The following is a 112,500-nucleotide window of genomic DNA, read 5'->3' as shown; positions in this document are numbered from 1 at the left end:
CTACTACATTAAGGCTTCTACTGCTTAACAATAATATATTTCCATCACAATTTCTTCAGACTTTTATATTAAAGCTCCACTGTGTGATATTTTCCTCCATCTAGCGGTGTAAAGGTTTATGACCATCCAGTGAATAATAGTTTCTGTTCCTCTCAATTCTGATTCCGTTTTAACTCCTACGGTGGCCTATTTAGCCCAAGATTAACACGGCAATCCCCCTCTTCACATTCGACACGGTGCCATCGAGTGTTAAACGCGAAAGGCGAAGCTTGAATTTACGGGTATGTCCCTCTTTGGCTACTGTACTTTCAAGATGGAGGAGCAACATGGCGACCGGCATTCGAACCCCTCACCCGTATGTGTTTTCAATGGCATATTATAAACTTACGAGAATACTTTATTACTCGAAAGAAGTTAATGAGCACATATTTTTGAAAGAACTAAGTGTTTTTAGCTAAGAATAAGCTAAAAAAGTTACACAGTGTAGCTTTAACGGGTTGTCGTGAAGTCCTCATATAGTGAAAACACCATTTTTCTGTGAATATTATATTTTAATATTCACATATACTAGTCCATGTCGCGGTTTGATTTAAGTGTACTTTTTATTCATCATACATTTGCTTGCTTTTGGATTACAGTCAGTTCCGTGTGACGCATTTTCTGCATCGCGGAAATCATAGGGCCCTACGATATAATGTGTGTGAAGGAGTTCTGTAGAAATATGCGTTTCACGTAGCGTGATGGAGGATGAAGTGCTGATTGTCATGTGATCTTGTTCTGTAGGTCATGAGGGAATGGGAAGAGGCCGAGAGACAGGCCAAGAGTTTACCGCGCAACGACAAGAAGGCCGTGATCCAGGTCAGTCCTTAAAAGAACCAGGAATTCCCCATGAGGCCTGTCCTCCGCCTTATAGTCGTTTCCGGAAGTGAAAACTCATTTTCTCCATTAATTGATTTTTACAATAACTTCTAAACTGTTAAAGTCAGCCCTACTGTAGCTGCGTTTCCATTACAGATTTGCGAAACACTTTTGCGATATTTCTTAAATGTCGATAAAAAACTGTTGAGAAATGACAGCGTTTCCATAGCTGCAGTTATGCGACTAAAACATATTACTTTCCTCTCGCGATAGGTCAGTCCAAAATGATAGCACTTGTTAGGTTTGTATATCCTATCCATCACACTAGCCATTATTTTTATTGGAAGGAGACGTGTGTGTTATCCAAGCATTAATGGTAAGGAAAGCCCCTTTGGTTACTTAAGCAGCACGGATATGAGGTGTGTGTGTGTGTGTGTGTGTGTGTGTGTGTCAGATCTGCTTCAAGGTCTTCATGATAATGTAGCATTTCTGTTTAGAATCCAGTATTACTGTAATCCTATATTGTCTTTTATGAGTTTAATAAAGAACTCCGTCTCGTCTTCTCTCCAAACCGAACCATCATCTGTAAAGAATGATCGACTCTTACGCGCGCCAGGTTGACGCATATAGAGAAGAGCGAAATGTTTGAATTTGCATGTTAACTCAAATGTTTTATTTTTATTTTCACCACTTTCGTTATTTTGGCTAGATATTTCGTTTGATGGACATATGAACTGAATTTAGAAATGCTTTGGAAAAGAAAAAATTGGCATTTAATAAACGAAATATTTTTTTTGAAATGAAGACAGCGTTTGGAGTGAGTGCATGCAAAATAATTAGTTCCCTGAGTCCACAAATAAAAATAGACAGTTTATAGTTTATAATTATGTCTTGAACTCATCTGTAGAGCTAAAAATGAGAGTATTGTAAATTGTTTCATCTCTCTTAAAGGAAGAAGGAAAAAAATGAGAACGTCGGCGCTTTTATCGGCCGTGGGTTAAAGAAAACAGCCTAACTACGAAACTAAATAGGCTGCGTTTAGGCCTAAACATTAACCTGTAATATTATTATTTTAATTTATATGTTGGTTATGAAAAGTGAGCAGCATGAGTAAGAATCGTAATATGTTTGAGACCTGGGGAGTCACATGATTTTGATCACTTCGAGTTTTATTTTCTAGAAAGTCTTTCTTAAAAAATATATTTAGTTTTGTATAAATTGTATTTTTATTTTGATCGATGTTTCATCAATTAATAGCCTGTTTATTAGATAAGAAGTAAACTAAGATCGTCTGGAATGGATTGACGTGCGTAACTGGCCTGTTTCCTCGGCCTTTGAGTAAGGCTGAAAATACAGGCTGGCTCTTTCTGTTTTAATACATTTATTGAATATATGTCTTAATTACAGTATATATAGCCTGTAGTCCTTATTAGGAGAAAATATATGTCCTTTTAGCTACATTATCTTGTTATTAAGACACAATTGAGTGGAAAATATAATATATAGGCCCTATGTTGCAGCAATGCATCACCGCACCTGTAAATGCGAAAAAAACGTTTCCATTGCAGTTTTGCGAAAATGTCCTTTTTCGAATCGCCTGAAAAACCACCTCATGAGAGCGTAAAAACTTTTTTGCGATATATGGGAGTTTTTGCGAAATTGCCGCGTTTCCATTGGGCGTATTTTCAATTCGCAATTTCAATTTGCGCAATTTGAAGGGTAATGGAAACGCGCTTTGTGAGTGCCAAGGTTGTTAATCGATGGCATTTGCTCCTGTTAAAGGGATACTCCACCGCTTTTTCATATTAAACTGTTATTCCCTTAACTGAGACGAGTTGACACACACCTCTCTCGTCTGAGTGTGTGCTCTTAATCGCTCTGACGCGCGGTGGCGATCTGATAGCATTTAGCTTAGCCCAGTGTGATGACACAAAATAAAACGTGGCGCTTTTCTAAGCGGATTAAAAAGGAAAACTATAATGTGTGGCGGAATAGCACTTCTGAGAGTACTTCGGCTCGGCGCAGTAAAAAGTCCCGGCTGAAAACTCCTCTCCTCCTATTGACAGAAATGAGAGAGGGATGGGGAGACGAGAGGGAGGATTGTTCAGCCGGGACTTTTACTGCGCCGAGCCGAAGTACTCTCAGTAGTGCTATTCCGCCACACATTATAGTTCTCCTTTTCCTGATTGTGTGTTTTCCCGCAGCACTTCCAGGAGAAGGTGGAGGCGTTGGAGCAGGAGGCGGCCAGTGAGCGTCAGCAGCTGGTGGAGACACACATGGCGCGGGTGGAGGCGTTGCTGAATGACCGCCGGCGCCTGGCCCTCGAAAGCTACCTGTCCGCGCTGCAGGCCGATCCGCCCCGGGTACACACGTCCTCCAACACACACACACACACACACACACACACACACACACACACACACACACACACACACACACACACACACACGTGTCCTCCAACACACACACACACACGTGTCCTCCAACACACACAGACACACACACACACACACACACGTGTCCTCCAACACACACAGACACACACACACACACACACGTGTCCTCCAACACACACACACACGTGTCCTCCAACACACACAGACACACACACACACAGACACACACACGTGTCCTCCAACACACACACACACACACACACGCGTCCCCCAACGCAAACACACACGCGTCCCCCAACGCAAACACACACGCGTCCCCCAACGCAAACAAACGCGTCCCCCAACGCAAACACACACGCGTCCCCCAACGCAAACACACACGCGTCCCCCAACGCAAACACACACGCGTCCCCCAACGCAAACAAACGCGTCCCCCAACGCAAACACACACGCGTCCCCCAACGCAAACACACACGCGTCCCCCAACGCAAACAAACGCGTCCCCCAACGCAAACACACACGCGTCCCCCAACGCAAACACACACGCGTCCCCCAACGCAAACACACACGCGTCCCCCAACGCAAACACACACGCGTCCCCCAACGCAAACACACACGCGTCCCCCAACGCAAACACACACGCGTCCCCCAACGCAAACACACACGCGTCCCCCAACGCAAACACACACGCGTCCCCCAACGCAAACACACACGCGTCCCCCAACGCAAACACACACGCGTCCCCCAACGCAAACACACACGCGTCCCCCAACGCAAACACACACGCGTCCCCCAACGCAAACACACACGCGTCCCCCGACGCAAACACACACGCGTCCCCCAAAGCAAACACACACGCGTCCCCCGACGCAAACACACACGCGTCCCCCGACGCAAACACACACGCGTCCCCCAAAGCAAACACACACGCGTCCCCCGACGCAAACACACACGCGTCCCCCGACGCAAACACACGCGCGCCCCCCGACGCAAACACACGCGCGCCCCCCGACGCAAACACACGCGCGCCCCCCGACGCAAACACACGCGCGCCCCCCGACGCAAACACACGCGCGCCCCCCGACGCAAACACGCGCGCCCCCCGACGCAAACACACGCGCGCCCCCCGACGCAAACACACACGAGCCACACCAACACACACACACACACACACACACACACACACACACACACACGTGTCCTCCAACACACACACACACACGCGTCCCCCGACGCAAACACACACGCGTCCCCCGACGCAAACACACACGCGTCCCCCGACGCAAACACACACGAGCCACACCAACACACACACACACACACGCGCGCCCCCCGACGCAAACACACACGAGCCACACCAACACACACACACACACACACACACACACACACACACACACACACACACACACACACACACACACACACACACACACACACGCGTCCCCCGACGCAAACACACACGCGTCCCCCGACGCAAACACACACGCGTCCCCCGACGCAAACACACACGCGCCCCCCGACGCAAACACACACGCGCCCCCCGACGCAAACACACACGCGCCCCCCGACGCAAACACACACGTCTCCATAGTGAGTGAGTGTGCGAGTGAGTGTGCGAGTGTTCATCTGTGTGTGGCTCGTGTGTGTGGTCAGATCGTAGACCTGTGAATGTGCTTTGGGAAGCTCATCGGTGGTCTCGTGTCTCTGCAGCCTCGGCATGTGTTCGGTCTGCTGAAGAAGTACGTGCGCGCGGAGCAGAAGGACCGCCAACACACACTCAAACACTTCGAACACGTGCGCATGGTCGACCCCAAGAAAGCTGCGCAGATTCGGCCGCAGGTACGGGACTCGTAATCACCAGCAAAGACTGCACATTATTGACAGTCAATGCTCTTGTCCCAACTACAGTATGGTTTATGTAAATAATAATTATTATTTTTATTTATTTTTTACATAAATTTTTTTAATTTTCTTAACTACTGCACTTGACAAGGCCAGTATAAATGTAAAGTTAACACTTACATCAAGGTTGATTTTAGTTTTTTATTTCAGTTTTACTAATATTCTGAATTAGCTTGTTAATTTATTTATACATATTATTTATTTTATATATAGTGTGTGTGTGTGTATATATAATATATATTGCTATTTAGGTAAAAAAAATATTTCAGTTTTATTTATTTACAGTTAATAATTTTAGTGCATCTAATTGTCATTGTGTTAAAATTTTTTATTTTAGAAACTAATATTTATAAGGTTTTTGTGTGTGTATAAATATATTATTTTATATATATTATTATTATTACTTTTTTATTTATCTTATCTTATTAATGATCTAATTTAATTTAAACCAGTTTTACTACACTATTACAAACTATTATATTATAGATTATTATTTTTTAAATTTTATTTCTAAATATATTTTATTTTCATTTATTACTATGTTTTGTTTTAAATTATTTATCAAATTTTATTACATTTGTTCCTTCCATCCATCCATTCTCTACACCGCTTTAATTTAATAGTTCATAATAACTGTTATATTATACACTATTTTATTAGTATTTATTTTGAAAAATGTAATTATAAAAAAAAATGTTTTACCCATGCTCCACACCTCTTTAATTGAATTTAATGGTTTGTAATATAATGGTTTGGTAAAACACACTATAATTGATCTCCCTGTATTGGATTGAAATGTGCGTTGAGTGTTTAAATCCGTCACATGCGGCCGTAGAGCTCACTGAAGATTGGCTGCCTCTTTGGGATCGAAGCAGATTAAAAGCTCAGTTGACCTCTGACCTCAGGTGCTGACCCATCTGCGTGTGATTGAGGAGCGGATGAATCAGTCTCTCGGGCTGCTGTTTAAGGTGCCGGGAGTCGCAGACGACATCCAGGACCAAGTGGGTGAGTGTGTGTGTGTGTGATGGGTAGGTTTAAGGGCAGTGTAAGGGGATAGAAAATACGGTTTGTACAGTATAAAAACCATTACGCCTATGGAATGTCCCCATATGTCACAAAAACAAACGTGTGTGTGTGTGTGTGTGTGACGAGCTGTAAATTAGGCAGGCTAATGCTATGGAGAGTCAGATGATCGCGCGTGCGTCACTGAGCCACCTGTTCTCCTAAACTCTGGCTTCGGTCCTGCGTTCGGGCTGATCAGTGTGTGTCGTTTCCTCTGTAATCCTGTCACATCGTCATCATCTCAGTCTCTCTCCCTTTCTTTCAAAATTGATTTATTATTGTCCAAATATTGTCAAAAAAAATATTTAAAAATATTTAGCAATCATATTGAAATAGCCTTAAACCTTGTATACATGTGGCATTAATGTGGATTTATACTCCACCGGTTAAAAGTTTTAGAATGGGATGATTTTTAAATGTTTTTAACGAAGTCTCTTCTGCTCACCAAGGCTGCATTTATGTTATTAGAAATACAAAAAAAGCTGTAATATTGTGAAATAATATAAACATTTAAAATATCTGTTCTCTGTGTGAATATATAGTAAAGTGTGATTTATTCCTGTGATCAAAGCTGAGTTTATCATCATTACTCCAGTCTTCAGTGTCACATGATCCTTCACTAAGATAAACATAATGTGTGTGTTTGTGTGTGTGTGTGTGTGTGTGTGTGTGTGTGTGTGTGTGTGTGTGTGTGTGTGTGTGTGTGATGGGTAGGTCTAGGGATAGGGGTTGGGTTAGGGGATAGAAAGTATCATTAACCTGATATAAAATCAATGGAAGTCTATGTGATGTCCTCACTAATATAGTGAAAAAACTTGTGTGTGTGTGTGTCTCAGAGCTGCTGCAGCGCGAGCAGCAGGAGATGTCGGCTCAGCTGGCTAACCTTCAGAGCGACGTGCGGGTCAGTTACGGCAACGACGCACTGATGCCGGACAGCACCGCCAGCCTGGACCTGCTGCCGGTGGAAGACCTTCAGGGCTTCGGCTTCATCCACCCCGAGAGCTTCAACCAGCCCAACACACACAACCAGGGTAAGAGCGGGAGACGAGTGAGTGTGTGAGCGAGTGTGTGTGTGTGTGTGACTGACTGACTGTGTGAGTGTGTGTGAGTGTGTGTGACTGACTGACTGTGTGAGTGTGTGTGACTGACTGACTGACTGACTGTGTGAGTGTGTGTGACTGTGAGAGCGAGAGTGAGTGAGTGAGAGTGAGTGTGTGACTGACTGACTGACTGTGTGTGTGACTGACTGACTGACTGTGTGAGTGACTGTGAGTGTGAGAGCGAGAGTGAGTGAGAGTGAGTGAGTGAGAGTGAGTGTGTGACTGACTGACTGACTATGTGTGACTGACTGACTGACTGACTGTGTGAGTGACTGTGAGTGTGAGAGCGAGAGTGAGTGAGAGTGAGTGTGTGACTGACTGACTGCGAGAGCGACTGTGTGAGTGACTGTGAGTGTGAGAGCGAGAGTGAGTGTGTGTGAGTGAGAGTGAGTGTGTGTGAGTGAGAGTGAGTGTGTGACTGACTGACTGCGAGAGCGACTGTGTGAGTGACAGTGTGAGTGACTGTGAGTGTGAGAGCGAGAGTGAGTGTGTGTGAGTGAGAGTGAGTGTGTGACTGACTGACTGTGTGAGTGTGAGCGACAGTGTGAGCGACAGTGTGAGCGACAGTGTGAGCGACAGTGTGAGCGAGTGTGTGAGCGAGTGTGTGAGCGAGTGTGTGAGCGACAGTGCGAGTGTGAGAGCGAGAGTGAGTGTGTGAGTGAGAGTGAGTGTGTGACTGACTGACTGTGTGAGTGTGAGCGAGTGTGTGAGCGAGTGTGTGAGCGAGTGTGTGAGCGAGTGTGTGAGCGAGTGTGTGAGCGAGTGTGTGAGCGAGTGTGTGAGCGAGTGTGTGAGCGAGTGTGTGAGCGAGAGTGTGAGCGAGAGCGAGTGTGAGAGCGAGAGTGAGTGTGTGTGAGTGAGAGTGAGTGTGTGACTGACTGACTGTGTGAGTGTGAGCGAGTGTGTGAGCGAGTGTGTGAGCGACAGTGTGAGCGACAGTGTGAGCGACAGTGTGAGCGACAGTGTGAGCGAGAGCGAGTGTGAGAGCGAGAGTGAGTGTGTGACTGACTGACTGTGTGAGTGACTGTGTGTGTGAATCAGTGACTGAGGGTAAGAGACATCACTGAGCTCTGTTCATTAGTGTGTGTGTTCGTGTGTGTGAATTTGACCCCTCGTGTGTCTCTGCAGTCGAGCCGGTGGATGCCCGACCCGTCGCTGACCGAGGCTTCCCGACCCGTCCAGGTACATGTGGCTCATTCTGTGATCAATGATGAGACCGTTTAAAACACACACACACACATGGACAGCCCATTATGAATCTGAATTTGGCAGTATTTCCATTAAATGCCACAATCTGATTCGGTTTTAGACACACGTCTGTTCCAGCTGCTGCTATTGTTAAATTGTATAACAAAAATGACATGTTAAGGGCCCTGTTCAAAATTGGTAAATTTCCATTTAACATTTTTTTTTTTTTTTTTTTTTTTTACTAAATTCTGTGTTTTCCATTTTAAATTTTCTGGATTCCATTTTAATGGTTTAATTCCATTTTAATAATCAAAAGCATGTCAACGTAATTAAATTCATAAAAGCAATTCTTTATTTTTATTTTATTTTCTCAAAATCTGTTTTATTTAATTTTCTGACAATCAAATGAAGGCATAAAACATTAATCGATCTTTTAATCACGAAATGAAACTTGTTGTCAAACAAAGTGCCTCACAACAACAGAGCTGTTAAAATTAAAACATGGAATAAAATTTGTGATTATTCCTTAAACATGTATTATTATTATTATTAGTGTTAGTATTATTACATTGAGATGTAACTAAATCCAGGAATATATTTGTCACGATTTCTAAGGACTTTTATTTTGACGGGTTGCCGTGGAGACCTTCCAGTTTCTGTTTATGATATGATAATGAAAGGTCTTTTATATCTAGAGTGATTTTTAAGCTTTGGCGTTATCGTCCTTGGTGTTGAACTTTGACGTCTGTGTATTTAATATCATCTCTGTGGTTGTTGATCAGTGTCTGGACTGAAGCCGGACGATATTCCTGAGCTGCGGATGGAAGCTGAGGAGAGACACAGTGAAGTTTACCACCAGAAACTGGTACGATCACGCTCCTAAAGTATCACAGCCAATCTCGCCTCGTGTTGTCTCGCCTCATGCGCTTCCCTTTTGTTTCTGGTGCTCAGGTTTTCTTTGCAGAGGACGTGAGCTCTAATAAGGGAGCTATTATTGGCCTGATGGTCGGAGGTGTTGTCATAGCAACCATCATCGTCATCACCCTGGTGATGCTGAGGAAGAAGCAGTACACATCCATCCACCATGGAATCATTGAGGTCAGTGAGTTCAAAATGAAGCTGAAATTTGTGATTTTTTTTTTGGTTTTTTTTGTTTTTTTTTGTTTTTTTTGTAAAAACGACTGAAATGCGAATCGGTTTGATTGACAGGTGGACGCCGCGGTGACCCCGGAGGACCGTCACCTGTCTAAAATGCAGCAGAATGGCTATGAAAACCCCACCTACAAGTTCTTCGAGCAGATCCAAAACTGATAGCATAATCCCCCACCCCCCACCCTCAACCTCCCCTTGCACCCTCCCCCCCATCTCCAGACGCCGCAGGCGACACCAGGCCCAATCTCACTGCGCCGTTAACATCTTGTCTGCTATTGGCCAGTTCCTGTGACTGTCAGTCAATGACAGCCTCCCATTGGCTAGACAAACATTCACATGATCAGATTAATGCTGTAGGGGGCATTTTCAGGTTGAATGCACAAGTCAAATCACAAACCAAATGTAAGTGGTAATTCAAATTCAAATCATGAATCAAATTGAACCCCTTATTCAGATTCAATTCAAATCACAAATCAGATTGAGCTCATAATTCAGATTCAATTCAAATCATGAATCAAACTGAACTCACAATTCAGATTAAATTCAAATCAGATTGAGCCCATAATTCAGATTCAATTCAAATCAAACTGAACGCATAATTCAAATTCAGTTGGAATTCAGACCACAATTTATAATTTAAATTATTTCCAAATCAAGTTAAATGGATAATTCATATTCAAATCACAAATCAGATTTATGGCATAATTCAAATTCAGTTCCTATTCGAATCACAAATCAAACTGAAGGCAAAGTTTTTAATTATTTCAAATCAAATTTGAAAATAATAGTTCTAACTTGGTTTAAATTTAATTCATTAAATTCATTCCAAACCAAATTGAACGCATAATCCAAATTCAATTCAAATCACAAATCAGATTGAGCGCATAATTCAAATTCAGTTCCAATTCCAATTTAAATAAAAAATCTAATTTGAAATTAATAATTCTAACTTTGTTCACATCAAATTGAACACCAAACTCTAATTCAAATCAAATTAAAAGCATAATTCAGATTCAATTGGAATTCAGATCACAAATCATAATTCAAATTCATTTCAAATAAAATTAAACGCATAAATTAAAATAATTTCAAATACAATGAATTCAATTCAAGTTCAAACCACAAATCAAATTGAATGCATAATTCCAATTTGAATTCACTCCAGATTTTTCAACCATGACCTCCCATTGGCTGGATGAGCATGCTCATGATCAGGTGAATTTTTTATTTTATATTTTAATTGAATGCACAATTCAGATTGGCTTGGTGTCCACTGCACCGTCTGCTCTCACACTGCTAAATGAGTGAAACACTGGGATATCTGAGGGGTGAATGTCCGAGACTTCATCCCGTCAGACACGCCTCTTCCTCCTCTTCCTCCTCCTTCATCGCACACTGACTGCAGCTGCGCTGTGTTTGGTGTTCACTAAATAATCCAGTGGTAAAGTTGATGTCCTTCTGAATGAGATCTTGAAATTGTTTGATTCTGGTTTGTTTTTCAAGAAAAAAAAAGAGAATAATTGTAACAAAACAAAAAAAATTGCCAAAAAAAGTTTTGTCAATATTAAAGTAATGCAAAAAAAAAAAAGACTAGATGTAACTATGTAGTGCATGATAGACAAAAAATGATGGAAAACTATTCGGCTCTTGGTCTTTTCTCACGTAGAGACATTTTAGCAGGGTTAAACAGTAACTTGTGAAAATGTGATTTGAGTTGCACACAAAAAATTGGCGTCTGCTTTGATACAACTTAAACTCGATTACACGGACCCATGCTTTTATTTCAATATTTTTTTATCAGGCTAGATCCAGCGCTGGCTGTTGATGTACATTTACTGTCTTTAATGTTTTCGTCCTATGCATTTCAGAGATTTATTTACTCCTCCTTTATAAACCGCTATTTAATTTTGATTTTCCATTGGACTCGTGGTTGTGCGTGTTTTTTAGGCGGGTGTTTTTGGGGGGCGGGTGGGTGGGTTTTCGGGTTGTTTTCTGTATGTTTGTATCCAGTCGGTTTTGTTCTCAGATCACTCTGTAGAAAACCTCTCTCTCTCTCTCTCTCTCTCTCTCTCTCTCTCTCTCTCTCTCTCTCTCTCTCTCTCTCTCTCTCTCTCTCTCTCTCTCTCATGCTGACACTCATCTCCTCTGTTTACCTAGACAGCAACATAGTATCGGTTTAAATCCAGATGTGGAATAGATCTGGGCTGACACCTTTGGAATCCAGATATGGATCGACACTATTAGGATCCAGATGGAGCCGACACCATATTAGGATCTAGATCTGGGCAGACACTGTTAGGATCCAGATGTGGACCGACACTATGTTGAGATCCAGATGTGGGCCAGATCTGGGCTGACACTTTTGGAATCCAGATGTGGGCCGACACTGTTAGAATCCAGATGTGGGCCGACACTGTTAGAATCCAGATGTGGGCCGACACGGTAGAATCCAGATCTGGGCCGACACTGTTAGAATCCAGATCTGGGCCAATATTGAGATCCAGATGTGGTCCGGATCTGGGCCGACACTATGTTAGGATCCAGATGTGGACCGACACTATGTTGAGATCCAGATGTGGGCCAGATCTGGGCTGACACTGTTGGAATCCAGATGTGGGCCGACACTGTTAGAATCCAGATCCGGGCCGACACTGTTAGAATCCAGATCCGGGCCAATATTGAGATCCAGATGTGGTCCGGATCTGGGCCGACACTATGTTAGATCCAGATGTGGACAGACACTAGGTTAAAATCCAGATCTTGGCCGACACAGTTAGGATCCAGATGTGGACCGACACTATGTTGAGACCCAGATGTGGGCCAGATCTGGGCTGACACTGTTGGAATCCAGATGTGGGCCGACACTGTTAGAATCCAGATCCGGGCCAATATTGAGATCCAGATGTGGTCCGGATCTGGGCCGACACTATGTTAGATCCAGATGTGGACAGACACTAGGTTAAAATCCAGATCTGGGCCAGATCTTGGCCGACACAGTTAGGATCCAGATGTGGACCGACACTATGTTGAGACCCAGATGTGGGCCAGATCTGGGCCGACACTGTTAGAATCCAGATATTGAGATCCAGATATGGTCCGGATCTGGGCCGACACTATGTTAGATCCAGATGTGGACAGACACTAGGTTAAAATCCAGATCTGGGCCAGATCTTGGCCGACACAGTTAGGATCCAGATGTGGACCGACACTATGTTGGGACCCAGATGTGGGCCGACACTGTTAGAATCCAGATCTGGGCCAATATTGAGATCCAGATGTGGACAGACCCTATGTTAGGATCCATATTTGTGCCAGATCTTGGCCGACACTGTTAGAATCCATATGTGGAACATCTGGGCCGACACTATGTTAGGATCCAGATGTGGGCCGACACCATGTTGCTGTCTGGGTAGCTATTGAGAGACAAACGCCTTAATCTCACTGCAAAATCAAAAGAAAGCGGCCAGGAAGATTGCTTTGCATTGCTTTTATTTAAAGGGCCTATGTGTCTGAATTCTCATGTATTAATTGCTTCTTTTTATTGCCAATGCATGAACAGTTTGTAACACAACTTAAAAAAACGAGACCTTCCCCGACTTCCTAGGTTGTCTATGAAGGTCTACAGACTGAACTCGGGACATTTTTGCGGGGAAAATCTAAATGACGTTGCGGTTACTCCCTGTTCAATGACACGTGAAATAAATGCTTATACAATGTTCAGGTTAACAGCGACAGAGCCGTTCTGGACTGTAATATCAGTGGAAAGAAAAGGGGCTAATTCAAACTATAGTCTCAAAATATACTTAATAATCAAACTATCACAACAGTGCTGCAGTTCACTCAACAGCCACCGGTGCCGCTAAAAACAGGCTTTCTGGATTCTTCATACAGCCATTCTAAAGTATTTATCATGGTCATGTTCTGAATTGATTTGATGCTAATTTATAAAATAATATCCTGCATTGACACATGCAAATGGCTCTAAGAATAGGTGTCATTTTCTCCACGTAAAATGTTATTCTTTTGATTTTGCTGTGAAGATTTGGGGTGACATTTTTTGTAGCGCGTCTGTACGTCACTCTCACCTCTCCTAGCCAATAATAGAAAGCGTCTCATGACCCACACTAGCATAAACTGATGATCCAGAATCTGGTGTGAAATGATTCATCCAAGTCTCATAATCCATAATCAACCCGTCTGATGAATGTCATAATCAATCGTTTACAGAATCGTCTCAGTGATGACGTCACTCATTCGCACGGCCTGTTCTGAGATCAGTGATGCATCATGGGTAATTATTATCAGTGTGGGTTGTGGTGCTGAAGGGTCTCCAGATGGTGATGAGGTTCTTTCTGTGGCGTTTTTCTGTGTATCATTTGCTTTTGACTGGAAAACAACTGCGCTTTCTACACTGTATTCCATAAATAAAGTTTTGAATGTACATATGGACTCTTTGTCGTGGCTCTTTTGTAACATCAATATAATAAATCAAACTGTATTGAAAGGTCTGTCATATTGACATATTCATTGCATTTTGACCCAGATAGCAAAGTTCTGACAGCGTCACATGGGCCGTTTCTGACCTACACACATCAAGCCGGTTTTACTCGTGTGCTGTGTGGCCCATGTGACCTGCCATACACCGATCAGGCATAACATTATGACCTAATATTGTGTTTGTCCCCTTTTTGCTGACCCGTCGAGGCATGGACTCCACTAGACCGCTGAAGGTGTGCTGTGGTATCTGGCACCAAGATGTTAGCAGCAGATCCTTTCATTGCTGTAAGTTGTGAGGTGGGGCCTCCATGGATCGGACTTGTTTGTTCAGCTCATCCCACAGATGCTCGATTGGATTGAGATCTGGGGAATCTGGAGGACAAGTTCCTCAAAACATTCCACTCACTGCATTTGTGCTTTGTGTCAGGAGCATTATCCTGCTGGAAGAGCCAGAGCCACCAGAATACCGTTTCCATGAAAGGCTGAACATGGTCTCAGCAATGCTTAGGTAGGTGGAGCGTGTCAAAGTAACATCCACATGGATGGAGGACCCAAGGTTTCCCAGCAGAACATTGGCCAAAGCATCACACTGCCTCCGTTGACTCCATTTGGCCCTTGTCTAACTTGCTCAAATCCTTACGCTTGCCCATTTTTCCTTCTTCTAACACATCAACTCTTAGGACAAAATGTTCACTTGCTGCCTAATATATCCCACCCACTAACAGGAGCCGTGATGAAGAGATCATCAGTGTTACAATTACACATAAGGTCCACATAATCCATAGTGATTTTTGATTTGGTTGATCTATTACATTTCTGTTATTAGTTGTCAAAGTTTCGCCTTATATTACTGCTTAATAATTTTCACATATTTTTTTATTCAGGTATTAAAACTCTCCTCACAGAAATGTTGAGAAATGACGTCTATGGTAAACAGACTGTCTCCCTCTGCTGTCCAAATATCATATTTACTCAGATGTTTTGTTTTAAATAGGCTGATTATTAAAAATGCATGTTCGAGGCGGGAAGTGTGTAATTTATTTATGTTTAATGTAAGATTAAAAACAGCTTAATTTGCTCAGAAATTCTCTGGGGAAACGGAATCCACACACGCACACGAAAGGGCTTGCTATTAATTATATATATATATATATATATATATATATATATATATATATATATATATATATATATATATAATATATATATATATATATATATATATATAATATATATATATATATATATATAATATATATATATATATATATATATATATAATATATATATATATATATATATAATATATATATATATATATATATATATATATAATATATATATATATATATATATATATATTATATATATATATATATATATATATATATATATATATATATATATATATATATATATATATATATATATATATATATATCAAAGTGATATCGATACTTTGATTATTATTATGATTATTTAGACTTATATTTTTTCGAGGGAGGACCCGATTTATCATGACACCGGCAGCAAATGTGACGCCATCACGCGTCATACCCATAAGCTCTTGCGGTGATCCGGAAGCGCTTATCGTCATCTGTTCTTCGGTGCCTCGGGTGTCAAACACAAGGTTAGACGAGATTTTATTCTTTATCATGTTTGTTTCGCATGAAAACGAGAATAAAGCTGTTATTTATGTTTATATACTTTTGTATGTGTTTTAAACAGTAGTCCCGCGTGAGGTCAGTGTTATTACACGCGTCTCTGGCGTTAATGAACATTAAAGACTCGAGATGCACGATAATAAAACGCATTTCACAGAAGTAACTTGTATTAATGTTAATTACGCATGCTTTTGTTAATCATAGTTATGAAAATTCGATATTATGGCATGATTCAAATGTGATAAAGGCGAAATTATTAGGCTGCATACCTTCAAACTTGACTTAATGCCAACATTTTATTACGAATGAATAAAGCATATTTTTTATTTAATGTGGCAGAAATGAACAATAAATATAAAAATACTTAAATACATTTGATTTATTTGAAATGTTTTTTAAATGTCGTTATAACTGCACTTTGTTAACGTGTGTTTATTATGTTTTATTTATTGAGTATGTTATTTTTAATATTCTCAAGATTTAAAAGTTATTTGTGTGTATTTTTGTCATTATATAAACAGTGGCATAAAATGGTTTTAAAGGGTCAGTTCACCCATCACGATTCACGTCATATTTCATGCATCACGTCGTATTTCATACATCACGTCATATTTCATACATCACGTCATATTTCATACATCACGTCATATTTCATACATCACGTCATATTTCATACATCACGTCATATTTCATACATCACGTCATATTTCATACATCACGTCATATTTCATACATCACGTCGTATTTCATACATCACGTCGTGTTTCATACATCACGTCATATTTCATACATCACGTCATATTTCATACATCACGTCATATTTCATACATCACGTCATATTTCATACATCACGTCGTATTTCATACATCACGTCGTATTTCATACATCACGTCGTGTTTCATACATCACGTCATATTTCATACATCACGTCGTATTTCATACATCACGTCGTATTTCATACATCACGTCGTATTTCATACATCACGTCATATTTCATACATCACGTCATATTTCATACATCACGTCATATTTCATACATCACGTCATATTTCATACATCACGTCATATTTCATACATCACGTCGTATTTCATACATCACGTCGTGTTTCATACATCACGTCATATTTCATACATCACGTCGTGTTTCATACATCACGTCATATTTCATACATCACGTCGTGTTTCATACATCACGTCATATTTCATACATCACGTCATATTTCATACATCACGTCATATTTCATACATCACGTCGTGTTTCATACATCACGTCATATTTCATACATCACGTCATATTTCATACATCACGTCGTATTTCATACATCACGTCATATTTCATACATCACGTCATATTTCATACATCACGTCGTGTTTCATACATCACGTCGTGTTTCATACATCACGTCATATTTCATACATCACGTCATATTTCATACATCACGTCGTATTTCATACATCACGTCGTATTTCATACATCACGTCGTATTTCATACATCACGTCGTGTTTCATACATCACGTCATATTTCATACATCACGTCGTATTTCATACATCACGTCATATTTCATACATCACGTCATATTTCATACATCACGTCGTATTTCATACATCACGTCGTATTTCATACATCACGTCGTGTTTCATACATCACGTCGTGTTTCATACATCACGTCATATTTCATACATCACGTCATATTTCATACATCACGTCATATTTCATACATCACGTCATATTTCATACATCACGTCATATTTCATACATCACGTCATATTTCATACATCACGTCGTATTTCATACATCACGTCGTATTTCATACATCACGTCATATTTCATACATCACGTCATATTTCATACATCACGTCGTATTTCATACATCACGTCGTATTTCATACATCACGTCGTGTTTCATACATCACGTCGTGTTTCATACATCACGTCATATTTCATACATCACGTCATATTTCATACATCACGTCATATTTCATACATCACGTCATATTTCATACATCACGTCATATTTCATACATCACGTCATATTTCATACATCACGTCATATTTCATACATCACGTCGTATTTCATACATCACGTCGTATTTCATACATCACGTCGTGTTTCATACATCACGTCATATTTCATACATCACGTCGTGTTTCATACATCACGTCGTATTTCATACATCACGTCATATTTCATACATCACGTCGTATTTCATACGTCGTGTTTCATACATCACGTCATATTTCATACATCACGTCGTGTTTCATACATCACGTCGTGTTTCATACATCACGTCATATTTCATACATCACGTCGTGTTTCATACATCACGTCGTGTTTCATACATCACGTCATATTTCATACATCACGTCGTGTTTCATACATCACGTCATATTTCATACATCACGTCATATTTCATACATCACGTCGTGTTTCATACATCACGTCATATTTCATACATCACGTCATATTTCATACATCACGTCGTGTTTCATACATCACGTCGTATTTCATACATCACGTCGTGTTTCATACATCACGTCGTGTTTCATACATCACGTCATATTTCATACATCACGTCGTGTTTCATACATCACGTCGTGTTTCATACATCACGTCATATTTCATACATCACGTCGTGTTTCATACATCACGTCGTGTTTCATACATCACGTCGTGTTTCATACATCACGTCGTGTTTCATACATCACGTCGTGTTTCATACATCACGTCATATTTCATACATCACGTCATATTTCATACATCACGTCATATTTCATACATCACGTCATATTTCATACATCACGTCATATTTCATACATCACGTCGTGTTTCATACATCACGTCGTGTTTCATACATCACGTCATATTTCATACATCACGTCATATTTCATACATCACGTCATATTTCATACATCACGTCGTATTTCATACATCACGTCATATTTCATACATCACGTCATATTTCATACATCACGTCGTGTTTCATACATCACGTCATATTTCATACGCTCTACATCACACGTCTTGTATCCTATGTCCTACTACGCCATAGATCATGTCATATGTCCTACATCATATGCCCTACGTTGTACGCCATACATCACTCCCTATATCATACATCATGCAACATGTCATACTCCCTGTCATGTGTCCTATGTCATGTAACATGCGGCCTATGACATCATGTGTCCTATGCCTTAAATGATACGCCCTATGTCATACATCTTATGCCCTACTACAACGTGTCGTACGTCCTATGCTATACGTCTACACGCCCATTGTCATGTGACATAAGTACTACACAACACACGCCCTACATCATAGGCCCTGTGTCATACACCCTACGTCATGTGACATACGCCCTACATTATAAGCCGTCACATCATGCCATACGCCATGCGACATACACGTCATATGCCCTAGATTGCACGTCCTGCATCATGTGACATATGGCCTAGCCTACGTGATGCGTCCTACGCCTTTTGTTAAATGCTCTGTCGTACGCCCTATGACCTGCATCATATGCTTACGTCACGCGCCCTATGTCATACATGCTACGACATGCGTCCTACATAGCACTTTTGCAACCCCAGCACTACATCATACACCCTGCGTCGTACGTCCTACATCCTAACATATGCCCTACGCTGTACGTCCGACTCCTACGACATGCGTCATATGTCCTATGTCATGCGTCCTTTTATGATGAATTGATGAGCTTCAAAACCTCTGCTCTATTAAATGCCGTTACAAAGCCAGGATCGTTTTTCTTCATTGTAATTGATTGGGAAAGTCTCATACACCGGCTTGAGGCGGGTCAGTAAATTATGGAATCATTTCCATTTTGGGATGAACTATTCCTTTTAAGATGACAATGATAATGTTTATGGCGATTATTTATCCCGCCCAACCGACAGTCGTTGTGTGTGTTTCTCCATCCCTCAGCATCATGGCTCTTCATCGGCTCTTCCGGCTGTCGTCTCTGCTGCGTTCGGCTGTGAGTGTGACGCTTCGCAGGAACATCGGTCTGTCCGCCGTGATCTTCAACAAAGCCAAAGATTTGGATCCGGTGCAGAAGCTCTTCCTGGATAAGATCCGCGAGTACGGCTCCAAGAGCAAGTGAGTTGATGCGTCTGCGCTGGGATGCTGCGAGTCTTTCACAGCGATTCTAACTCACTCCATAAATGAGTGTCGTCTCAGAGCGTCTCACTCACTCACTCACACACTCACTCACACACACACACACACACACACACACTCTCACACTCACTCGCTCACTCACACACTCACTCACTCACTCGCACACTCACTCACTCGCACACTCACTCACTCACTCGCACACTACACACACTCACTCACGCTCACTCGCACACTCACTCACTCGCACACTCACTCACTCGCACACTCACTCACTCGCTCACTCACTCGCACACACACTCACTCACTCACTCACTCACTCGCACACTCACTCACTCGCACACTCACTCACTCGCACACTCACTCACTCGCACACTCACTCACTCACTCGCACACTACACTCACTCACTCGCTCACTCACTCACTCGCACACACACTCGCACACACACTCACTCACTCACTCGCACACTCGCTCACTCACTCACTGACTCACTCACTCACACACACACACTCTCTCTCTCTCTCTCAGGGCGGCCGGCGGTGTGGTGGATGGCGGTGCGGCCTATCAGAAGAACCTGACGGACGAGATGACCAAACTGCAGCGGCTGTACGGCGGAGGAGATCTCACACAGTTCCCTCAGTTCAAGTTCCCAGGTGAGCCGGAGGAGCTCTTCAGAGTCATTCAGCAGCACTTTAACAATTACAGTTGTTGTACGTCCTATGTCATGTGACATACAGCCTACGGCCTGCATCATGCCTATGTCATACACCTACGCCATGCGTTTTACACCCTACCTCATATGGCCTATGTCGTGTCATACGCCCTCCTACGTCATATGCCCTATGTCATGCGTCCTACACCATATGCCCTACATTATAAGCTCTACGTCACATGCTGTAGATTATATGCCATACATCATACGCCCTATGTCATGTTGTGTCCTACATCCTATGCCCTGTCATGTGTCCTACATCATATGCCCTGTCATACACCCTATGTCATGTGTCCTACATCATATGCCCCGTCATACACCCTATGTCATGTGTCCTACATCATATAATAATAATAATAATAATAAATTTTATTTATAATGCACTTTATATTAAACAAAATCTCAAAGTGCTACAGAATTTAAAAACAAAAACAAAACAATCAACAACAATAAATAAATAAAACCGAAAAATAAAATAAAATAAATTAAACAAGTAGCAAGTCAATTAAAAGTCAATTAAAAGCTCTGCTGAAAAGGTGGGTTTTAAGACCACGCTTAAAAGTATCTATAGTCTGTGGAGTCCGCAGGTGGTCAGGGAGAGCATTCCACAGACTGGGGGCTGAAGAGCAGAATGCCCGATCCCCCATAGTACGGAGATTGGCTGTGGGAGTTTTGAGGCGATACAGCGAAACAGAGCGGAGGTTACGAGTGGCTGTTTGTGTGGTGAGGAGTTCCTTGAGATACGAGGGAGCATCACCATGGATGCACTGGTGGGTAAGGAGAGAGATCTTGTACTCGATCCTGAATGACACAGGAAGCCAGTGGAGTGATTTTAGAATGGGGGTGATGTGGTCGTATTTGCGCACCCTCATGAGAATCCTAGCAGCGCTGTTCTGAATACACTGCAGCCTCTGGAGATTTTTGCTAGGGATGCCAATAAGGAGCGCATTGCAGTAGTCCAGCCTGGAGGAGATAAAGGCATGGACAAGCTTCTCCGCATCAGCCAGCGATAGAATGGGACGAAGTTTGGCAATGTTTCTGAGGTGGAAGAAGGAGGTCTTACACAGGTGTTTGATGTGCGCTTCAAAAGTAAGCTGTGATTCCATTCTGACCCCCAGATTCGTGACTGAAGTGGAAAGAGGAATGACCTGATCAGAGAAAGCAATGCTGGTGATAACGGACTTCTGGACCTGAAGTGGAGTGCCGACTAGGATAGCTTCAGTTTTGGAGCTGTTTAGCTGCAGAAAGTTTTGCTTCATCCACGCCTTTATCTCATCCAGGCAAGTGATCAAAGTGGATGGTGTGAGGTCAGCAGAGGGAGATGAACTTGTCCTAAAGTAAAGTTGAGTGTCATCAGCATAGCAGTGAAAAGAAATCCCATGCCGGTTGATGAGACGGCCAAGGGGGAGCATGTAGAGTATGAACAGGGTGGGTCCGAGCACAGAGCCTTGAGGGACACCGCAGGTGACATTGTGTGACAGGGATGTAGCTTCTCCTAACGCGACATATTCAGTTCTCCCAGTGAGATAAGAAGAAAACCAGTTGTGGACCGAGTCAGAGAGACCAATGGAAACCTCACCATAGGTGCCCTGTCATACACCCTATGTCATGTGTCCTACATCATATGCCGTCATACACCCTATGTCATGTGTCCTAAGCCCTACATCTACATCATATTGTCTAAAATGTGACTTAATATTAATGACTTGTTTATTGCACACATACAAATCATGAATCACACACGATGTGTTCAGTGCTTTTGGTTGTGTGATGTTAACTCATTGTGTGTGTGTGTGTGTGTGTGTGTGTGTTTCTTCAGAGCCCAAACTGGAGGAGGTGTCGACTAAATGAACAACGTCCGTCTGTGCTGAACCTCTGTAGACAATATTTAATAAACAAACCTCAAAACTCATGTTGTGTCTGATGCGTTTCATACAGTGTCTAAATCTGAACATTCATGAAAGGCATCACACACACACACACACACCAAAACGGTCTTCATCTACTCACCCAAATGTCGACTTGCTTGTTCAAATATGATCAGTAAATGATAAAGGAACCATTAAAATACATTTAAACGATGTCCTGGACAGAAGAACACAAACCGTAGCGTGAAAAGTAAAAAAAATATTGTAAATGAATATGCTCATGTAATGTTTAACCAGATCTAGTCCACTGAAAAATACCAAATCAGTCCCATCTCTGTGGTTATGATCAGACTTTAAAGGTCCCGTTCTTCACGATCCCATCTTTCAAACTTTAGTTAGTGTGTAATGTTGCTGTTGGAGCATAAATAATACCTGTAAAATAATAAAGCTCAGAGTTCAATGCCAAGCGAGATGTTTTATTTAACAGAAGTTCCCTTTCAAAGCCGACAGCGAGCGGCCGGTTTGGACTACAGCGCTGCACTTCCTGCTGTGATGACGTCACTAGAACCGTTTGTTGACTAAAGCTCCGCCCACAAGAACACGCAAAATAGGGGGCGTGGTCTCGTTGCTCTCCCACGCGGAGAAGAGCGCATTCAGCGCTGTCATCGCCCCGTTATGGTAAGAGGCGGGACCTTTCCGGGCAAAGTGCGCTAAGCTGCTGTCCAATCACAACACGGGAAGCGCTGGCCCAATCAGAACTCGTTACGTGTTGCTGAAGGAGGAACTTCATAGAACAAGGAAATCATCAGGCCGTTTATAGGACAGAGGAAACAGCGCTGTACAGATCAGGCAATTGTGTGTGTTTTTTACAAGCGAAACATGAACTCATGTTATATTGCACACTGTAAACATAATCAAAGCTTCGAAAACACGCAAAGAACAGGAGCTTTAAAATTATGATCTGAGGTCATTACATGAGCCCATGCTTCAGCATTTCTGACGCTGGTGTTCATGAAAGTAATAACGTAATCATGCTCGTCATGCAATGAAAACATGCATTTTGGACATAAAGTCCAAAAGTTTACTTTGTTTAAATTTTAGTAATTTTTTCTTATGTCCAAAAATATATATATATTTATCTAAATGAGAACGCGTTTCAAGTTCAAGTAATATATAAAAAAAATATTACTTGAAATAAAATATAAAAACTAATTTTCATTTAGAAACTGGATATACTAAAAAGTTTAAGAATATTTGGACATATTGGAGAAAATTACTAGAACTTAAAATTTATTTGGACATTAAAACTACGTTTTATTCAGAACCTTGAACTAAAATGAGTTGTTTTAAATTAAATTAATTTCTAAATGAAAACTAAAATGGAAAAGCTAATTGTACTTAAAACTTAACAAATTACTGTTAACATTTATATTACATTTATTACAATTATTTTAATTTTGGTAATTAAATATGTCCAAATGTTTTAATTTTAGGTTTTGTTTTTAGTATGTTTAGTTTCTAAATGAAAATTAGTTTTTATATTCCATTTTAAGAAATATATATTTTTAAAAATACTAAAATGATATTTTTATAACTTGAAATAAAATAAAATATCAATTTTACATTTAGAAACTAAATTTGTGTTTTAAATTGCAAAAAATTACTAAAATGAAAAATATAAAAACAAACAAACTTTTAATGTCTAAAGAGTTTACTATTTTTATTAATTTTTTTATTTAGAAACTTGTACTAACATTTTTATTTCAGTACACATTTATAATTGAAAAATAGAATAAATAATTTGAACCTATACAAATTTTTAATTTTGTTGATTGGGCATAAACTTAAAATAAATAAATAAATATATATATATATATATATATATTTTTTTATTTAAACTATAGTGCATGATTGGCTTTGGTGTTCATCAGAGTTATAACACACACACACACACACACGATCAGGCTGGTCAGTGCGAGTTTAATTCCAATAGCAAACATTGATCTATTTCTGTTACATGCAGAGAATAAAGTTCATCACGGCAAATCATCCTCAGGCATGAGTAGACGTTCCTCACCGGTGATCTAACACTAAAGCTCGTCAGAAGAGCGTCTGGAATGAGATGTGTGTGTGTGACTGGATCTGGAATGTGATGAGATGTGTGTGGGTGTGTGTGTGTGTGTGTAACTGGATCTGGAATGTGATGAGATGTGTGTGTGTCTATCCCTGAGCACTCTGGCTCCACACGAGCCGGCCGTCATCCCTCAACTTCACTCCTCCGCTGGCCACCAGCTCCAGTGCGGTGGGGAAGGCCCGATGCTCCGCCTCCCTGATGCGCTCTGATAGGCTGTCCTCGCTGTCCGTCACCAGGATAGGCACCGCCTCCTGCACCACGATCGCGCCTGCGTCCACTTCCTCCTGTCCAGGCAGAGAAGTGGAGAGTGACTGTCACCGAACTCACACACTCGTGTGTTACTGAACTCACACACTCGTGTGTTCTACTGAACTCACACACACGTCTCACACACTAGTGTGTTCTACTGAACTCACACACTCGTCTCACACACTCGTATGTTCTACTGAACTCACACACTCGTGTGTTCTACTGAACTCACACACTCCTCACACACTCGTGTGTTACTGAACTCACACACTCAACTCACACACTCGTGTGTTACTGAACTCACACACTCGTGTTACTGAACTCACACACTCGTCTCACACACTCATGTGTTACTGAACTCACACACTCGTGTGTTCTACTGAACTTACACACTCGTCTCACACTCGTGTGTTCTACTGAACTCACACACTCGTCTCACACACGAGTGTTACTGAATTCACACACTCGTGTTCTACTGAACTTACACACTCGTGTGTTCTACTGAACTCACACACTCCTCACACACTCGTGTTACTGAACTCACACACTCAACTCACACACTCGTGTTACTGAACTCACACACTCGTGTGTTCTACTGAACTCACACACTCGTCTCACACACTCGTGTGTTCTACTGAACTCACACACTCGTCTCACACACTCGTGTGTTACTGAACTCACACACTCGTGTGTTCTACTGAACTTACACACTCGTCTCACACTCGTGTGTTCTACTGAACTCACACACTCGTCTCACACACTCGTGTGTTCTATTGAACTCACACACTCGTCTCACACACGAGTGTTACTGAACTCACACACTCGTGTTCTACTGAACTTACACACTCGTGTGTTCTACTGAACTCACACACTCCTCACACACTCGTGTGTTACTGAACTCACACACTCGTGTTACTGAACTCACACACTCGTGTGTTCTACTGAACTCACACACTCGTGTTACTGAACTCACACACTCGTGTGTTCTACTGAACTCACACACTCATGTGTTACTAAACTCACACTCGTGTGTTCTACTGAACTTACACACTCGTCTCACACTCGTGTGTTCTACTGAACTCACACACTCGTCTCACACACGAGTGTTACTGAACTCACACACTCGTGTGTTCTACTGAACTTACACACTCGTCTCACACTCGTGTGTTCTACTGAACTCACACACTCGTCTCACACACTCGTGTGTTCTACTGAACTCACACACTCCTCACACACTCGTGTTACTGAACTCACACACTCAACTCACACACTCGTGTGTTCTACTGAACTCACACACTCAACTCACACACTCGTGTGTTCTACTGAACTCACACACTCGTGTGTTCTACTGAACTCACACACTCGTCTCACACACTCGTGTGTTCTACTGAACTCACACACTCGTGTGTTCTACTGAACTCACACACTCGTGTGTTCTACTGAACTCACACACTCGTGTGTTCTACTGAACTCACACACTCGTGTGTTCTACTGAACTCACACACTCGTGTGTTCTACTGAACTCACACACTCGTGTGTTCTACTGAACTCACACACTCGTGTGTTCTACTGAACTCACACACTCGTGTGTTCTACTGAACTCACACACTCGTGTGTTCTACTGAACTCACACACTCGTGTGTTCTACTGAACTCACACACTCGTCTCACACACTCGTGTGTTTTACTGAACTCACACACTCGTCTCACACACTCGTGTGTTACTGAACTCACACACTCGTGTGTTCTACTGAACTCACACACTCGTCTCACACACTTGTGTTTTACTGAACTCACACACTTGTCTCACACACTCGTGTGTTTTACTGAACTCACACACTCGTCTCACACACTCGTGTGTTTTACTGAACTCACACACTCGTCTCACACACTCGTGTGTTTTACTGAACTCACACACTCGTGTGTTCTACTGAACTTACACGCTCAACTCACACACTCGTGTGTTACTGAACTCACACACTCGTGTGTTCTACTGAACTCACACACTCGTCTCACACACTCGTGTGTTCTACTGAACTCACACACTCGTGTGTTCTACTGAACTCACACACTCGTGTGTTCTACTGAACTCACACACTCGTCTCACACACTCGTGTGTTACTGAACTCACACACTCATGTGTTCTACTGAACTCACACACTCGTCTCACACACTCGTGTGTTTTACTGAACTCACACACTCGTCTCACACACTCGTGTGTTACTGAACTCACACACGTCTCACACACTCGTGTGTTTTACTGAACTCACACACTCGTGTGTTTTACTGAACTCACACACTCGTCTCACACACGTGTGTTTTACTGAACTCACACACTCGTGTGTTCTACTGAACTTACACACTCAACTCACACACTCGTGTGTTACTGAACTCACACACTCAAGTGTTCTACTGAACTCACACACTCGTGTGTTACTGAACTCACACACTCGTGTGTTCTACTGAACTCACACACTCGTCTCACACACTCGTGTGTTCTACTGAACTCACACACTCGTGTGTTCTACTGAACTCACACACTCGTGTGTTCTACTGAACTCACACACTCGTGTGTTCTACTGAACTCACACACTCGTGTGTTCTACTGAACTCACACACTCGTGTGTTCTACTGAACTCACACACTCGTGTGTTCTACTGAACTCACACACTCGTCTCACACACTCGTGTGTTACTGAACTCACACACATGTTTTCTACTGAACTCACACACTCGTCTCACACATTCGTGTGTTTTACTGAACTCACACACTCGTCTCACACACTCGTGTGTTACTGAACTCACACACTCGTGTGTTCTACTGAACTCACACACTCGTCTCACACACTCGTGTGTTACTGAACTCACACACATGTTTTCTACTGAACTCACACACTCGTCTCACACACTCGTGTGTTACTGAACTCACACACTCGTGTGTTCTACTGAACTCACACACTCGTCTCACACACTTGTGTGTTTTACTGAACTCACACACTTGTCTCACACACTCGTGTGTTTTACTGAACTCACACACTCGTCTCACACACTCGTGTGTTTTACTGAACTCACACACTCGTCTCACACACTCGAGTGTTACGTAAGCGGAGAGAGGAACATACGGCCACGAAGTGTACGGAGCAGCCGGTGATGCGGACGCCGGCCTGCAGAGCCTGTCTCTGAGCGTTCACTCCCTTAAACGCCGGCAGGAGAGACGGGTGGATGTTCAGCATCTTCCCTGAGAGACAAAACACACACACACACAAAAAAACACACACACACACAGTCAATCCTGCGCTTCAAAACACAAACACACACAGTCAGTCAGTCCTGAGGTTCACATCACACCTCTCTCACACTCTTAAAGTCAGTCCTGCGCTTCAAAAAACACACACACACACACACAGTCAGTCAGTCAGTCAGTCAGTCAGTCAGTCCTGAGCTTCACATCACTCTCACACACACCGCTCCACTTCCTGACGAAAGGTCCCGTGAGGATCCGCATGAATCCGGCCAGACACACCAGCTCCACCCCGAACTCCTCCAGGACTCGGTCTATGGTGCCGTCGAACTCGGCTCTGCTGCCGTACTGCTTATGATCCACAACCTGACACACACACACACACACACACACACACACACACACACACACACACACACACACACACACACACACACACACACACACACGAACCATACAACTGATGCCAACAGTCTCAGAGAATTGCAGAATTGCAAAAAAGTGAATATTTTCATTCCTATTTGTCAACAGAACTGTTGTGTATCAATTAATTCATAATAATGAAAGTATAGACAAGTCGTAATTATGAAACGTCAAAATTGACTCATAATTATGAATTTGTATCTCATAACTCATGATTATGATTAAATCAACTGATATATAGTCATAATTGACTAATTTAATTCGACTAATAATAGACTAATTTTGACGCTTTGTCATAATTTTGACATACTAAATCATGATGAGATAAAAAGCCACAATTATGAGGGAAAAAGTCAAATGTCAAAATGATTAGATGGTTAATTATGACAAAAACATTATAATTCTGACATCTTAGCTCAATCATCTGTTAATAATTGACTATTAATCTCAATTATACCAAGTCATAATTGACTTTTTATCCCAAAATTAGTATGTCTACATTTTTGAAAAAGTCATTTATAACAAAGTCATGATTATGATATAAAATGTCATGATAAAAAGTCAATCATGACATACTAAATCATAGCGACATTCAAAGTCATAATTATGAGGAAAAAAACCCAGAGATAAAATCTCAATTTTGACATTTTGTCATTGACTTTTTATCTCATAATTGACTTAATATGACAATTATTAGACAAGTCATATTTATGAAAAGTCAAAATTGACAGTCAATCATAATTGATATTAGGTCAATATTGACTCTAATCTTATAATTGACTCACTATCTCATACTTTTGATGCTTTGTCATAATTATGAGATAAAAAGTCAATTATGACTTGTCTAAAAAAGTCCTTTAAGCGATAAAAAGTCATAATCACATGGTCATAATTATTAGATAAGTCATTTATGACCAGTCAAATTTGACATACTAAATCAATGTATATCAAGTCAAAATTAATAGATCGTGATTGAGATTGAGTTCTGATAATCATGATTTTTTAATTCATCTCATTTTGTCATAATTGTGACATGCAAAGTAGAGATAAAAGGGGACAGTTATAATCATAACACTAAGTCATAGAAAATCATTTTGGCTTTATAAGATAACTATCATAATTGGCTTTTTGTCATAAATATGACGTATTAGCAGTAGAAATTGCCTTTATAAAGTTATAAACCCCTGCAAATCAAGATTATGTGGCAGATATGACCCTTAAGTTAATTTCTGTCACTGCTGTGAACGGAAAATATGAAGAATATGAAAATCTTCACAAGTCAGCTGACCAGCAAAACACACAAACATCACACAGAAAAGAGTTTACAGTATCGTGTGGATATCACACACACCTGTACACTAAAGATTGAAAAGCCTAGGTGTGTCGTGATGGTGTGTCGTCATCAGTGTGTCGTGATGGTGTGTCGTCATCAGTGTGGCGTTATGGTGTGTGTGTGTGAGACGAACCCGCGTCTGAATGCCGGCCATTGACGCTCTCTTCAGCCCCATCACACCCGGCCTGTTGGAGATCACCACCACGATCTCCGCACAGCTCCACGGCTTCTTGGCCTGATCCATCAGGGCCTGCAGGTTCGTTCCTGACACACACACACACACGTACGTTTGTTTCTGTGAAATGTGCGCACATTCCATAGGCGTAATGGTTTTAAAACTGCACAAACCGTATTTTCTATCCCCCTACACTGCCCTTACCCCTAAACCTACCCATCACACTCACACAAAAAACACACACACACAGATTTATAAGCATTTTGTAAAGTGGGGCCATGGGTAATGTCCTCATATTTCACCCTCTCCTGTAATACCTGTGTCATACCCATGGCATTATACACATTTGTGTCCTCATATGTCACAAAAACATGCCCACACACACCGGTTCCAGAGATCAGGACGGCCACTCTGGTCCTCTTGTGTGTGTGTTCCCCGTGCTGAGCTCCGTTCTCCAGAGCGCCGGTGTCCGGAGAGCGGCCCAGATTCTCCCTCAGACTGCGCTCCAGGTTCCTGATGACCACGGCCTCCGCTCCTGTCACACACACACACACACACACACACACACAGACACAGACACAGACACACACAAAGACACACACACAGACACACACACAGACACACACACACACACACACACACAGACACACACACAGACACACACACAGACACAGACACAGACACACACACAGACACACACACAGACACAGACACACACACAGACACAGACACACAGACACACAGACACACAGACACAGACACACACACACACAGACACAGACAGACACACACAGACACAGACACAGACACACACACACACACACAGACACAGACAGACACAGACACACACACACACACACAGACACACAGACACACAGACACACACACACACACACACAGACACACACACACACACACAGACACACACAGACACACACAGACACACACACACACACACAGACACACACACACACACACAGACACACACACACACACACAGACACAGACACAGACACACACACACACACACAGACAGACACACACACACACACACACACAGACACACAGACACACAGACACACAGACACACACACACACACACAGACACACACACACACACACAGACACACACAGACACACACACACACACACAGACACACACACACACACACAGACACACACACACACACACAGACACAGACACAGACACACACACACACACACAGACAGACACACACACACACACAGACACACAGACACACAGACACACACACACACACACAGACACACACACACACACACACAGACACACACAGACACAGACACACTATTTAATACTGTTATCTTCAGATTAGCTCATGTTTAATTACGCTAACAAATATATTTCATATCCTGCTTAAATAGAAGATAGTCAAAAATATGATATAAAGTCATAATGGCACAATCATAATTATGAGATTGTCAAAAATTTGAGATATAAAGTCATAATCATGGCACATCAGTGGAAAGCTTGTGTATTCAGCTTCAGATGATGTATTAAGGCCCGTTTCCACCAAAATTAGCCGGACCAATTTGTACCAGGAACTCTCCCCCAGACCTGCTACTGTCAGCGTTTCCACAGCGGTCTAAAGTACCGTGAAGATTAGGCAAAGTTAGTCCGGTGATAAAGGACTGCTCCTCCAGTCAGCGACGGTCAGTAATCATTTCTGTGCGACACACACACTGTCCGCAACAATAACAAGTATGGAGGAGATTCAAGCTGTGCTGCTTTCGCTGGTTATCTAATGGTTTACCAAAGAGGTAATTATCAAAATGGCGGAAAAGAGCACTAGCGTATCCTGAAAGCTTGTAAAGCTAGATTTAAAAATGACAATGTATGTTATTATCAGCTATTACGAACTTTGAGCGTGAGAAGGCTGAGACGAACGCGCGCCATCAGATGGAGAGAGCACGACTGATAATTACTCGCAACCTCACAAAAGACTTTTAAAAATGGCGGTCGAAATAAAAGACTGCGTGAGCTCAACCAATCAGCAGGTTCAGCGCCCAAGTCCCGCCCTCGAAAGTCCCTAAACTTTGAAAAAGTACTACCTCGTGAGCAGGGCCGTTTGGAGGGGGAAATATTTACCCGGAACTTCATTGGTCGAAACCAGCCCAAAGTTCCTGAGGTGGAAAAGCGGCTTAAAATTTATGCAATTGGCAGATGCTTTTATCCAAAGCGACTTACATTGCATTTTAAAGGGTTACTCCACCGCTTTTTCATATTAAACTGTTATTCCCTTAACTAAGACGAGTTGACACACACCTCTCTCGTCTCAGTGTGTGCTCTTAATCTCTCTGACGCGCGGTGACGATCTGATAGCATTTAGCTTAGCCCACTAAGCCCAGTTCATTCACTATGGTACCAAACAGAGATCAAGTTAGAAGCCTCCAAACTCCTCCACGTTTTATTTTGTGTCTCCACACTTGATCGTTCATCTATTGGTGTAACTGTATTTAAATAGAGGAAACGTGGAGGAGTTTGGTCGCTTCTAACTTGATCTCTGTTTGGTACCATAGTGAATGAACTGGGCTTAGTGGGCTAAGCTAAATGCTATCAGATCGTCACCGCGCGTCAGAGAGATTAAGAGCACACACTGAGACGAGAGAGGTGTGTGTCAACTCGTCTTAGTTAAGGGAATAACAGTTTAATATGAAAAAGAGGTGGAGTATCCCTTTAAGGTACACATTTTTTTGTCAATTCTTGCTTTCCCTGGGAATTGAACCCATGACCTTGGCGTTGCTAGCGCCATGCTCTACTGGTTGAGCTACAGGAAATCAATTATAATAATGGACCCTCCTGATGGGTTTGGTGGTCCAGGGCGAGTCCTGTTGCTCACCGGGCTGTCTGTGAGTGAGCGAGCCCACGACCCAAGCCTCCTCCTGGGCATGCAGCAGCCTCAGCGTCCTCTGAGCGTCCGGCCTGCTGACCACCAGCACGGCCCCCAGACCGCAGTTAAAGGTGCGGCTCATCTCCTGCTCCGACAGATCGCCCTCCTGCTGCAGCCACGAGAACACCGGAGGGATCCTCCAGCGGGACGCGTCTGGAGCAGACAACACAGACACACACACACATTACAACACCTACACACACACAGTCCCTGCACCTACCCATCACACACACACACACACATTACAACACCGATACACGCACGCACGCACGCACGCGCACACACACACACACACACAGCCCCTAAACCTACCCATTACACACACACACACACACATAGTGTTTCCTTGGGACTTTCCATAGGCGTAATGGATTTTTTACTGTAGAAACCGTATTTTCTATCCCCCTACACTGCCCCTGCCCCTAAACCTTCCCATCACACACACCTACACACACACACACACACACCAACACCGACAGACATACATTCCAACCAACAACAACAACACACACACACACACACACACACACACATTACAACACCAACAGACACACGTTGCATTTTTGTGAATTGTGGGGAATTTCCATAGGCGTAATGGTTTTTATACTGTACAAACTGTACATTCTATCCCCCTACACTGCCCATAAGCCTACCCATCACACACACACACACACACAGCCCCTAAACCTACCCATCACACACACACACACACAGCCCCTAAACCTACCCATCACACACACACACACAGCCCCTAAACCTACCCATCACACACACACACACAGCCCCTAAACCTACCCATCACACACACACACAGCCCCTAAACCTACCCATCACACACACACACACACAGCCCCTAAACCTACCCATCACACACACACACACAGCCCCTAAACCTACCCATCACACACACACACAGCCCCTAAACCTACCCATCACACACACACACACACAGCCCCTAAACCTACCCATCACACACACACACAGCCCCTAAACCTACCCATCACACACACACACAGCCCCTAAACCTACCCATCACACACACACACACACACAGCCCCTAAACCTACCCATCACACACACACACACACACAGCCCCTAAACCTACCCATCACACACACACACAGCCCCTAAACCTACGCATCACACACACACACACACACAGCCCCTAAACCTACCCATCACACACACACACACACAGCCCCTAAACCTACCCATCACACACACAGCCCCTAAACCTACCCATCACAAACACACACACACACACAAAGCCCCTAAACCTACCCATCACACACACACACACACAGCCCCTAAACCTACCCATCACACACACACACACAGCCCCTAAACCTACCCATCACACACACACACAGCCCCTAAACCTACCCATCACACACACACACAGCCCCTAAACCTACCCATCACACACACACACAGCCCCTAAACCTACCCATCACACACACACACACACAGCCCCTAAACCTACCCATCACACACACACACACAGCCCCTAAACCTACCCATCACACACACACACACACACACACAGCCCCTAAACCTACCCATCACACACACACACACACACACACAGCCCCTAAACCTACCCATCACACACACACACACACAGCCCCTAAACCTACCCATCACACACACACACACACAGCCCCTAAACCTACCCATCACACACACACAGCCCCTAAACCTACCCATCACACACACACAGCCCCTAAACCTACCCATTACACACACTTTGATTTAAAAAAGGGTTATTTTTTAATCATTTACATTTTTTTGCAAATTTAAGTACAAACCGTGACTCATTCTTGCTCTCTGCAATTTATTTATGCAGTTTATTATTATAATTTTATAAGATTTTATGATTTTATTTCGCACATTTAATTAGATGTATCTTTATATTGTGGTGCAGAAGTTGCTCACCCAGGTCCGCTGCCAGCTCTGGCGGCAGAACGCGAGGGATGTTCTCCAAGAGCCCGCCTCCGGTGATGTGGGCGTAGGCCTTCACGGCTCCGCTGCGCAGGATTGGCTGAAGCAGCCGGCTGTAGATCTTGGTGGGCGTGAGCAGCACGTCACCTTTAAACCACAGCACAGAGACAATGTGACACGCGTCATAAAAAAACACTCAGGACACTCACAGCCAAGACTCAAGTTATGTCTGTGTGTGTGTGTGTGTGTGTGTGTGTGTGTGTGTGTGTGTGTGTGTGTGTGTGTGTCACAGCGCCGTACCCACAGTCTGTCCGGGCTGTCCGAACGGCGCCGGTGATCCGCACTGCAGGCCGGCCCGCTCCAGGACGCTCCGCACGAGGCTGAAGCCGTTGCTGTGAAGCCCAGAGGAGGCGACTCCGATCAGCACGTCTCCCTCTGCGATGTCCTTCAGTCTGGGCAGGACGGCTCCGCGCTCCACGGCCCCCAAACAGAAGCCTGCCAGATCGTACTCACCGGGGCCGTACACACCCGGCATCTCCGCCGTCTCGCCTCCTGAACACACACACACACGTAGTGTTTCCATTTTTTATTGGGACATTCCATAGGCGTAATGCTTTTTATACTGTACAAACTGTACATTCCATCCCCTTACACTGCCCCTAAACCTACCCATCACACACACACACACACACTCTCTCTCTCCCTCCCTCACTCACACACACAGACTCTCCCTCACTCACACACACAGACTCTCCCTCACTCACACACACAGACTCTCCCTCACTCACACACTCACACACACTCCCTCCCTCACACACACACACCCTCTCCCTCACACACACACACTCCCTCACACACACACACTCCCTCACACACACACACACCGATCAGAGCACAGCCGGCCGTCTGACAGGCGTCTGCGATGCCGCCGATGACTGAAGAAGCGATGGAGACGTCCAGGCGTCCGCAGGAGAAATAATCGAGGAAGAAGAGCGGCTCCGCCCCCTGAGCCAGAACGTCATTCACACACATGGCCACCAGATCCTGCCCCAGAGTGCTGTGCACGCCACACGCCTGAGCGATCTGCACACACACACACACACACTGATGAGGACGAGGACGAGCATCACTGAAGCATGTGTGTGTCGGGTCACTCTACCTTGAGTTTGGTTCCCACTCCGTCTGTCCCAGACACCAGGATGGGGTCGACGAATCCTGCAGCCTTCAGGTCAAACAGCCCCGCAAACCCCCCGAGCTCCGCATTACAGCCTAAACACACACACACACAGTTTTTGTGAATTGTGGGACTTTCCATAGGCGTCCGCGTACTGCATTTTACAAACTGTACATTCTATCCCCTTACACTGCCCATAAGCATACCCATCACACACACACTGCCCCTAAACCTACCCATCTCACACACACTGCCCCTAAACCTACCCATCTCACACACACTGCCCCTAAACCTACCCATCTCACACACACGGCCCCTAAACCTACCCAACACACACACACTGCCCCTAAACCTACCCATCACACACACACTGCCCCTAAACCTACCCATCTCACACACACTGCCCATAAGCATACCCATCACACACACACTGCCCCTAAACCTACCCATCTCACACACACTGCCCCTAAACCTACCCATCTCACACACACTGCCCCTAAACCTACCCAACACACACACACTGCCCCTAAACCTACCCATCTCACACACACAGCCCCTAAACCTACCCATCACACACACACTGCCCCTAAACCTACCCATCTCACACACACTGGCCCTAAACCTACCCATCTCACACACACTGCCCCTAAACCTACCCATCACACACACACTGCCCCTAAACCTACCCATCTCACACACACTGGCCCTAAACCTACCCATCTCACACACACTGCCCCTAAACCTACCCATCTCACACACACTGGCCCTAAACCTACCCATCTCACACACACTGGCCCTAAACCTACCCATCTCACACACACTGCCCCTAAACCTACCCATCTCACACACACTGCCCCTAAACCTACCCATCTCACACACACTGGCCCTAAACCTACCCATCACACACACACTGGCCCTAAACCTACCCATCACACACACACACACACACACACACACTTCTCACAGATCGCACCAGTGTGACACTAAAGACACACACACACACTTCTCACAGATCGCTCCAGTGCGAGAATAGACACACACACACACACACACACACACACACACACACACACACACACACACACAGAACTCTGTGAACTCTTATAGTTTAGAGATTTTAATCAACTTATATGACCGAGAACAAATGTTTTTCACACCACAAACAGCTTTACAGGTGCATGTGTGTGTGTAGTTTGAGTGACAGACTGTTCTTGTATAAAGCGAGAGTGTTTTGATGGATGATGTTAATGACTGAGATCAAACGCTTCCTGTCAGAAGAGTAAACTAAGAGTACAGGAACATCAATCAATGACAGAAAACACACCACGAGAGTCTGTGTGAACCTGAAATCTTATATCACAAACAATAATGAGAGGCTATTTATTTTTAATGTAAGTAAGGATATTATGATATCAATATTTTAGAAAATTATACACTGTCGCTTTAAGAGGTGCCTGGGTTGCTCTACAGCTCCGGGTTCGTTATACTGTGAAACTTAAGGCATAAAGGACTTGCAAAGATGGGCATTTTGATACACACACACACACAGAGCCGGCCCAGCCACTAAGCGACCCTTGCAATTGCAAAGGGCCCCGTGGCCTGCAGAGGGCCCCCTAGAGAGCGCACGCACCTCGCCTCATCTGTTTGGGGAGGTGTTTATTATACTCGAAGCGCAGACTGGGTGCAGGCGTGATGAGACGTTTGATAAATGCAAGTTAATTCTTCAGTTCAATATTTGTGTCTAAAAAAGGCACATAAGTTCCTGTAGAGATAGCAATACACATTCTCCTTTTTTTTGCCAAATAAATGAAAGCATGTCATCAATGTCTTTCTCTTGCTGTATCAAAATCTCACCTAGCTTTCCTCAGAGATGGCAAGTTCAGTTTGTGCATGATTACATGATATAACAATTGTGTTAATACTGTATCCTGTATTGTGGATAAGTAAGCTATATATCATATGCTGAAGTAAATTTCTGGAGTGTTAACAAGTAAAAGCAAAAACAACAACAACAACCATACAGAACTTAAAAACCGTGACCCTAAATCCGTGATACGAACCGAACCGTGGCTTTTGTGAACCGTGCCACCCCTAATGTGTACCTAAAGCAGTTTTCATCCATTTTATTTATTGCTTTTGGTATTTATTCAAGTGTATTTTTTGTTAACAGACTGAGAGTCCATTGCTTTTCTTGTTTTTGGGTTGTTTTGTTAATTTATTGTGGATATTTAAAATGTTTTCCGTATCAGAGTCTTTAGAGATAAAAGTTTATTGATCTTTAAAAAAGGTGTACCTGCCATTATCATTATTTTAGATGAAAATGGGTTTAGAACGAAAAATCTTATCATTTATCGCAATAATTTCTTGACCAATTTCTTGTCCAGCAAAATTTGTTATCGTGTGCTGTTTTTGCCTTTTAAACTCTAGTGTCAATTAAAAATGTTTCTTTGATGGTCAGTGAAAATCACTTTATCAGTCGTTTTATTCAGCAAGTTCATCCGTGTGTGTTCATTGCACTGCACTGCCATTCAGCTCAGTGGTATCATAATTTTCCTGTTAGACATCAAACATGGAACTCAACTCAAGAACTCAAGGTCTTTTATTGACGTTCTGTACATGTTACCACATAAGAACGAAAAACGTACTCAGAACCAGCAGCGTAAAAAAAGATAATTATCATACAGTAGGCTACATAGAATATTTAAAACATAATTTAATAGACTACAAAATTTTAAAGTAACATAGTAGATATACAGTATAGTTATAAGGTAGTCATTGCTTTTCTTTAGGCCTTACTTAAAACGGTCAAGGGCCTCCAACCAAATTTTGCTTAGGGCCCCCAAAGGTCTAGGGCCGGCTCTGCACACACACACGTATATATGACCGTTCAAAGGTCACTAAAGTGCCAAATATAAATCACACGCTCTGTGAGAAGCAGATATGTGTGTGTGTCTCTGACTGTGGTCTCGCACCAGCGCAATCTGTGAGAAGTGTGTGTGTGTGTCTATTCTTGCAGCGGTGCGATCTGTGAGAAGTCTGCATGTGTGTGTGTGTGTGTCTTTTCTCGCACCCGTGCAATCTGTGAGAAGTGTGTGTCTCTCTAGTCTCACACCAGCGCGATCTGTGAGAAGTCCGCGTGTGTTTTGTGTGTGTGTCTATTCTCGCACTGGAGCGATCTGTGAGAAGTGTGTGTGTGTGTGTGTGTGTGTGTCTATTCTCGCACTGGAGCGATCTGTGAGAAGTGTGTGTGTGTGTCTTTAGTGTCACACTGGTGCGATCTGTGAGAAGTGTGTGTGTGTGTGTGTGTGTGTGTGTGTCTATTCTCGCACTGGAGCGATCTGTGAGAAGTGTGTGTGTGTGTCTTTAGTGTCACACTGGTGCGATCTGTGAGAAGTGTGTGTGTGTGTGTGTGTGTGTGTCTAGTCTCGCACCGGAGCGATCTGTGAGAAGTGTGTGTGTGTCTCTCTAGTCTCACACCAGTGCGATCTGTGAGAAGTCTGCGTGTGTTTTTTGTGTGTGTGTGTCTATTCTCGCACCGGAGCGATCTGTGAGAAGTGTGTGTGTGTGTGTGTGTGTGTGTGTGTGTGTCTCTAGTCTCACACCAGTGCGATCTGTGAGAAGTCTGCGTGTGTTTTTTGTGTGTGTGTGTCTAGTCTCGCACCGGAGCGATCTGTGAGAAGTGTGTGTGTGTGTCTCTAGTCTCACACCGGTGTGATCTGTGAGAAGTGTGTGTATGTGTCTCTAGTCTCACACCGGTGTGATCTGTGAGAAGTGTGTGTGTGTGTCTCTAGTCTCACACCGGTGTGATCTGTGAGAAGTGTGTGTGTGTCTCTCTAGTCTCACACCGGTGTGATCTGTGAGAAGTGTGTGTATGTGTCTCTAGTCTCACACCGGTGTGATCTGTGAGAAGTGTGTGTGTGTGTGTATGTGTCTCTAGTCTCACACTGGTGTGATCTGTGAGAAGTGTGCGCGTGTATGTGTGTATGTGTGTGTGTCTGCACCGGAGCGATCTGTGAGAAGTGTGTGTGTGTGTGTATGTGTGTGTGTCTGCACCGGAGCGATCTGTGAGAAGTGTGTGTGTGTGTGTATGTGTGTGTATGTGTGTGTGTCTGCACCGGAGCGATCTGTGAGAAGTGTGCGCGTGTATGTGTGTATGTGTGTGTGTCTGCACCGGAGCGATCTGTGAGAAGTGTGCGCGTGTATGTGTGTATGTGTGTATGTCTGCACCGGAGCGATCTGTGAGAAGTGTGCGCGTGTATGTGTGTATGTGTGTATGTCTGCACCGGAGCGATCTGTGAGAAGTGTGCGCGTGTATGTGTGTATGTGTGTATGTCTGCACCGGAGCGATCTGTGAGAAGTGTGCGCGTGTATGTGTGTATGTGTGTATGTCTGCACCGGAGCGATCTGTGAGAAGTGTGCGCGTGTATGTGTGTATGTCTGCACCGGAGTGATCTGTGAGAAGTGTGCGCGTGTATGTGTGTATGTCTGCACCGGAGCGATCTGTGAGAAGTGTGCGCGTGTATGTGTGTATGTGTGTATGTCTGCACCGGAGCGATCTGTGAGAAGTGTGCGCGTGTATGTGTGTATGTCTGCACCGGAGTGATCTGTGAGAAGTGTGCGCGTGTATGTGTGTATGTGTGTATGTCTGCACCGGAGCGATCTGTGAGAAGTGTGCGCGTGTATGTGTGTATGTGTGTATGTCTGCACCGGAGCGATCTGTGAGAAGTGTGCGCGTGTATGTGTGTATGTCTGCACCGGAGCGATCTGTGAGAAGTGTGCGCGTGTATGTGTGTATGTGTGTGTGACTGCACCGGAGCGATCTGTGGTGAAGTTGAGGACGCACCTGGTCGAGACGTGGCTTTAGCCAGAGGTTTGATCAGGTCCACGAGTGTGTTTCCTGCAGCGATGTCGACGCCGCTGTCTTTATACGTCAGGCCTCTGTGGATCCGAGCAACACACACACACACACACACACACACACACACACACACACACACACACACACACACACACACACACACACACACACACACACACACACACACACACACACACACACACACACACACACACACACACACACACACACAGTTAAGGGCACAGTATGTAAGACTTCTGGATTAAATTATCTTTTAAAAAAAACACTAGAATGACGTTATATATTCTGTGCGCTTACATTGTCACAGATGTTTCCAAGAATGTACAATAATCTTACAATGCGACGAGAATAGTTTTTGTGAGCAAAAAAAAAAAATCAAAATAACGACTTTATCCGCCGAGTTATTGTCTTCCGTGTCGGTCTCGCTCCTCCTCTTCTGGTCATGAACGGCGGAGCGGCGTCATATTCTCACGCATGCGCCGAGTTCAGATCAATAACTGGCGGATAAAGTCGTTATTTTGATTTTTTTTGCGCACTATAACTATTCTCGTGGCGTTGTAAAGTGATTGTCCAGCCGCTGTAGTGAGATGGGCTGTGTGTCGATGTGTTTAGGGCCTTTATGGGTCTTGTGAGTGGGAATGGACTGAATGCCAATGGAGGCCTATCTGAAGCCTTTCTCAGCTTTACACTAAAATATCTTCATCTGTGTTCTGAAGATGAACGAAGGTCTGACGGGTGTCCAACCACATGAGGGGGAGGAAGTAATGACATCATCTTCATTTTTGGGTTAACTAAACCTTTAACTTTGGTGAGTAAGAGAATACATTAAATATATTTTTGTGTCCCCATCTTCTCAAATAGAAAAAGAAATGCGCAACAACGATGATTTCACAACTTTCAAAAAGAGGGAAAAACGCGTGAGATTGATAACGGCAGTGAAAAGACAGAAATATGTTATTTTTGCCATCACTCCCATAGACGCTGTATTAGAAACTCCCTCACAGCAGCGGGAAGTCGTTTTTTTGTAATTTGTTCCAAAAGTTATATAAAACAAACTATTAGTGTTTTAAATGTTAAGATTTTTTAAAATGAAAATACAAAAAAGTTGCAGTGAAGAAGTGTCTCAGTAGCGCCGAGCCAACACACACAGTAGCATTATAACATCACTTTAACACACTCATATCTGTGCGTTACACACACACACTTGCAGCAGAATAAAAGCTCCGCCCACTCAAGAGTCAAGACTCGCCTTTATTCTGAAGCAACAAAAATTACATATTGTGCCTTTAAAATATATATTTTTTAAATAAATAAATTATATTTAAAAAAATATCTTAAATTAAACAAACAAATATATTATATATATATATATATATATACATAAATAATACAATTTAATTAAATGTAAAATAAAAAATATATATATAAAAATATCTTAAAACCAAATAAAATAAATAAATGATTCTTTTTTAAAAATAAATTAAATACAAATATATAATTAAATAAAGTAAAAAATAAAAGGTCAGGTAAAGGTTATGTTAGTTTTGGTCCTGTGCCGACACACACCTGGTGCGGGTGAGGTACGTGATGGCGCGGTGGCCGATGTCTCGCCGGTAAACCGCGTCGGGGAAGCGGATGGACGCCACGGCTTCATTGGCGCAGCGTAAGGCGTTCTGAAGGGTGGGCCGGACCGCGGTAACCGTCAAGACACGCCCCCCACTCGTGATAACTCCGCCCCCTTCCTTGAGCGCCGTGCCCGCGTGAAACACCTGAACGCCCATCTCTGACACCTGAGACAAACCTGAAGAAAACAGCAAAGATTCACTCATCTCACATTCAGCAGGACTATACAAAATAATATATATATTTATTAATAATATTAATACACAAAACAAATTATATAATATAATACTATAACAATTACTATAATTATTCTTTTTAATATGTATTTATAATCACATTATCATAAAAATGTTATTTTACTAATTATAATAATACTAATAAAATACTTTTACATTATTAAATATAATTATGAATTATTATTTAGTAAATCCCTACTTTTTATGAATGAGCAGCTGGTAGAGGTAAAGCATAGACCTTTCAAAATAAGAGTCCCATGACTTTGGGGCTTGTATAATGTTTTAATTAAAAAATATTTTATTTACTTAATATATATATATATATATATATATATATATATATATACACACATACATACATACACAATAAATAAAAAATGAATACATTTAATTACATTTTATATATATAAAATAAATAAAAAAATTGTTTTTAATGTAAATTATATATATATATATATATATATATATATATATATATATATATATATATATATATATATATATATATATATATATATATAAACAGAATTACATAAAAATTAAAATCAGTAAAAATGTATTAATTAAATTAAAAAATAAAATTAAAAAACATTAAAAAAAAATGTCAGGTAAAGCACCGGTGATGTCCAGACCCTTCTTATATGTGGTGGGATATATTTATATATATAAAAAACAGAATTATATTAAATAAAAATAAATGAATAAAAATAAATTAAATAAAAACAAAAATCAATTAATTAAATTACATAGATAAAGTATATATGATAAATAAAATAAAATAAAATAAAATAAAATAAAATAAAATAAAATAAAATAAAATAAAATAAAATAAAATAAAATAAAATAAAATAAAATAAAATAAAATAAAATAAAATAAAATAAAATCAGGTCAGGTCAGGTAAAAAAGTCAGGTAACGCACCGGTGATCTCCAGACCCTTCTTATATGCGGCAGGATATCCTCCGCTGGCCATGACCACAGTAACGGCCACAGCGTCGTCCAGCCACTGCACTGGACTGGAGCTCAGGTCCGAGCGGAGTGTGTTCTTCAACACCTCATACAGATCAGACTTCAGCAGCGGCATCAGGACCTGACAGAGACACACACACACACACACACACTTTTCTTCAACACCTCATACAGATCAGACTTCAGCAGCGGCATCAGGACCTGACAGAGACACACACACACACACACACACACACACACACCGAGCGACCACATTTACACTCAAACTTAATTCCCCGCTTGCGCTCTATTCTAGGGCTGTAACGATTCGACCAAAAATAAAAACCTTGATTAATTGAACATTTTACCTTGATTACGATTAATGAATGAATATTTGGTTCTAATGAAAAAGTGCATTTCTTTGTGATTTTAAAAATACTCGAAGGAAATGGTTGACTCTCCGCAGTTACTGTCTATGGGCCAGATTTCTGCTTGCTCTACATCAGACAGATAAATGAACACAGTAAGCCTACATCACATCTGTGTGAATGCACTAATGAGAGAGAGATTGTGTGTGAATTACTCATTCCGTCTCTGTTCATTATGAAGCTGTGGTTTGTACTTCAAGGGCTTAAAATATATTTTTTTATTTTATTTAACCAGGCAAGTTACACGTTCTTATTTTCAACAACAGCCTGGCAGGAGAATTAGATCTCCTGAAAGACACACACACATATTTAACAGTACATCTATATAAAACATCTACATTCTGTAATAAAAACACTCCTTAATCGTTTTTTGAACGCTGAGAATGAAATATACGAGTGCAGTTTCAGTGACTTTTGTACCAAATTCCAGTCATTAGGAGCAGCAACATAAAGCGTTTTTTTTGGGGGGGATATTTAAATGAATTTGATGCGATGATCTGGTTGTATATGTACTAATACGAGGTTGAAGCAATTCTTTAAGATATTTTGATAATAATCCTAACTTTATAAGTGAAAACACTTATATGAAATACCAATGTATTCCCTGTCTGATGTGTAATAAATGTGATGTGTTCGTTTTGTCACACTATATCAGGCATTAGCAGTTATATATTATACACAATATATAACTGCTCCTGTAAACTGCACTTGCTGTGACTGACAGGGCGATTTTTCGATTAATCGTACAGCCCTACTCTATTCCCCAAACGTTTGAATCACTAAATGAATCTGATTCATTTGAGCCGATTTGTGACAATGACCGAGAATGGGCTCACACTCGACTCTCTCCGTGAGGAACGGACTGAAAATATTGAGCCGATGAGTATAATATAATAACTGAAGTGACTGCGCTTGAATATTTTCACATGAGTTGTAAAGAGTCATTTGGACTACAGTTATGATGCTTTATGGTGTTTTGCCATTTTCAAGGCGTAACTTTTTTTTTTTTAAAGCAGTATTGTTTCCAAAATATTTGTGTTCCTCAAAAATAAAATAAAACACAAAACAAAAAACACTGATGATGTCTGAATGAAACCCTTTAACTGACTTGTTTACCCATACACCCTATCATTAAATGAGCAGCACTGTATTATTATACGATCATATTTCATACGGTGAGATTTCACCCTCAAGGATCAACAGAAAGTTGCACATAAAACTTTCACAGGTGCTTACCTGAGATGTAACTTGTCAAAAGAATAAAATGTGCTAAAAAAGCCCTGAAGGCATATTTAGAGTCATTTTTTCAGAGTGACACACACACACACACACACACACACACACACACACACACACACACTCAAGTAAAGACTCAAAAAGGCAGGTATCGTTTGATTAAAAAAACTTGCTTCTCATGCTCAAAAATTGATTATAATTTTACTTCTTATTTGACATGCAATAACTCATGAAGGATATCCGTATATTGTTTTATGGGTCTTGCGGGGCTTCATGTACAAAAACTCGCTCAAGTTTAGTCAAAGCCCAAAACAATTATGCTTGTATTCAACTCCGTGAGACCTTTCATATGACACACGACTGAGCCGTGACATATTACAGTACATAGTAAAAAAAAATATTACGGCAATTATGAGTTCGTCAAATCGGTGACATGCGTTGTAAAGTTCAGACTCTAAGCTGTCGAATGATTTGTGTTGATCAAGGCAGAAGTTTTGAAAAAATATGATTATTAATTTTTTCGCCTTGCGGTAATTTAAACTTGCGGTACAATCCCGTTTAGACGAAAGACTCAGCTCTTGTTAAGAGTTGATGAATAAAGTTAAGCCCTATTTGGACAGGAACACCAAGGTCGTGTGGTGATTTAATCGCCGTCTGAATCCACATCTCTGAGGCTTTAAGAATATATCCCTTCAAAATTCACTGTTATATCCTTTTTGACCCCTGCAGGGCACCATACTGCTGCATACATTGCTGTAATTTGGATGCATTTTAAAGTTCTTCAAGACTTTTATTACTGAAATGCTGGCAAGTGTTTACAAGAGCAATATATCTTTCATCACACTCATAAAATAAAAAGAAGAAAAGCACGTAAATATTTGAAATGGGCCGTTATTATTATACGTTATAATCACCGCAGCATTATGATCACCTCGTGTATAAGAGGCTGTATTCACTTATTTCTGCTCATTTCAATGTGGAATAAATGGACATCCTATATTTTGAGATTAAATATGACACTGAAACCCATTTGAACTGTAATGTGGGTCTATATATCTTCCTATTTTTAAACAGATTTAAATAATTACATTTGTATAAGAGTTTATCACTGAGGTGGATGCACATTTATTTTTACGGACTTCCACATGAGAAACCGTCCGAAATGGGCTTAAATTAGCCTGCTGTGGTCATCCTCAGCTCTAGTCAGAATATGAGTCTGATGCTCCATTGGGCTGTGATTATGGGGCGTGTTTCAACCCAACCAGGAAAATCTCGATTGGACAGACCGACAACCAATCAGAGCAGCGGAGCGACGCATAACGTTAGTGTTCAAATGTCAACAGAGCTCAACTGCACTGTGCTGCCAAGGCGTTTTTTCCCGCAGGTTGTTTTCTATGTCCGCGTGTTGAAGCGACTATTATGTGATATATAGACCCATGAGTGCGAATTGCCAAAATAACACACATTTTACCCCCAAATACCATTTTTTATCCCGGAGAACCCCCCGAGAAGCTATTGTTTTGGGATAGTAGTTGCGGGTTTTGTTGTAAAAACTTGGCAACCCTGACTGAACGGGCGCTGGAATAAACGATCTTTGCCGGTGTTGTAAAAAAATAAAATAATTTAATGATACACAGAGTACCAACCCAACATGATCATCATTTCTGAGAGAAATAAGGTGATGCAGATACGAACAAGCTCTCCATTTAGGATTCGAACAAATATAACCCAAGCCCCTTTGATGACGTGATGATTACGGTACTGTTGATCATCTGTCCGTCATCGGCTAAAGCCCGCCCTGATGATCTCATTGGTCAGTTTCTGTTGATCATCTGTCCGTCATCAGCTAAAGCCCGCCCTGATGATCTCATTGGTCAGTTTCTGTTGATCATCTGTCCGTCATCGGCTAAAGCCCGCCCTGATGATCTCATTGGTCAGTTTCTGTTGATCATCTGTCCGTCATCAGCTAAAGCCCGCCCTGATGATCTCATTGGTCAGTTTCTGTTGATCATCTGTCCGTCATCGGCTAAAGCCCGCCCTGATGATCTCATTGGTCAGTTACTGTTGATCATCTGTCCATCATCGGCTAAAGCCCGCCCTGATGATCTCATTGGTCAGTTACTGTTGATCATCTGTCCGTCATCGTCTAAAGCCCGCCCTGATGATCTCATTGGTCAGTTACTGTTGATCATCTGTCCGTCATCGGCTAAAGCCCGCCCTGATGATCTCATTGGTCAGTTTCTGTTGATCATCTGTCCGTCATCGGCTAAAGCCCGCCCTGATGATCTCATTGGTCAGTTTCTGTTGATCATCTGTCCGTCATCGGCTAAAGCCCGCCCTGATGATCTCATTGGTCAGTTTCTGTTGATCATCTGTCCGTCATCAGCTAAAGCCCGCCCTGATGATCTCATTGGTCAGTTTCTGTTGATCATCTGTCCATCATCGGCTAAAGCCCGCCCTGATGATCTCATTGGTCAGTTACTGTTGATCATCTGTCCATCATCGGCTAAAGCCCGCCCTGATGATCTCATTGGTCAGTTACTGTTGATCATCTGTCCGTCATCGTCTAAAGCCCGCCCTGATGATCTCATTGGTCAGTTACTGTTGATCATCTGTCCGTCATCGGCTAAAGCCCGCCCTGATGATCTCATTGGTCAGTTTCTGTTGATCATCTGTCCGTCATCAGCTAAAGCCCGCCCTGATGATCTCATTGGTCAGTTTCTGTTGATCATCTGTCCATCATCGGCTAAAGCCCGCCCTGATGATCTCATTGGTCAGTTTCTGTTGATCATCTGTCCGTCATCAGCTAAAGCCCGCCCTGATGATCTCATTGGTCAGTTTCTGTTGATCATCTGTCCATCATCGGCTAAAGCCCGCCCTGATGATCTCATTGGTCAGTTTCTGTTGATCATCTGTCTGAAAATCGGCTAAAGCCCGCCCTGATGATCTCATTGGTCAGTTTCTGTTGATCATCTGTCCGAAAATCGGCTAAAGCCCGCCCTGATGATCTCATTGGTCAGTTTCTGTTGATCATCTGTCCGTCATCAGCTAAAGCCCGCCCTGATGATCTCATTGGTCAGTTTCTGTTGATCATCTGTCCATCATCGGCTAAAGCCCGCCCTGATGATCTCATTGGTCAGTTTCTGTTGATCATCTGTCCGTCATCGGCTAAAGCCCGCCCTGATGATCTCATTGGTCAGTTTCTGTTGATCATCTGTCCATCATCGGCTTCAAGCCCGCCCTGATGATCTCATTGGTCAGTTTCTGTTGATCATCTGTCCGTCATCGGCTAAAGCCCGCCCTGATGATCTCATTGGTCAGTTTCTGTTGATCATCTGTCCGTCATCGGCTAAATCCCGCCCTGATGATCTCATTGGTCAGTTTCTGTTGATCATCTGTCCGTCATCGGCTAAAGCCCGCCCTGATGATCTCATTGGGCAGTTTCTGTTGATCATCTGTCCGTCATCGGCTTCAAGCCCGCCCTGATGATCTCATTGGTCAGTTTCTGTTGATCATCTGTCCATCATCGTCTAAAGCCCGCCCTGATGATCTCATTGGTCAGTTTCTGTTGATCATCTGTCCATCATCGTCTAAAGCCCGCCCTGATGATCTCATTGGTCAGTTTCTGTTGATCATCTGTCCGTCATCAGCTAAAGCCCGCCCTGATGATCTCATTGGTCAGTTTCTGTTGATCATCTGTCCGTCATCAGCTAAAGCCCGCCCTGATGATCTCATTGGTCAGTTTCTGTTGATCATCTGTCCATCATCGGCTAAAGCCCGCCCTGATGATCTCATTGGTCAGTTTCTGTTGATCATCTGTCCGTCATCAGCTAAAGCCCGCCCTGATGATCTCATTGGTCAGTTTCTGTTGATCATCTGTCCATCATCGGCTAAAGCCCGCCCTGATGATCTCATTGGTCAGTTTCTGTTGATCATCTGTCTGAAAATCGGCTAAAGCCCGCCCTGATGATCTCATTGGTCAGTTTCTGTTGATCATCTGTCCGAAAATCGGCTAAAGCCCGCCCTGATGATCTCATTGGTCAGTTTCTGTTGATCATCTGTCCGTCATCAGCTAAAGCCCGCCCTGATGATCTCATTGGTCAGTTTCTGTTGATCATCTGTCCGTCATCAGCTAAAGCCCGCCCTGATGATCTCATTGGTCAGTTTCTGTTGATCATCTGTCCATCATCGGCTAAAGCCCGCCCTGATGATCTCATTGGTCAGTTTCTGTTGATCATCTGTCCGTCATCGGCTAAAGCCCGCCCTGATGATCTCATTGGTCAGTTTCTGTTGATCATCTGTCCATCATCGGCTTCAAGCCCGCCCTGATGATCTCATTGGTCAGTTTCTGTTGATCATCTGTCCGTCATCGGCTAAAGCCCGCCCTGATGATCTCATTGGTCAGTTTCTGTTGATCATCTGTCCGTCATCGGCTAAATCCCGCCCTGATGATCTCATTGGTCAGTTTCTGTTGATCATCTGTCCGTCATCGGCTAAAGCCCGCCCTGATGATCTCATTGGGCAGTTTCTGTTGATCATCTGTCCGTCATCGGCTTCAAGCCCGCCCTGATGATCTCATTGGTCAGTTTCTGTTGATCATCTGTCCATCATCGTCTAAAGCCCGCCCTGATGATCTCATTGGTCAGTTTCTGTTGATCATCTGTCCATCATCGTCTAAAGCCCGCCCTGATGATCTCATTGGTCCGAACAGTTTCTGTTCGGGGATAATTACTCCTCTATGGCGCAAGTCCAGACCGAACTGCCCGAGCTATAAAATTTGTGGGCGGGGCAAAGTTCGGCTGGCATCCAGGCTAGGCTTAAAGGGATAGTTCACCCAAAAATGAGAGTGTGACGTTTATCTGCTGACCACCAGGGCATCCCAGATGTAGGTGTGTTTGTTTCTTCAGTAGAACACACATGACGATTTTTAACTCAACCGTTGCTGTGTGTAGGTCATATAATTATGTGAATGGGTAACAAGTCTATGAGACAAACAAACAAAAAAACATGCTTAGGCAATGTGCACAGAAACCCTGCTGCTCGTGACGACACACTGATGTCTTAAGACACGAACCGGTTTCTGTGAGAAACACAGCAATATTGATGTAATGTTTTTACCTCATATACCGACGAGTCTCATCAAGTTTTCCCATTGTCTATAACTTCCATTTGATAAGGTCAAACTGGCATGCAACAATACAGTTAGTCCACGGTTCAACACACACCTCAGCTTTTAACCACGGTTTTTCGGTTCGGTTCGTTTTTTTTTTGCTATTCTTTTCTTGGGCGACAGGAACAGAAAAAGGTTAAAGGGGCGGTGAAATGCTGTTTCATGCATACTGAGCTTTCCACTGTTAAAGACTTGGATTCCCATCCTAAACATAGACAAAGTTTCAAAAACTAATGTTGGACGTTTGATGGAGTATTTCTGTGTCAAAAATACTCCTTCCGGTTTCTCACAAGTTTCGGCGAGTTTTTTTCGAGTATGGGTCGGCTTGACGTTAATAAGAGCGGAAGGTCCTTGTATGGGCCGTACGGGCTCTTCTCCCGGTAGGGTGCGCGCGCGTGACTAGAGCACGCTGTAAACAGTCTCTCAGCTGCAGATCCAGTCGTCCGTGAACACTTCTGTCGCGCTCCACTTTATTCCTATGGGTGACGTCGAGCGACTTCAACTCTTCAGCACAGCATTCCGGGAAGGCAGCGCTGCATCTGAACCGATTTGAACGCAGAAATGACGGGAAGCTGGACAACATCGTTTCAGTTGCGTCTCAAAATGGATTTACACGCCACTGCTGTCACAGGACTTTACCAAATCATACCAAAGAAGTGTGTTTCTGACGGAGCGGTCCCAGCGATAAAGCTTCGACGGTGAGTTAACTTAAACTGCTTCAAATGTCTCTGCTATTGGCTACCGTCGCATGAGTAAACATCAGTAAACGACACGATCGCGAGCTTCGTCATTCAAATGCGCTAACGGTTACTCCATTGTTGTTCTGTATAACGTTACAGTATTCTGACGTGCAAAACCGTTTTGCTTGCTACTGCTAAGGTTTAGTCGCATACAATAGTCCATAAACCGAATCATGTCCTCATACTCTGCGAGTAAACACACAGAAATGTGGAGAGGCCATTAAATACAGTAACTTACATACCACAGAGACGGACGTCCTGCTGTTGCCGTTTCTCCTGTTCAATTTATTTCTCCCTCAGATTTGATTGTGGATCATTATCTGTATTAGCTGAGATAGATGGGTTTCTCCACGCTTGAGGACGTCACCGCTTTGCGCGCTGGTCATTCTTTAGCTCCGCCCACACGATACGCCTCCAGGCGCTCGGTTTTTTCCGGAAAGACTCGGTACAGCCTATATTTCTTTTATAAATATGATAAAACTAAAGACTTTTCGGAGATATGAAGGATGCAATACTACTCTATAGGTACTCAAGATTGACATGAGATTGACTGAAACTGAGTGTTTCACCGCCCCTTTAAAGAACTTTCTTTATTTTACTTAATAGACCTGAAAACCCTTACTTAAACTTCAATCTTTACTTTAAAAACCCTTGTACACATTCCTAGTGTATTATATAATATAAAATAAATATATATAAAGATTTACAGTGGCAACTCAGAGATGTACAGCAGCATTTAAGTATGAAATTTAATAAATAAAGGTGTGCTAAAATTAAAGCTACATAGTCTTCAATATACAACATTGATTAAAAGCTACTGTATTAAAGGTCTTTTTTTTAATTAACATCATTTTAGAGGTGAACTGTCCCTTTAAGGACACGCGTTCACTAGGCTGCTGCTGTCAATTGAAGACCTGTTCACATCTCATATACAGACGCATGCGATTTTACTTTCAATTTAGACATAACAGACTGTGTTTATATGTTAGCCTTGTGTGTATTTGACAGTATTAGCGCAGTAAGACTGTCCAGTAATCGCGTGTGTTTGACAGACGTCTAGTGCGTGCGCTCAATACAAAACAGTGAATATGCACACGAATGAAATGTTTAACCGGCGAGGCTTTAAAACGCGCCTAACATCCCCTAACTTTAGTGCATATGATTGGATATTTGCTCATATCAGCGCGTAGACTCACAGGCACACTCAGAAAGAGCCGAAATAAACTGAGAGAAATATTTCAAACTGAGAAAAATGGAAATTAATTATTATTATTATATATTATTATATAATTATTCTATAAGTTTTATTTGTCACATACACAGTTATACAGAATACAACCGGCAGTGAAATGTAAACAGGTCCGCTCCATGGACAGCAAATAACAATTAACAAAAAAAGCACAATAAATTATAGAAAAAATTCACCAGCGCGTATCGAGCCTTGAACGCCGTACCGAACGGTTCAATATTATATTGAGTATTGTGGCATCCCTAATACAGATATATTATATATATATATATATGAAGAGTTTCGTTGCAAAACGAGATATATCCATTTTGAGAAATGTTGGTTATTTGACATTATTATTTAAGACATCAACAGTCAAGTTCATTCACAATTTTTTGTACATTAAACTATTACTTGAGCTCAGTGCAGGCCAGGGACACAATATTCTTCAAATCCAGGATATTTTTAATTTAATTTTATGTCCATAAATAGTTCATAAATAAGTCAAAAGCCATGCCAAACTGCAGCATATTTATCTTAACATTGTCAAACATCTTAAATTGGTTAAAAAAACAATACATCATAAATATAGGGAATAGTATATACAAAGATTGATTAATAATAATAAGATTCCGAGTAAGTTTTGGCCAGAACATACATATATTTTTTTTATTTATTTTTTTGCAAAACGCTATATATCCACCATAATAGTGTTGGGCGATATGCCTAATATTCCAATCGTCATATCGTCAGCCTGTAAGATCGCCGATACACGATCTTATCGCGTCGGGGCGGAGCGTTCAGTGGCGTAACTTTGTTTTAAAAAGTGGGTGGGACAGTCTCACGAAAATGCGTATAAATAGTACGAGTGTGCAATCTCGTGAATGTATACGTCAAAATGAGCTTTGGGTTACAAATGGTAGGCTACGCAGGTTTTTGTGTGCTTATGATACACACTTTATGGCGTATTATAAGGGGATGCATCTAAACACAATATAGCGTTAGTGTCCAGATTTTTCACGTAAATAAAGGCATAGATTTGCACACTTTAAATCCTCATATTTTTTTCTCATTAAAACCGAATATCATCAGTGTTTGTACATGAAGAGCAGGGACAGTTTTTGTGCATTTTGTTTCGTGATTTTACCGGAACGAATAAAAAAGTTAGATTAAAGTGCTCTGCACATGCACGAGCCACGAGAGAAATCTGCAGCACTGAAAACAGCGGCAACGAGCGCCAGATCGCCTCTTATTTAACAAACAAAATGATGCTCTTCTAGTTAACCAGATGTGTTGTGTTTGTATTAGTTAGGTTCATCCGTGAAGCAATCCCTGTGCAACTGGTCCGCTGTTGCATACCACAAACAGCATTTATTCATTATTTTTTATTTAAAATCCAAAAGTTTTTACTGAACATGGCTCGTCAGAATTGCAATTCTCTTTGTTTACTCTTCTAAGTCAGGTTAACGTACTAGCCTACATAAACAGCATTTTATTCAATTCATTTATTCATATTTAGATTTAGCTCACACAAGTGGCAAAACATTTAAACATAGGTTATAGCCTAAATCACAAACATTTTAAATTAGAAACTTACAATAGGCTATTCAAAATCAGCCGACTCTCATCTTTTCTTTCGTTTTTAAACCTTTTAAAAGAAATCCTGCAGTCTCGTTTCCTTGCTTAACTTGAGAAAAAAAGCCATGTGTTGACTTTGAAACAAGAGTATATTTTAAATGATATGCATCTGTGGTTAAATTAGGCCTACTAGATTTTCGCGTCAGTACATGTTTATTTTAATGCGAACAATGTTTTAATGCAGCAACGCAGCGCAGCAAAGAATAGACACGGCACGAAAACGATCCGTGCACTGCTGCAGATGCAACGCACCTGGAACGGACTGACGGACTGCATCCGCGTGCAGTGTGAAAGCTGTCATCCGTTAACATGGGTACGGGAAAAAAAACGCGGCGCACACGCACTGCAGACGGAGTATGTGTGAAACGGGCTTCATCGGAACGCGTGTTCAGTGCAGCTGGCAACATAACTCCCCACCTTGCAATTAAATTCTGAAACTACTTGGTTTTTAGTCTTTAAAAAAAAAATTTTTTTTCACTGAAGAGTAACTCATTTTTACATTTTAAAAGCGTGTGGTGTTTCACGAAAATTGAACCAGATCATCTTCAGACCATGCCAACAAAAAGTTATTAAAGTCAAGTTGATTAGTCGAATCGTTTTTGATAAATGCGCAAACAAATTTTCCGTAGCAGTTGCAAAAATATTCTTAAGGCTGTATCTCTGCAATGCTTTATCGTATTCAAACTTGGTACATGTCATCACGAGCATGACTTGAAGTGATCTGCAGCATTTCGGTGCAGTGCCACCTACTGGTCCGGAGATACAGAAAATTGTTATTTTGGCTTATAACTTCTGATGGGTTTTTCCAAAAATCATAAAAGCGGTCGTAGGATTCAGGACATCATGCCGAGTCGATAAATATCCAATTATCCCGTATCACCCATTTTGGGCGTCGGCCGTTTTGAATTTTGTCTAAAAATGCTGTATTTTACGAATGCATTAGCATATCGTTACGCAACTTGTTATGTGTCTTCTGCACCATGCCCTGAAGGTGCTTAAAAAGTTTCGGGGCAGTGCCACCTTGTGGTCAAAATGTATAACAAAATTTACACAAAGGCTAATAACTTTTGAATAAATTAACCTATTATGATGAAACTGGTCATAATACATTCCTTGGCTACTGCTGAGAACATAGATATCAATTTTGCCATATTTGGTCAAACGTCCTCTCCTCCATCTTGTTATTAGTTTAAAACCTACTTTTTCAAACTCCTCCTAGGCCGTTTGTCCGATTTTCACCAAAATTGACTCGTATCATCTTCATTCCATCCCGACACAAAGTTATTGATTTCACATCAATAGATTAAATAGTTTTTGTTTAACACAGCGACGAAGCTGAGGCGTGATGCCAAAATGACTCTTAAGGTTGTATCTCTGCAATGTTTTGACATATTGACAGCAAACTGTGCATGTGTCATTGTCACCTCACCCTGACCACACCACATTCATTTGGTCACAGCGCCACCTATAGGTAAAAAAACTGATACATTATTAATTTTTAACTTTATGTATAATTGTATATCTTTTTTGCCTCAGCTTATGTTAATAGGTCTTTAATGTTTCATTTTTGCAGCTGGTCACTCCCAGCCATGTTGGCATGTCTTATTTTCTTCTTTGCGCTTGGCCCCGGAATTGCTGCTTGCAGCTATATTTAATAATATTTTCTTTGACGACCTTGTCCTGTAAACACTATTTTGGTAAATCAGCAAATTAGAAATATAGGTGGGTAATTTACCCATTAATGCTTTAGCAATAAAAAACAATAAATGGAATGTCCTTCTAAGGGAGAGGGAGGACCACTGTACAGTTTCATACAGAATGCAGTGGTGATTTAAACACCAAGTTTAAATCACTCTGATAAATTTCATGAAGGAAGGCTTGTTCATTAAAGGGGGGGGTGAAATGCTGTTTCATGCAAACTGATCTTTTTACACTGTTAAAGACTTGGAATCCCATACTAAACATGGACAAAGTTTCAAAAGTTAAGGTGGACGTTTGATGGGAGTATTTCTTTGTCAAAAATACTACTTCCGGTTAGTCATAAGTTTCGGCAAGTTTTTTGAGATCATGGGTCCCCTTGACGCTAAAGTTTCGGAATTTCCTTGTATGGGCCGTACGGACAATTCTACCGGAAGAGCGTGAGAGAGAGAGAGGGAGAGAGAGAGAGAGAGGGAGAGAGCGAAAGTAACAGGCTACGCCCATCAAAGCGCTGGCTCGTAGGCAGCACAGGTGATGTGACTTCAAGAAATGTCACAAAAAAAGTGCGTTTTTTGTTGCCAGACCAAGACAGTCCTGCACAGATTCCCCAAAAGACCCCGCGTTAAGGCAACAGTGGATGTAATTTGCTTTTCCGGATCAGCAACTGAGTTGCGTGAATGTTTATATCTGTTCGCTGCATTTCGGTGCCGACTGTTTCATAAACAAGGCCCAGCTCGACGCCGGATTTTCCCGATCGCCTAATGCTGAAGGATGGAGCAGTCCCAACGATAAAGGTCCCAACGTTAGAACCGCAGGCGGTGAGTGAGACTGCTTCAAATGTCTGTGTTTTTGCCTATGCTCATCAAGTAGCCCAAACATGATCACGTATAGTTAATTGATCAATGGAGCATGCGATGTGTAGTGCGTGTACATTTGTTTAGCTGGCCACTATATGTGTAACTTTATGTTTGTGTATTGTAAAAGCACTCCAAACAACAATACACAAAGAGGGGGGAAATATGTTGAACTAAATAAGCGCGCTTCTTCATTCAAATGCGCTACTATTCCGTGTCTTTCTATGTAAACACTAACTTAGCCTGCCGTGCAAAACCATGTCTACACAAACCACGCGTAAACACACACACACACACACACACACACACACACACACACACACACACACACACACACACACACACACACGTGCACAACTGCACTTCCCACATGTACACCTTCAAAGACAAAAATACGACGATATAATTCAAGTATAAATATGTAAATAACACAAGCCGCTAAGCATATTATATAACGTTAGTTAGTGTATAACTTGTACCACATAGAGACGTCCTGCTCTAGTCGTTTTTGCTGCTGCTCCTGTTCAACTGCAGCCTCTGGGTCTGATTCCGGATCATAGATGTATGGCTGTATCTGATTAAAAGCCATATTTTTATTTTGAATAAAGTTTTTTTCCCCGCTGTTAGGGATGACACAGCTTTACGACGCACTCGACTCAACACAATAGCAGCAGCGCGCACACGTCATTATTTAGCTCCGCTCACACGATACGCCCCCACCCGCTCGGCTTTTTTCGGAAAGACTCGGAACAGCGCATCTTTCTTATATAATTATTAAAAAAATAAAGACTTTTTGGAGATATGCAGGATGCAATGCTACTCTATAGGTACTCAAGATTGACATGACACTGACTGAAACTGAGTGTTTCACCCCCCCTTTAAAACATTTATAATTTCGTTTAAAAATAAACTGTGTCCTTATTTTAGTCAATTTGCAATTTCTTACACAGACAATCATACAATGATCACTGACATCATTACAGAAAACTCCTGTAGCCGAATATTTATGTGAAGCATTAGTCAGAATGACGTCGATAAATGTAGATTTGTCCATTCGTTTAGGATTTAGGCGTGTAGGTGACTGTACTAGTTGCGTCAAATGTAGCTCATCACATAGATCTCTTAACGGTGATGAAGTCGATAGCCAGTCCCAATTCAGGTCTCCTAGGACAATATACTCATTGGGTAGCTTATACAAAAAGTCAGACAGCAGGGCAGCAGCTCCAGTTGCAGCTGAAGGTGGGCGGTAGCATCCTACCACAGTCAAATAAGTGCCATTTGTGAGATTTAATTTGATGGCACATAGTTCAAAGAATTTAGGCTTTGTTATTGTTTCAAAGCAACAACATTCCAACGACGCCTTGGCATATATGGCTACTCCACCTCCTTTACCGATCACACGATCCGTCCTAAAGAGATTATACCCTTCGATGTGAATCATATTGTTCGTGATTGATGGTTTGAGCCACGTCTCTGTCAAGACAATTATGTCACTTTCTGTCAGTTTAGCCCACAGACGAATAGCGTCGATTTTATTAATCATGCTGCGTACGTTATTCTGGACCTGGGTTAGGATGGATGTTACCTGATAGGAACAGAAGTAGAATAATCCAAAAGCCTGCCGATCTTGTCGTGCGTGCACTGATTCCGCGGTCACGCCTGCAGGAGATGGACTGGAACTGCCGTATTTCTGTCCAACTAAGTTCGTGCTTGTGCAGGCCCACAGCAAAAAAGTCAGATGAAGTCATGTGGATCGATGTAAAGCCACCGGTATCAGGAAACAGCATAGTAGCAGAATTTGGGAGAATAATCCGGGAAAATGCAAATGACCCAGATCCGAGAGCATCCACAGTCGGCGAGCTCAGCACATAAGCGAGCGACAGGTAAGCCGGTAGCCTCATATTATCTGTGCAGTCAGATCAGCTTATCTTTTTGTTATCAGCCTATGTTATTATTTACTGTTTACCAGGTTTGTTAGTACAGTTCTGAGACCCAAGATATACGTTTTTCCTAATTTGGTAACCCGTTAAGTTTATAAAACACAGATACAGACACTACGCAAATAAACGAGAAAACAATGTCGCCGCCATCTTGGATTCTTTAGAATTATGTCTGCTTCTATACGGCCTTATCAGACGGAAGTAATAGACGATTGGAAAAGTAATAAGAAGTAAGTAAGATATTTAATAATAAGAAGTAATGGCGTTGAGAATACTTAATGAGATTCGTCGGGATATGAGGTAAAAAAAAAATAAACACTGATGTGTTTCTCACAGAAACCGATCAGTTCGTGTCTTCAGACATCAGTGTGTCATCAGGAGCAGCAGGGTTTTTGTTCATGTTGTCTAAGCATGTTTTTGTTTGTTTTGCTCTCATAGAATTGTTACCCATTCACATCATTATATGACTGGCACACCGCAACGGTTGAGTTAAACATCGTCATTTGTGTTCTCCTGAAGAAACAAACACACCTACATCTGGGATGCCCTGAGGGTCAGCAGATAAACATCTAATTTTCATCTAAACATCTAATCTTCATTTTTTGGGTGAACTATCCCTTTAAGATGCATAAAAAAGCAGAGTCTCTAAGAGACACTTTAAAGGGTTCATCATCTCACCTGACACTCGGGGTCACCGAAGCGACAGTTAAACTCGAGCACCTTCGGTCCCCGTTTCGTCAACATCAGTCCTGCGTATAAAACACCTGAGAGAGGAAGAAGGGAAGAATGATTGACTGAAAATAATGTGACAGTCTCAAGTTTCAATTCTACTGAACGATTCAGAAGACATGAAATGACACATTTGGACTACTGTTCTGTCCCTGATTATGAATAATTACATGGAGAGTTTTCAAAATATTTTCTTTTAAGTCCCACAGATGAAAGAAAGGAATCATACAGGTTTGGAACAACATGAGGGCGATGAAATGATGGCATAACGACCATTTTTGGGTGAACTATACTATATTGCCAGAAGTATTGGGCCGCCCCTCCAGATCCCTGAGTTCAGGTGTTCAGTCACTTCATGGCCACAGGTGTATAACTCCAGCTCTCGGCCTGCAGGCGCTTCTACACACATTAGTGAAAGAATGGGTCGCTCTCAGGAGCTCCGTGAACTCAAGCGTGGGGCCGTGATAGGCTGACACCTGTGCAATAAGTCCATTCCTGACATTTACTCACTACTAAATATTCCACGCTCAACTGTTAGTGGGATTATAACAAAGTGGAAGCGATTGGGAACAACAGCAACTCAGCCACGTAAAATCCCAGAGCGGGGTCAGCGCATGCTGAGGGTCACAGTGCGCAGAAGTCACCAACTTTCTGCAGAGTCAACATCTCCAGACCTCCAGACTTCTGTGGCCTTCAGATGAGCTCAAGAACAGCGGAGAGAGCTTCATGGAATGGGTTTCCATGGCCGAGCAGCTCATCCAAGCCTTACATCACCAAGAGCAATGCAAAGCGTGGGATGCAGTGGAGTAAAGCAGCCGCCACTGGACTCTAGAGCAGTTAGACGTGTTCTCTGAGCGACCAATCACGCTTCTCGAACCGACAATCCCATGGACAAGTTTGGCAGTTGCCAGGAGAACGGGACTTGCCTGACTGCATTTTGCCAAGTGTAAAGTTTGGTGGGGTGGGGTTGTTTTTCAGGGCTTGGGCTTGGCCCCTTAGTTCCAGTGGAAGGAACTCAATGCTTCAGCATTTCAAGACATTTTGGACAATTTCATGCTCCCAATTTTGTGGGAACAGTTTGGGGACGGCCCCTTCCTGTCCCAACATGACTGGGCTCCAGTGCTCAAAGTGGTGGTCCAAAAAGACATGGATGAGCGGGTTGGTTATATACGTTTATATTAGGGCTGCACGATTAATCGAAATCGAACCGCAATCGCGATTTGGCTCGTGTGCGATTATGAAAGCTCAAAGGCTGAGATTTTAATTAAATAAATAAATGCCCAGTGTGTTAGCGAAGAGTTACAATAACTCCTTAGGCTTAGACCTTTCAAATGTTTTTTAGTCATAGGCTGTCTGCATATTAGTAATAATTAGTATTAGTATTATATTGTTATATGTATTCGGACATACTATTTTTTATTTGTAATTATGAAAATGTTATTGTAATTTTTAAAATATTTTTAGCAGTAATAATAATCATAATAATAATTATTAGTCATATTAATATAAAAACACAAAATGTTATATACACACACTTTTCATTTGTAAAAAATAATAATAACAATAATCGCATTTTAAATCGCAATCGCAATTTTACCCAGAATAATCGCAATTATATATTTTCCCCAAATCGTGCAGCCCTACTTTATATATATATATATATATATATATATATATATATATATATATATATATATATATATATATATATATATATATATATATATATATATATATATATATATATCCTCCTAAGGTTAAGGGCACTAGTTTGCCGAAACTCACCCACATACGGCGTTCCCTCGTCTCTCATGCCGTCCACGGTTTTCTGCAGAACTGATCTCTTGATCTCCTGCAGCTCTTCCTCCGACACCTTCACACACATTCAACAGCTCATTCAGAGTGTGTGTGGGTATATTTTTGTTGAATATGAGGACACATATAATGCCATGGGTATGACACAGGTATTACAGGAGAGGGTGAAATATGAGGACATTACCCATGGCCCCACTTTACAAAAGGCTTTTAAATCACACAGGAGGAGTTTTTATGAGAAAGTAAAAATGCAGAATGTTTCCTGTGATGGGTAGGTTTAGGGGCAGTGTGTGTGTGTGATGGGTAGGTTTAGGGGCTGTGTGTGTGTGTGTGATGGGTAGGTTTAGGGGCTGTGTGTGTGTGTGTGTGTGATGGGTAGGTTTAGGGGCAGTGTGTGTGTGTGTGATGGGTAGGTTTAGGGGCTGTGTAAGAGGATAGAAAATAAATTTTGTACAGTATAAAAACCATTACGCCTATGGAAAGTCCCCACATTTCACAAAAACAAATGTGTGTGTATATATATTAATATTAAATATGTAATTTAAATATTCATGACAAGCACTAGACAGCAACTGCATGATTCTGGATAAATTGAGAATCACGATTGGTTGCGCTTCAAACAAACACCACGATTCTCCTGTGATTCTGAACAGATTAACCAAAATTACATGTTATTTCCCAAAAATGTAAATTGTGTGATTAATTCCTCCTGTGGTTGGCCAGCCGTCAGACCTCCGCTCATCTTCACACACAGATGAAGATATTAGTGTTGAAATCCGATGGCTCAGAAAGGCCTTCATTGACACCAATGTCATTTCCTCTCTCAAGACCCATAAAGGCACTAAAGACGTCGTTACAAAGCCCATCTCACTACAGCGGCTCTACAATCATTGATGAAGAGGCCAGAATAGAGTTAGTGCGCAAAAAACACTAAATAACGACTTATATAGTGATGGCCGATTTCATTCATCTGTGTCTGAAGATGAACGGAGGTCTTACGGGTGTCGAACAACATTAGGGTAAGTAATTAATGACAGAATTTTCCGTTTTTGGGTGAACTAACCCTTTAATGATTAATGTAGCAGCTCTAGTATGTGATGCTAACCTGTGGCGTCGGGCAGTACGCGCCCATGCCGCCCGTATTCGGTCCCTTGTCTCCGTCCATCAGGCGCTTGTGATCTTGTGCCGGCGGCATCGGCGACACGGTGAAGCCGTCACTGAAACACAAACACTGACAACAAGACCAGACGATTAGAGTGATCTGATCACATCGTTAAAGGGTTAGTTCACCCAAAACTGAAATGTCTGTCATTAACTCCTCTCCCTAATGTCGTTCCAAACCTGTAAGACCTCCGTTCATCTTCACACACAGTTTAAGATATTTTATATTTAGTCCGAGAGCGTATGCAAGTGTATGCACACTATACTGTCCATGTCCAGAAAGGGAATAAAAACATCATCACAGTAGTCCATATGAGACATCAGTGGGTTAATTAGAGTCTCTTGAAGCATCCAAAATACATTTGGGTCCAAAAATAACAAAAACTGCGACTTTATTCAGCATTGGCTTCTCTTCCGCGTTTGTGTTCAATCCTCAAATAAAGATTCAAACGGTTATGAGTCAGCGAATCGATTCATGATTCGGATCGCGTGTCAAACTGCTGAAATCACATGACATTGGCGCTGATTCATAACCGTTTGAATCTTAGATTATGTTTTTATTCCCTTTCTGGACATGGACAGTATAGTGTGCATACACTTGCATACGCTCTCGGACTAAATATAAAATATCTTAAACTGTGTGTGAAGATGAACGGAGGTCTTACGGGTGTGGAGCGACATTAGGGAGAGGAGTTAATGACAGACATTTCATTTTTGGGTGAACTAACCCTTTAATACCTGAGGCTGAAACAGGAAGTACTTACAGAGACTTCCTCTCCTTCCAGCAGCTCCTCGACCACCACCGTCTCGCCCGCAGAACCGAACGCCTTGTCCTGGAACGGCAAGAAATTCAAACTTCGATTCATCACACTGCAAAAAATGCTTTTCTTTCTTAGTATTTTTGTCTTGTTTCTAGTCTAAATATCTAACAATTCTTACATTAAGAAACATTTACTAGACAAGCTAAAGTAATTGTCTTGTTTTGGGGGAAAATAACTCAAAATGAAGAGAGTTTTTGCTTAAAATAAGATAAATAATCTGCCAATGGGGTGAGAAAAATAATCTTAATTCAAACAGAAAACAAGATTATTTATCTCACCCCATTGGCAGATTATTTATCTTATTTTAAGCAAAAACTCTCTTCATTTTGAGTTATTTTCCCCCAAAACAAGACAATTACTTTTGCTTGTCTAGTAAATGTTTCTTAATGTGAGAATTTGTAGATGTTTGGACTAGAAACAAGACAAAAATACTGAGTAAGAAAAGCATTTTTTGTAGTGGACGGATTCAATTGTGATAAATATTCTATTGTTGTTCTGAACTCGTCCTCAGAGCCGCGTTTTGAATCGGGGAATGGTTTTGAGAACTGTGTTCATTATTTGAGCTCTACACAAACAGAGCCGCGTCAAAACATAAGCATCAGCGACTGACCTTCATGATGTCCAGAACCGCCTGACAGGCCTCGTCTTTATCGCGAGCGACGACGACTCCCTTCCCAGCTGCCAGACCGCTAGCCTTCACCACCAGAGCGGGAAACTCCGCGCTGAACACACACACACACACACACACACACAGGTGGGATGGTTTAGATGCATCTTAAAGGCAGCATGAAATCAGTTTCAAGAACAAAAATGTATTTTATTTTATTGAATAGGGATTGGGCGTTGTGACGTCATTACTTGGCGTGGCGGCCATGTTGATGGCATCCTTTACTACTACTCGGACTACTGCACACTGTTTATAGACGTACTCCCTCTCAGTCGTGTGTCTTAATTTGATTATTTTGCCGTTATTTCAACTATGGTAAACCGTGGCTGCATTTTGGGGTGTAACAGCGCAACACAATCACCATGGGAAAAGGTCGAAAATGGATCTTTCCACCGCTTTCCTGCTTGGAGGTGCAACCACGGACAAGAAGTAATAACAGTACGATGTGCAAAAAGCAAGAATTGTCCCACAATCAGATGTTTTTCAGTGTTTATTTGCAAGTAGTGCAACCTGAGAACACAGAAATGTGGAATGCTTCAAGGTAAAAGGTTACAAATAAAAAATGAACACAGAAAACGGAGTGCAAGTTGTTGCACTTTATATAACAATAATAAATACACTTTTTTTAAAAATACTATCTTTCAATACTATATAAGCAAATAAATAGGTATCTATAAAATAACAACAAAAGACAGAAAATGGAGGAAGTGCAAATTATAAATATAGTAAACAATAACATTGCAATAACAAATAAAAACGGAGGCAGTGCAATTTCTTATATAATAATAATAATAATAATATATACGTTTCGGTTAGACTTTATTTCGATTTTCCACTTTAAACATTCTACTAACTGTACGTTTTCAACAGCACGTCAACTATTTAGAGTATTAACTGTACTGTTAGTAGACTGTAGGTTATGGTTATGTGTTGGGGTTCGGGTTAGTAGAATAAGTTGAATTGTAGTTGCAAAGTTACTAATAGTCAGTAGAATGTCTGTTGGGGACCAACAAAATAAAGTTTTCTTCGTCGTCGGTGCTCCGCTCTTTCTTTGGAAATTCATGTGGATCCAAAACTTTAATAGTTCCGATTTTGTCTCTATAGCGGTCCCTACCTTCCCTATTTAACGTATCCCGGTAAATTCCACATCCGTTTCGGGATTTTAACATGTTTTTTCTTTCTCACAACTCTGCTTCTCCTCATTCGACTTGCTGTATGTTTACATTCGCGAGGCCATCAACATGGCCGCGACGTCCCAGAATGCAACGCGGCGCCCAAGCCCTATTATGCTTACATGATTAGCATGTTGCAAGCATAATGCTAATAACAAGCTAACCATGATAGCATAACATTAAATACATTAGCATATAAGCAAACATGCTATTTGTGTTACCATGCTAACAAAAGGACAGTGATGTCAGTAACACGTTACTCTAATCTGACGACTTTCTTCCAGAGTAATCTAACGCGTTACTATATCCAAACCAGTAATCAGATTAAAGTAACTTATCCAAGTCAATGTGAGCTACTATTTTAGTCATTTTCCTTAGTAAAAAAAGAAAAAATCACGTCTTCTTGCATCTCGGGGAGAGTATTTTTTCAGTAAATACTTTTGAATTTCAACTTAAAATGTCAGGAGATACATTGTTGATGTTCCTGTTAAAAATGTGTTGGCGGAATAAAACGGTCGTCATTTCTATGTTGAGGCGGCAGGGGTGATGTCGGAAACTGCTGAATGTAACAAAGTAACTTGTAATCTTACTTAGTTACTTTTAAAATAAAGTAATATGTAAAGTAACTAAGTTACTTTATAAAGGAGTAAATAGTAATCAGATTACTTTTTCAAAGTAACTGGGAAACTTTTGGGGGTGGGACTGTTTCTGTGTGTGCAATAAGCAGCAACACACTGGCTGCGTGGCGTTTTATGTCTTTGCACGCCAGAAACGTGTCCGACACGGCATGGCTGCCATGTTAAAGGGGCGGTGAAATGCTGTTTCATGCATTCTTCTTCTTCTTCGGCGGTCACTCGAAACGAGTATGACTGTCCTCTCTGTCGGGTCGTCTTATTTGTGGATCCTCAGGTGGCTGTAAAGGCCGATCTGTGATCCACAGATTCTGCTGCAATGTTGGCATCTGAAGGTTGAGGTGGTGTATAGTTGTGGAGCCCTTCTCTGTTTGTCCTTGTGGTGTTGCCGCCTTGCATCTGCGGCACGGCGGAGTTCTGTTTCGTGGTGTGCTGCACCTTCCTGCACTGCCTTTCTCCAGTAGTCCCTGTTAAACACTAGATTCTCCCAGTCACTGGACGTGATGTTAAACTTTTTCAGGGTGGTCTTGATATTGTCCTTAAAGCGTTTCTTTGGTCCCCCAGGGGCTCGCTGTCCTTGCTTTAGCTGGGAGTACAGGATCTGCTTTGGGAGACGGTTATTGGGCATTCGGATGACATGTCCTATCCATCGGAGTTGGTTCTGCATTATGATGGTAGTAATGCTCGTCATGTTAGTTTCCTCCAGAATACTGGAATTTGTACGTCTGTCTTCCCAGTTGATCCTCAAGATTTTTCTTAAGGTTCTTTGATGGAATAGTTCTAGTGCTCTCATATGTCTGCTGTAGGTTGTCCAGGATTCCGATCCATACAGCAGAGTTGGGAGAATCACAGCTCTGTAAACCAGGACCTTGGTTTGAGCCCTCAGGTCTCGGTCATCAAAGACTCTTGCCCTAAGTTTGGCATAGGCTCCGCTGGCACAGCTCAGGCGATGTTTAATTTCATAGTCTATATCAGCTTTGGAAGAGAGAATGCTACCAAGGTAGGTGAAGTGGTCCACGCTTTCCAGAGTGGTGTTGTCTACTGTAATTATGGGCTGGAGTGATGGCTGGTTGGGTGGTGGTTGATGCAGAACCAGAGTCTTCTTGATGTTCAAGGCCAGACCCAGGGCTCTGTATGCCTTGGCAAAGGCATTTAGGATGCCCTGGAGGTCTTCAGGGGAATGTGCCACAATAGCGTTATCATCAGCGTATTGCAGCTCCATGATGGTGATATTCCTGACTTTACTCTTGGCTTTAAACCGGTTAAGGTTAAAGAGCCTACCATCAGTCCTATAAAGGATTGGGATCCCCTGTGGCAACTCCTGGTCAATAAGGTTAAGTATGGCTGCAATGAAGATGGCAAATAGGGTGGGTGCAATGATACATCCCTGTTTGACCCCAGTTTCTACGGTGAAAGGCTCAGATTCAGAGCCACTGTTGAGCACTGTGGCTGACATGCCGTCATGTAATAGCCTCAGTACACGGATGTATTTGGGATGACATCCATACTTTGATAGTATGCTCCACAGTGCCTGCCGATCCACAGAGTCAAAGGCCTTTGCCAAGTCTATAAAGACCATGTACAGAGGCAGTCCTTGTTCCCGACATTTTTCTTGTAGTTGGCGAGCAGAAAAGATCATGTCAGTTGTTCCCCTGGATGGACGGAAACCGCACTGTGATTCAGGGAGTATCTCCTCAGATAGTGGTAGCAGGCGGTTGACGAGGACACGAGCAAGGACTTTGCCTGTTGTTGATAAGAGCGAAATGCCTCTGTAGTTTCCGCATTCAGCCTTGTCCCCTTTCTTAAATATGGTAACGATTTGGGCATCCCGGAGCTCAGAGGGGAGCTCTTCCCTTTCCCAGATCTTGATGAGTAGATGGTGGATGTGGTGCCAGAGCCTTGGTCCTCCTTCTTTTAAAATCTCTGCGGGGATCCCATCAGGACCAGTGGCCTTGTTGTTCCTGAGATTTTTGATGGCATTGTGAACCTCACTTTCGGTAGGAGGTTCCCCCATGTCATCTCTGATGGGACTCTGTGGGATATGGTCTGCGATATCTGGTTCGGCTGAACTGTCACGGTTCAGGAGTTCTTGAAAGTGCTCCTTCCAACGTGCGTTGATGGAGGCACTGTCTTTCAGAAGAGTCTGTCCATCTTTTGGGCGCAGGGGATTTAAACCGCTGTGGCTAGGGCCATAGACAGCCTTAGTGGCGTTAAAAAACCCTCTGGTGTTACCTGAGTCTGCCAGTATCTGGAGTTCTAGAGACTTTTCTGTCCACCAGTTGTTCTTGAGTTCCCTTACCAATCTCTGAACGTCAGCCTTGGCTCTAGAGTGTGCTGCCCTTTTGGCCTCACATGTTATGTCATTTTGCCACACTCTGAAGGCTTTTCGTTTTCTAGAGATAAATTGTTCTATCTCTGTATCATTTCCATCAAACCAGTCCTGATGTTTCCTGGACTGATATCCAAGAGTGGATATACATGAGTCATGGATGGTGGATTTGAGAAGACTCCAGTGCTCTTCGACGTTATCAGGATATTCTTGCTGAAGACTTTTATCGAGAGAGTCCTGAAGCTGTTGCTGGATGGCAGTTTCATTCAGGCTTTCAAGGTTCAGTCTTTGCAGGGTCTGCTTCTTCTGAATCCTTCTCCTTTTTTTAAGTTTAATTGACATTGTGGATCGGATGAGGCGGTGGTCTGTCCAGCAGTTGTCAGAGTCTATCATGGCCCTAGTGATGTTCACATCAAAGCGGTCCCTGGCCCTTACAATCACATAATCAATAAGGTGCCATTGCTTGGATCGAGGGTGTCTCCAAGATGCCTTAAATTTGTTTTTCTGTCGATAGAGAGTATTGGTAATGACGAGGTTGTGCTGAGCACACTTACTTAGAAGTAGCACCCCGTTGGCGTTGATGTTACCGATGCCCTCCTTGCCAATAGTGCCCTTCCAGAGGTGTTGGTCCCGGCCTACCCTAGCATTAAAGTCTCCAAGGAGGATTATCTTATCCTCCCTGGGGATTTTTGACAGGGTTTCTTCCAGGCAGTCGTAAAAAGCTTCTTTTTCTTCAACGTCGGAGTCTAGGGTAGGGGCATAGGCGCTCACTACTGTCGCTGTCTGGTTGTTGGCCAACACCAGGCGGATTGTCATGAGGCGCTCGCTGATTCCCACAGGAAGTTCGGAGAGGTGGTTGACAAGCTGGTTTTTGATAGCAAGTCCAACTCCATGGTTTCTAGCCTCATCGGTTGACTTTCCTTTCCAAAAGAAAGTGTAACCACCTTTCTCCTCCTTCAGCTGTCCCTCACCTGCCCGTCGTGTTTCGGAGAGAGCAGCTATATCAATCCGGCATCTCTGCAGTTCTCTGGCTATGATAGCCGTTCGTCTCTCAGGTCTGTCACTGGAGGTGCTGTCCATCAGAGTGCGCACATTCCAGGCTCCAAAGTTAAATTTATTTTGTTTCTGACCGCAAATGGGTGTTCCCTCTGGACGCGGTAATCCAGTCGGGAGGTATGAGGCAGGCTATTTTTAGGGCACCTTTTCTAGCCCCCTCCCCATGTGGGGTAAGCAGAGCGGATCCTAAATAGGACTGCTTAGTCATGGGTGTAGCTGCCGAAGAGCTCTTCTGCCTCGTTCCAAGAGCCCAGCGACTGATTCTGACACCCATCGCCTAGATGTGCCAGCTCATGACTAGGGACTTCCAGGCTACACAACCCTGCCCCCGTTGCCACTTGCTGGTCGCCATAGGCCTTTATCCAGGGTGGTAGGGTGGATTCCCTTTGTGGAGGACGCCTGTGCGTGGCATTGTTTAACGTGTGGAGGCTGGTGCACAGACAACCACCACACGGTCTTTGGCAGGTCTGGGTCAGGATCCAGTGGCATGGAGTCCAAGACGACTGGGGACCCATCACTGCTGCAGCCTTCATCCGCCTTCCCAGCCGTTGTGATGCTACACTTAAGACAGCCATCATCCTCCGCCTGTTCCGACGTTGAGGTCTTTTGACGTGTTTTTTTTAGGGGTGTGCTCCCTTAGCCTTTGCCTCTAAAGGCTACCCCACAAGGCAGTGGGACTATTTACCCATAGCTGGGGCTGTGGTTGGCGAGTGCCAGGACATGTCCACCGCTTGGTGGGCCTGCACACTGCGCCTCTGGGGCCCACTGCTGCTCCGAGATCCCCTACAGTTCAGCCTGGGTCCACTAGGGCCCAGTTTCCATGTGTGGCCGCAAGGAGGCACTGTAGGAGTCTTGACGGTGGAGAGGCTGTGTACCGACAGGAGGAGACTTACGCACTCGGCTCCTCTTTTCACCCTTGCACAAAGGCTAGTCGGTGGCAGTAGCTGTAAGCAGAGTGTAGCAAGCAGAAAGTAGCATGCAGCATCTACTAAGCTACAGCTACTGAGCTTTCCACTGTTAAAGACTTGGATTCCCATCCTAAACATAGACAAAGTTTCAAAAACTAATGTTGGACGTTTGATGAAGTATTTCTGTGTCAAAAATACTCCTTCCGGTTTCTCACAAGTTTCGGAGAGTTTTTTTCGAGTATGGCTCGGCTTGACGTTAATAAGAGCGGAAGGTCCTTGTATGGGCCGTACGGGCTCTTCTCCCGGTAGGGTGCGCGCGCGTGACTAGAGCGAGAGAGGAAACGCACGCCCATAAACACTCTCAGCTGCAGATCCAGTCGTCCGTGAACACTTATGTCGCGCCGCGCTCCACTTTATTCCTATGGGGGACGTCGAGCGTCTTAAACGCGTCCGCACAGCATTCTGGGAAGGCAGCGCTGCATTTGAACCGATTTGAACGCAGAAATGACGGGAACCTTCACAACATCGCTTCAGTCGCGTCGCAAAAGTGGATCTCCACGGTCACTGCTGTCAGGACTTCACCAAATCATACCAAAGAAGTGTGTTTCTGACGGAGCGGTCCCAGCGATAAAGGTTCGGTCCTGCTTTGGAAGCAGCCGGTGAGTTAAACTGCTTCAGATGTCTGTGCTGTCGGCTATCGTCGCGTGAGTAAACATCAGTAAACGACACGATCGTGTATAACGTTAGTTAATTTATCAATGGAGCATGCGATCTATGGTGTGTGTTTAAATACATTAGTTCAGCTGACCACTATAGGTGTCAGTTTGATTATTGTAAAACCACCCAAACATAAACCTAGCGTTCTCACAAAGCGTGCTTCGTCATTCAAATGCTGGACCCAAACTCTGGAATAGCCTTCCTCCCGATATTAGAGTCGCTCCTTCTCTAAATACGCTTTAATCTTATCTGAAGACATATTTATTTTCATTGGCTTTTAACACTGCTTAGTATGCTATCTTAGCTCTCCTTGTTTGTTATTGATGGTTTATTTGTGTGCATGCTTTTTTGTTCTTTTACTTCTTTATTTTCTTGTACAGCACTTTGGTCAACCTTGGTTGTGTTTAAATGTGCTCTATAAATAAAGATTGATTTGTTGCGATTGCTGTGGATGTTTACCTTCGGATGTATTCACAGGCGTCCTGCGGGTCGGTGAAGGCGCTCCAGCGGGCCGTGGGTATGTTGTGCCGGTCCATAAAGGACTTGGAGAAACTCTTACTGGCTTCCAGCTGAGCCGCCTTCGCAGACGGGCCAAAACACGGCACACCGGCGGCCGTCAGATCGTCCACCATGCCTAAAACAGGAAGAAACATTAAAACAGACACTGAGGGGTACAAAAGCTTGGGCCTTCTTTTGTCTCCTCGGTTCACACTCGATCGGGCATTACCTGGTTGTATTGACTGTGAATTCATTCTTGCAAGAATTAAATGTTTATAAAGACCATAGGTAAGGTTTGGTCTCTTATTCAGTTAAGCAATTGTTTTGCTTTCATAATATACTAATTGTGCTAGCAAAATGTGCTAACAACATGCTAATTGTGTTAACAATGATAACCTTGTTAACATAATACTAGCATAATGTTAATTGTGTTAACAGGATGCCAACATCATGCTTACTGTATTAACAATGCTAGCATTATGGTCATTAGCCCCGTTTCCACCAAAATTACCCAGAACAATTTGTACCGGGAACTTTTTTACAGGAACTTTTCTCCCCCAAGACCTGCACCTGTCTGCGTTTCCACCGCGATCTAAAGTAACGTGAAGATTAGGCAGATTAGTCCGGTGATGTAGGACTGCGCGCGACGCTCCTCCAAGTCAGTGACGGACAGTAATCATTTTTAAGTGTACCGATTGACAGATTTAGTGGACTGTTTACATGAGCCGTTATCTAAACCGATCTGGTGTTTACATGTGATGACTTTCAATCGCAATCATTTTGTCACATGCAGTTTGTCTGCCGCACCAAAAATGTCACCGCTGTTTTCTCCAGCAGCTGGAGTGTGTTAACTGTAGCCAGAGCAACTCTTAACAGCCACCAGGACTAATACAGTATTATATAAGATATTTATTTGTTGTAAAGTGTAATAATCATCTCAGAAAAAAATAATTCTTCTGTCAGGCGCAGTTAAAGTAAAAACTGCCTGGGGCAATATACGCTGTGTCATTATTCCAACATTATCTTCATAACTTACGAAATAAAAAGTTTACCCCTCCGAAAAATGAGCTTTCCTCTCTTGTCAACATGAGCGCGGCGCGCGCCGTCACGTCATGTAAGGACACACACTTATAGTAATCGGTCAGGTCGTTTACATGGGGAAAAATAGACTGTAAAAAAATGAATAACGAGTATGGAAGAGATTCAAGCTGTGCTGCTTTTGCTGGTTATGTATAACGTTAGGTTTACTACAACGACAGAAAAGAGCAGCATATTCAGGAAGCTCGTAAAGCTAGATTTAAAATGACAATGTATATTATTATCAGCTATTACGGACACTGAACGTGAGATGGCTGAGACGAACGCGCGCCACCAGACAGAGAGCAAGACTGATATTTACTGAACGCAGAACGAACCTCGCAAAAGACTTTTAAAAATGCCGAGTTGAAATAAAATGCTGCGTCAGCTCAACCAATCAGCAGGTTCAGCGCCCAAGTCCCGCCCTCGAAAGTTCCTGAACTTTGAAAAAGTACTACCTCGCGAGCAGGGCCGTTTGGAGGGGGAAATATTTACCCGGAACTTCATTTAGACCCTGCGGTCGAAACACACCGAGCACCACCCAAAGTTCCTGGGTAAAGTTCCTGCGGTGGAAACGGGGCTAATGTGTTAACAGAATGTTAACATAATGCTAATAGTGTTAACAAAATGTTAAAATCATGCTAACTGTGTTAATAGAACGCTAGCATCATTCCAATAGTGTTAATGCACTGTGTTAACAGGATGTGCTGATTTTGGTTTTGATCGTTCTTTTAATTCTTTCAAATAAATAATGAATATTGCATAAATTATTCTTGAACTGACCAAAGTATTTAAAGGAATGTAAACATTACATTATGATGTTTAATCCACTATTGTTTTATATAGAATTGTTCTATAGTTAGTCTTTAACACATCAGAAGTAACGATAACTAAATTACAGAGTAATCTTTACTTTAATAAGGGAAAGGAATGAAATGGCAGTAATTAATGAATAATAACACTGAGGAAGTGAAGCGTCTCACCGGCAGCCAGAGGAACTTCTGGACCGACCACCACGAGTCCCACGCTGTGATCCCGACAATACTGCGCTAAAATACAGTGATTGCTCACAGACACCTCTGCAAACATAAGAGCAGATATTATCATCATAATACCACAGACTCAACGTGCATTAATGTACTAGTGCGAGCATGGGTGTCGGAACCATTGCGTGTGTGTGTGTGTGTGTGCATGTTTTTGACATATGAGGACACAAATGTGTATAATGCCATGGGTATGACACAGGTATTACAGGAGAGGGTGAAATATGAGGACATTACCCATGGCCCCACTTTACAAAAGGCTTATAAATCACACAGGAGGAGTTTTTATGAGAAAGTAAAAATGCAGAATGTTTCCTGTGTGTGTGTGTGTGTGTGTGTGTGCGTGTGTGTGTGTGTTTAGGGGTAGGGGCTGTGTAAGGGGATAGAAAATACGGTTTGTACAGTATAAAAACCATTACGCCTATGGAATGTCCCCAAATGTCACAAAAACAAAGTGTGTGTGTGTGTCTGTGTGTGACAAGACCCACCCACTTTTTACAACCAATGATATTTGACCCACTCACTTTTATCGTCTCTATTTCAGCACGTCTGTTTACCCCAACCAAGAAACACTTATTATTAAACACGTTAGACGCTTTATTTCCACTTATTACACGGCTCTGTGAAATACTTGATTCTGATTGGTCAATCGCGCATTCCAGCGGTGTGTTATTCCCAGATAACACCCGCTCATCCGGGTACTACGAGTTATCTTGACCGGATCTACTTCTGAGCTTAACGCTGGCGCCATCTTGTGGCTTAAACAGCCGTGGCTACAATGGAAGACTTCAAGGCGGGTTTCCTTTATAACGTTTTAAATATGGATATTTTTCTGACACAAACGCATCGATTGGAATCAGAAGGCTCTATTAACCCATCGGAGTCGTGTGGAGCACGTTATTTGACGGACAGCTGCATTTAATGGACTTCAGAAACAGCTCCAACTACTGCTGGGATTAACGTTAGCCTGGACTTTTAATATATTTGAGACTAGTAGGCGTGTAATAAGCGGGATAATGTCCACCCAGCCGGTTGTTATCTCAGAATAAACCCCTTCAGAGTGACGCTCTGCTTCGCCTCGGGGTCCTGATCGCTCTGGAGGGGTTTATTCTGAGATAACAACCGGCTGGGTGGACATTAGCCCTTACTTATCTAATATTTTCTCAATTTGTATTAAAAAAAAATGCCTTTCCGATCTGATATGTGATGGGAAAAGAAAGTAGAGTGAGTTCGGCAAGAAAGAAATTAATATAGTAGGAAAAAAAAAAATACTATTGAAGTCAATGGCTCCAGTTAACTGTTTGGTTACTGACATTCTTCAACATATCTTCCCTTGTGTTCGGCTGAAGAAAGAAACTCATACAGGTTTGAAACAACTTCAGGGAGAGTAAAGGATGACAGACTTTTCATTTTAAAGTGAACTATCCCTTTAATATGTATATTTTGAATGCATGTTGTTGAGATCCTGAGCTCATTCATGGAGTCTCACCTGAGTTGGAGATCTTTCCGCAGTTGGCAGTGCCGGCGTTTCCTGGAGCCACGAGGACTTGCTGAACATGAGGCGACTGTGCCAACTTCCACGCCAGGGCATGCTCGCGCCCGCCGCTGCCCACAACCAGCACCCGCTCCGCCATGGCCGCTCACCTGTCAATCACATGACCTCAGAATTAACACATGCAATTCCCCAGTTTATACTTGTGTTGTTCAAGATGAAACTGCACTCTTAATTATTTAATCATTATTGACAGCTGTCAAGCCACTCCCCTAGCAACCAAATAGCATACCCTAGCAACCATTTAGCAAGATGTCGTATCCACAACTTTCCCGAACTCTGACCTTTCCCATGATCGCTATGGCAACGTAGAACACGCCGGTAACGAACTTCCGGTTTACGTAAGTCTGTACTGTTATCAGCTAAACGCTTGGTTGTATTATGAGGATTCAGGAGTAGACTTCTACAACAACGCTTCAGGCAAAATGATCACATGTCCCAGATGGTCGCATGGATCTGACTATCTTACAAGAACATACTAATATCTGTAGCACTAAGCGGTTCACCAGAGTTATGCGGCGCAGACATTTTGCCACTGTGTGGTAGGCTTGGCTGTTCCTATGATCCACGCAAGAGTTACCTTCTGTCCATGCACCTGTAAATCGATTTTATTTTATTATAAATAAAGGTTTATTTGTTTCTAGTTATTTTGTTAAATATTTCCACTTTGCGGGAGTCCCGCAAAATAACTTTATTTTCCCGCGACACGCACACAATAATATCTTGCCGCATCCGCATTCACAATCAAATATGATCCCGCGCCGCGCTCGGTTGTGCTGGGTCCCGCGGGAGTGCAGGTCTCTATTTAACGTTAGGTTGTTTGAGCGATCTTGCTACACAACAAATCTGTAAATTATTGAAAACAATAAACATACCCCTTGCAAAAAAGTATACAGTTGTACAGCAGTATTTTAAATAGGTTAAACTAATATATTATATAAAGTCAATAATTAAATTTACAGCAATGAAATGTTAATTTTTATTACAATGCACTTAAATTAATTGAAGTTCATGCATCTATTCTCATGTTGATTAAAAAAAAGTCTACTGACAATGTCTGACATGATTCAACAATTACAAATATTAAAATATAAATATTACTTCTACATCACAATTCTTGAGTTTATTGAAGCTCGTTAGGGATTGAATGAAGTGTGAAGGGTGCTAGCAACATGTCAACGGGGTCCGTTTATGTGGCATGGTTTATGGAAGCAAGTAACGTTAGGTTTCTGAGGTGAGAAACCCAGGCGCTCGGCGGCGCTCAGCGCTCATTAACCCTGGCGAGAGCAGCCTTAACTCGGCTCGTCCTTCTGACGGCTGCCGCTGCCTGGCAGAAGTCCCTCCTATGACGCAAATTTGCGTCTGTTGTGTAGTGAATGAAGCGAATGGAGTCAAAATGTTCACGCGTCCATGTTCGCGCGAATAGCGCTATTTATTCGCGTCACTCGCGTCTGGTGTAAACGCAGCATAACTGTTCTGTGCGCTAAACCGGAACTGAGATACCGTCAACCGGAAGTATCGAGTGTCATGGCGACGCCCACTAACACTTGCAGGAAAGTTGTGGATAGACCTCCCCAGTTTCTGGTGAAACCAAGCCTGCAGCGCTCCTCTCAGAACTGAAGCTTCCGTGCCTCCACCGCCCCCCGGTGGCCGGTCCCAGTATAGCTGCCCCTCTGTGTTTTCTAATGGACGCGAGGCGAGGCAAGCTAAACAATCAAATTACACTTCAAATATTTTTCCCCAAAGTTAGTTTATGTCATTGTAGGCAGTCATCATCACGATGATTTCATTTAAAGTGATCATTTTTTAAATAAGTTTAGGTTTAGATTTTTGGGAGCAGATTGGAGCTTTAGCTATAATTTCTACATTTCAATAACTGTTTATTTCACACCAACATAATTAATTGTTCTGCATCTGTGAGAGTGTGGGCGGGCTTATGATATCGCGACTGTACTTCCTGCTCTCTACTGCGCAGACTCAGTCCCAAGATGTCAGCGCCGTGCAGGCCGCCTGAAAGCTTCAACTCTGCCGAGCGGAAAAGGATGATGTTGAGTCGTCCATTTTTTTTACGGTCTACGGTTGAGGCCAATACAGAAGTGACTTAAACTGCAGTTCCTCGACTGGCCACTAGAGCGGCTCCAGAAGGAGCAGAATCTCATTGAGCTCATGTTAAAATGCCCAACTTTACAGCAGAACAAAAACACGTTGACAGTCAGGGACACATTGTGGTTTTGGTCTAAACGGCTAATTTTGCCCTTCATGACGACTGTGAGGGGGGTGAATGTTTTTATAACTCATTCATTTACATCATATAAAGCCTTAAGCCTAGTTCACACTGACCAATTTTTGCCCCGATTTTGAGTCGCCGACAGATTTTGCGAAATCGCCGACAAATGCCCGAGATCATCGGCAAATCGGTGCTCGTGCACACGAGTGACAATCACGCAGTGTGAATAATCAAAGACGCGATCAGAAAGAATCACCGACGAGTCGCCGATGCCGGTGAGATATTTGGTGTATATTTGTATTTTGGTGGATAATCCAAATATAAACCTTTTTCTCCACAAATCAGCGCACAGACAATTTGAAGCAAACTTTGTGCAGTTTTTCATTTTAATAACACTTCAAAGTCTCGCGTGAGAACTCCGGTCTGACGCACGTGTGATCTCGCGTTGTTTACTTGTCACATCGCACGTGTAGTTGGGAAACGTAGTTTGCGCACCGGAGAGAGAGAGAGTTGTCGGCGATTCTTCCTCTTGTTCAGTCATTCAGTGTGAACTCCTCTGTCGTCAAACCATCGGTCAGTGTGAACACCGCAGTGACTGAATGATAACACAGATAGTCATGCAGTGTGAAAAGAGCAGTGACCCGACGAGTTTCAAAATCGTGCAGTCTGAACTAGGCTTTAAAGTTCTGCATAATTAAGGCGACATGCTGGCAAAATGGCGACGGCCAGCTCGTCTCTACTTTACGCTTTAAAACTGCTCTTCAGAATCAGGGCGACGTCACGGACACTAAACCCATATTTTTTTCACAGTCTATGGTTTATACACGACTGCTGGAGTTAATATGACGACCCAATGCTGAAAAACTCCATCTCATGTTCTCCTCCAACTCTAAAATCGTCCGGCATCGTTGTTTTACCTTTATTTGTGTAAAGCGCGTTTGATTTAGTCTGTGCACGTTCGTTTTAACACTGGTCATGTGACCTTTCCGACTTGATGACATCATGTGCCGTGAAGAAGAACAACGTCGAAGTTGAGCATTTGAGGCTAAAAAAAAGTATATAAATGTTTATTTTTTCTTGTAAATGTCCGATGGTTTGTCTGGATCAGACTCTATTCCTCTGGGATCGGTCAGAGTCTCTGAAACTGCATTGATTTGGACCTTCAACCGTTGGTTCCCATTGAAGTCCATTATGTGGAGAAAAATCCTGGAATGTTTTTCTCAAAAAAACATTTCAACTGAAGAAAGAAAGACATGAACATCTTGAATGAGATGGGGGTGAGGAAGTGATCTAATCCTTTAACAAAATTAGCTTGCATTCACAAAACAATTGAAATAAAAGCTGTGCCGCATATTTTTGCAGAGGTAGCGCTTCTGTTCACGGTTATTGGCGGATACTGATAATCTCTGATATATTACTCACTCACTATCTCACAAAATGTCTGCATGGCAAACAGAGTTTATATCATCTAAAGAGGCCGTTTGACCTATAGGACGCATCGATGCGAGTCTGATCGCATCTCCTGCCGTTGACCTTTCAGTGTTTCTGAAGACCTTAAATCCCAAGACATAAAAGTCACACACACCTAAAGAAGCACTGCAACAATGTGCATGTGCACAAAACATTGCATTTGCATGGAAAACAGCATTCATTTAATTTGAAAACATGAGTGTTTAGTTGAACTTTTGCTCCAAAACCCACTGACACAATTCCTCAGGTTGAGCAAGAGTGAATGTTGATAACTGATGATCACAAATCAATCAAACACACAGAGCAAACACACAAACACAGCAGTGATGAATGTTAACCAGCAGCACATGAGGACTCACATCACGAGATCCAGGGGCTGCTGCTCATTTACGCTTTTAATTAACTTACACTAAATGCAACATATACTGGATATGCATGCATATTAGTGATTATGCATGCATAATAGTGATTATGCATTCAATTTATATCTTAATGAGTAGAAATGCATGACCAATTAACATGCATGAACATGTTTAGCAACTTTTAGAAATGGTGCCATGCACTGTTATAGTTGTAATGGATCACCATATTCAGATTTACATGGTTCTTCGACATAATATTAAAGTGACTGTGTCATTTTATGAACATGTCTAAATAGACATTACCATGATGCCAAACATTCAAGCACTGCACAAAAAATCATGATGCAACATCATTCAAAACAATGCACAACTTCCACGCAGTTGCTAAGTTGACTTGTTAAAGTTTGTATGTGTTGTTTCTGTGGGTGTAGTTGCTCACTTACGTTATTTCTGATGATCTGCAGGCTAGTCTGGACCCTGTGTCTCGTTCAGGTTGTGTTTGAGCGATGGACAGAAGACCAGGGTGCGTGTTCCACAACAAACCACGTGCGCTGACTCTAATGACTCACAGGCGGACACGCTACTAGTATTCGACTCGCCAAATGAATTGTTCATTTGAATCGGTTCTTTTAAATTATTCCGTTAGATCAAGTGCACTGTATAAAGTCTAAAACTGAGGTGAGATCATAAACAAAATATCAATATACGATGTATAGAAGCTTGTGTCCGCCACGTGGAAAAAATATATAACATGTTATTTGCGACATTTATCGCACAAATCTATCTTTTTCCCCTCAGAATTGCGCGTTATAACTTCGGAAGCAAATCGGGCGTTATGACTCGCAGTTCCTAGTTCACATTTAAAAATTCCGAGTTTATAACTCGCAATTTGCCCTTCTTACTAAGTGTTTATGTCAAATAAAAACAGTACAAATATCTAATTTTATTTGATTAACTGAACCGAGTCTTTCGAACGAATCGATTCGCCCGAAATGAATCGGACCCCTTGACACTAATAACACCACACACGTTACACGAAACTCAAAAACCGTAAAACAGTGTCGTAGATCTGAAATATAAGATAGAATTGTACAATAAATATATAATATAGTGGTTGGGAGTTTACAATTTTTTATATACTCTTGAAAATTCAAGTTTCAGTTTGATCAACTTCCTTTCAGGGGTCATAGAGAATTTTGGGAAATGTAGTTTATCGATGACGAGTTCGAGAGAGTGTGCACAGGTTTGAGATTTCTATCATAATTAATCCTTCCAACGCAACACAAAACAAAATCACAATCGTTTAAAGCGTCCCAATAAGACTAACACATGCATTTCTTGACTTTTATTTGATAAACATGATGCTGTCAACCAATTACCACACAAACAAAACAATGAATCAACATTGTCAACGCAAAACACATCTATTTAAAATCTCAAGAATAAAAACAGACAGTAATATTGATCCAATGTCAACTCCTTAATAAGTTAATTAGCAGTTGGTTTCATTGTGAATTCACATCAGAGGCAGTTCTGGCGAGTTGAGAAGCTCTAGTCCAGCATCAGTGTCTCTGAGAGCAAAGAGAGTCACGCCGGAGCTGTACGCCGCTGGAATCGTGAGATGTCTCCTCTTCGCACGCTCTTCATCCTTACGCTCTTCCTCCCTGACCATGTCTCGGACTTGACCTATCAATTAAAGAAGCTCACGGTCAGATGCTCAATGCATTTAGCTGGAGCATTGGCATGGCATCTAGGCGACATTTCTTTTACTGTACTCTTAATAGTTTATTTTACTTCAGCTTTTATATTTCCAGTTTTCATTTTGTCATTAAAATAAAAGTCACATTGGCCAAAAAGTTAAACTTATCGGCCGATGACAATTTTTAAAAATGCCAAATATTGGCAGATAAATGGGATGACCACTTGTTTTTATTTTTACTGTATTAAAGTTAATAGTTAATTTTACTTTAGCTTTTATATTTTCAGTTTGTACTTTGCCGTCAAAATAAAGCACATTCAACACATCTGCCAAAAAAGGAAAACTTTTCGTCTGATGCAGATGCCAAATATGGCCGATATATTGGACGACCAGTTTTTATTTTTACTGTACTATAGTAAATAGTTTATTTTGCTTTAGTTTAGCTTTTGTATTTTCAGTTTTCAATAAATAAAAACCAAAAAATAAAATCACACATCTACCAAAAAGGAAAACTTATCGTCCGACGCCGATATTTATTACGATATTTTTATTTTTACTGTATTATAGTTTAGCCTACTGTTTGTTCACTATACTGTTGTTAATAATTTTACTTTAGCTTTTATATTTTTAGTTTTCATTTTGCCGTCAAAATAAATCACATTCAACACATCGGCCAAAAAGGAAACCTTATCGTCCGGTCACTATTTAAAATGCCAAATATTAGCCGATATATGGGATGACCAACTGTTTCTATTTTTACTGCACTATAGTTTACCGTTTGTTTACTGTACTATAGTCAATAGTTTATTTTGCTTTAGTTTAGCTTTTGTATTTTCAGTTTTCAATAAAAAACAAAAAAATTAAACACACATCGACCAAAAAGAAAAAACGTATCACCTGATGCCGATATTTATTACAATATTTTTATTTTTACCACCTTGTAGTTAAAAGTTCATTTTACTTTAGCTTTCATATTTTTTTAGTTTTCATTTTGCCGTCAAAATAAAACACATTCAACACATCTGCCAAAAAGGGAAAACTTATCTAGTGACGATATTTAAAATGCCATATATCGGCCGATATATGGGATGTGCAGCTGTTTTTATTTTTACTGTACTATAGTTAATAGTTTATTTTGCTTTTGTTTAGCTTTTTTTTCAATAAACAAACAAACAAACAAAAAATACAACAGACCAAAAAGGAAAAATTATCGTCCGATGCCAATATTTGTAACTATGTTTTTTTTATTTTTTACTGCCCTGTAGTTAATAGTTAATTTTACTTTAGCTTTTATATTTTCAGTTTTCATTTCACCATCAAAATAAAACGCATTCAACACATCGGCCAAAAAGGAAAACGTATCGTCCGATGCCAATATGTATTATATTTTTAAATGTCCTGTATTATAGTTTAATGTTCGTTTACTATACTATAGATAATAGTTAATTTTTACTTTACTTTAGCTCAATGCTTTAGCTGGAGCAATAGCATGGCATCCAGACGACATTTACAGTCAACCGACTGGACACTGAACAACATTATAAATTTAGTGCGCAGTGGATGATGTGCACTAGAATAGTCACAAGAGGGTGTCGTACCCTCCACATTTAACGTCTTCCAGCGCAGGTCGGGATGCTGATCTGAGATCTGTGATAGGTGAACATCTGGAGTCAGTCTCTTCAGAACATCTTCACGGCGAATGAGCAGCACAGACTCGCTGCAAAGGCGCTCATGAACCTCGTCTTCACTCACTGTGGAAGAAAACAACAAGTGTAGGATCTAAGAAGGAACACAAAGAAATTTCATTACACCAAGGGCTATGTAATATTGCCATCACCACATGGTTATTTAACATACTGTGTGTATGTGTATTATATAGTGTGGCTTGTATGGCATGTTCATCATTTAATATTTAAACACAGATCAGGCATAACATTATGACCACTGATAGGTGAATAACACTGATTATCTCTTCATCACGGCTCCTGTTAGTGGGTGGGATATATTAGGCAGCAAGTGAGTATTTTGTCCTAAAGTTGATGTGTTAGAAGCAGGAAAAATGGGCAAGCGTAAGGATTTGAGCGAGTTTGACGAGGGCCAGATTGTGACGGCTAGACGACTGGGTCAGAGCATCTCCAAAACTGCAGCTCTTGTGGGCTGTTCCCGGTCTGCAGTGGTCAGTATCTATCAAAAGTGCTCCAAGGAAGGACCAGTGGAGAACCGGCCACAGGGTCATGGGCGGCCAAGGCTCATTGATGACCATGGGGAGCGAAGGCTGGCCCGTGTGGTCCGATCAAACAGACGAGCTACTGGAGCTCAAACTGCTCCAGAAGTTAATGCTGGTTCTGATAGAAAGGTGGGTGGCATAGCTGCTGACCAGTCAGGGTGCCCCATGCTGACCCCTGACCCCGCCGAAACCACCAACAGTGGCACGTGAGTATCATAACTGGACCAGGGAGCAATGGAAGAAGGTGGCCTGGTCTGAGGAATCACGTGTTCTTTTACATCACGTGGATGGCCGGGTGTGTGTGTGTGGCTTACCTGGGGAACACATGGCCCCAGGATGCACTATGGGAAGAAGGCGAGCCGGCGGAGGCAGTGTGATGCTTTGGCCAATGTTCTGCTGGGAAACCTTGGGTCCTCCATCCATGTGGATGTTACTTTGACACGCTCCACCTACCTAAGCATTGCTGAGACCATGTTCAGCCTGTCATGGAAACGGTATTCTGGTGGCTGTGGCTCTTCCAGCAGGATAATGCTCCTGACACAAAGCACAAATGCTTCAGGAATGGTTTGAGGAGCACAACGAGTTTGAGGCGTTGACTCGGCCTCCAGATTCCCCAGATCTCAATCCAATCGAGCATCTGTGGGATGTGCTGAACAAACAAGTCCGATCCATGAAGGCCCCACCTCTCAATTTACAGGACTTAAAGGATCTGCTGCTATAATCTTGGTGCCAGGTCCCACAGCACACCTTCAAGGGTCTGATGGAGTCCATGCCTCGACGGTCAGCAAAAGGGACCAACACAATATTAGGAAGGTGGTCATAATGTTATGCCTGATCGGTGTATATATATATATATATGAACATGCCATCAAAATAAAGAAAAACTTCTGCTGACATAAAAAAAAAAACGTGTCGATCACTAGGTTTTATTTTTTGCTGTGCTATAGTTTACTGTTCTTTTACTATACTATAGTGTGAAGGGGATTTTTGACCATTTTAATTATAAATTCATAAGATGTTTGTGTTAAATATAAGGGGAATTCTAGTTTTCTGTAGTACCCAAATTTTTGTTTGATAACCTTTAATCCTTATCTCTGTGTGTTCATTGTTCAAGTTCTCGGAAAGTTTTGTGTTTTCACTGAAGGTGTGACCGCTGCAGATGAGGAGCTGTTACTCTGTTTGTGTTGAAGCCCTCACTTCACCACTTAAAGGGTTAGTTCACCCAAAAATAAAACTTCTGTCATTAACTCCTCTCCCTAATGTCGCTCCACACCCGTAAGACCTCCGCTCATCTTCACACACAGTTTAAGATATTTTATATTTAGTCCGAGAGCGTATGCAAGTGTATGCACACTATACTGTCCATGTCCAGAAAGGGAATAAAAACATCATCACAGTAGTCCATATGAGACATCAGTGGGTTAATTAGAGTCTCTTGAAGCATCCAAAATACATTTGGGTCCAAAAATAACAAAAACTACGACTTTATTCAGCATTGGCTTCTCTTCCTCAAATAAAGATTCGAACCGTTTTGAATCAGCGTTTGATTCATGATTCGGATCGCCAATGTCACGTGATTTCAGTTTGACACGCGATCCGAATCATAAGTCAATTCACTGACTCATAACCGTTTGAATCTTTATTTGAGGATTGAACACAAACCCAGAAGAGAAGCCAATGCTGAATAAAGTCGTAGTTTTTGTTATTTTTGGACCCAAATGTATTTTGGATGCTTCAAGAGACTCTAATTAACCCACTGATGTCTCATATGGACTACTGTGATGATGTTTTTATTCCCTTTCTGGACATGGACAGTATAGTGTGCATACACTTGCATACGCTCTCGGACTAAATATAAAATATCTTAAACTGTGTGTGAAGATGAACGGAGGTCTTACGGGTGTGGAATGACATTAGGGTGATCATTAATTACACCATTTTCATTATTGGGTGAACTAACCCTTTAAGCACCCCTTTGCGGTTTCAGTTTTAGTGAGCTGGAGTGTGATTTGGGACGCACCCACATCCAGAGGATTGGTCATGAATATGGCACTGGGTCCGACTCCGAAGATGAGCTGGTGATGCCAGGCGTCAGGAATCTCTTCTCCTTCAGGAACGGCCTTCTGCATGTTCATTGTGGCGACGGGAACGGCTCCACGCAGTATCCAGCGAGCCAACCAGGGCACCAGCTTCACCCGCCGCCGCGGATAAAGGCTGAAAAAGCGGCCCATTACACGGCCTCCGCTGGCCTGCTGCGCCCCATCGATCAGCTGCAGGTGTGTCGCCCCTGGAGGAGGTCAAACGTGTTGGATTAGAGCAGGGGTTTTCAAACTGGGGTCGAGGAAGCTTCTAAAAGGTCCCCACACAATTTCAGAGAATAAAGAGACAAATCAAAAATGGATAAAGTCTACTCTAACTGTTTAATTTCTAAATATTTCTCTTCTTTCTTGCCATATACATACTTTCTAGAATTGTATACATTTGCTTTCCATCTTTCTAGTGAGTTTTTCTCACTATAACCCCCTTTATCTCGCTCACTGGGGTTGTAAGGCAAGTACGTAAACTTCTTAGATCTCTTGGTAGATTTGCAGTGGTCTGATACTCCTTCCATTTCAATATTATCGCTTGCACAGTGCTCCTTGGGATGTTTAAAGCTTGGGAAATCTTTTTGTATCCAAATCCGGCTTTAAACTTCTCCACAACAGTATCTCGGACCTGCCTGGTGTGTTCCTTGTTCTTCATGATGCTCTCTGCGCTTTAAACGGACCTCTGAGACTATCACAGTGCAGGTGCATTTATACTGAGACTTGATTACACACAGGTGGATTCTCTTTATCATCATTAGTCATTTAGGTCAACATTGGATCATTCAGATGCTGTGTCCCAATACGCCTACTTATACTACTAAGTATGTACTCTTTTTTGTGAAGAAAAGGTATATACTTTTGAGTGTGTAGCAGAAAAGTATGCAAGCTTCGGGACTACTTCGCCATCTTTAACGGACTCTGTCGTTTAGTTACGTGCATCCCATAACCGTTTATCTGCCCTGTCAATCATCGTCAGATTCATCAGCTCAAATCCTCCTCATTCAGTTTAATCTCCTGCCGTATCGGAGAGAAATGTAGCTGCACGTTGATCTGCCGTGTGTGTGTCTTTAATGCAGAGACTCTCCTCATGTGTCTGCAGTTTAAATATAATGATGCGTTTAAAAGTTAACGGCCAAACGTGTCATTACAAAAGTTCACAATGCTGCTGCAGGTGAAATATAATGTGGACAACACTGAATAAATATATTTCTGTCAGGTTAAATACTGATAGTTGGTCACTCAAACGCCTTTATCTAAACTTCTCTACTTAACCGTCGGACTCGCACATCCGCCATGTTTGTAGTTTTTTAACGCTTTTTATCCACGTTTGTAGTTCTAACCAAATCCTCATCCAACTCGCAGTGGGTTGTGGGTAATATCAGCCGTTAGAGTGCCAATCGATTCATACTGCGAATTCGGACCGGAAATAGTAAACCATCCGGGAATCTTTGGAATACTCTTTTCAACATACTACGATTTGGGACATACTAATTCTATTTTCGAATACTATTTAGGATGGATAGTATGCGAATTGGGACACAGGGAGAGATCCTCACTGAACTTCTGGAGAGAGTTTGCTGCACTGAAAGTAAAGGGGCCGAATAATTTTACAGCCCAATTTTTCAGTTTTTGATTTGTTAAAAAAGTTTGAAATATCCAACAAATTTCGTTCCACTTGTCCCACTTGTTGTTGATTCTTCACAAAAAATTACAGTTTTATACCATTATGTTTGAAGCCTGAAATGTGGCAAAAGGTCGCAAAGTTCAAGGGGGTCGAATACTTTCGCAAGGCACTGTACATCCAACATTAAGTCTAGCCTATTTAAGTTGGTAAACAATATGTTTTATTTATAAATGTCACACTTACTATTAATCTAACAGTTTAAAAGTTTTTTCTTAGATAAAAATAGATGGATTTTTGGAAGGGGGGTCCCTCATACAGGTTCATCATATTTGGGGGTCCTTGGTATCATAAAGTTCGAAAACCCCTGGATTAGAGAATAAAACACACAGAGAGCGTCCCAATTCGCCTACTTATCAGTCCCTCCAGTTTTTCGCGATACCGCGATCGCTGAATACAATGCAAAATCAGAAAAATGTCGCATTTTTTTGCGCCCCTGCATAATTTGCCATTTCACCGCAAAATAATCACACAAAAAAATATTTTCAATAGCAAAAAATAAAAATAAATATCTAACTGAACTATCTCTAATTTATTTAAAGCTTTAATACATTGTTTTCATGAGGATTACAGACGTTGGGGTGCTTGCACAGTTTGACTTTGTAAAAGCGAAAGTAAATCTTTCTCGTCTGCCATCTCGTCTCGCATAGGCCTAAGCGCCAGGACCGGAGGAATTGATTACTCTAGATGGATGAATGACCAAATAAAAGTATGATATGCCCGATAACACTAAAAAAGAGTTAATAAAAGCGCTGTATACTCAATTCGCCTCTGACACACGGACCGATGTCAGACTGGCGGAGGATTGTTTGCCGGCTGTCAGTGCTCGCGAGTATACAGATCTGTTTTTATATAGGCTTATGCCCTTGAACAATCATAATCATATACACCCATTATTATGTCTAAATGTCCGTCTTGGCAGTGTCTTGAGTGAATAGGTTTGGGAAGTGTGACAGTATAGGCTATAGGCTAATAAAAGGCCGTGTATTACTGTAGGCGGTAATCTTTAAAGGGGCGGTGAAATGCTGTTTCCTGCATACTGAGCTTTTTCCACTGTTAAAGACTTGGATTCCCATCCTAAACATAGACAAAGTTTCAAAAACTAATGTTGGACGTTTGATGGAGTATTTCTGTGTCAAAAATACTCCTTCCGGTTTCTCACAAGTTTTGGAGAGTTTTTTTCGAGTATGGGTCGGCTTGACGTTAATAGAGCAGAAGGTCCTTGTATGGGCCGTACGGGCTCTTCTCCCGGTAGGGCGCGCGCGCGCGTGACTAGAGCGAGAGAGGAAACGCACGCCCATAAACACTCTCAGCTGCAGATCCAGTCGTCCGTGAACACGTCTGCCGCGCTCCACTTTATTCCTATGGGTGACGTCGAGCGACTTCAACGCTTCAGCACAGCATTCTGGGAAGGCAGCGCTGCATTTGAACCGATTTGAACGCAGAAATGACGGGAAGCTTTATAACATCGCTTCAGTCGAGTCGCAAAGTGGATCTCCACGGTCACTGCTGTCAGGACTTCACCAAATCATACCAAAGAAGTGTGTTTTTGACGGAGCGGTCCCAGCGATAAAGGTTCGGTCCTGCTTTGGAAGCAGCCGGTGAGTTAAACTGCTTCAGATGTCTGTGCTGTCGGCTATCGTCGCGTGAGTAAACATCAGTAAACGACACGATTGCGTGCTTCGTCATTCAAATGCGCTAACGGACTCCATTGCTGTTCTCTGTATAACGTTACACTAGTCTGACGTGCAAAACCGTTTTGCTCGCTACTGCTAAGGTTTAGTCGCATACAATAGTCCATAAACCGAATCATGTCCTCATAAACTGCGAGTAAACACACACAAATGTTGACAGGCCACTAAATACAGTCCATACCACAGAGACGGACGTCCTGCTGCTGCTGCTTCTCCTGTTCAATTTATTTCAGCCTCCAGATCTGATTCTGGATCATATCTGTATTAGCTGAGATAGCGATGGGTTTCTCCACGCTTGAGGACGTCACCGCTTTGCGCGCTCGTCATTCTTTAGCTCCGCCCACACGATACGCCTCGTCATTCTTTAGCTCCGCCCACTCGATACGCCTCCAGGCGCTCGTTTTTTCCGGAAAGACTCGGAACAGCCCATATTTCTTTTATAAATATGATAAAACTAAAGACTTTTTGGAGATGCAATACTACTCTATAGGTACTCAAGATTGACATGAGATTGACTGAAACTGAGTGTTTCACCCCCCCTTTAAAGAGAAAGCAACCGCAGCCTATAGGCCACCTATCAAATAACAACCACTGAACAAAATAAAAAATATAACAGTAGCCTGACTTAAACGATAAAAAACGACTTAAAAAAGCATTTTTGTGTTTATTTATCATTGTATTTATTTGTCCTCATATCATGTTTATTAGTTCTTATTTTATTACTGACTGTTTACTTGATTAATTAATTATTTGAGAACTTTTTATATAAGGCAATTGCTTATTGCTGCATTTACTTTTCCCAGATATGTCCCACCCTAAGCGATCATGTTATTAAAGCTAATAGTACACCACTGGCCTTTTTGTGTAGGATACCAAAGATTTGTGCATTGGTTTGTTCTATTGTTGTGTATGACTATTGTGCATCTAACATAACACATAATATGGTAAATGTGGTATCTTAATTATTTTTAAAAAACATCGCAAAATTTTTTCGCACATTTCTGGAAATTACCTCCACAAAATCAGTCATATTGATCGCAAAAATCACAAAAAAATATCGCGAAATCCTGGAGGGACTGACTTATACTACGTCCTAAAAGTATATAGGGGTTGAATGATGCCAAGGACCCCCACATTTTTTTTACTGTTAAATAGTAAGTGTGACATAAATACAACATATTGTTTCCAAACTTAAATTGGCTATTAATGTTGGATGTATAAACCTAAAGAAGAATAAGCAACTCTCACATATATATATATACACACATTTTTAGTGTATTAATTGGGTGTTTATAAAAGATTATAAGAATGTTGGTCCGTGGCATCTAAAGGCCCTGATTTATGGTTTAAGTGTGTATTAAAGCGTCTGAAGACTAACCGGCTGTGCTGCGTGAGTGCAGGTAATCGTGCAGCGGCGCCTCGTTCCTCCTCAGGCTCGTCCGCACGCAGTGATTGACCGTCTCCGGTGTGACTGAGATGCCCAGAGCCTGCAGGACGTCCACCACGGCCGTGGCTCCGCACGCTGAGACCCCGATCTGCAGAGTCTGTCTCTGGACCGCCTCCTGGATGCTCCACAGCATGGCCGTCTGGACCTCGGCCTCCTCAGAGCCGGCAGCTTCCGGACCGATCACCTCCATCTGCGCTGGATGATGGAAAACACCTGCAAAACATCTGTCAGATCATGCCTCGGGCACCCAAATATATATGGAAACCGTTTTCGCCATTCAATAAAAATAAAAAAAAAGAGCAATTTTTCAACAACAAAAAAAGAGCGACTTTGTATCTCAGAATTTTGATTTGTATCACATAATTCTGTGATATAAAGTCAGATTTGTGTGATATAAAGTCATAATTCTGTGATATTAAGTCATAATTTTACCATAGTAAAGCAGGTTTGAGCTGTATTTTACCATAGTAAAGCAGGTTTGAGCAGTATTATACCAGGGTAAAGCAGGGCTGAGCAGTATTTTACCAGGGTAAAGCAGGGTTGAGCAGTATTTTACCATAGTAAAGCAGGGTTGAACAGTATTTTACCATAGTAAAGCAGGGTTGAGCAGTATTTTACCATAGTAAAGCAGGTTTGAGCTGTATTTTACCATAGTAAAGCAGGTTTGAGCTGTATTTTACCATAGTAAAGCAGGGCTGAGCAGTATTTTACCAGGGTAAAGCAGGGTTGAGCTGTATTTTACCAGAGTAAAGCAGGGCTGAGCAGTATTATACCAGGGTAAAGCAGGTTTGAGCAGTACTTTACCATAGTAAAGCAGGTTTGAGCTGTATTATACCAGGGTAAAGCAGGTTTGAGCAGTATTTTACCATAGTAAAGCAGGTTTGAGCTGTATTTTACCATAGTAAAGCAGGGCTGAGCAGTATTATACCAGGGTAAAGCAGGGTTGAACAGTATTTTACCAGGGTAAAGCAGGTTTGAGCTGTATTATACCAGGGTAAAGCAGGTTTGAGCAGTATTTTACCATAGTAAAGCAGGTTTGAGCTGTATTTTACCATAGTAAAGCAGGGCTGAGCAGTATTATACCAGGGTAAAGCAGGGTTGAACAGTATTTTACCAGGGTAAAGCAGGGCTGAGCAGTATTATACCAGGGTAAAGCAGGGTTGAGCAGTATTATACCAGGGTAAAGCAGGTTTGAGCAGTATTTTACCATAGTAAAGCAGGTTTGAGCAGTATTTTACCAGGGTAAAGCAGGGTTGAGCAGTATTTTACCAGGGTAAAGCAGGGCTGAGCAGTATTATACCAGGGTAAAGCAGGGTTGAACAGTATTATACCAGGGTAAAGCAGGGTTGAGCAGTATTATACCAGGGTAAAGCAGGGCTGAGCAGTATTATACCAGGGTAAAGCAGGGCTGAGCAGTATTATACCAGGGTAAAGCAGGGCTGAGCAGTATTTTACCAGGGTAAAGCAGGGTTGAACAGTATTATACCAGGGTAAAGCAGGGTTGAGCAGTATTATACCAGGGTAAAGCAGGGCTGAGCAGTATTTTACCAGGGTAAAGCAGGGTTGAACAGTATTATACCAGGGTAAAGCAGGGTTGAACAGTATTATACCAGGGTAAAGCAGGGTTGAGCAGTATTATACCAGGGTAAAGCAGGGTTGAACAGTATTATACCAGGGTAAAGCAGGGTTGAGCAGTATTATACCAGGGTAAAGCAGGGCTGAGCAGTATTTTACCAGGGTAAAGCAGGGTTGAACAGTATTATACCAGGGTAAAGCAGGGTTGAGCAGTATTATACCAGGGTAAAGCAGGGCTGAGCAGTATTATACCAGGGTAAAGCAGGGCTGAGCAGTATTTTACCAGGGTAAAGCAGGGTTGAACAGTATTATACCAGGGTAAAGCAGGGTTGAACAGTATTATACCAGGGTAAAGCAGGGTTGAGCAGTATTATACCAGGGTAAAGCAGGGCTGAGCAGTATTATACCAGGGTAAAGCAGGGCTGAGCAGTATTATACCAGGGTAAAGCAGGGTTGAGCAGTATTATACCAGGGTAAAGCAGGGTTGAGCAGTATTATACCAGGGTAAAGCAGGGCTGAGCAGTATTATACCAGGGTAAAGCAGGGTTGAGCAGTATTATACCAGGGTAAAGCAGGGTTGAGCAGTATTATACCAGGGTAAAGCAGGGTTGAGCAGTATTATACCAGGGTAAAGCAGGGTTGAGCAGTATTATACCAGGGTAAAGCAGGGTTGAGCAGTATTATACCAGGGTAAAGCAGGGCTGAGCAGTATTATACCAGGGTAAAGCAGGGTTGAGCAGTATTATACCAGGGTAAAGCAGGGTTGAACAGTATTATACCAGGGTAAAGCAGGGTTGAGCAGTATTATACCAGGGTAAAGCAGGGTTGAGCAGTATTATACCAGGGTAAAGCAGGGCTGAGCAGTATTATACCAGGGTAAAGCAGGGTTGAACAGTATTATACCAGGGTAAAGCAGGGTTGAGCAGTATTATACCAGGGTAAAGCAGGGTTGAGCAGTATTATACCAGGGTAAAGCAGGGTTGAGCAGTATTATACCAGGGTAAAGCAGGGTTGAGCAGTATTATACCAGGGTAAAGCAGGGCTGAGCAGTATTATACCAGGGTAAAGCAGGGTTGAGCAGTATTATACCAGGGTAAAGCAGGGTTGAGCAGTATTATACCAGGGTAAAGCAGGGTTGAACAGTATTATACCAGGGTAAAGCAGGGTTGAACAGTATTATACCAGGGTAAAGCAGGGCTGAGCAGTATTATACCAGGGTAAAGCAGGGTTGAGCAGTATTATACCAGGGTAAAGCAGGGCTGAGCAGTATTTTACCAGGGTAAAGCAGGGTTGAACAGTATTATACCAGGGTAAAGCAGGGTTGAGCAGTATTATACCAGGGTAAAGCAGGGCTGAGCAGTATTATACCAGGGTAAAGCAGGGCTGAGCAGTATTATACCAGGGTAAAGCAGGGTTGAGCAGTATTATACCAGGGTAAAGCAGGGTTGAACAGTATTATACCAGGGTAAAGCAGGTTTGAGCAGTATTATACCAGGGTAAAGCAGGGCTGAGCAGTATTATACCAGGGTAAAGCAGGGCTGAGCAGTATTATACCAGGGTAAAGCAGGGTTGAGCAGTATTATACCAGGGTAAAGCAGGGTTGAACAGTATTTTACCATAGTAAAGCAGGTTTGAGCAGTATTATACCAGGGTAAAGCAGGGCTGAGCAGTACTTTACCATAGTAAAGCAGGTTTGAGCAGTATTATACCAGGGTAAAGCAGGGCTGAGCAGTATTTTACCATAGTAAAGCAGGTTTGAGCTGTATTATACCAGGGTAAAGCAGGGCTGAGCAGTATTTTACCATAGTAAAGCAGGTTTGAGCTGTATTATACCAGGGTAAAGCAGGGCTGAGCAGTATTTTACCATAGTAAAGCAGGTTTGAGCTGTATTATACCAGGGTAAAGCAGGGTTGAGCAGTATTTTACCATAGTAAAGCAGGTTTGAGCTGTATTTTACCATAGTAAAGCAGGTTTGAGCTGTATTTTACCATGGTAAAGCAGGTTTGAGCTGTATTTTACCATAGTAAAGCAGGTTTGAGCTGTATTATACCAGGGTAAAGCAGGTTTGAGCAGTATTTTACCATAGTAAAGCAGGTTTGAGCTGTATTATACCAGGGTAAAGCAGGGTTGAGCAGTATTTTACCATAGTAAAGCAGGGCTGAGCAGTATTATACCAGGGTAAAGCAGGTTTGAGCTGTATTTTACCATGGTAAAGCAGGTTTGAGCTGTATTTTACCATAGTAAAGCAGGTTTGAGCTGTATTATACCAGGGTAAAGCAGGTTTGAGCAGTATTTTACCATAGTAAAGCAGGTTTGAGCTGTATTTTACCATAGTAAAGCAGGTTTGAGCTGTATTTTACCATAGTAAAGCAGGGCTGAGCAGTATTATACCAGGGTAAAGCAGGGTTGAACAGTATTTTACCAGGGTAAAGCAGGTTTGAGCTGTATTTTACCAGAGTAAAGCAGGTTTGAGCTGTATTTTACCATGGTAAAGCAGGTTTGAGCTGTATTTTACCAGAGTAAAGCAGGTTTGAGCTGTATTTTACCATGGTAAAGCAGGTTTGAGCAGTATTTTACCAGAGTAAAGCAGGTTTGAGCTGTATTTTACTATAGTAAAGCAGGGCTGAGCAGTATTTTACCATAGTAAAGCAGGTTTGAACAGTATTATACCATGGTAAAGCAGGTTTGAGCTGTATTTTACCAGAGTAAAGCAGGTTTGAGCTGTATTTTACCATAGTAAAGCAGGTTTGAGCTGTATTTTACCATAGTAAAGCAGGTTTGAGCAGTACTTTACCATAGTAAAGCAGGTTTGAGCAGTATTTTACCATAGTAAAGCAGGTTTGAGCTGTATTTTACTATAGTAAAGCAGGGCTGAGCAGTATTTTACCATAGTAAAGCAGGTTTGAACAGTATTATACCATGGTAAAGCAGGTTTGAGCTGTATTTTACCATAGTAAAGCAGGTTTGAGCTGTATTTTACTATAGTAAAGCAGGGCTGAGCAGTATTTTACCATAGTAAAGCAGGGCTGAGCAGTATTTTACCATAGTAAAGCAGGTTTGAGCTGTATTTTACCAGAGTAAAGCAGGTTTGAGCTGTATTTTACTATAGTAAAGCAGGGCTGAGCAGTATTTTACCATAGTAAAGCAGGTTTGAGCTGTATTTTACCATGGTAAAGCAGGTTTGAGCTGTATTTTACCAGAGTAAAGCAGGTTTGAGCTGTATTTTACTATAGTAAAGCAGGGCTGAGCAGTATTTTACCATAGTAAAGCAGGTTTGAGCAGTATTTTACCATAGTAAAGCAGGTTTGAGCTGTATTTTACCATGGTAAAGCAGGTTTGAGCTGTATTTTACCAGAGTAAAGCAGGTTTGAGCTGTATTTTACTATAGTAAAGCAGGGCTGAGCAGTATTTTACCATAGTAAAGCAGGGCTGAGCAGTATTTTACCATAGGAAAGCAGGTTTGAACAGTATTATACCAGGGTAAAGCTGGTTTGAGCTGCATTTTACCATAGTAAAGCAGGGCTGAGCAGTATTTTACCATAGGAAAGCTGGTTTGAACAGTATTATACCAGGGTAAAGCTGGTTTGAGCAGTATTATACCAGGGTAAAGCAGGTTTGAGCTGTATTTTACCATAGTAAAGCAGGTTTGAGCTGTATTTTACCATAGTAAAGCAGGTTTGAACAGTATTATACCATGGTAAAGCAGGTTTGAGCTGTATTTTACCATAGTAAAACAGGGCTGAGCAGTATTTTACCAGGGTAAAATCACTGACAGTGATATTTAAGCGGTCTGATGAACCCGAAACATGTCAACACGGTCATTATAACGGGAGCCTTTTAGTTTTCATATATCACGACGCTCGCTGCAGATTTCAGGGGGAATCATCTCTTTCTGATTAAGATATATCGAGGATAAAAGATTAAAATGAAGCACCTGGTTCGATAAAATGAAAACCGCTTCACTTACAGATTCCTGACGGGCTCTGGTTTGTTTTTATTCCGTGATTAGCTCTCGTGACTCAGTCAGTGTGCTTTGATTGGATGGCGGGATTCAGTCAGTGTGCTGTGATTGGTCTATCAAGTGTGACATAATATGCTGATGGTTTTCTATTTGAGACACAAAAAGTCATAATTATGACATGCTAATGACATATAAAACATAATTATGACATAAAAGTGAAAAGTCGAAAAATAAATAAATTGAGATTATATTTTTGTCAGTAGTCATAATCATGTCATAATTATGAAATAAAAAACAAATATGACATAAGTCAAATTAAGTAATAATTATGACATTTTAGTTATTCGACATTATGACAAAACAAAACAAATATAAGATTAAAAGTCAACATTATGTCATAAAGACCATAAATATGAATCTCAATTTCATCATAATTTTTTATTTGATGACAAAAATGATCAATTTATGATGAAACTGAGATTAAGTAATTTGACAAGAAAAGTCAACATAAAGACATAAAAACATAAATATTATAAAAGTCATAATCATGACATGAAACCATAAATATAACACAAAAATTGATAATTATGAGCTAAAAAGTCAAAATATGACCATAATAGTGAAATTAAGATGTCAAAATTATGACATAAAATATGACATAGTCATAATTATGACAAAAACAAAACAAAACAAATATCTATTAAAAAAGACAAAATCTTTTATTATGACAATTATGACATGAATAGTCAACATTGACATAAAATCATAAATATGACATAAAAAATCATAGTCAAGTCAATTATGACATAACCATAAATAATTATGACATTTTAATAAGTCAACATTATGACAAAACAAAACAAATATGACATTAAAAGTCAACATTATTACATAAAAACCATAAATATGACATACTAAGTGACAAGCTAATTCATAATTATTACATAAAATCATAAATATGACATAAAAAGTCATAAATACATTTTTTGAACATAACAAAAAAAGAAAATTGACATAACCATAAATAATTATGACATTTTAGTTAGTCAGCATTATGACAAAACAAAACAAATATGACATTAAAACATAAATATTACATAAAAAGTGATCATTATGCGATAAAAAGAAAAAAATTAATCAAATTAAGATTTTAACCAAAGGGAACATTATGTCATGAAAACATAAATATTGTAGAAAATCATGAATAATAAAAAGTCATAATTGACATAAAAACCATAAATATGACACAAAAAGTGATAATTATTAGTTAAAAAGTCAAAATATGACCATAATATGATGTGGACATTATGACAAAGTCATAACTATGACATAAAAAAAGTCGACCTTATGACAAGTAAAAAACGTTTGTAAAAAAAAAAAAGTCATAATTATGATTAACATAAAAACATAAATATGACACAAAACGTCATAATATAACAAAATATTTGATGAGAAGTCAAAATTATGACAAAAATGACCAAAAAAAGAAAAAATATTAAGCAAAACCAGACACACACAAAACACATTTCAATGTCAACGCAAATAAAAAAATTTTTTTACAAGTTGTTAGAGTTGGCATTGAAATTGCGTGTTTTTATCATGACTTAATTAAATGAAAATGAGTCAGACAGTAACCTAAACTAATGCGGTATCTGGTTTCGATTGAGTCAGAAAGAGAGAGAGAGAGAGAGTGTGTGTGTGTGTGTGTGTGTGTGTGTGTGTGTGTGTGTGTGTGTGTGTGTGTGTGTGTGTGTGTGTGTGTGTGTGTGTGTGTGTGTGTGTGTGTTTGTGCGTGTTATGTGTGTTATTGGCGTTGGAAATTTGTCTACTTTCGCTTTCGAGCGCATTTTTTTACTTGTATGAGTGGGTGTGTCTGTCAGTTAGTCAGTGAGAGTGTGCTGATGTAGACACACACACACACACTCGCCGACAGCTCGAGTTTAGAGCTAAACCCGGTTATCGATTAGGAGCACGTGATCTGTTGAGATGATCAGCGCTGAATGAAGAGCTCCGGGATGATGGACGGATCCACCGGAACCCGATCGGTCCGGCTCAGACTCTCCGTCGCGCTCATGCTCTTAACGACGTGCGCGTGCACTGGTGAGTGGCTGAAAATCTTTATTTTTAAAAAATAGAAAGCAACTATAACACATACCTGTCGTATTATAGCCTATATGTGGATATTATTTTTTAATACATCGAAGGAACGTTCTGTTAGCGTTACCGGAAAAACGATTGTTGATAACTTTGATAAGGAAATTGAGATAATTAGGCTATGACTTAAAAAAAAATATATATATAAAAATATAAACACGAGCATGTCATAATTGTGATGTTAAAAAGTCAGCATTATGACCAAAAAAACAAACATATGACATACAACGTTGACATTATGACATACCTAAGTGACAAGCTAATTCATAATTATGACATTAACATATGACATGAAAAGTGATAATTATAGGATAAAAAAGTCGAAATATGACACAAATGAAATTGAGATAGTCATAAATATAACATACAAAGTCATAAATATGACAAACAGTCGACATTATGACATAACAAGTGATAAGTATGCAACTGAAATAGAGATTATAATGAAAAGTCGACAAAACAATTATATTACATTAAAAAAATCATTAAAAAGTCATAATCATGACATAAAAGGTCAGCGTTATGAGAAAATTTTTTTGAGAAAACGTTGACATTATTACATAAAAAGCCATAGATACTAAGTGACAAGCTAATTCATAATTATGACATTAAAAACATATGACATGAAAAGTTAAAATTATTGGATAAAAAAGTCGAAATATGACAAAAATGAGTCATAATTATAACATAAAAAGTCATAAATGTGACAAACAGTCGACATTATGACATTAAAAGTGATAAGTATGCAACTTAATGAAATAGAGATTATAATGAAAAGTCAACAAAACAATTATATTACATTTAAAAAATCAAAGTCATAATCATGACATAAAAGGTCAGCGTCATGACAAAAAATGAATATGAGAAAACGTTGACATTATTACATAAAAAGCCATGATTATGACACACTCACCTAAAGGATTATTAGGAGCTCACACTAATACTGTGTTTGACCCTTTCGCCTTCAGAACTGCCTTAATTCTACGTGGCATTGATTCAACAAGCTGCTGAAAGCATTCTCTAGAAATGTCGGCCCATATTGATAGGAGAGCATCTTGCAGTTGATGGAGATTTGTGGGATGCACATCCAGGGCACGAAGCTCCCGTTCCACCACATCCCAAAGATGCTCTATTGGGTTGAGATCTGGTGACTGTGGCGGCCATTTTAGTTCAGTCAACTCATTGGCATGTTCAAGAAACCAATTTGAAATGATTGGAGCTTTGTGACATGGTGCATTATCCTGCTGGAAGTAGCCATCAGTGGATGGGGACATGGTGGTCATAAAGGGATGGACATGGTCAGAAACAATGCTCAGGTAGGCCGTGGCATTTAAACGATGCCCAATTGGCACTAAGGGGCCTAAAGTGTGCCAAGAAAACATCCCCCACACCATTACACCACCACCACCAGCCTGCACAGTGGGAACAAGGCATGATGGATCCATGTTCTCATTCTGTTTACGGCAAATTCTGACTCTACCATCTGAATGTCCAACAGAAATCGAGACTCATCAGACCAGGCAACATTTCTCCAGTCTTCAACTGTCTGATTTTGGTGAGCTTGTGCAAATTGTCGCCTCTTTTTCCTGTTTGTAGTGGAGATGAGTGGTACCCGGTGGGGTCTTCTGCTGTTGTAGCCCATCCGCCTCAAGGTTGTGTGTGTTGTGGCTTCACAAATGCTTTGCTGCATACGTCGGTTGTAACGAGTGGTTATTTCAGTCAAAGTTGCTCTTCTATCAGCTTGAATCAGTCGGCCCATTCTCCTCTGACCTCGAGCATCAACAAGGCATTTTCTCGCACAGGACTGCCGCATACTGGATGCTCTTCCCTTTTCACACCATTCTTTGTGAACCCTAGAAATGGTTGTGTGTGAAAATCCCAGTAACTGAGCAGATTGGGAAATACTCAGTCTGGCACCAACAACCATGCCACGCTCAAAATTGCTTAAATAAAATCGCTTAAATTTGATTGGTTGATTACATCATGGCATTTATGACAGGTGTTCCTAATAATCCTTTAGGTGAGTGTATTAAGTGACAAGTGAAATTGAGAGTCCTAATTTATGACAAACAGTCGACATGGGATAAAAAGTCAAAATGTAACAACTACTCAAACATTACATAAAAAGTTATACATAAGTCATAATTATGAGATTAAAAGTTAGTAGGGCCTAACATAAAAATAATAATAATGATAATAATAATAATAATGTTAGATGAACTTCCAACTGAAGCATTTCAGAAGAAAAAAAGCAATGCATAAATAACGGGTTTAATTGTGCTAATGTTTTGAATTCATTGAAGGAACGTTCTGTTAACGTTACCGGATACTTGGCTAGTATCTGATCAGATCAGTTATGAGATGTTGATCCTAATGCTCCCTCACAGACTGCGATGAACATAATGTTACGGCCGAGGTTGGAGGAACTGCAGTTTTGCCCTGCGAGTGTCCGACAGATCAGCCTCTGCATCTGGTCTGGCAGAAGGCCATTACCACTGATGTGGTAAATGATGAACCGGCGCTTGTGGTAAATTGCTACCTAGAAGACAGCAAAGAGAAACAAAATATTGCAGAAGAGTTTGTCAACAGAACCACACTGAGGCTGCCCGGAGACTGTTCTCTTGAGCTCCACAGTGTGCGTCGGTCAGACGAGGGACTGTACAAATGCTACTATCAGGAAAAACCATTACGACACGACAACATCTATCTGCAGGTCACAGGTCAGTGTGTATTCGGTTATGGGTTATTATCATTATATTGTGTGTTTAAGATGCGTCCCCTAATAGCCTTTTAACTTATTGTTTATTATATTATTGTATAATATCAGTATCAACATGCTGATTTTTTGGGAAAACAGCACTTTTGCTCGTGCTTATGAATATTAAAAACAAGTAACTTCAGCGGTTCATGTTATGGGATATTATTAGGGGTGTCCCCGACTAAGGATTTACACATTCGAATCAGAATTTTCGAATCTCTCTATGGTCGACCGATAGTCGAATCATCTGTGTGTGTGTAAACCATAGACCGGAAAAAAATAAACGGTATAAACGGGTTGGGAAGGGTAGGACACTAGACAGCATGAGGCTTAGACTATTTTTATTTTACTTTACACACGGCACACAGCCACCACTTTTAATAAAGTGATCAAAACTATACACTACACATTCGTAAATTAACCTTTCTCTCATCACATTTAAAAGCCGCGATCGAAACACAGAACATCACACCAGGGCCGGCTCTAGCTCTTTGGTTGCCCTAGGCGAGATGGAGTTTTGCGCCCCCCACCCCTCCACCCCACTCACTTTTATCGTCTCTATTCTAATTCAGCACATGTCTTTTTTCGTAGGCCTAACCGAGAAGCACTTATTATTAAACACGTTCGACGCTTTATTTCCACTTTTCAAACATTTTCTCACTTTTTATTGAAAATAAATGCCTTTCCGATCTGATATGTGATGGGAAAAGGGAATAGAGCGAGTGTGGTAAAAGGCAGGATCGAACCTCTGATCGAGATGCATCAAATCTTGATGCCATGCGTCTTACCACTACACTACAGTGAACACAGCATATTTGTCTTTAATGTAAATAATATGGCGTCTATCGTTAGGCTGCTCCAGTAAAAAAAAAAAAAAACGAGAGGCCGTACTTGTTTCCTTCCGATGCCCACGTAGAGAGCGTTTGTATACAAAATAACATGCATACGTTACATTTATAACGAACTGGACTTTTGATATTTAAATGACATCCATGTAGGTTATTGTAGATTATTGTCAGTGAAGTTATGTTTGCAATTCGTATAGTAATTATGTAGAAAACTAGCAAGTGATAGCTTAGTGACAATATTAATAATATTTATAAAATAAATATTAGTTGATAATATTGATAATACTAAGTAATTTTATTTTGTTTGACAACTTATTGGCTGACATAAGAAGACTAACCTCTATACTGGGCTTTCTTTCGATTTTCTTCCTTTCTTTTTTCTCTTTTTCCGTCCCTGTGCGGGGTTTAGACGCCTCATTTTTGATGAACGCGCAAGATGAGCACTTGCCTGACCTAATAATCAATAATCACCATCAATTCAATCTAATAATCAGGTTGATAAGTAATTAAACGTGTGGCTGAGGGGAGCGCCCTATGACGATCATGTTTAATGAACATTATGTTGTATTTCGCTTGTTCCGATTCTATGCTTAATGGGAAGTAATGGGCGGCACTAGAGCGCGCTCGCGCCCCTAACACAATTGTCGCCCTAGGCGACCGCCTAGCTCGCCTATAGCAAACGCCGGCCCTGCATCACACAAATATATAATAAGAACATTTTGATAAATAAACCTTAAAAACACCTGCCTAGAGAGGAAAAGAACACTTTGAGTGCGTTTATAATGCACGTTCTTAAGCCGATTGTGCCTGAAGGGGGTCGCACACACACCGGACTGAAGCTCAGCGCTGTGTCTCAGGATCTCACACCAGGCAGACGAGAACATTACGCGTGAGCTCAATTTTGAATCACTGCACGATGAGTGTATCTTGTTGCACAGGGTGAAATCAGTATATACATTCACGATTTGAGGGAAATATACATTTAATCGTCGAATGCCGCCGTCGGTGTAAATGTGGCCGCGACACGTCTTTATAACACTAATATTGAGCACACCCATATTGCCAAAATGGCATGATCCTCGTTTCATAACACTCGCGAAGATTCGACCATGAGATCAGTGGTCGAATCCGGTCCTGCATATCGATGCACCGAATCTTCGACTATTAGGGGTCACCCCTAGTTATTATCGTTATATTATGTCTAAGATGTGTCCCCTTAGCCTATTAACTTTATTAAATTGTTGCAAAAAATCTATATCAAACATTCTGATATTCAAGAAAACAGCACTTTTGCTCGAGTGATATTGGTTATGAATATTAAAAACAAGACCTAATACAAAGCCATTTTTGCTTCATCTTGGTCCCCTTCAGTCGATCACTCGTGATGTCACGCCGGAGATGAACTGATGAATTGGGATCACACTAGAGAGACCAATCCTCTTTAAGTGTAGCTAACCGGGCCAATGAAGATTGGCACGAGAAATTTGCATCCCCGAACCACGGGTACAAACGTGGAAGCGGATGCCGAATATATTTGCATTTGGCTTTATCAGGGATCCTAATTCACCGGTCCATGTCAAGAGTGACTGAAAGGGACCGTCTGGGTTATGTGTGCGAACCCTCGTTCCCCAAAGAAGCATCGAAGAGGATTGTTCTCCCTAGCGTGATCCCAATTCGTCAGTTCATCTCCAACATGACGTCAAGAGTGACTGAAAGGGGCCGTATCGGTTACGTATAGTAACCTTCCTTCCCTGAAGAAGGATAGAAGAAGATTGGTCTCCATAACGTGATCCCAATTCATCGGTTTATCTCAGACGTAACGTCTCCAATCCCTCCTTCAGGGAGCGAGGGCTACCATACGCAACCGAGGTGCTTTTGGAGGCATTTTTTTAAATTAAAAAATTGAATTTTTTCAATATCAAACGTACTAATATTCGTTAAAACAGCTCGTTTGATTTTGATTATAAATATTAAAAACAAGACATTATTCAGAGACTTTTTTTGCTCCATATCTTGGTTTTCGGAAGTGTTTTGATTAATTTTGGTGGCATACTAAAATTACACTGGTAAACATTAGGGCTGTTTCGAATGCCATTTTTTGAGCTTCGAAGCTTAGGTGGCAATCAATATCGAATATTCGAAGCTTCAGTGGGTGGGGCTAAATATATAATAATAGTGTCGGTTTGCATTTGTATCATCTTTCACGACTTCACGTTTCACTCTTCGGCATCGTAAATGTGTTGTGGCAGACCCAGTGGAGTGCAGTGTTGCATTTGGTGCAATATGATCAGGTGGCACACATTCTTTAAATATTAATAAACATTTAATAATCTTTTAAATAGAACAGTTTCCGGTACGCATTACACGGGCAGGTTTATGCTCCGAAAACGCACAGTGCACAAGTGATACAAAACACAAAGTCTGTTGAGAGCAAGAACTTTAATAAGATATTAATAACGAACCTTTCTTTAAAACAAATGAATCCCAAAACAGAAATTAAATTATTAACACACAGTGATTTCAACGAACTGTAATAAATAAAGAACACGGTAGCATGCTTATAAACAGTTGAATAAGAATAAATGAATTGTTTTTAAAATGACACAAAATGTAATATCTATTACAATTAGTTTTATTCTATATAAGGGATTTATTTTGTCTTATTCTGACTTTTTGTTAATTTAAATTTTTAAAATGCGCGATGCTTTTATTGAAAGCATGTTGCGGTGTTTTTTTTTATATTATTATTATTTCAAGCATGAGTGAGAATGAGTCCGCTACGTAAGTCACGTGTTGAAAAAAAAAGAATATTCGAATCTCAAAACTGAAAATCGAATGCCACCTCACCGAACGAATATTCGAATATTCGATTATTCTAGTACAGCCCTAGTCCTTGTACGTATTACATACTCAAACTATGAAGGGAAAATGTATTTTAGATTAATTTTAAAATCATGCGCAACCGAGGTGTTTTTTGGAGGCATTTTTTAAAATTAATTTTGGTTATTTTTTATTGTTTATTAAATCGTTGTATAAATCAATATCAAACATGCTTATATTCGTTAAAACAGCTCGTTTGATTTTGATTATAAATATTAAAAACAAGAAATTATTCAGAGACTCTTTTTGCTCCATATCTTGGTTTTCGGAAGTATTTTGATTAATTTTGGTGGCATACTAAAATTACACTAGTAAACATTTATTTTGCGCTGTCCTTGTACGCATTACATACTCAAACTATGAAGGGAAAATGTATTTTAGATATTGATTTTAAAATCACTTGTTAAATTGAATGGTCCGTCAGCGTAAAATTAAAAAAGATGCGGTATTTAAAATGATTTAAGCTGCATTAAAAAATAAAAGTAAGTGGAGCATAACATGCACTCTTAGAAAAAAAGGTACAGTGCTGTCACTGGGGCGGTACCCTAAGGCACAAAACCGAAAAGGTACTATTAAAGTACCGATAGTACTTTAAACTATCTAATAGGACTAATAGTACATTTAGGTAAGTAAGGCTATAATTACAAAGATGTACCGTTTCACTTTTGTACCTTAGGGTACCGCCCCAGTGACAGCACTGTACCTTTATTTATGAGAGTCTGTTCGGAAATGTATGAACTTCACCCTTTCCACTTATTTATTAATTTTCACGGATCTTTAAAACTTATTAACTCAACCTTGAGTTTTCTGCATGAATATTACATAAGGAAACCCTTTTCCCCCGTTTTAAAAACACACGAGCTTGTCTGAGAGATCAGGAGACACTTCTGCCTAATTTTTACAGTTGACTTAAACAATGTTCAGTTTATCTGTTTATCAATCTGATCCCTGAGAACTGAAGCAATGGCTTTGCTGTGAACCTTTGCCTTATATTTAATCTCAATGCTACTGTTTGTATGTCAGATTTCAGTGTTGCATGCATCAAACGGGTTTCTATGGGGATTTAACCGCCCGGTGACTTTCTAAGATCAGGCCTAAAATGTGTTTCATCAACAACCATGCATTATTTCAACACAGGTATTTCTGCTGTTATTGTAGATAAAGGACATCATTCAGGTGATCCTGTAGGTGTCCCGACTGTGGTGTCCTCTTCGGTTTGCGGGATTCTTGTCATTGTGATCGTAGCGGCTGTTTTGGTGGGAATTACTTGCAGAAAAAGACGTCAAATGAACGGTAAATGAATGGTTCATTGCCATTCAATTTATTTCCAGTTATAAGAAAGCTCTTACTTAGGCATAGTATGTGAACTTTTCTTGCACCTTTGTGTTTGTTTAGACACTTTTAAAAGTATTTCATGCCGTTTTCTGACTTTGCAGGAACACTATGAGGAGCGTTTAACAGCTGTCAGTAATACAGTGTCAGGATTGCAATCGCTTATCACAGATGATATCGCCACAGAAATGCGAAAAGTGTGCAGATGTGGGATTTAAACAAAGTGCACACGCACAAACATGCTGTTGACCCATTTAATCTGACACTCCATCACGATCGTTTTCTGTCACTGTGCATCACATTACAGGTAAAATCGTCCATACAAAAGATGCAACTGTGAATGTTTGGTCATTTCTGTTATGCTTTAATATTCCTTTTATTCCTTTTTGTTGTTGCCATTCATAAGGCCTTGTATCATGACCCGTCATGTTTTTCCTGAAGTAAAAGAGGTTGACGTTCTATTGCAACATACAAAAGTCCCTTAAACTCCAGCCTTGACTGTGTCTTGAATAAAGTCATGCAGTGACTAAACATCATACGTGAACCTCAGATTTTGAATTCATTCATATTTCACAATTCTGTCTTTTTACCACAATTGTGATGGTATATTCAGATAATTTCCATAACGACCAACACAATCTAGTGAGATAAATAATGGCACAAATACTAGTAAATTGACGAGCACAAACCTTAGTAAATCACCTCATGATTCACTTAAACTCTCTCCTCCCATAAATACTGTGCCTGAAAGGGAAACTCTGACTAATGCATATGCACTAAGATCAGCCGCAAAAATAACGCCAATTTCAGTGCTAATAATACACTGCGCATCTTTAGTAAATCTCAAAAACAGGCTTTGGGCTGGCGCAAGCTGTTAGTAAATCTGGACCTTAATCTTGAAATTTTCAGTTTAAATCACAATTCTGACTTTATCACATTATCGAGTTTATATCGCAATTCAGACTTTATTTTGAAATTTCGAGTTTATATCACAATTCTGGCTTTATCTCGTAATTTTGAGTTTATATCACAATTCTGGCTTTATCTCGTAATTTTGAGTTTATATCACAATTCTGGCTTTATCTCGTAATTTTGAGTTTATATCACAATTCACATTATCGAGTTTATATCACAATTCTTGCTTTTTCTCACATTATCGAGTTTATATCGCAATTCTGGCTTTATCTCGTAATTTTGAGTTTATATCACAATTCACATTATCGAGTTTATATCACAATTCTTGCTTTTTCTCACATTATCGAGTTTATATCGCAATTCTGGCTTTATCTCGTAATTTTGAGTTTATATCGCAATTCTGGCTTTTTCTCACATTATCGAGTTTATATCACAATTTAGACTTTTTTCTCATATTATCGAGTTTATATCACATTTTTGGCTTTTAATCGCAATTTTGAGTTTATATTACAATTCGGACTTTATTTTTCAAATTCAAGTGATATCACAATTCTGACTTTATTTTGCAAATTCGAGTTTATATCACAATTCTGGCTTTTAATCGCAATTTTGAGTTTATATCACAATTCGGACTTTATCACATTATCGAGTTTATATCGCAATTCTGGCTTTTTCTCGTAATTTTGAGTTTATATCGCAATTCGGACTTTATTTTGCAAATTCGAGTTTATATCACAATTCTGGCTTTTAATCGCAATTTTGAGTTTATATCACAATTCTGACTTTATTTTGCAAATTCGAGTTTATATCACAATTCTGGCTTTTAATCGCAATTTTGAGTTTATATTACAATTCTGGCTTTTTCTCGTAATTTTGAGTTTATATCGCAATTCGGACTTTATTTTGCAAATTCGAGTTTATATCACAATTAATAATAATAATAATAAAAATAATAAATTTTATTTATAATGCACTTTATATTAAACAAAATCTCAAAGTGCTACAGAATTAAAAAAAAAAAACAATCAACAACAATAAATAAATAAAACTGAAAAATAAAATAAAATAAAATAAAATAAAGAAGTAGCAAGTCAATTAAAAGCTCTGCTAAAAAGGTGGGTTTTAAGACCACGCTTAAAAGTATCAATAGTCTGTGGAGTCCGCAGGTGGTCAGGGAGAGCGTTCCACAGACTGGGGGCTGCAGAGCAGAAGGCCCGATCCCCCAGAGTACGGATAAATTCAGACTTTTTTCTCATATTATCGAGTTTATATCAGAATTCTGGCTTTTTCTCGTAATTTTGAGTTTTTACACTCTAAAAAATGCTGGGTTAAAAACAACCCAAGTTGGGTTGAAAATGCACCGACCCAACAATTGGGTTGTTTTAACCCAATGCTTGAGTTGTTCTTACCCAGCAATTGGGTTGTCTTAAGCAACATTTAACCCAACCACTGGGTTAAAACAACTCAACCACTGGGTTAAAACAACTCAACCACTGGGTTAAAACAACTCAATTGTTGGGTCGGTGCATTTTCAACCCAACTTGGGTTGTTTTTAACCCAGCATTTTTTAGAGTGTAATCACAATGCGGACTTTATCTCACATTAACGAGTTTATATCACACTGCAGACTTTATAAACTGCAATTCTGAGATTTTCACAACTCAGGCTTTGCTCTGGCGTTTAACAGGACGTTACTGAATTCAGTCATTGTGCAGGAATGCGCACGTCTACAACTGACCCAGATGTGTGTGTGCGTGTGTGTGTGTGTGTGTGTGTGTGTGTGTGTGTAAGCCGTCTCACTGTACTCCATTTACTGTCTTTCTAGCAGCTGTGTATAATGATGTTGACGTATTATGGGATGTTTTGAAAATGTCGGTTTACTGCATTACTGAATTATTCATTATGATCTACATGAACTGTTTTCCTTTTTATAAAATCTGAAAGATCATATCTATGCAGAAACTGTTTGATTCCATGTGTTTTGCTGCACTTTTGTATACCATACTTTATGTAATATCCCAGCTAACAAAAATACAGCTCTGGAAAAAAATAAGAGACTTCTTAACATTGCAAAATCTATGTTAAGCTGTCTCTGTTATGGTTATGTTTATCCAGAGCTGCATGTCCTAAGCACACTTTGCCAATGTTGCCAACAGTAGTACCATTTTAAAAGTTTCAGACTAATGTCCAAATAAAACGTTTCAGAAATGAAATAATATAAATAAAAAACAGATGACAGAGAGAACCTTGCCTGAACATTTCCTGTTAGCTGGGATATGAGTAGCAAACAATCTGAAATGTGAAAATATAAAACTTTATATCACACTGAATAAAATGTGAGTGTTGCATTAATGCTGACTGAAGATTCTCATTACATGTCGCGGTTTATATCCGACACCATATGAACACATCTGTCACTCGCGCATGTAATGGAGTGTGAAACGTCAACAATACAAAATGTTCTGACCTAAAAACTGGCAACTCCTAATCTAACTGGTTTTGTTCTGGTTGGAAATATAATTCATTATGATTGAACCAAGCTCTTGACATCGTGTTAACTTTAGGGCAGTATTTAACGATCTGAGACAGCTGGTCCGAATCCACTTTTTGCTAGTTTAACGACGGGATAAATGCAGTGATTTCACAAAAACATGGCATAAATCCTACTGTTCTAGTCATACAGCAACAACATCCTCAAATAATCAAACTAGCCTATATCTAAACAAAATGTGGACAAAAAGCCACTAAAAGAACTTATCAACAGACTTAACAACAGTAAAAAAATAATGAAAATAGGCCTAATGAAACAGCCATAAGCCTTCAATGACCTAACCAAACGCCACACGTGGGAGAATGATCTTTTCCATGTTAATGAGTTTTTTTATATATCTTTTCTTGCACTATAACCGAGATGGAGATTCAAAGCGATTCTATTTTACTTTTTTGGTTTGTTTTATTTCTGTGATGTTGTGGCTGGAACAACATGTAGACCGAGTACAGTTGGTACACTTTTTGCTTTTTCAGTTACCACACCAGGTTTGAAAATAAGTGTTTTTTTCATATGACATTTGCTTTACTTGTCTACTAAAATATTAATAATTATTAACATCCATAAGTAACTTTTTATTTGAAATTTGAACGTCCTCTTTATTTATGATTGTGTATTTGAATGTTGGTATGTTATGTGCAATTTCATGTCGCCTTGTACTCTGAGGGGTTCGAATGCCGGTCGCCATGTTGCTCCTCCATCTTGAAAGTACAGTAGCCAAAGAGGGACATACCCATAAATTCAAGCTTTGCTTTTCGCGTTTTAACACTCGATGGCACCGTGTCGAATCTGAAGAGGGGGATTGCTTGAGGCTGCTATATGATGATGGAGGATCACTCTTAAGCCCCTTTCACACTGCACGTCGGACCCGCAATATTCCCGGAGCATTGCCGGGTCGCCTTCTGTGTGAAAGCAACCACGTCCCGGGATTGATTACCGAATTCGACCCGGGTCGGGGACCTTAACATTGCGGGGTATGTATCAGAGTCGCCAAGGAAGCGGAAAAGAGAATTAAGACGGCAACGCAACGGGCAAATCAAGAAGACAAAAGTAAATATTGGAGTGGCCTTTCCAAGACGGAAAGAGCTCATGAGGAGCAACGATTTTAAAAAGAACGCCGACGTTGCCTGCTTTCTTCTCGACAGGTAATATTAATTCAGCCTATTTGTGTATATTGGAAGTTTTATTGTTGCTTGGCTAATTATATCATGGTGTGCTGTGCATAACACTAGAACGACGTCTAGGATAGTTTTCCTCGCGTCAATGATGAAGAAGTATTGTTTACCTTATAACATAAATCTGTGTTCTATGACGGATAACATGAGATTAATATTTGAATTGCATTATAATTTGTTTGCCTTACGCTAGTGATGTCGTACAATATACAGAATAATGATAGCACTGAGAAAAGTTACTTTACTAAGATTAGCTTGCATTCGTCTGGGAACCTGATAGCTGATGTTAGCAATGAAATGGTAAAAAATAACGAAAACGTAAAACTATTATTCATTTTGCATAGATTAATTTGATCATAGATCATTTGGCAAATTAAATAACTGCAAATTATAATAGTTTTCAAAAGTAACCTCATCACTTGAAGCAACACTCACCGAAGAGGTCGAAACTGGAAGCCATGACTAAATCGGCCACCGTAGGAGTTAAACGAAATCGAAATTGAGAGGAACAGAAACTATTATTCACTGGATGGTCATATACCTTTACACCACTAGATGGGGGAAAATATCACACAGTGGAGCTTTAAAGGATTAAGGGATGTAGAATAAGGTCATGCAGAATAAGGCATTAATATGTGCTTTATAAGTGCTAATAAAATCGTTGCTCCTCATGAGCTCTTTCCATCTTGGAAAGGCCACTCCAATATTTACTTTTGTCTTGTTGATTTGCCCGTTGCGTTGCCGTCTTAATTCTCTTTTCCGCTTCCTTGGCGACTCTGATACATATCCCGCAATGTCACTAGGTCCCCGACCCGGGTCGAATTCGGTAATCAATCCCGGGACGTGGTTGCTTTCACACAGAAGCAATGCTCCGGGAATATTGCGGGTCCGACGTGCAGTGTGAAAGGGGCTTAAGAGTGATCCTCCATCATCATATAGCAGCCTCAAGCAATCCTCCTCTTCACATTCGACACGGTGCCATCGAGTGTAAAAACGCGAAAGGCGAAGCTTGAATTTACGGGTATGTCCCTCTTTGGCTACTGTACTTTCAAGATGGAGGAGCAACATGGCGACCGGCATTCGAACCCCTCACCCGTATGTGTTCTCAACGGTATATTATAAACTTACGAGAATACTTTATTACTTGAAAGAAGTAAATATACATTAATGAGCACATATATTTTTGAAAAAACTACGTGTTTTTAGCTAAGAATAAACTAAAAAAGTTACACAGTGTAGCTTTAAGTAAAATGTACACAGTCTATCCATGCAATAACTTAACTGAGAAAAAAAGAGTAAATTGTATCATATATTTACAAATAATATTTAATGTTTTACAGTCACAGCACATTCACCTAAAATATTAAGTACATTTTAATCTGAAAAGCAAAGTACATTTGAAAATGTGCACAGATTTTTCGCAAAGATCCCACTTGTTCAGCGGTGGCAGAGACGGTCATTTTGGGATGTTGCTTTTCTGTGGCTGACTTATTCTCAATAAGCTTTGACTTTTAACTAAACGTGAGTTTTAATCACAATAACGATAGCTAAAGCTACATAAGCTCTTATTGAGAATTAATAGATTTTTTTAATGTCACCATTATGGCGATTAGTGTTTTCTTTAGTTGGGCAGTTTGATGACTTTTTAATGTTAGTGTTTCTCTCGCTGCTCTGACTCAGGGCCGTACCCACCATTGAGGTCCCCGAGGTCCGGACCTCTGTAATTCTCCGAGGTGTATATAATAGAAGTTGAGAAATAAAAGCCTATTAAGGCGGCGTGTACAAACAGGTGTTCTCGCCTCGCCCGGCGTATGTTTTCAATTGTTTCCAATGGATGCGCCGCACTTTTCAATAGCGCCAACAGCTGGCAGGCTTTGTCCATTTTTACGCGTTGAGCGCCCACAGTTCAACTTTGGGTGAACATCAATGTCCAATCACAGTGGAGGAGAGGCGGGACAAATGCCACAACCACCAACCGGCGCTTCGAACAACGACTGATGTTTGACATCACAACACCGCGAGAGCGCTTAATAATCAGGGATGCAAACTAATAACGTTTTCTTGACCAGGTTTTCTTGGAAGCCTTCAGTAAATTTACATTTACAACTTTGTTTTTACCGATACAGACGAAAATGAAAAGACTGCTTTAAACAAAAGCTCAGCTTTAAAAAGAGAAAAGATACAGGGCAAGAGAAGGAGACTGGGGAAGAAAGAAAGAGAGATGATGGCGATGAGACAGAAAGAGCAGGTAGCCCACTGTGCTCAGAATAGAGAAAGCATTCGCCGACAATATATTCCTGATTGCTACACATAATGTGACTCTTGTCTGTGAAATCCAGGCTAACTCTCATCATCTAATATTGAGATTAGGAGCAGCACATTTAGATTTCACTCATTGGTTATATTTTCACATTGATTTCTATCTTTGACATGATCTTACTCATTCAACATTAAATATATCAAGGTTATATGTTCAAATAATGTTCTTTACATAATGTAAATCACAAAAATGAACTTTAGCTAGGTT

The 112,500-nt window shown here is 41.2% G+C and overlaps 4 protein-coding genes across 7 annotated transcripts in view; 2 read left to right on the top strand and 2 right to left on the bottom strand.

Moving 5' to 3' along the window:
- The window catches only part of appa (amyloid beta (A4) precursor protein a), a 37,164-nt gene extending 26,952 nt beyond the window's left edge, over positions 1-10,212 (top strand). For both annotated transcript variants that reach the window (XM_067442291.1, XM_067442292.1), the window contains 9 exons: positions 784-858; positions 3,063-3,221; positions 4,968-5,096; positions 6,065-6,164; positions 7,058-7,252; positions 8,450-8,503; positions 9,292-9,374; positions 9,461-9,607; positions 9,719-10,212. In XM_067442291.1, coding sequence (XP_067298392.1) covers positions 784-858; positions 3,063-3,221; positions 4,968-5,096; positions 6,065-6,164; positions 7,058-7,252; positions 8,450-8,503; positions 9,292-9,374; positions 9,461-9,607; positions 9,719-9,820 — 1,044 coding nt within the window. In that variant the 3' untranslated portion in view covers positions 9,821-10,212. The remainder of the gene's footprint in view (positions 1-783; positions 859-3,062; positions 3,222-4,967; positions 5,097-6,064; positions 6,165-7,057; positions 7,253-8,449; positions 8,504-9,291; positions 9,375-9,460; positions 9,608-9,718) is intronic.
- A 5,461-nt stretch (positions 10,213-15,673) lies between these two features.
- Positions 15,674-22,585, top strand: atp5pf (ATP synthase peripheral stalk subunit F6). Its single transcript, XM_067442876.1, has 4 exons — positions 15,674-15,788; positions 19,769-19,942; positions 20,490-20,614; positions 22,493-22,585. The coding sequence occupies exons 1-4, from the start codon at positions 15,676-15,678 to the stop codon at positions 22,522-22,524; spliced, it is 444 nt and encodes a 147-aa protein (XP_067298977.1). The 5' UTR covers positions 15,674-15,675; the 3' UTR covers positions 22,525-22,585.
- Positions 22,586-24,501: 1,916 nt separating this feature from the next.
- gart (phosphoribosylglycinamide formyltransferase) lies at positions 24,502-79,573 on the bottom strand. Its single transcript, XM_067442290.1, has 22 exons — positions 79,436-79,573; positions 74,871-75,025; positions 73,322-73,417; positions 71,223-71,397; positions 63,893-64,004; positions 63,226-63,294; positions 62,406-62,531; positions 61,271-61,358; positions 59,435-59,520; positions 43,798-43,966; positions 42,585-42,819; positions 40,983-41,077; positions 36,125-36,234; positions 35,850-36,048; positions 35,266-35,517; positions 34,960-35,112; positions 32,974-33,177; positions 30,480-30,629; positions 30,053-30,183; positions 28,388-28,529; positions 28,045-28,160; positions 24,502-24,959 (listed from the first exon to the last, which is right to left on the bottom strand). Exons 2-22 carry the CDS (start codon positions 75,013-75,015, stop codon positions 24,762-24,764), a joined length of 3,051 nt encoding a protein of 1,016 aa, XP_067298391.1. The 5' UTR covers positions 75,016-75,025; positions 79,436-79,573; the 3' UTR covers positions 24,502-24,761.
- A 749-nt stretch (positions 79,574-80,322) lies between these two features.
- LOC137074190 (uncharacterized) lies at positions 80,323-95,509 on the bottom strand. 3 transcript variants are annotated; one of them, XM_067442873.1, is made up of 5 exons: positions 95,370-95,509; positions 89,759-90,040; positions 84,939-85,205; positions 82,290-82,442; positions 80,323-80,678 (listed from the first exon to the last, which is right to left on the bottom strand). In XM_067442873.1, the coding sequence occupies exons 2-5, from the start codon at positions 90,015-90,017 to the stop codon at positions 80,509-80,511; spliced, it is 849 nt and encodes a 282-aa protein (XP_067298974.1). In that variant the 5' UTR covers positions 90,018-90,040; positions 95,370-95,509; the 3' UTR covers positions 80,323-80,508. The 3 variants fall into 3 exon arrangements, with proteins under 3 accessions (XP_067298974.1, XP_067298976.1, XP_067298975.1); XM_067442875.1 differs by lacking the exon at positions 95,370-95,509 and adding an exon at positions 95,337-95,354; XM_067442874.1 differs by lacking the exon at positions 95,370-95,509 and having other exon boundaries at positions 89,759-90,051.
- Between the last annotated feature and the right edge of the window lie 16,991 nt (positions 95,510-112,500).

Source organism: Pseudorasbora parva, chromosome 4, assembly GCF_024679245.1.
Source record: "Pseudorasbora parva isolate DD20220531a chromosome 4, ASM2467924v1, whole genome shotgun sequence".
Lineage (NCBI taxonomy): Eukaryota > Metazoa > Chordata > Actinopteri > Cypriniformes > Gobionidae > Pseudorasbora > Pseudorasbora parva.
The sequence above is the reverse complement of the archived record's forward strand: the minus strand, read 5'-3'. Positions and strand labels throughout refer to the sequence as shown.

What these genes read in the sequence shown, in the direction of transcription:
- atp5pf (XM_067442876.1), top strand. Translation starts at nt 15,676, where the DNA reads ATGACACCGGCAGCAAATGTGACGCCATCACGCGTCATACCCATAAGC. An exon ending in GAGTACGGCTCCAAGAGCAA is followed by an intron (nt 19,943 to 20,489) that starts GTGAGTTGATGC and finishes TCTCTCTCTCAG; the next exon opens with GGCGGCCGGCGGTGTGGTGG. An exon ending in CCCTCAGTTCAAGTTCCCAG is followed by an intron (nt 20,615 to 22,492) that starts GTGAGCCGGAGG and finishes GTGTTTCTTCAG; the next exon opens with AGCCCAAACTGGAGGAGGTG.
- gart (XM_067442290.1), bottom strand. Translation starts at nt 75,015, where the DNA reads ATGGCGGAGCGGGTGCTGGTTGTGGGCAGCGGCGGGCGCGAGCATGCC. An exon ending in GGCCGGCTGTGCTCTGATCG is followed by an intron (nt 35,518 to 35,849) that starts GTGTGTGTGTGT and finishes GTGTGTGTTCAG; the next exon opens with GAGGCGAGACGGCGGAGATG. An exon ending in TGGCCGGCATTCAGACGCGG is followed by an intron (nt 28,530 to 30,052) that starts GTTCGTCTCACA and finishes TGTGTGTGTCAG; the next exon opens with GTTGTGGATCATAAGCAGTA.
- LOC137074190 (XM_067442873.1), bottom strand. Translation starts at nt 90,017, where the DNA reads ATGGAGGTGATCGGTCCGGAAGCTGCCGGCTCTGAGGAGGCCGAGGTC. An exon ending in GACCAATCCTCTGGATGTGG is followed by an intron (nt 82,443 to 84,938) that starts GTGCGTCCCAAA and finishes TTTCTTCCACAG; the next exon opens with TGAGTGAAGACGAGGTTCAT. An exon ending in GAAGACGTTAAATGTGGAGG is followed by an intron (nt 80,679 to 82,289) that starts GTACGACACCCT and finishes TTTAATTGATAG; the next exon opens with GTCAAGTCCGAGACATGGTC.